The sequence below is a fragment of the Dryobates pubescens genome, chromosome 11, assembly GCF_014839835.1.
Source record: "Dryobates pubescens isolate bDryPub1 chromosome 11, bDryPub1.pri, whole genome shotgun sequence".
NCBI classification, from domain to species: domain Eukaryota; kingdom Metazoa; phylum Chordata; class Aves; order Piciformes; family Picidae; genus Dryobates; species Dryobates pubescens.
In genome coordinates, this window is record NC_071622.1 from 11,319,718 (window position 1) to 11,437,683 (window position 117,966).

General features: G+C 46.8%; 4 protein-coding genes across 6 annotated transcripts; 1 reads left to right on the top strand and 3 right to left on the bottom strand.

Moving 5' to 3' along the window:
* Positions 1-550: 550 nt before the first annotated feature.
* Positions 551-17,119, bottom strand: FAM163A (family with sequence similarity 163 member A). 2 transcript variants are annotated; one of them, XM_054165463.1, is made up of 6 exons: positions 16,831-17,119; positions 16,578-16,710; positions 3,609-3,705; positions 3,088-3,110; positions 2,456-2,570; positions 551-1,787 (listed from the first exon to the last, which is right to left on the bottom strand). In XM_054165463.1, the coding sequence occupies exons 5-6, from the start codon at positions 2,546-2,548 to the stop codon at positions 1,389-1,391; spliced, it is 492 nt and encodes a 163-aa protein (XP_054021438.1). In that variant the 5' UTR covers positions 2,549-2,570; positions 3,088-3,110; positions 3,609-3,705; positions 16,578-16,710; positions 16,831-17,119; the 3' UTR covers positions 551-1,388. The 2 variants fall into 2 exon arrangements, with proteins under 2 accessions (XP_054021438.1, XP_009900217.1); XM_009901915.2 differs by having other exon boundaries at positions 16,578-17,119.
* A 14,618-nt stretch (positions 17,120-31,737) lies between these two features.
* NPHS2 (NPHS2 stomatin family member, podocin) lies at positions 31,738-39,722 on the top strand. The gene is made up of 8 exons (XM_009901914.2): positions 31,738-32,014; positions 33,898-34,001; positions 34,878-34,950; positions 35,246-35,328; positions 36,204-36,407; positions 37,313-37,368; positions 38,425-38,503; positions 39,198-39,722. The coding sequence occupies exons 1-8, from the start codon at positions 31,738-31,740 to the stop codon at positions 39,474-39,476; spliced, it is 1,155 nt and encodes a 384-aa protein (XP_009900216.1). The 3' UTR covers positions 39,477-39,722.
* Positions 39,723-44,645: 4,923 nt separating this feature from the next.
* On the bottom strand, positions 44,646-69,572 carry AXDND1 (axonemal dynein light chain domain containing 1). The gene is given in 24 exon segments (XM_054165553.1): positions 44,646-45,051; positions 45,906-45,997; positions 47,435-47,566; positions 48,434-48,530; positions 49,103-49,148; positions 49,151-49,310; positions 50,231-50,314; positions 51,061-51,103; positions 51,552-51,765; positions 59,302-59,536; positions 59,955-60,036; positions 60,904-61,032; positions 61,580-61,690; positions 61,829-61,981; positions 62,586-62,690; positions 63,865-64,005; positions 64,501-64,622; positions 65,308-65,413; positions 65,538-65,594; positions 67,014-67,121; positions 67,481-67,597; positions 68,218-68,318; positions 68,776-68,957; positions 69,476-69,572. Coding segments are annotated over 24 exon segments (2,934 nt in total). The 3' UTR covers positions 44,646-44,831.
* A 2,602-nt stretch (positions 69,573-72,174) lies between these two features.
* SOAT1 (sterol O-acyltransferase 1) lies at positions 72,175-101,953 on the bottom strand. Of its 2 annotated transcripts, none has more exons than XM_054165321.1 (16): positions 101,857-101,953; positions 98,464-98,597; positions 90,083-90,141; positions 85,306-85,454; positions 85,143-85,202; positions 84,618-84,725; positions 82,302-82,584; positions 81,202-81,280; positions 80,517-80,598; positions 79,789-79,834; positions 78,681-78,810; positions 78,138-78,235; positions 77,570-77,668; positions 76,642-76,777; positions 75,678-75,823; positions 72,175-74,646 (listed from the first exon to the last, which is right to left on the bottom strand). In XM_054165321.1, the coding sequence occupies exons 2-16, from the start codon at positions 98,585-98,587 to the stop codon at positions 74,590-74,592; spliced, it is 1,656 nt and encodes a 551-aa protein (XP_054021296.1). In that variant the 5' UTR covers positions 98,588-98,597; positions 101,857-101,953; the 3' UTR covers positions 72,175-74,589. The 2 variants fall into 2 exon arrangements, with proteins under 2 accessions (XP_054021296.1, XP_054021297.1); XM_054165322.1 differs by having other exon boundaries at positions 98,464-98,593; positions 101,857-101,932.
* Between the last annotated feature and the right edge of the window lie 16,013 nt (positions 101,954-117,966).

Consider the following 117,966-nt stretch of genomic DNA (forward strand, 5'->3'; position numbering starts at 1 on the left):
AGGAGTTCTAAATTGCAGTGGTGGTGAAAAACTCCAAACAATCAGCTCAGCACTCACATTTCCAAGCAGCCCTACTCTATATTGCAGAGGCATGGAAGCATTTCCTGCCATGGCCTCTAACAGTATCCACACTGCTGTGGAATTGTTGCTACTCAGGTCCCTCCTCCCTGTTATGAATGGGGAGCGCTCAGCTGTGCAGTCCTGCACCGGTTGCTATGGAGGTGCCTGTGAATGATGGAAACGTCCTTTTAGTAATTTTTCCCTTAATTTCATTTATGGAGGAAGAAGGAACTTTCCCACATTCATTTCTGCAGAAAGGCAGAGTCACTGGCTGTTGTTACCAGCTACAGAACTGGTGAATCCAGGGTCAGGTCTTGCACCTTCTTCCAAAAGAGGGGGAACCTCAACCATCCCTCTCCCATGGGAAGTCATGGGCCCCACAGAAGAGGGGATGTGACCAGGTGGTTTCTGCTGTTGCTATTGAAAGCAAAAGCCATCCTAAGGCGGCCAACCATCCTCTGGCTGTACAGAGCTGTCAGGGTGGGCTGAAGGTGACCAAAACTGCAGTTATTTGGGGGTGCAGCTCTTCCCGTCAGTAAAGTCTTCCCATTTTTATGGGTCCAAGTTAAAATCTCTTCTAAGAAAGCTTGTGAAGAGTAGAAGAGGTGGAGGCTTCAGCTGTGGAAGGATTGGCCTGTGCCTGCTTGAGTAGGTGAGTGGCTTAGCAAGCAACTTTGCCTCTCCTGGTGATCTAAATTCATGTCTTGAACTTCTTCAGCATGTGGAAAGACCAAAGCAGGTGGGAGATGGTGTTCTGTCTACACTTGAACATAAAAGCTAACCACTAGCAGCAAGGAATGCAGTATGAGGGGAGCAGGATGATCCAGATCTTCCTTGCTTTGCTTTCCCATCACCCAAGAGTGCTGCCATTCCCAGCTCAGCAGTGGAATTTGCCAGGGGTGGGAGCTGGTGGCTGGTCACACATCACTCCGTTTGATGGAGGCAGTGGGCATTGCCTTGTGGGGCTTGCATGGAGACACCAAAGGCCTCGCTCTGGGCCTGGGGACTTGGAGGAGCCTGGGGTAATTAAATGAAGTTGTACTGTACATAGCCCTCATTAGACAAGTCCCTTCAGGAGAGAGAGTAGAGTAATAATGACACTTATGATGGGTTCGGAGGTGGCCGGGTAACGTCATCCTGCAAGGTCTCTCTCATCTTCTCGCCCAGGAAGCTTAACCGTGCCAGGCAGTTCAGCAAGAGGACCATGCTGATCTCAGGCTGGGCTTCTGGAGTCCTCTCTGGAGGAACCCTCTCCTAAAGACAAGTGAAAAACCCGTTCCCTCAAGTGGGCACCAGCTGAGGGCACCCTGTGCTAGTGGCAGCGGTGACTACACCTCCGTGCTGATAGCCCGTGGGTTGGGGAAGCTCTCGCGGAGGAGGCTGTGGCGGCTCACCGGGTAGCTTTGCAGGGCAGCCATGCTGATGGGTGGCCCCATCTCCTTGCAGCATGTGGGGGTGTAGGTGACCCTCTCACCCCCATTGCGCACCATGTTGGCAGTCCGGATGTAAAAGGGGGAGCCGTAGGGCGAGCAGGTCGGGCAGTAGTTGTGGGCCCCATGCTGGTTGAGCTCGCTGTGGGGCGACGTGGGGCTGCCCTGCCCATCTGCCATGCGTGAGTTGCAGGCATTGCACATGCCGAGGTGAGAGTGCATGGGAAGGTCGGGCTCTTCCTCTTCCTCCTCCTCCTCCTCTTCCTCATTGGAGTCATCTTTCTTGCAGCAATAGTACTGTGTGAAGAGGAAGGGGTTGTGTTAGGGCAAGTGGCGCAGCTGGTGGGCTGATTCAGCTTCAATGTCAGCCCTGCTATATCCCTGCTCCCCTTATTCCCCTGCCAGAGAAACCCTCTTGCTGCTCTGCTCCATTGGCTCCAGCAGAAGCTGGAAAAAGCCTGAGCATGCTGCAGGAGGAACTCGTCCTCCCCACTCCCAGTGAGTTTTGCAAGGGGAAGGTATTTTACCATGCCAGCTGGAAACTCCTCCAAGTAACTGCTGTGCTTTTCATCACAGGGGCACTGCTGCATGGCACAGACTTCACATTAACTTTTAAAGAGCAGGAGGTTGTAGCTAGCTGTCGTTGAAAGCCTTCTCATTTAATTTATAGGGGGGGTGGTAAAAAACCCGCCTAAAAATCTCCATCTGGTATTGCAAACCCAGCCAAGCCTACACCTAAACTATCAAGTGCTGCAGAGCTTCAAAAGCCTTAGGGGAGTCCTCCTGTGCTGGGAGGAGGAAAGGAAAAAACTCTGCAACCTCTGGAAGAAAAGGTGGTTTCAGCTCCCTGTCCATCACGGGCAAGAAGCCCCTCTTTGAGGCCTCTTTTGCGGCAGCAGTTCAGCCCAAAGGACAGTGACGCCGCTGGGGTTCATGGCAAGATGGGGTACGGCCACAACTCTCACCTGTAGCCTACAGTAGCAGAGCACAGCAATGATGCACAGTAGGATCACCGTCGCTAGGATTCCCCCGGTGATAACAACAGTTCCCGCTGTCATCCGACCGATTCTCCATCAAACTCTGCAAGGCAGGCCCACAGGGACACACATCACCCTGGGATGTGAACCTCACCTACCGTGGCTTCAGCATTGCATCACAGACGTGATGCCCATTAGGCATCCCAAAATATAGCATCCCTGTTCCTCTGGCCCCAGCCAGAAAACTATCACCCAGTATCAATCTCCCCTTACTGAAAGGACAGCTGAGGTTCAGAATCATGTCCCCTCATGGCCATCACTGTCCCTGGCTTGGGAAACATCCCATGACCTACCCACAGTGCCTTCCCTCTTTGCTGAGCCAAAAGGGCTGATTTCCACTCTCCTGACAGAAAGTACAGCTGCTTTGAAACACAGAAGTAAACCTGGGTTTCCATCAGGAAAAGCCACAGAAGAGCTTTTGAACTCCATAACTCTGGCAGTCTGAGCCCAAAAAACACACTCTGGATGCCTGCTGGGCACCAACAGGCCTAACATGGACTTGGCATAAGCCAAGTATACCGCCCCCCGTCCCTGTGCCACAGGACCAGAGAGCTACTTACGTTCAGTGACGGAGGCGTTGGACCTGGAAGGGGCAGAGAGAGAGTTTAGCTGTGGCCTGCTGGCACTCCTGCACGATTCCCTGCTTCCCAAGAATGTGCTTTGATCTGGGACTTGGGGAAGCACTGCTTCATATCCTGCATCCCACAGGGATGGGGCTTAGCACCTGCCTGCACCCTCAGGAGCCTCCATGGTACAAAAAGCATTTTGGGTCCTGCAGGTGATGTGATGATGACGCTGGTGACTATGATGGCTTTAATCTGAAGTGGGGAAAGGAAGCCTCTCCCAGGCTTGGAGAGATAATTGGCAGGACACGGCTGTGCTATCAGCAGCTCATGAATCACGAAGGCCTGGCTTAGTCAGCACTTGGCCTTTTCCTCTTTAAAATTAATTATGGAGGAGGCAGATGCATCATCATGCAAGTGGACAACATTTTATGAGCTACTGGGAAAAAGGGTCTGCTCTCCCACCCTTCCAGAGCAGGCAAACCTCAATGGCCCACCACCATCCCATAGGCACCTACCCAGAAAAGGAGAAGCAGGGTATTGTGGTCACGCTGGGCCTGGGGTGGCCTGCTGGGACAAGCAGCGCTGCATGGCCACGGGGGTACACTGGTGGCCCTGGGAGGGAGGACAAAGAGAAAAAAAACACCACCATCAGCTCATCCCTCCTGTCCAAGGAGGCTGTCCAGTGTCCTCATCCCCACTGGTGCCATCTCTGTTTCCACTGCAGGACTGAATAAATGGCTTTTTTGGGGGCAAAGGCTGGCAGGAAAGGTGGGTGCTGCACAGGTGAGTAAACCCAAACATCCAGGAAAGGACAATCCCATACCAAACCCCTGCAATTTCTGCAAAAGCAAGAGACTTGCACCCCAAAAGTGGGTGTACCCATCTCCCTCACACTGCGAGGATGCCTGGCACAACTGCATTTCATTACTGGCCCCTGCATCCCTTTGTGCCTGGTCCAGAGCAAAGTTAATTGATAGGACCCAAGTGCCAGCTGGTTGCAGCCAAGGAGATCTAATTACACACTCGCCACGTGGCCTTAATTGGCGCAAGGAGGTGGCAGCTTCCAGACAAGACCTGCCCAGCTCCGCTCCAGCCCCCTACTGCTGCATGTGCACCATGGGGAACCTTCCCTGCCCCCAAAACCCACCCCCCACCTCCTCGCTCAGCTGTGGTGATTTGCAGGATCTAGCCCACCACAAATTGATTTTCAGCTCTTGGAAAGTTCCCATACAGAGCCAAGAGGCAGGCATGCATTGAATTTCCTCCTCGAGTCGCTCTCACACACGAAACAAAGGGAACAAAAAAGCCCCAAGAAATCAATAGGTCCATAACCCAACTAATATCTCCATCCATCAGGGAATCCAATGCAGAGCTATTAATAGACCCCGACAGACTCTGCTCCTCTGCCCTGTTACCAAACTGCACCTTGAAACACAACACAAATGCTGCTGGTGGGGGGACACTGGGAAGCCTTTGATGGGGTTTTCACCTCCCCAGGTGTCATCCCCAACAGGGGAAAGCTGATGGTGGGTGGCTGAAAAAAGCTAACATTGACCTTTGATGACCCCCAGGAGGGACGCGGTGCGAGCTGGGTGGTGATGGATGATGCAGGCAGCCATCCGCATCCAGAAAACTTCATTTCATGGGAGCTGTGATTTGATTTGCAGCTTGGAGAGCTGCATCAAATTAGCCCGAGGTTTGGAGCAAGCAGGCGGCTTCAGACAACGACCCTGGGTAGGAAGGGACCAGCCTTTTGGTCACCTCCTGGTCCAAACAGTGTTGCCTCAAGGACAGCTGGGACAGCATTCCCGTTTCTGAGGCTGCTGAGGTCAGTGTCTCAGGAGCCAGGCTCCTGGTTGTCAAAATACTGAATGTTAAAAAACCCCAAAACAAACACCAAAAAACAAATCAGAAAACTGCCTTTCCTCATCCCTTCAGAGGTGATGCTTGCAGAGAAGCAGCGTCTTCCTCCCTTACTCCTCCTCAGATCTTGCTCACCTGCAGTTAATTTTCTAGCCAAGTTTGTGCCTGTAAAATAGTTTGTGCCTATAAACCAGCCTTCCCTAACCCACAGCTGTCTTCTGCAGGGCATCAAACACCTCCCATGGAAGGAGCAAGAGTCCCAGTCTCAGTAACAATGGAGATCTTGGGAATTATAAGCTACATATGCCCAGAAAGGGGCAGGATGAGTACAACAGCTTTTGCCAGCCCTTGCAAAAACCACACAGCAGTCCCAGCAGCCACTTCCCTGCTACCGGGGATCGGCCATTGCTATTTTCCACCCACTCCCCACAGGGACATCCCAACCTGCTGGGAAAAGAACATTTGGGGCTCAGCTTCCTGCAGGCTCAGGCACTTCACAGCCCTATGACCCCATCCCAACAAAAGCCCATAACTGTCGAGGGGTTGAAGTGCCCTGAGCTGAGGAGAACACTGTGATGGAATGCAGAGGCATCAGGGGGGGATGGCCACCTTGCAAAGCCAGAGGCACAGCCCCATTTCTGTTTCCTGTTTAAAAAGGTAGTTGAGAGTTGTTTAAATATTTAAATATCCCAAGCTGGGCAGAGGCCTTGGTGCTTGCCCTGGGTGGCTCGGGAGAGAGGTCTACAACCCAAGGGCAGGCTTGGGGATGCATCATCACACAAATCATCACTGAATAACATCAAGATTTCTATGAGCAGGTCTGTGTTACCCTCCCTGCCTCTCACTGGCTTTCTGGAAGAGATTGGAGGCACCAGGCAACGGTGTCACATTGTCCCTGATGGGGACAGAAGCTGGTGGAGGGAGGGTCCCTGGCCGGATCGAACCGCTCCAGGCAGGCGTGCAAAACCGCTTGCTGCAGAGATACATTTTCTTTAATTGATGTTGCCTTGCAGCACAAAGTTACAGCCTGAAAAGTGACTCTGGGAACCAGCAGCATCGCAGGCTGCTATATTTATTCTCCTTCAATGACGTCCATCACAGATTTGCACGGTGTGCAAGTCGATGGGAGGTTTTTGCCAGCTGCCAGCACTCTCAGCTCCAGCTGAGAAACTCCTGTCCTTCCTCACCCAGCATGTCCCAACAGCCCTGAGCTCAGCCCCTATCCAGTGAGGGTCACACACTAACACAAGAGCTCAGGAGAAGATTTTGGGCCTGAGGAGAGCACAACTACTTGCCATGAGCATCCTGCCCCAGCCCAAGCTCTGCTCTCCTGGTTTTGTGCTGCAGCTCACAGGCTAATTCAATGAAATGTCTGCCTGGTAAATTAGCCTGGCCACTGTCTTACCAGAATCATCTCCCAGGGCTTAATTGGCAAAGAACAGCATCAGGGGCTGCCTTTTCAAAACAGATTACAGCAGCAACAACATGGCAGCTCCTGGGTGGCTGTGGCCTGCCCCACACAGGCTCAGCCCAACGGGATTCATCTGTGGTAGAACACCGGAGCGAGGTGGGGAATACGCAAGCAAGAGTGAACTTTCCAGCCGTGGGGCAGGATGGGTGCACAGGGAGAGCTGAGACCCTGCAAGCTCATTGCACATTGGATGTTCAGTGCTGCAAAGTGCAAGCAGGTGAGTCAAGTTGTGAGGGAGCAGAAGCAAAGAGACCTTAGACATTAGGAGGAAGTTGTTCACAATGGGGTAATGAAACACTAAAACAGAATGCCCAGAGAGGTGGTGGAGGCGCCCTCCCTGGAGACATTCAAGGTTAAACTTGATGGGGCCCCAAACGACCTGATCTAGTTAAAGAAGTCCCTGTCCACTGCAGAGGGGTTTGGAGAAGACAATTTTTGAATGTCCCTTCCAACCCGATGCGTTCTATGATTCTGTGAAAATTACCTGAGCCCAAATGAAAGGTCATCCAAAAATGATGGCAACATGGGATGCAAGAGGATGCACCCAGCCACCAGCAGTGCCCCTCCGGCCCCAGCACTTACCTTTGGGCTTCTTGCCCAGGTCTCACACCACTGGGTTAATTTGAAGCCTTTAAACTTTTAATTAATGAACCTGCGGGGGTCACCAAAGAGCTGAATCTGCTGCCAGCCCTCATGTTTGGAGAAGTCATAGACGGCTGCTTTGATTTACCCTTGCACGCAAGCATATCTAAACCCCATCATTTTTGGAGGGCCAGGATGGGGCCAGCCTCTTCTCACTTTTGATATGCTGCTAGTAATTGAAAAAGGATCTTCAAGGCATAAAAATTGCCCATGGCACTGGGTCACTGGAGCAGCCCAGCTCCCTCCTGCAGCAATAACAGCACAAGGAGTGGTGCTGGATTCTGTGACTGGTTCTGCCCCAGTTCTGTTTGAGTTAGAATCATGGAACCTTTGAGGTTGGAAGAGACCTCTGAGATCATCAAGGCCAGCTACTTGCCTAGAGCTCACAATCCCACCTACTGAAGCTAAGCTACTACCATTAAACCTCCTCTCTCAGCATCAATCCAAGCACCTTTTAAATACCTCCAGGGGTGGTGACTCCAGCAGAAAGAGGATTTTATGGAACCCATTTCCTATCCGAGGCTTCTTCATGCTGTGACCCCTTTGGTGCCTTGAACTGCAAGGGGTTTGGCCCAGCAGTTTTGCAAAGAAAACTGAAGCCAATAGTTGGCTTCTTTATTCCCAGCCACTGCAAGGGCAGCCAGGTCGCAGAGGTGACGCTGTCACCCAGCTGAGGCTCCAGAGATTTGCAGTCAGTCATCAGAACTGAAAACCCCATGCCCTGCTGCAAGCCTGCCCTTGGGTTTCCTCCACCACCCGCACCAGCTCCCCACCGCCTCCTCCCAGCTCCGCTCCGCCCCAGCTGAGTGAAAGGAAAGGAGAAATAGCCAACAGGGTGTTGAAACCAGCTCCTTTCTTGCAAAGACTTTGTGGACAAGGCAAGATGTTAACTGCAATTAACACAAATCAAATCACTTCAAGGGTGGAAGCCACCAGCTGGACCCCAGCTCCTGGGTGGGCACAAACGGCTGCTCTCCTGCTGTTAACACCACGTTCCCAGCCCATCAAGCCCTGGAGATCCTCTCTCCCTGTCATAAAACTCTTCTGGAAAAACACCTTCTTGCCAACTCAGGTTTGCTCCTTCCCATGCTAGGACTTATCCTGACATTCAGGAGCCCAGAAGACCTTCCCCACTGGCAGCAGTCCCCTTTACAAGCACACAGGACTGAGAATCCCTCTCCAAGCTCCAGCCACAGAGTACAAAACCTTGGCACATCATGAAATCAGCCAACACATTGGTATCCCTGTCCCAGGGAGATGTCCCAGCACTTCACACACTTCTGGAGGAAGAGCAGCTTTGCAGCCTGGGACATCTCAGGCACGGATTACACCGTTATCTCATTATTTGGGCATCTCATCTGCTCTTTATCCCCTTAAGTGACTATTCAGATCCTGTCTCTCCTGCCTGTGTGGATTAACTGGATCCACGTGTAGGGTCATGGAAAGGACCATCACCCTGTGCTGTGTCCCCCAAGCACACACATCAACATGATACTGCAAAGCCCATGGCATGGCCAGGACTACGTTGGGTTCCAGGCAACTTCCAATATAAACACACCCCTTAGCAGCACCTTCCCATCACAGGACAGATTAAAACCCAGGGCAGGAAAGTGACACCTCCCTTTTTGTCCCCTCACCTATCTTCTACCTGATGTGTTTGCTTGGCTAGTTCAGGACCGGCCCAGCAGCCCCAGACAGCAGTGATGTGCAGCCCCAGTCACAGGGATAGCATCAGGCATGGGCAGCCCATGTCCCTGGCCCTGCCCCTACATGGCTCATCTGCTGCTGCATCCAGGGTGCATCCCAGAGCTGCTCCTTGCCAAAAGCTGTGGCGAAGCCCAAGCACACATGGTCCCAAAATAACCAGGGATAAAACTAGTGGTTTCAAGCCAAGTCACACAGAGAAGGAAGGGCTTTTGAGATTATCCTGCATGTCAGATTCCTGTGGGCTGCACAGAGCCAACCAGGACCTGGCCAGCATCCCTGCCACAGACACTGTCCCTTCCAGCACCAGCACCCTCCATGATGGACAGCTGCTGTAGCAGCATCTACTCAGGGAGCAGAGCAAGGCTGTGAAGCACTGGGATGCTGAGCATGTTCCAGGCGAGACTAAGCCTGGCCAAAACGCTGGATCACATCACCACACTGGAGTGCTGAAGGCTTGGCACTGTGCCCAGGGCCACTGCCAGCAGAGAGCTGGAACCCAGGCTGGATCCTGTCATATCATGGGGGATCCCTGGAGGACATGCTCCCAGAGGGAACTTGGGTCTGATTTGCACCCTGCGTTGCTCCTAAATCCCCCTGCCACAGCAGTGCCTATGTACAGCACACAGATGGATCCTCGTGATCCAGGATGGAGACAGAGAGGTTGTTTGCGTCCACCTCAGCATCACCTGTGCTGTTCATGCAAGCTCCTTCCACCTGTGCAGACATCCCACAACTGATTTAACTGTCTGGTAAAGCACTAGCCCAGGAAAAGGCAAAGCAAAGCAAACTGGGGCAGCAGAGACCTCTCTCAAAGCTCCCAGCCTCCAGCCATCACACATCAGAGACTCAGGGCAGCAGAAGGTCCAGGTGATGGATCCTCCTGATCTGGCAGACTGGAGACCCTCCTTGGTAGCATGATGGAGCCAGCCTCCTTTTGAGGACACTCTGCTGTTCATTCCCAGCCCCAGGAAGTTATTCCTCCAACACCCTCATTGGTCCAAGATGACACCTTCACCTCTTCAGAACCCATTTCTGTTAATATCAGCAGGCTTTTCCCATCAGGAAATGGAATTGAAGACCTTGACTGGATCCTTCTGTCCCTCAGGGGCTGCAAAGACACCCTGTGGAGATACAGTCTTCTCAGTTTGATTTTCTTGCCATTCCACCACAGGAAGGTGCCTGCTCTGCTCTCCAGTGGGATAGTCCCACGGGGGAACACAGGGAGACTCAAATGCATCTTCACCCCAGGTGCAAATTGGAAGAGAAAGATCAGTCCCTGCAGAGGCACCGTGTGACACAGTCTGGAGCATCCCCAACAAGAGTCAACTGAGCACAGTTCTGAGTTTCCAACTAAAGTTTTAAAAGTTTTTAAAAAACCAACAAGCCCCAGGACAGCTTCTCCTCCAGGGCACCATTTGGTTATCTCCTTTCTTGCCCTAGACATCGGTGCCCTCTTACCCTCTCCACCTCATTTCCATCATTCCCACAAAAATCCTTGTTTCCTAACTCCCACCCAGATGTTATTGGCCATTGGAATGGGCTGTCCAGGGAGGTGGTGGGGTCACCATCCCTGGAGGTGTTTAGGAAGAGACTGGATGGGGTGCTTGGTGCCATGGTTTAGTTGATTAGATAGTGTTGGATGATAGGTTGGACTCGATGATCTCAAAGGTCTTTTCCAACCTATTCTACTCTACTCTATTCCATTCCATTCCCTTGCTGCCCTGTCCCTGTTCCTCCCAGCCTGACGTATGAACCACAGCTTGTGCAAAGCCTTTCCGTGTGGCAGAGAGCTCTGCTCCCGAAAGCAAAGCCCAGGGGGAAAGCTCCGGCCAAGGCTGGAGCCTTTGTAATCCCATCAGCCTCAGCCCCCAGCGCGGCGCGGCACGCTCAGGCAATGCTGCCCAAGTCGCGCCGGGGCAGATCTGTCGCTCCTCCACGTCACCCAATTTATCTGTTTTGCTAAAATAAACTACAAAATAAATTCTCCTGCTCGAGCCTGGTGTTAACTCCTGCCCTCTCACAGCCTGGCTAATGCTGCGGGGCCAGTGGCTGAAATAGCAACGGTGTCCTTGGGAGATGCTGCTCCCTGGGGACATGCAGGGGACATCCCCCTCTGTCCTGCCAGTATCTGCCCTCCTGCTTGCCTGCAAGCGTGCCAGCCAGCCACTATGGAAGGATTAAATTAACAAAGACATCATTAGGCATAACTGGACCTTTTACCAGCTGGGCAACATGAAGGAAGACGAACCTTGCATCTGCCCAAGAGGAGAGGGGCCAGCAGCATCCCTCTTGGCTTGCAAGCTCTCTTTAAATCTCATTTACAGCCAGGAAAACCATGTGGATGTCTGCAAGTGATGCACTACACTTTCCCTTTCATATTTTGGCACTTGTTTGATGTTCATCTTCCTCCAGCATCAGGGCCAGCTTAGATCTCCCCTAGCTGCCTGCCACATCCAGACCTGAGTTAAAGAGGGACATGGCCACCAGCCATGAGCATCATTATTAAACCAGGAGCTGAAAATACAGGCCCACAACATCTCTGTCCACTTCTAGCCAGGTAGGTGTCCTTCAGCATCAGGGAGCAGGTAACCCTCAAAAACTCCCACAGAATCACAGAATTGTGGGGGTTGGAAGGGACCTCTGGAGATTGTCTAGTCCAATCCTCCAGTTAAAGCAGGTTCATCTAGGTCATGCCATGCAGGAATGCATCTGGGGTTTTGAAAGTCTCCAGTGAAGAATACTCCACCACCTCTCTGGGCAGGCTGTTACAGGGCCGTCACCCTCAAAGTAAAACCTAACCCAAGGCCAGGTTATAACTTAACCTCACTCCTGCAGCACCTGCAAACCTGAACAAGATCATAGGAAAAGTTCTTTTTCCATGGAAAAGGGAGATGGAAGGTGCAGTGGTCCAGCCCTGGAGAGGAGGGTGAGGGGAAACACAGCCTCTTCCTCCACATGACGCAAGACCTGCTGCTCCCTCTGACTGTCAGCATCCCCCCTCCCAGGCATGTTTGCTTGGAGTAGAAACAGAGATTTATTTTAATGACTCATTAAAGCCTAATTGCATTCAGGCAGCAGTAGAGGGAGAGAAGCCTCCCACGTGTGGCAGTACTACAGTCAGGAGGGCTCTTAGAGCCTCCACGAAAGCACAAGGCAGACAGACTGTCTCTTTTTGGTGGGGCCAGACAGCGGGGCCAGGTGCTCGCTCTGAAGCAGTATGGCTTCATTGTCAGGATACACAAAAACACACAGAAAAGGCTCTGTTCTTCTCTTCACTTGCCTCTGTCTGCCCAGTGTGGTGGCTGCTACTAGCTGCTCATCTCTGAGCTCCAGGGAGATGTGTCCTGCCCTGGAGCTTGGCTACCCATCTCCAGCTGGCAGCTATTTCAGGGGTGGACACATCCTATCCTTAAGCACAGGTGTGTTTTCAACTCCCCTGTGCTTTTAAGGACCCCATAGCAAGAACCAGGGAGCTCAGCAGGGTGGCACTTGTGCCACCACAGGTTGCCTTGACAGCGAGCCGAACGGGGCATAGGGGTTCCCTCCCATCTCAAGGGTACCCTGGGTGGGTGAGAACAAAGAGACCATGCTGAAAAAACTGCCAGCTTGGACGGGAAACAGCCTAAAACCTCACCATCTGCAGCTCAGGTACCCCCTTGCTGCTGACAACACTCATGAGGAGCCTCCTATTCTTTTCTCAGTGTCTCAGTTGCCTCTGCCTGTGTACTTCATGCTTTCCCATGGGATGCAGACCCAGTGACACCCATGGGGATGGGAGCTTAGAGCCATCCTGACCCCCTGGGATCCCCATCATCAGGACAAACACTGGGAAACCCATCTCTCTTTGCTCACCAGCACGAGCAGAGCAGATCAGTTATTGACCTGCTGCTTTCTCCACCCTGGAACCTGCCTGAGGCAGGCATGGGAAAGCCATGGGTCTGCTTTCCTGCTCCATCACTGGGATGCTCACAGTACCTGCAACGATCCCAACCCTGTGCCATGGGAGGACAACCTGCCTGGGGACAGTCATCCCATGGGAAAGGCACAAGTCCCCAGCTGCAGCTCTGTTCTCCCTGCCAACAATTTCTCCTTCTGGGACAGCCCCAGGGCTGCACAGCCCCAGGGCTGCACAGCCCCAGGGAAAGTCAGAGTCATGCAATGCTCTGGGCTGACACGTGGGCACAGCGCACAACCACACTGTTTGGGGTAAATCCAAATGGAGTCACTCCAGGATCAGATCCAGCAGTGACTTTTCCATAAAGCCATGGGAAAACCTCCCCCCTGGGTGCTTTATGGTACCACTCACACTCCTTTTACCCATCAAATCCCAGCCGGGGCAAGGAGTCTCAATGCAGCTGGCCATGGATGGGGCAGCTCTGCAGAGGCAAACTCCTTCCTGGATTTCAGAGCAGCTATTTTTTTGCCCGTTGATTTATCACACGGTGGGGATACAGACTCATCCATCACCTGAAATGCTCCACCTTGCCCAGCCCACACTGCCTAGTCAGGCAGGATCAGGGCCAGTTGGGGTGGTAATGCACGTACCATTACATGCACCCAGTGTGAAGGAAAGCCTGCCACGAAGTCTCTTAATGTCTCCTGCAAATGAAGTGTGAAACGTGCTTTCAAGAAAACAAGAGTAACAGAGCCTCCATAAATATTTCATCCTGGTGGGAAAGCGGTGACATGGAAGGTCAGGCAGGCTGAGATGCTGGGAGGGATCGGGGTCGGTGGGGATGGGGGCTGGAGGAAGAAGGAGGAGGCAGCCAGAGCAGGGAACAACAGGAACACCACAGCCTGACCTTATTTCTGTTTGCTGCTTGCCCTGGGGGCTGCTGGGTTTGAAGCACGACCGCAAAGCTGACCCCAGAAAGAGAAGCAGTCCTTGTTTTCCTGTTCATGCCCATGGCTAAGGTTGGTGATCCTGCTCCAGCTGGGAGTCAAGCTCCTCTGAACATGCTTCCCAGCAAACAAGCATCTGCCTGGGTCTTCTCTCAGTCCATGCACCCAAAGCACTCCCCCACAAAATGGATGGAGGATGTTTGGTGCTTCTCCAGACAGGAGGGTTTGCCAAGTGGAAAATCCTGACTCTGTGCAGGGTCTTTTGGGCTGGAGCACAGCAGGACCAAGTTACCTTTCCTAAGCAGGGCTCCAGAGCCGGCTGTCCTCAGGCCTGTGGTCAGGCTAAAATCCAGCACTTTGGAAAGAGACAGGAGAAGATCTCACATCCCAGTGGAGATGGCACAGGAATGGGATCATACTCACTGATTTTAATATCAGGGATTGTAGCCTACTGTCACTGCTCCCTCTTGGCTTTTCAACAGGTGAAAAAGCCCTTCCTAGGAAAAGCCTTTTCTCCCCTTCCCTAGCGAAGCCCAGGTTAGAGACTATCAGATTCCACAGGGTGATGTCAAATGGCAACCAGCAGCCCAGTACACTCAGTACCCCAAAACAGCAACATGGATGAGTTAGGGGTAAAATAGGGGGAGGGGAAAAAACAATCCCCTGTAGTACAAACCTCTGTTGGGGTGGAATATTCCACCACACCTCAGATAGCCTCTCTGCTAGAGAGACAATCGATAGCATGCAAACAAAATCCAGCTGAAAACACTAAATGCTTCCAAATGCCCTTTGGAGGGAATAAAATCCTTAGGAGAAAACAAAAGCCAGGCGAAGAACTCAGGCACAGGTCTCCTTTAATTACTGCAGCCCGGTGAGAGATAAAACAGAGAGCCTTCAGAATAAACAAAAGGATTTTATTTCCTCCACTTCAGCAAAGGCAGCCACCATTTCCGAGGGGAGGTTTGGTAGCCAGGTTGGGGATTCTGTCGGGCTGTCATGTCCTTGCTGAATAGCAAGGCTTGGGACTCCCACTGAGCAAGCAAGAGGCTTGACCCCTGAGCTTGGGACTTTCAGAACTTCACCTATCTGTGAAGAAGTTTGGTTTAGAGACGGGCAAACACAATCCTACAAACCCAAGAGTCAGTGGTGACTTTAAAAAGGCAAAGCTAGACCATGTTACCCCTGAGGAAATAAGTCAGGACCTTACAGGGAACCAGAACCCTGCAGCTTCACCTACAAGAGACTGCGGTGCAGGGGCTCAGTGCAGAACCCGGGATGCTGGAAGCAGGGTGCTGGATGCTCAGCGCATCCCACCCACATATCCTACCTGTCCTGCCTGCAGTCTCCCTTCCCCACCCAACCTCCCCTTCCCACTGCAGCCCCAAATTCAAGCAAGAGCCTTTCCTTTATTCCAACCCCTCTGCAAAGCGCTGGTGCCCGCGGAAGTGAGGGTGAGGTGAAGAGGGCAGCGGGATGCCCGAGCCGTACCTGTGTGCCCGGGATGGGCAGCAGCGGGCAGCCGTGAGGGCAGCAGCGGAGCCGGGGCCGGCAGCACCGCGGCGGCTGGCGGGGGAGGCGGACCAGAGGAGAAGGAGGGTCACAATAATAATACTAACAGCGATAATAATAATAAATAATGGGAAGAAGAATAGTCACCGGAGCGGAGGAGCGGCAGTACCGAGGCGGGTCCGGCCGGCGGGGGTGGAGGCGGGCGGGGAGGAGTTTGCCCAGGCGCCGGAGCTGCCACCCCCGAGCACCGCCCCTGCTGCCCTTGGACCCGCACCGCCCCTTAGCCCCCAGCATCGCTCCCGCTGCCCCGAGCCCTGTACTGCTCCCAGCCTCGCACCCCCTCTACTGCTCCCACAGCCCCCAGCATATGGGCTTGTCCCCTCTGAAACTCCTCTGCAGGGGAGGTAGACTGGGGCGTTGGACCACGGTCCTCTCAGCCCCTAGGCACTGCCCTACGGTGAGGAAAATAGGGGTGCAGCCACTCGGCTTCCCCTCCCAGCCTACACCCCAGTGGAGGAGCACACACTGACAGCATGCCCTGAGTACACCAGAACTCCCGGGTACCTGCAGGGCACCCCCAAAGCCAAGGCCTGCAGCACCCCAAGTGCTATTAAACCTGCAGCATGCCCAAGCTCAGGTTCTGCAGGAGCCCAAACTCACCCATGCAAGTCAGTCCCTCGAGCACCCCCAGCACATCAGCATCCCCACTGGTGTTGCCACCACTGCCTCGGCTCCATGATGAGGGTCTGGAGGCTCCAGCTCCAACTAGATCTATCCCACTATGCCCCAGGTCCTCACACCCTTCTGGCTGCCAGTACAGGCTAGGATCTGGCACTGCAAGGGGGATGAGCTAGGACTGGGGTGAAGGATGCCAAACCTACCCACTGTTTTTCAAGCAAGACTTCACCATGACTCTGTAAACCAAAGCCAACCATTGGCTTCCCAGCACTAGCCTGGCTGCCTGCTGGAAGCTCAGCCCATCGCTGCCTGGCCCTGACCCCAGCCAGCCAGTGGGGAGGCACAAACATGCGCAAGGAAAGGTGCTGCCCCGAGAAAGTATCACCAGCTGCTGGGAAGCTTTGAAGCTCCAAACCCAAGGGTTTCAGCTGGGTAAAGTGCAGCTTGCAGCTGGCATTGCCTTTGGAAACAGAGAGCTGCTCGCCTCTGTGAGCTGTGATAATCGAATCTCCTGCCTTGTACTGGAGCTGGCTGCTGCAAGCAGGAGGATTGCTGTGCAAGGAGAACATGTGTTTGCCTGGTTCTCTCTGATTTTGGTCTCTAAGGGGCAGGAGAGACACCGAGAGGCAGAGCAGCATGGTGCAATTAATGGAAGACCTCCACAGTTGAAGCCTCTTGTGCCTCAGCTTCCCCATTTCTAAGTAGGGGATGCCAGCAATGTTTTTCCTCCCTGCAGAACAAGCTCTAAAGCTGGAGAAAGAACATCACTCACCTTCTCCTCCGTCACCCTCACGTCAGTCAGGGCATCCTGTTAGACACAGATCACTCTCCCTGTTATCCCAGCTGCTTGGTGCTAGTGCCAGGAGCCTGAGCCGCTGATTTTTCTCCAGGATCCGGTGGCAGAGCTGAGCCGGGAGCAAATAAACAGGAGTTTGGATGCAGAGGGCTTTGTGCCTTCAGCCAAGGGGCCGGAATGGATTATGAAATGCAAAGGCAAGATGAGTGGATCCTGTCACAGCACTTACCCTCTGTGCCGCAGAATCTCAGCGCCCGCTGGTAAAGGGCTGTGCAGCACACACAACCCAGGCTGCTGGGAGGAAAGAATCCTCCCTACTCCTCTGATGAGGAAAAAATCCACACTACCAGCTCTGGCACATCAGAGAGCTGGTAAATTGTGAGGAGCATTGAGAGAAGAAAGGGAGCACGCAGAGTATTTCTGCGGAGGGTGGTGGAAAGGTGCTTTCTCTTAGCTGGGCTTCAGAGTCACCGGAGGGAGGTGAATTAGAGACATCCAGGCAAGAGTGGAGGAGGAGGAGGAGGAGGAAGAGGGCAGGAGAGGTGAGAAAGTCAGTTCCTGGGCTGCTCTGGGCAGGATGCGAGGAGGTGATGACAGCCCAGGATGCAGGGAGAACATCTTCTCCCCTTGAAAAGCACTGCTGGGGCCATGTGAGGCATTAGTATGGCTAAATCATGCTGTTTCCATGGATGGATGCAGAGTTTCTTTGGGATGAAGGAGTCACTTGGCTAATACTGGCCTGAGATTGCCCAGATACAGCTTGTGCTCCTCCTCCACCTCTGTGGCTCTGGTCCAAAGCAGGCTGGTGCTGCAGAAGAGCACAACAAAGAGAATGTGAAACAGCATCACTCTGGTGAGCAGAGTTATCAGCTTGTGAGATTTCATCTCATTTCTTCCCCCCAAGCCCTGTTTCCTATTGTCATTTCATTACTTTTTAAAGCAGCACATGGGTGACCAAAGAGAACACAAAAAGGAGGGATTTCCTCCATCGTAGGGGCTGGGAAAAGCTGGGAGACAGGAGCACCAGATGCTCCACAGCAGGGAAGAAAACGAAACACAAAGTTGTTCTTTTCAGGCAGTGTAGTTTTTAAATAAAACACATGGTTTGAGAAAGCCCAGATGGTGTGGTTGGGGTTAACACTGCTGGAATATTGAGCAGCAGTTGGATCCAAAATATTTTTAAAGTTCTTGTTACAGTTTCTTTTGGAACAAGAGAAACCCAAAGCACCTGCAAAGCATCCTTGCCTTGGTGGCATTTTGGCACCCAGCTCGCTCAGCCCCGGGTGCACCAGTACCCTGGGAACACAGGGATCATAAGCCTGGCAGAATCTCACCCTCTGCAGCCCTCAGACATTGCAGTACTCACATGTACAATTACATGAGAGCTTCTAAGTGTTGCAGCTCAATTCCTATCAGCCTGGGAAGCTGGTGTGAGTTTTATGAGATTCCTTTTTCCCAGTGCTGAGAGGGATTTTACTGACTAGTTTTAAAACAAAACCATAAACCACTTTTATTCCCTCCTGGTTTTCCTCTCTTGTAAAAAAATCTAAGCCCACAGGCTTCATACTACTGCACACTGACACTTCACTCCCTTAGCTGTGAGGGAGCTTAGCTAAGTAACACAGCAGAGTCTCTTTCAGGTCCTTCTACAGTGATACCTGCACTTGCAAACCCTGGAAATCCTCCACACATGGACACAGCCAGGCTGTGGAGATGTGGACCATGTCTGATGTCCAGTGCTCACAGGTGCCCTTGTGTTATCACACCTTACACCTCTGTGCTTCAGCACATCAATAATTCCCTTCCTGTTCAAGCAAGCACTGCCACCATCCTGAAACGCTGATGCTGGAGGATGCTCAGAAACTGAATCTGCAGCTGCTGGCATTGGAATTTATTTCATTCTATGCTGGATCTTGCTTGTGATTTTGTATTTAGCAGAGCCCATAGTGGTTGTATCAATCACAAAAAAAGCCTGGCAGTGCAAAATGCTGTCCCCACCAGTGTCCAGTCCTCTCCTTATGGGTTTGAAGCTATCTAGTCACCTTGTGTATTCAAGGACAGGGCTCTGGAGCTGTAAACCAGGGCATTAGTCTATGTCAAATACCTTGGGAGTCTGGCAGAGTAGCCTGCAGTTCTCCTGTGTCTCTGGCTGGAGGGTAGGAGCATGCACAGTGTCTCAGCGTGATGCTGCGTGCCCTCAGCACACTTTCTTCTGTCCAAACATGGCCCTCAGAGCATCTTCCTGCAGGCTCCCAAGCCTGCCTGTTGCCTGAGGGGTTTAGGGGAACTCAGAGACCATGCATAGCGGTCCTCTTCACAGCACACTCCTGCCTGATGTGGATTAGTCATTGCACACCTTGGTGGGTTTGCTTTTGCCCACCCAAGCGCTGGAAAACAAACCCAGCCACACCAGAAACAGACAGCAGAAGCTACCCATCGGCTCCAACCTCTCCTAATTATCCCAGCAATGCACCCATTGTGCAACCCAGGTATCACACATGCATCAGTGTAGTGTAACAGGAGGTCTCTGTGCAACTGAACACCCCCAAATCTGAGATGTTTAGGAGACTGGAGAGACTCCCCATCCCAGTGGGCTGGAAGAAGAGACCCGCTATAGTGCCTGAAGACCACGGGTGTGGTGGTGGTTTTGCCAGGAGAGCTAATCAGTGGAGGCCATGTTCCCCACAAGCAGATCCTTCTCCATCACACACGACTACCTGGAAGCTCCAACCTGGATATTGAGGGCCAGGACTGCCCACGCTGCACAGGAGACAGGACGGGACACAGGCAGGGCTGCCCACCGTGGTGGCATCTGTCTGCACTGGAAGAGAGGCGGAACCAGCCTTGGCTAATGTCATTAGGCAAGAGTTATTCTGTCTCCTTCCCCTATGAAGATAAATGTCATTAAAGCTCAGCTCTCATGTGTTTTACAGCCAGAGACACAAGGAATATTTCCCCCTCCCCTCCCCCTGCTCCCTGGTTGGGGGTTTACAGCCTTGTGCTGTAATTAAGCAGCACAGTATTAACCCATCACATTCCCAGAGCATCCACCCGGGAGCAAGAGCTTTGCTCAAGAGCCACTTCAACTTCCCACCTTGAGCTGGAACAGTATCTCCATCCCAGGGGCACGGGAAGCAGTGTGAGAGCAGGAAGGGACCCAAAGCCCACATCTGAAACTGCTGAGGGGAAATCAATACAGCCCTTGGGGTGCACAAGCCTTGCACATTCCTGGTGCTGAGGGGCCCTTGGAACCACAAGCATCACAAGCATGGTCAAAGCAAGGCACCCAGAAAGCATCCCAGCTGCCCAATCCTAGAAGGGTAGGGGTTGGACAGGACCTCCAAGGATCACCAAGTCCAACCCCCACACCAAAGCATGTGGATGCATGTATAACAGGTTCTTCCAGCCTCCCCAGTAAGGACTTTTCAGGTCAGGAGAGAGAGTTTTTTTTCACCCCATGCTGTGAATTAAGTTCAGGAGGTGTTGGCTGCTCTTTGTTATTGTCATTGTTATTTTCCTTGCTTAGTGGCAAATGCACAAGGTGGAGCTTTATCCATGTGCTCCTGAGCCCTGCCAGGGGCTGTGGATACACTTGCCTTACCTTGAAATAGTCAAGATATGAGAAAAAAGTGATTTTTTCAGCCCCAAATTGAGGTGTCTGTCCTGAGCTGGGTGAACACATCCCTCCAGGTTCATTCCTCAAGATGTAGCTCAAGCCATGAAAAGGGAGCAGGGGGTCTGGGCAAGTTTGGCCCAGGGGAAATGGGGGAGGGGGAAGGGGGAACATCTGAGGCAGAATCACCAGCTGTATCCACAGGGATGGCTCTGAGAATGGCAGTTCCCATGGAAAACTTGGAGAAATTAGGAAAAAGCCTCTTGATTTCCTTGCCCAGTACCCATGAGGAAGCCAATGTGATGGCTCCACAGGGAAAGGGCCACCACTCTCCCCATCAGTAGTGTGTGCCACAAGCCACATCTCTCCTTTTGCTCTCCCACAATCATGAAACCTAAATATTTGATGGAGCTGAGCAGATTTTCCCAGCACCAGAAAGGAGGCACTGCACTGTGTAAGCAACCTGGGCTCTCCAGCAAGGCAAAGTCATCCAGGGGGGTTTGCTGTGACCATGGAAAAGCTCCCAGTGAGGGGAAGAAGCCCCTGGTTAGGGAAGAGGGGGCAACAGGGAGGTGATGCCAGCTGGCTCTCACCTGAGCCAGGGACTTCCTCAGGCATCGATCAGCTGAGGGTCTCTCTGCCTGCCAAGCCACAGCCCTGCTTGGCTTGGCAGAGGCTCATCGATCGCTGTGGGCAGGGCCGCGGCATTGGGTTCTAGGGAAAACATGCCCCGTGGGACCTGCCGTTCACATGGCTCCAAGCAGGACCAATACCGGCCATGGGAACAAGCCCACTGCACAGCACAGGTCCCAGCACAGGTGATGCTCAGGGGAGGGGGAAGGGCGGGCAGACAGAGCAGAAAATTAACTCCTTCCAGCCAAGAATGAACTTACCCCATGTACATCCACCACTTAGAATCATGGAACTGTTGAGGCTGGAAGAGACCTTCGAGACCATCAAATCCAGCCACTCACCTAGAGCTTGCAATCCCACCACTCCTACAGGCTCCTGGTAATGCAAACTTTGCAGATCAGTCAAAGCATCTTCCTGGGGATCAGCAGCATGGCAGTATGGGACAAACAAGGGAATGAAGCCAAGTTCATTTTGCTGGCCAGAGAACAGCTTGGGAGTCCACAGATGCCAGCTTGACCAGCACCAGCATTTATAAGCCCCAGCACAGAACAGAGTTGAAGACCACCACTGTGGAGGCAGGAAGGTTTTATCCTCTCTTTTCTTTTGCAGCAGAGCCCTCCCCAGGCTCCCTAGCTGCACAGGAGCCTTTCAGAGACATGCTCTGGCCCTAATCAGCATGTCAGAGTCTGCGAAGCCCTGGCTGCCAAGGGCAACTCTCCTTGGGCACAGCTGGCAGAGAGGTTGGGGAAAATTAAGATGTCAGCCTGATGACCAGCCAGCCCGCCCCCATGCATCATTAGGGTTCCAGCTCCCTGTATTCACGTCTTTCCTGCCCTTTTTCATGTTCTTGTCATATGTCAGCTCCCTACCAGGTAGCTGCAAGCCTGTGGGCAGATGGAGCTGCAAAACTGCTGTGAACAAGCTCAAGAAAGCAACCATGAGATGACCTGGTCCTAGGGCAGCTCCCAGACTCTCTACAGCAGTGTGCCTGGAATGCTGGCACCCTGAAAATCACAGAATCATAGAGTACCAGATTGGAAGTGACCTCAAGGATCACCTGGTCCAACCTTTCTTGGCTAAACTAGGGTCTAGAAAAGATAACCTAGCACTCTGTCCAGCTGAATCTTAAAGGTGTCCAATGTTGAGGATCCCACCACTTCCCAAGGGAGATTATTCCAATGGCTGAAAAATGTTTGCAATGTGTAAATCCCAGGAGGTGCTCACAGGAGAGACCTTCCACTACCATGATGTCCATTTTGGAAGGCTGGGAAGGATGTTCATCCCCACTTTCTGGCCCATTAGCTCCCTTTCCCACAATCACCTTCTCCAGCTGCTTCACCTCCCGTGGAGGCACCAGGAGCTGCACGTAGCAGCGCAGGGAGGGATGCCTGGCTGCACACAGCATGCCCACAGCCACACGTGCTGCCAGGGAAGCAGTAGGAGGTCACCATCAGGTTACCAAAGTACAGCCACGCTCCTGGAGCATGGGCTGAGGCTGCAGTGCTGACAGGTTTTCAAATGCCCTCAGTACCTGGGGTATGGCACTTTCTCACACCCCAACTCCACTTCACCCTGCTCCCAAAGTGACCAGGCCACCAAAATGAGGTGTCCTCCTTGCAGCCCCTCCAACGGCTGGAAGAGATGGGGAGGGCAGCAGGGGCAGTGATGGCTCCTGAAGCATCCCTGCTTCTCCAACCCCTGCCCACTCCAGTGTAGCCCAGGCTTGTCCTCATTTCAGGCTAGGCAAGCGGCAGCCCAGCCCCAGAGGTAGTGAGATGATGCCAAACCTCCTAATGGAGCTTGACAGCAGTGGGATTAAAAGCACAAGTGAGATCGTAACCCCTCTGCAATCAGTTTCTGCCTTGGAAGAGCTGAACCAGAAAAGAAACCTCCTGGCAGCAGGGAGGGATGAGGAACCCACACACACACAGGGTGAGAGCAGCAGCTGGGGATAACCTTGCCCATACCAAGCCCTCTTTGCTTGCTCTGCCAGTCTCCACCCCCACAGTAGCACCGGTGAAGGGTTTCCATCAACAAGAGCCCCAACTCCAACCAGTCCCCATAGGCTAGTACTTCTATGTCTCTAAACTTTGGATGCAGAGCAGCCCACATCATGCACTGCTCACCCCTTCCTTTTACCACCTATGAAATCAAGGCACCACACAGCACTCACAAAACCCACCCCTTCTCCCTCTGAGTCCTGCCAGTAGTACTGGAAACAATACCCAAACAGATGGGACTGAGACATGGGTAGGAGAGGAGGTGGGAGGACTCACTGAGATACAGGTGGATGCTCAGTAGGACACCTCATCCCCTGTATCTGCAGGACAAGGTGCACACAGACCCTTGCAGCTGGCACCAAGCCCAGTTCACCCTAGAACAACCCTGGTTTGACTAAAATGCAATATTGACCACATTTCCCACCCAACAAATGCTACAGCAGTGCTGCTGCCCCAGGTGTTCCCACAAGCAGGAGTATCTCAGCATCTCCTCCAAACCCACCTAGATGGGCTTCTGCAGAGATGGGTAGATAGCTTGCATCAACCATACCAGGGGTGGCTGCTCAGTCACCCTCCAAAAAGCCAGCAAGGCAGAAGCACTGCTCCCATCCCTGCTCATCCAAACCCCAGCAGCCAGAGGCTGCTTTCAGCGAGACACAGGGGGAAGTGGAGCTTTTCACTGCGAGAAAAAGGGAAAAACTCCTGGGAGCGGTGGGAAGAGCTGATGGGTTTTGGCACAGTGCTCAGGCTGAAAAGCTAGCTCCAGCTCCAGCCCTTCTTTTGCAGTGACCTGTACTGAGAACTGGCTTTTCCCTTTTTCTTACCAAATGGAAAGAAAAAGAAATCCTTCCAGGTCAGAGGAAAGAAAAGCCTTTACTCATGGGTCAAGTGAAGCAATCTGATGCAAGCTTGAGTGCACCTTTAGCCTTCCCAAGCCAGGAAAAGATTCAATTTCCATCTGAAAAAAAAAATAATCTAAAAATAAAAAGACAAATGTTTTTTGGGTCAGAAGCACTCAATTTTGGTTTTTAAGCCCAAATGACTTGCTGAATTGAACCTCTCTTTTGGGTAGACCCACGGTTTTCAAAGTGCAGAGGAGTAGGAGGGGATGAGCTGGTGCAGCGATCTGGAAAATTTCAACCACGCTGAGACAGCAGCGGCCACAGTGACAGCAGGCACCTCAGGGGCCACCCCATGTCCCTGGCATGCAGCTCAGGTATCCCAGCCTCAGCTCTGGCTGAGCCCAGCTGTGCACTGGGGCACTGGGAGGGAGGTGTTCGGCTGCCTCCACAGCACTTTACTCATCCAAAGTGAGCTGTCATTTTCCAGCCTCCTCCCCACCAGCCAAATACTTCCTGACAGCTCGTTTAGAACTCAAAGCACCTGACGACTGCCACAGCCAGACAGCTGCTCACAGGCACCATGAGAAACTCTTCCATAATCCCCCACCCCCAACCCAAAAATCTCTGCCTGAGCACCACTCCTTACCCTTCCCAAACCCACCCCCCTGCACTGTGGGGCTGCTGGAGTCACTGGAGCCCTTCTCAAGCTTGTCTAGCTCCAGCTCTGCTCTCACATGCCTGGCCTCGGCCAAGGGGACCCCATGTTTCACAGAATGATAGAGATTGGAAGGGGCCTCTGGAGATCACCTGGTTCAACTCCTGGCACCACAGCAAGTTCACCTGGAGTTTAAGCTGGGCATGGAGGTTGTCAGCATTCCCAAGCAGGACACAGACCTGCAACCACCTCTCTTTTGCTGGGGAGCAAACACTGAACAGAGCAAAAAGCACCAGAGGGATTCAGGAAATGGCTGCTGAGCAGCCCTGACAGGCAGCACCCCCAGCACCCCCCCCCCCCCAGCCTGCATGGGCAGCCTGGATCCCTTCTCCAGGACAAACCACATGTTCTACCTGGAAATAGGGAATTGTTTTTTTGTTGCACAGCAATTTAACAAAGCTGGGGAAATGCAGAGTAATGCCAGCTGCCAGCAGGAGCTCAGCAAAGAACACAGGGATGCCTGTCAGTGGTCAGCAGGGAGAGAGGCTCTCAGAAAAAAAGGCAAGAGATACATACCCAGCAAAGGGTTTCCATCACCAAAGTGACAGCTCCTGCTTCCCACCAGCCCAGCAGGGAAGAGGGCTGCCTGCCCCACCTCTCCCCACCTAGCAGGCTCCCTCCCAGACCCCACACATCACCCGAGTCCATTAGCAAGTCCCTGGAGGGCACACCTCGCTGGTGTGTTGCTTAACCCCAGCTTTTAGGGAGAGCTGCAAAGCTGCACTGCCTTTCAATTTTTAATTTGCTCTAAACATTCCAGTCCTCTCCTGTGGGAAAACTCCCAGGCCATAACTCCTGTCAGCAGAGCAGGCCTGCCCCATAGCTATGGGGAGGGTGGAAACAGGGGCCAAAGCAGCTCTACTCCAAGCTGCTCTCCTTTGGAAGAGTGGGAGCTCTTTGCATGCACAGCCTGGGACAAGGGGTACCCACACTGGAAGGTTCAGTGAAAGAGCTTCTAGTGACACATGGAAGATGCTTCTTGAGGAGGATGTCCCCTCCAGCTGCCTGACATCTGCACAGACAGGACTGTTGCAGGGCAGAACATCTTTCTTTTTCATCAAACATCTCTGTGTGGTTGAGTCCCTCCAGACTCTTTTCCCTCTCAATGTCTGGTACAGGCACCTCTCCTTCCCCACCACCTGGGAGCAGAGTGGCAATGACCTGGAGCAGGGACATGAATGCAGCATCGCTTTCTAGTCCCCAAGGTGTCTCTCTCTTTTTCCCACTGCCTTAAGCAAGAAATGTACAAACAGGGACCTGCCAGGCATGAGAAATGTGATCTGAGCTGCTCTGGGAATGGATATGCCACTGCATGGCTGGGAAGATCAGCCCAGGTCACCCTGGAGCAGGGGAATGGCTCCAGGTGGGTTTTCTGTCATTCAGGTGCTGGAGGGGGTCCAGGCTTAGGGTTAAGTGTCAGTTCTTCACCCACCTTTTACTTTGATGGAAAGAGTGTGGAAAACTAATCAAGCATTTGTGGACATGTGAATGGCAAAAATGGTACAAAAAAAGAAGATCCTGACAAGTTAGGCATCAAAAAGGGTACACAGGATCACAGCAAAGCCCTACAGACCCCCTCCAACAGGTGCCTAGGGAGAGTGTGGAAAAAAGAGTGAGGTGCAGTGGTAACAGCTCAGAACATACTCCATCACTCTGGGATGTGGTTTCCTGGTTTAACAGTTTAGTGGCCATGGCAGTGTTAAATTGATGGTTGGACTTGATGCTCCTAGAGATCTTTTCCAACTTCAATGATTCTATGGTTCCTTGACTCCTCCAAAACCTGACACATTAGGGAGCTCCCAAGTCAAAGGGGAGGTCCTAATTATAGAATGATAGAATTGTTTTGCTTGGAAATGACCTCTAAGATCATCGAGTCCAACCATTGACCTAACACCACCATGTCCTGAAAGAAATGTGTGGACATGGCATTTAACATCTCTGGGCAGCCTGTTCCAATGCCTGGCCACTTTCTCAGTCATTTTTTCATAATAGCCAACCTAAACCTCCCCTTGGAGGAACTTCATCTTGTTCTGTCACTTGATACTAGGGAGAAGAGATCGACTCCCACCTCACTCCAACCTCCTTTTAGGTGTAGAGAGTAATGAGGTCTCCTCTCAGCCTCCTTTTTTTCCAGACTAAACAACCTCAGGTCCCTCAGCCGCTCCTCCTAAGAATTGTTCTCCAGACATTTCACCAGCTTCATTACCCTAATTTAACACGAGTGTGCCTGCTCCTTTTTTGCATACATGTAAGCTCCAGTGTCTACACCTTCCCCTTCGAGACCTCTGCAGCATCTCCCCAGCCCCAATTTCCCTGAGCAGTGGTGAGACCCATACCCAAAAGTCCTAGTAGTACCATAGTATCAGTCAGGGTTGGAAGGGACCACAAGGATCATCTAGTTCCAACCCCCCTGCCATGGGCAGGGACACCCCACACTAAATCAGGCTGGCCAGAGCCTCAGTCTCCAGTCCCCAGTCTCCAGGCAACCACAGGATCCTCCATCCCTCAGGCACGGAGAGGGGATGGAGGCAGCCCCAGCCGGGCATGGGGATGCTCCCCACCCATCTCCTCACCTCCCTCTCCCTCCCGAGCATCCAGAGACGAGTTTTAGGCTGAAAGGAGCTGAGCTGCCGAGAGCTGGCCTCGGCTGCCACCTAGCAGTGAGTGACCCGGCAGCAGCGGGGACAGGGTGGTAGCTCCTCCAGCCCGGGGCCAGGCAGGGGAGGACGTGGGGCATCTGGTTGGAAAATCTTTCACTCCGTTAAGGGTCATCTTGGCTCATTTCCTCAATTTGTGGCGAGTAGGCGGTGTCAAACTCTTCCACTGAACTTGCATAAGGCAGCAGGCATTGAGGGCTCTCCAAGAAAATGAGGTGCCTGCAAGACCTGTGTAAAAACACCCAGGGGAGGGTGTGATTAGTGCACACTCGGTTCCATTCGATGCCCTGATCTTTCTTATCGCAGAATGGTAGAATTATTCCTGTTGGAAAACACCTCTAAGATCATCGAGTCCACACATTAACCCAACACCACCATTAAACCATGTTCCCAACTGCCATGTTCCCATGTTTTCTGAAAGCCTCCAGGGATGGTGACTCCACCACCTCCTTGGGCAGCCTTTTTCAATGCCTGACCATGTTTCAGTGAAGAATTTTTTCCTAACAGCCAATCTAAGCCTCCCCTGGCACAATTTGAGGCCATTCCATTATCTGTCAAAGTCCACAAAGAACTGAAATGTCAGCAACTGGATGACTTATAGAGAAATTAAATAAAATACTAATTACTCACAACCTTGGCCAAAGGGCACCTTCTCTTGCAGAGCAAGCTGAAAAGAGTGGCAGGTCATTATGAGACACAAATCATTGTGTCTTCAGAAAGAATTAACAGCTGGCTCACCTCTCAGCAACCCCACACAGAACAAATGATGGAGCTCCTGTGAGGGAGTGGGAACTGAGTCAGAGGAAGTCCCTCTGCATTTTTGCTTAAGAATACAAATTTAACTCAAGCTTTAGGGATAGCCATAGAGAGAGAGGGACTAGAGTTGATGTTTAACTCAGCACAGAGTTAAAAATGTCACTGGTGTTGCTGGTTTGTGTCCTTCCATTCAGATGATGTGTCAAGAGTGCAAAGCCATTAGCATCCAAGAAACGCAGCTTACAACCTGAAGGGTGGTTGTAGCCAGGAGGGGGTTGGGCTCTTCTCCCAAGCAACCAGCACCAGAACAAGAGGACAGAGTTTTGAGCTGCACCAGGAGAAGTTTAGGCTCGAGGTGAGGAGGAAGTTCTTCACTGAGAGAGTTGTTAGCCATTGGAATGTGCTGCCCAGGGAGGTGGTGGAGTCACCATCCCTGGAGGTGTTTAAGAGGGGATTGGATGTGGCGCTTGGTGCCATGGTCTAGTCATGAGGTCTGTGGTGACAGGTTGGACTCAATGATCTTTGATGTCTCTTCCCACTGTGATGATTCTGTGATACAGAGTTTTTCTGCCCAGAAGTGCAGGTGACACTACCACAGCCTAGGTAAAACGACTGCTTTGCAAGTTACTAACATTATGGCCTTGTTCATCACAGCGCTTCTAATAGTCTGTCCTGACCATGCACTTGGATACTTTGCAGCAGGGTGAAGTTCTGATTGCATCTCTCTCCTCTGCCCTGCAGCATCCCAATGAACAACTGCTTGCTGCATACCCAACTAACACGTTCCAACCTGCTCTCCTCCTCTTTAGAGAGTTTTAAAACCAAAATAGCAAATTGGAGGTTTTATGTCAAATACTAGTTGTACAAGCATTTCCCAAGACTTGCCTTGCTAGAATGTTTAAACAGGTTCCCTTTGTGATACATAGGAACAAAAATTTAGGGCTACCTGGACCAGTTCTGTGCCCCTCAGTTTAGGAAAGATATTGAGTTGCTGGACCATGTCCAGAGAAGGGCAACAAAGCTGGGGAGGGGTTTGGAGCACAAGCCCTATGAGGAGAGACTGAGGAAGCTGGGTTTGCTTAGCCTGGAGAAGAGGAGGCTCAGGGGAGACCTTCTTGCTGTCTACAACTACCTGAAGGGAGGTTGTAGACAGGCAGGGGCTGGCCTCTTCTCCCAGGCAACCAGCACCAGAACAAGAGGACACAGTCTCAAGCTGCACCAGGGGAGGTTTAGACTGGATGTTAGGAAGAAATTCTTCATAAATAGAGAGATTGGCCATTGGAATGGGCTGCCCAGGGAGGTGGTGGAGTTGCCATCACTGGAGGTGTTCAGGAGGAGACTTGATGGGGTGCTTAGTGCCATGGTTTAGTTGATTGGGTGGTGTTGGATGGTGGGTTGGCCTTGATAATCTCGAAGGTTTCTTCCAACCTGGTTTATTCTGTTCTATTCTGTATCGTCCCTTGTTCACCCTTCCCACAAGAGGGAAGGGGAATTGCCTGTGAACTTCAACAACCCAAACTAAAGTTTCTCTAAAGGATCAGAACAGCCTGCCAAAATTTTTCAAAGGGTGGGTTTTGTGAAGTGCAGCACAGAGTCAAACTGCAGTCCCAGGCTTTCAAGTTCATTAGCACACAAAACACCAAAGGCAGGAAGAGCTCCTGGAGGTCTTTCCTTACCTATATGCCTCAATCATGCAGTTGTGTACAGCCACAAGAGATGGTTGGCAGAGGAAATAAGTCTTGGTAAGAAGATTTTCCTGGGAAAAAGAAGGCCTAAAGACTTTCAAAAGAGACAAATAGAGGGGGCACAAAAATTCTCACAAACAGGTTTGGCAGTTTGTGCTGTTCTGTGCTGTTCTTTTCCATCCCTTTCTAAAAACACATTACTAAAGGGAAAAAATAACCAAACGTTTCAAAGTCCAGCCAAATGGTAGAGTTGAGATGGCAGGAACTGAGCAATGGCTACAAATTCCAGTCTGCACTCACAGCCAGAAATCCATACTCTGAATGAGCTAAACATCCCTTCTATCACACAAGAAAGTCACAACAACCTGTAGAACACTTCCAGTTAACTCCCTCCCTTGGAACAGCTGCCTCCTGAGATGCTCCATCCCTGGTTTTGTAGTCTGCATCAAGAGGACAAGCAGTGGTTAGCTGTTCCAGTGTACCCACAAATTCAGTTTCTAAACCAAGCACAGAATGCAAACTGTATAAAAACAACTGGAAGCCCAGGAGACATTTTCAGAAGGTGAGAGGAAAACAACAGTTAAAAGGTACATCAAAACATGGGAAGAAACATCAAACCTAAGAAATTAAACAGAGAGATACAGGGGGGGAAAAAAAACAGAGGGAAGTGATCTACAGCTCTGGGAATCCATCCTACACATCCTTGTTTTGGAGCATCACTTCATACCAGCATGGGGTTCCAAACAATTTCTGCACCTGCAAGGAAACAAAACCTCATCTTTGAGGATAAAAGTTATTTTCTCATAAGCACAGACTTTGATAACTTTGAGTATGTCTGTCACCAGCTCCAAGGTGGATCAGAAGCCCAGGACATGTAGAAAGAGAGGTTTGCCAATCATGGCCACCCTGCACAGCTGAAACCAGACCTGAGACACTGCTTGCTGCTGTTGCTTAAAAAGCCACCTACTCTTTCAGCAGCTAGAGACCATCTGCCCCCGTTGCCCCTGTCCCACACTGGACAAGTGATATCCACAAAATGAAAATGGTCTCTGGAGCACTTCCAAAGTAAATGCAGTCACCTTATGAATTTATTAATTACATTCCATTTCCATCCAACTTTCCTCCTCCTCTCCAGTGACCTGCTGACAAGGCACCCAGCATGTCAGAGAAGAGAAAGCAGGGAGCTGGTGCTGCTCTCCCCACTGCCTGCAATATCCTGACTCCATGTGGGCCGTAAGTCTTCAATAAAATAGGAATCTGTGACAAAACAAGAGCAGCACCTCCCCAGATCCCTCCATCTGCTCCTCCACACCAGAGACTGCGCATCCCTGAGCTCAGCACTGGCCTCTTGATGGAGAAGTCACCACTTTATGTTCCAGCACTGTCTTGCTGTAGCATACTTTCCAGCCAGGTGGTGGTTTGTTTTTGTTTGTTTGTTTGACTACAACTGGTGACTTTAAAGCACTTTAGAAATGTTTCTTGTGGGGTTTTCTGCAGGTGTCACCTGAGGCTGTGCAGCATGAAAAGACAACGCTCTTATGTTTGTTCTGCCACACTCCTAATGTGGAAAACCACAAAGGTATTGAGGCACAAACTCTTTTGGCAATTTAGAAGACAGATTCCACACCTCCAGCCCTGCAGTGGCCTCCATGCTTTGTTCTGATGGCTGAACTGAGACCAGCAAACTTCCCCCTGCTGTTAAATCATGAGGTGACCTGTGAGAGAGTGTTTGCTGCCAGGATCCCACCACTGTGCCAGCCCAAAGGTTTCTAAAGAGCTGAAGTACTACTCACTCAGCTGCTCTCCACGAATGTCCTCTTCACTGGTCTCACAAGCAAGGGGTTTTTGCCCTGCTGTTTATTGCTCTGGGCCCCTCTCCCTCTGTGAAGGCTTTGGAGACACATCTGATATCTGCATTTAGAATGTTTTTCAACAGCTTTGCAGAAAGCACCTACTAAATTTCCAAAGGCAGGAAGATTAAAACAGAATGCACCCCTGGAGTCTACCCTGTCCAAGTCTAAGCTTCCTTCCCATCTCCACAGCAGTGTGGGATGAGAGCAGAGCAGCTGGAAAACAGCTGCTGACTTTGCTGTCCATTAGACCTGACAAGCCTGTGACAAACTTGAAACGAGCCTTAATGTGACGCCTCCCCTTCCCTCCTCCCTTGCCTGCAGCAATAAATTCAAGCACAAACTCATCCTACGCCCACAGGCAGCTGCATGCTCCTCGGCGCAGATGAGGATGGATAAGAGGCCTCGGAGCACTTCCAGAGAGTCTCACAGGAGACGCAGAGAGTCCCCTGCTACACAGAGCAAACGAGAGAAGAGGGAGAGCAGCAGAGAAACCAGCAAAGGAAAGGGAGACACAAAGCAGGAGAAAGCAAAGGAGATCAAGAGCACCGCAGGGGCTGATGGCAGGGTGCACACATCCACAGTGGTGGATGTGGATGATGTGGTATCTGATGAAGAAATGGAGGCAATGGCATTGCTGGACAGCGAGCGGCAAGAGGAAGGTATGACTCACAGAAAGAAAGGGGCCAGAAAGCTATGGGCCTTTTGGCTCTGCCTGGGTCACAGTACAGCTCTGTTATCTGCAAAGTGAGTGTCATCACACCCACCTTGCAGAGATGTGTAGTTATCCTCAGGAGAGGAGATTCCAGTCTCCTGCAGTCGGTCCAGGCTGATCAGCACTGGCTGATAGCACAGCAATGGGCGTTGCAACAAGCAGTTGCATCCCCAGCATCCTTCATGCTTCAGGTGCCACTCCCCAGTTCTGTTCTTGCTCTATTCTCTTCCTTTTCTCACTTGCCTGTTTTCAGGTGGATGGGATCAGCCTTAATGCCAGGTCATAGCCAAACAGACTGCACTGCAGAGAAGAGCTGCACTTAAGGTGCGCACTCGTAGCTCCCCTTCTGAATAACCTTCAAGAGCAGCGTCTCTCCAGGCCACATGTTTGTTAGGCAGATTCTCAGCCTGTCCTGATAGGATGGAGCATCAGTAATCTTTTGGCAAGATGGTTGGGCCTCTTTGGACCCAGAATTACCACAGACATGGCAGATGTGCACTACAGAAGCCAGCATCACTGCTTCAATGCCAGCAGCTCTGCAGCCCCAAGAGTAACACAAAAGCTCAGACTTGCTCCTGTTTCTCTGGGAACTAAAATTTTCATAGATGTCTATTCTGCCTTAATCACAGAAATCCCAGCTAGTGAGTGGTGCTGTGGAGCTGTAGTCCTCACACATTCTTGGAATCTGAACCTCCCCCAGGACCTGGTCCTAGAGGTCCAAAGGCAAAGGGACAGGGATGGAAGGGCTAGAAGGGATCCAAAGCAGAAGGGATGCTAATTTCATTGCAGGAAAACATGGTCCAGCCTCTGGACCAAGGTACACTCAGAGTAATCTATCAATTTCCTTGACCTACCTGTGGATTTTCCCTCAGGCAGAAGAACAACAAAGGGCAGCCAAAGCAAGATGACCCACAGTTACTTTGGGGAGATGTAGAAGGCAATATTCATCTGAGGGTGATGAGCTCAGTCAGCCTCCAGTATGTTGATGTCAATGCTGTAAAGAACAGGGAGATTTCAGAAACATCAGTGGCTTGGTCCCACTGCATTAGATAGATGGGATGCAACTAAACCCTGGTTGCAAACAGACCTAAGATACTTTGGTAGAAAAAGGCACTTGAAGTCATGCATGTGGAAAACTGATTTTTATTGATAGGCTAGTAGTAAAGAGAAAGTGTATCTTTCCAGATAAGCTTCTGCCAGTCCAGCTCACCTGATAGGTTTCCCATGCCAAGACTTACAACACTGTTTGGCAGGCACAGGTCTTGAAATTGAAGGCTGCTTTCTCATCAAGCTACTATAACAAAGCATGGATCAGTTTCTGACAGTAAAACAGAGACAAAATCTATCAGTCCATCCTGCAGCTCCTGGCCACCTGGGGCAAGGAATATCTTCTCCCAGGCAGCCAGTACCAGAACAAGAGGACACAGTCTCAGGCTGCACCAGGGGAGGTTTAGGCTGGATGTTAGGAAGAAGTTCTATACAGAGAGAATGATTGCCCATTGGAATGGGCTGCCTGGGGAGGTGGTGGAGTCACCATCATTGGAGGTTTTCAGGAGAAGACTTGATGGGGTGCTTGGTGCCGTGGGTTAGTTGTTTGGGTGGGTTGGGTTGGTTGATGGGTTGGACACGATGATCTTGAAGGTCTCTTCCAACCTGGTTTATTCTATGTATTCTATGTATTCTATATTCTTTAACACACCTCCACAGAGAGACAAATGTTCCAGCTACACCAAATCTAGGCAAAGGACAACCCTGAAGCTGATTTGTGTAGGCATTTGTCTAGCCATCAGCAGTCCTCTTCTAACACAGTCATGTTGGATTTCTTCCTAGGTCTAAAGTCTCCAGGTCTGGGCATCTGTGAGTGGCTTCTGACCATCTTGTCTTTTCTGTTTGTGATAATGACCTTCCCCATTTCTATCTGGTTCTGCATGAAGGTGAGACTAGTCATGAGGCCTCTCTGGGTTTAGTATTTGGTGCCTGATGTGGATGTACACAGCCCACTCATTCCACAATTGTCAGGCATGAGCATAAAGTTTTTTTGGTCCAAGGCTCTACTTGCACAACTTTAGCTTCTGGTTAATTTTGCCTTCTGACATGTTGCTGCCACAGAGGGCTCCAACCACAGCCTGCAGTACCAGCAAGGCAAGGGCTTAGGTTACCCCTTTTAAAAACACTTTCAAATGCCATCTTCAGCCTACTCAGCCCAGAGATGGCTGCACTGAAAAAAACCAGGGTAAATTGGTTTGGGCTTAAAAAAATTTAAGAGATTGGTCTGTTATTTAATATCTTTTTATGCCCCACCTCTTTCTCCTCTTTTCTCAAATTTATAGCATGGCTACAAGTAGGCATATTTTGATTCCCAGGGAATTTCACATGCATCCTGATCTCCACAAGAGTGTCAGTAGCATGGCTCAGATTTTACATCTGTGAGCACACACACACACATGGTTCTGTGGGAGGTGGACAACCAAAATTTAACTCAGAGTGTTGAAGTCTGGGCAAGCTGTAAGGAAGCAAAATGCTGGCCTCATGCTTGGAAACCCTGGGCAGCTCTTATACAAGCTACCCACCAAACCTTGGTCTGTCACAGGACTGCTCAAATGTTACTTAGGCACAAGGCTAGGCAGCAATTCAGGGCCAGGTTCTCCACTTGTAAAGGGAGAACTTGGTAAGGGACCTGGGTAAATGTAAAGGGACTTGGTGGTGAAAGGTGACTCCACTAGCTGTGGTGATTCCACAACTGAGGTGTGAGGTCCCTTTCCCCAGTCCTACACCTTCCTCTCCAGCCTAGCTTTTGTTTCCCTCTGCAGGTGGTGAGGGAGTATGAGAGAGCCATCGTTTTCCGACTTGGACATCTCCTTCCTGGCAGAGCCAGAGGACCTGGTAAGGTGTTTACCAAGCTCCCCTCAGCCACATCACTCCTCTTCTTCTTGCTCTACTAAAGCTCACATGCTGGTGCCCTCCAAGCAGACATGGCTGGACAGGAGATGGGATGGCCCTCTTAAGGGCCAGTATCTTCTAATGGCTTTTCCCAACACAGAAGTAACCTCAGAATTTGGGCCTATCTGTTGCTGTTCCTTTGTAGCTCTGCATGCCAAACTCTCCCAAGCAGGAAAGGCAATTTGTGTGATTCTGATGATCACCAGTTTCTCTTCCTCCCTTTCTCCTCCTTCCACAGGTCTTTTCTTTTTCCTTCCCTGCCTGGACACATATCACAAGGTAGACCTCCGCCTGAAAACCCTAGAGATCCCCTTCCATCAGGTATGGCTGACACCTCCTCTCTACAGGAATTTTTGGATCTTTTTAAAGTTACACTTTCCTTATGCTTCCAGCCTTCATCTCTGCACATAAAAGTTTGAAAGAGACATTTCAAAGTAACCATAACACCTCAAAAAATGTAGGGGGGGAAAAATCACCACAGTCAATTTTCTTCTATTTAAAAATTGCTGCCTTTAATCTCATTTGGTTTGACATGATTCACTGGCAACATACACCAGTGGGGTGTGGCAGGGCCAGAGATGCTGGACCATGGTTTTTATCCACCATGCTGAGGAGCAGCAGGAACAGGAGCTTAAACAGGGACAGGTTGGACTTGATGATCCCTGGGGTCTCTTTCAACCTTGGTTATACTGTGATACTGTGAACTATGATCTTAAAACAGTGTGACACTCTACTACTTGGGCAGAAGAAAAGGCTGAACCCTTGTTTCTAAGCCTTGAACCCACAAACCTCCCTAGCCACAGCTGCTCCTCTCCTTTTGGGGAATGTTGTCTGTGCTACTGCATTGCCCGTGGGACAGTCCTTGTCTGGTGGCATCACCAAGCTCACCTCCATAGCATACAGCACATTTCCTTCTGGAGACACAGTAAGTGAGCATACAGCTCAGGACACAGCCTGCTCTTGGAGCAGGATGACTACATACTCACAGTCCCTGTCTGAAGAGCTGTACTGAAGAGACAGACACAAAGATCCTGCTCAGGGAGCCAAGATCCAGAGGTTATGTGGTGTAGTCAACAGCAGAAGTGGAAACAAAGATGTAACCATCCAGATAGTCTTCACTATTCTCTTGTGTGCTTTTCTGTGCTGACTTAGAGATGTCAGAACCAGCTCCATCTCCCATAATGTCTTCTGCTTAGGTAGTGACCAAAGACATGGTTACCTTGGAGATTGATGCTGTCTGCTACTACCGGTTGGAGAATGCCTCTCTTCTCCTCACCACCCTGACCAGCATCTCCAGTGCCATCCAGTTGCTGGTGCAGACCACCACAAAGCGTCTCCTGGCACATCGAGCCTTCTCTGAACTTCTCTTGGACAGGAAGACCATCAGCCAGGAGATAAAGGTGCTTCCACAGGGCAGGAGACAGCAGAGCAAGGGGTAAACCGAGGCTTCACAATGGAGCTCAGGCAATCAGTCCCTGAAAAACCATAGGCATTGGCTTGCAGAAGGGTACAGTAACAATGCACCTCCTTCACATAGAAATGGGAGGGTTTTCTTCTGTATTTTTTGACTCTGATCACTGCAGAGGAAGGATACACAGTGTGGGCCCCACAGGAGGGAGACAGGATGGTGTGAGGGGCATGAAGGAACCACTCGGACCAGCTTTACCAGTGTGTGTGTGATACCTTTCCTTCAGCACTTACCCCAGGGAAGAGACTCTCACAAGAAATGTATTCTGCAGCCTGATCAGGTTGCCACAAACCCAATGTATGTGGGATCTCCAGCAGCAGTTCTCTGTACACAACATGTGTGGGGATACTGGTCCAGAACTGAATGTTTCCTATGGAACTGAACTGGTTCCACACCTGACCCAGTGTAGCCTGGTTAAAGCATACTAAAGTCCTGGCAAAAACACACATAGAAAGTGATGAAGTAGTATTTCTGAGGGGACTCACAAAACAGCACACAAAAGCCCACAGTTAACTGCCTTCAGTGTCACAGAATCAGACTGGTAGGGGTTGGAAGGGATCTCTGGACATCATCTAGTCCACCCTAAAGCAGTCACCTGGAACAGTTTGCACAGGAACACGTCCAGACAGGTTTTTAAAGTCTCCTGAGAAGATGACTCCTCAACCTCTCCAGGTAGCCTGGTCCAGTGCTCCAGCACCCTCAAAAGCTTTTCCTTATAGAAACATAGATTTGTTTCATTTGGAAACATCCTCTAAGATCACAGAGTCCAGCCATCAACCTGTCAAAGCCAGTGCTGTTGGTGATCTCCCCATGGTCTAAAAGTATTCCTCTTCACAGGTGGCTTTGGATGCTGTCACAGGCTGCTGGGGGATCAAAGTGGAGAGAACAGAAATGTAGGTAGGAAATGCCGGTAGAAGGGGACTTGCCTGGCCCTTTTGCCCTGCTCACTACTGCCTGCTCCTCTTCCACTTTGCCTCTGGATCTCTTCCTCCAGCTATTCTGCAGAAGGCAGAGCCTCATCTCTCACCTTCCTGTTTTCCTTGCCCCTTTCAGCCTCTGTGTCAAAACTTTCATGTGTGAAGACTGTGCTTGCTACTGCAATGACAGCCAGGGTGGGATCCTTAACTGGGATCTTATCAGCATTTCACTGCTACTGCAGGCAGAGTTTGCACCCAATTCTGGTAGACCAAGGGGAGCAGCAGGCACTGAATCCTGTGTCCCACTCTGAAGGCTCTGAGGTCCAAGCACTGATAAAGATGGGCTCATCACTCAGAAGCCCATGCAGAAAGGTTGAGAAGTCCATAGAAGAGAGGTCCAAGCAGCCAATGAGTAAATCTAAGAACAGAAAGAAATTTCTGTGCCTGTCCTGAAAGCAGCTCCTAGCAAGTTCTCTGCTGTCTTACAAAGTGAGCTCAGAATTAAAGCCTCAGAGACACAGAGATGAGGTCTCTTTGTCACCTAGTGATCACGCAAGCCTGGTCACTAGAAAACCAGTGTGGAAAAGAAGGATGGGAATGAAGGTAAAAGGCACACAGAAAGAGACACTCAAACAACAACAACAAACCAAATAACAATAAAAAACACAAAACAAAACAAACCAACCAAAAACCACCTAAGTTTTGTGAGCTGCCTGGTGACTGCTTCGGTCCAAAGCCCCTGCTCCTTTCTAGCCATTTTGGTTCTCAGCCAGTGTGCCCTTATCTTGCAGTAGAGGCTAACTGGGTACAATTAAAGCTCTGTGAATGGGATTTTGTATGTGGGGCAGGCATCTCAAGTACAGCTTTTAAGCACACTGTGGATGCTAAAAGCACTTTTGTGAATATCATAAAACCCACTGAAAGGCTGAGACAAGGGACTGACTGATGAGCCCAGTGCAATCCTCAGATTGACCATCCAGCGCTGCTAGGAGAGCCCAGAGCCCAGCTAATCCCTGTGCTTTACCACCACAGCAACAACGTGCAGCTGCCTGCTGAGGTCCGGCAGTCCCTGGCTGTGGAAGCAGAGGCCCAGAGACAGGCCAAAGTGCGGGTATGCCAGCTCTGAATACTCCTCATCTCCTTCCAAAGCATCCTTCTTTCCTTTCCCACCTTCTGGTTTGAGTTCCCCGAGACATGCTGCTGAAGCACAGCTCTGGAAAGGGGTTTCCTTTAATTCCTTTCAAAGAGCTGTGTATATCAAGGGGAGCTGCAGCAAAAGTCTGGGTCAGCCTAGCAGAGTGCCAGATCTGCTACGTGGTTGATGTGAAGGACAGAAAGACACACCAAACAGGTTTGGGATTATCCCTGAACCCACAGCAACCACCATGGGGATCTCTTCCTCAGTGTTTCACTCTCCTCTAGGAGCCCAGTGCAGGGCTGCCACCATTGTCATGCACCCTGCACCATGCTCAGTCTGGGCTGGTCTCTATGCATTGAGCTGAGCTTCTCAAAAGTTTGGTGTTCAGCACCCTTTGCACGAGCCTGGGCCTGCCCACTCCCATGCTTTTGCAGCAAGGGTATGATCAACTAGGAGCCCTAGTGGGTCTGGTAAAAATAAGTTAGACATGAAGTCCCAGACTTTGGGGAGCATCAAGAGGCCTAGCATGATGGTCTTCAGAGAGCTGGAATGTCACAATCACGCCAGCCCTGGGAATTTTATGGTGGCAACCTCCCTCTTCAAGGAGCAGTCTGTTGCCCCTTATTCCCAGTGTCACAGAAATCATCTTTACTCCTCTGCTTGGCAGGTTATTGCTGCTGAGGGGGAAAAGGCTGCTTCTGAGTCCCTGCGGATGGCAGCTGAGATCCTGTCTAGTGCGCCTGCTGCTGCTCAACTCCGTTATCTCCATGCACTGCACTCCCTTACTGCAGAGAAACCTGCTGCTTTCATCTTGCCCTTGCCTTTGGATGCCATGAACCTCATCTCTCCAGCTACCCACAGTCCTTCAACAGTGACCAGCCTCCTCGCAGATGCCACAAAGCTCCCAGAAATCCCCAAAGACAAGAAGGACTCACCCATGCTCTAAGAGCTGTCCCAGAAACAGTTGCCAAACCACTCCTGGCCAGCTTTGCTCAGAGAGGAACAAGAAAGCAGCCCACCAGCAGATCCTGGTCTGGAGGCAGGAGAAGAGGTAGTCCAGGCCTGTAATATAAAGCAGATTGTACACAGAAAAAAAAGCCTCTGCTTGTTTTGGAAAGGGACAAATACAGAGCACAATGCAGCTGGCAGGTGAGCAGAGTGTTGAGGGAAATGGGATGTGGTCCCTTCCCTTTTACAGGGCCAGATGCACCCCCCCCTAGGTCTTGGCCCTTGGAATCTGCTCTATCACAGAATCATAGAATGTTAGGGGTTGGAAGGGACCTCCAGATATCATCTAGTCCACCTCCCCTGACAAAGCAGTATCACCTAGGGCAGGCCACACAGGAACACATCCAGTTGGGTCATGAAAGTCTCCAGAGAAAGAGGCTCCACAATCTTTCCGTGCAGCCTGCTCCAGTGCTCCGTCACCCTTATAGTATAAAAGTTTTGCCTCATGTTGAGGACGAACTTCCTGTGTCCCAGTTTGTGTCCATTGCCTCTCATCCTATCACAGGGCACCACTGATAAGAGACTGGCCCCTTCTTGACACCCACCCTTCAGATGTTTATAAACATTAATAATATCTCCTTTCAGTCTTCTCCAGGCTGAACAGCTCCAGGTCTCTCAGCCTTTCTTTGTAAGATGTGTTCCAGTCCCTTAATCATGCTCATAGCCCTCCATTGGACTCTGCTATTTCCCTGTCCCTCTTGAACTGGAGAGCACAGAACTGGATGCAATACTCCAGATGTGGTCTCACTAGGGCAGAGCAGAAGGGGAGGAGAGACACCCTCCCATTCTGCCCCATCCCAGCAGGCATGACAAACCTGCCCCTACGTACTTAAATGCCTTGTGTCCCAAAACTGAATAGCTAAGCAGAAAAAGGTGGGAGTCCAACAATGGGGGGGGGGGGAACCCAGGCAGGTTGGCAGATGGTGCCAGCCTGGTGATTCTGGAATGAGGGAATGAGCTGGATCCCAGGGCACAGGCCTGCATACAAGATTTCAGTCACCAGCCATAAGCACATACATACACAGGCAACCAAGGTGTTTAGTCCTAGTTCTAAAACAGGAGGAAAAGGAAGAGGAGGAAAGAGCAGGCTTTAAGGCTGGCACATTCCCTGTGCAGAGAATAGAATAGAATAGACCAGACCAGGTTGGAAGAGAACTTTGCATCCCATCTATCATCCAACACCACCTAATCAACTAAACCATGCAACCAAGCACCCTATCAAGTCTCCTTCTGAACACCTCCAGTGATGGTGACTCCACCACCTCCCCAGGCAGCCCATTCCAATGGGCAATCACTCTCTCTGTGTAGAACTTCCTCCTAACCTTCAGCCTAAACCTCCCCTGGCACAGCCTGAGACTGTGTCCTCTTGTTCTGGTGCTGGTTGCCTGGGAGAAGAGACCAGCCCCTGCCCATCTACAACCTCCCTTAAGGTAATTGTAGAGAGCAGTAAGAGGACAAGCAGGCTGTGCTGCTGCTGGCTTCCACTGGGTGGAGAGGCAGGACAAGGTCTGAGTTTGTGGACATCTCTAAACGCTTTAGAGGTGATGTGTTTAACCAACTCCCACTGGGCTGGCAACTGGGAATCCAGCACTGCTGAGGCAGAGCCAGCTGAGGCCACTGAGAATAGTAATACTTCTGCTACAGCTGCCTTTGTAACCACCACACACAGGGAAAGAGCATAGAGAGTCCTCAAAACTCTTACAATCCTCCAAACTCCTATATGGCTTTTCTGAAAAAAGCTGTTTGAAATGACCATTGGGACCTAAAGACACTTCAATCCTTTCCCTTGGCAGAGATGTTCCCCAACAAAGTATTGGACAGTTCTAAGATTTGGCTAGACAGGGACAAGGCCATCTTGTCTAGACCATGTTTTTGCCAAGAAGGTTTGGGGCAGATGAGCCTTGAGGTCTCTTCCAACATGGTATTCTGTGATGATAAGAGGCACCAGCAAAGGAAGTATCACTGCACTTGGTTTCTCTGATCCTGGTGCCCTTTGGATGGATGTCAGCTCTGTTCCTGCTCTTCTACTTGACCTGCAGCATCTCCTCTTGCTTCAAAACAGGCCTTCCATACACAGCCATTTCCAGGACCCACATTCATCTGCTGGTGATGGCACTTTGTGACCCTTCTCCTAACTGCCCCCACAGGATTTGGCTATCATGCAGGTGTATAGCACAGATTGCCCAATCACTAGCTCCTGCTGATTATCTGCTGATAAAGCTGCTTTATCTGCTGATAAAGCATTGGCACATATCATCAGTAATACTGCTCTTAAGTGAAGTTGTGTCTTAAGAATAGCTTAATACTGCTGCAAATGACCAGGGTCCCACTTCCACTAAGTGCCACATATTCTGTGTTTAACCAGCCACTTTAGCTCCCTGGAGTCCTCTTCTCAAAGCCTGGTACTCCTGTAACACTTGCTTTACAAGTACTTACTATCCTTTCTACAGTAAGGACACCCAGGAAAGCAGGCTCCTCACAAGTGGCTGGGAGGTGGGAAAATCACACCTGTGAACTTCTCACTGATCACAGAAGCATCTGAGTTCTAGGTAGAACTTCACATCTAAATCACTCTGCCACTAGAACCCCTCCAGGAGAGGGTGGCAGAATGGCCATGGCTCCTCCTTGTGTGTCTGTGATAGATGACAGTAGTGACCCACTCATGGAAAAGTAACTCTGGGAAGTGGAACAGCTCTATAGTCCACTGGTGAATGTGAGTAGTTTCTTCTTTAAGGCTGTTTCTGGTTGTTTGTCATGCTGCTGGAACAGGGTCCTGCTTCCCAACCTAGGGCAAAAGGGCATAATCTTACACAGAGTGAACTGCAGATGGTCCTTTCTCTGAACACTTCTCTGGCTGCATTTCTAACTCTGGGTAAAGTGATCCATCCAGAACAAGATTCCTTGTCACAACAAGGACTAATAACTCTACAGATAATGTCTCAAAGGAACAACAGTTAGCCCAAGAATAGAATAGACCAAACCAGACCAGACCAGGTTGGAAGAGACCTTCAAGATCATCATGTCCAACCCATCAACCAATCCAACCCACCTAAACAACTAAACCATGCAACCAAGCACCCTATCAAGTCTCCTCCTGAAAACCTCCAATGATGGTGACTCCACCACCTCCCCAGGCAGCCCATTCCAATGGGCAATCACTCTCTCTGTATAGAACTTCTTCCTAACATCCAACCTAAACCTCCCCTGGCGCAGCCTGAGACTGTGTCCTCTGATCCTCAGGAGACACATAGCACAATGTCAGGGCACATACACTGTCTGTGTGCACTCACAGCTGCAGAAGCCAGGCACAGCCTTTTCAAACTTGGAACTTTTCTGCAGTTACAGAAAAGGCAAATTATAGCTAAGAGCATCCTCAGTTCCAAAGAGCATGTCTTGTTCCTGCAGGATCTTCTCTTTTATGTACACAGAACTGGCAGAAACTTGGCCTTCTACCCTCAGGAGATGTTACATTCAAAAACCTTGTAGGAAGAAAACATCATTTAAAAATGTACTTCAGGACTAGTGATATATGATGCTCCCAAAATAGAATTTGCTCCAAGGGATCTGGCAAGGGTTGTCTGAGCTGATGTGATCCCTGACAGTTTCACTGCCTGCTCTTCCAAGCTGAGACTTTGGTCAAACTAGAGTCACACAAGACCCAGGCAGCTCTGCTGGCCTTGCAGAGCTATATAACTAAGACTGCCCCAGGTGGCTTGTTGAGGTTGTAGGAGTACTGTGGATGGGGAGCCAGGGGGCTCAGATGCCAAACAGAAATCACAGGGAGCTGGAGTATTTAAATACCATCCCAGTGCACTGAGCAAGTGAACTGGCATCACCTGAAGTCTGATTTCATGACCCTGATCACCAACATTTCTCTGGTGGCAGCAATTTGAGAAAGGCCTTTGGGATCTTGCACAGCTTTAGGCTGCTTGTGCTTTCTGAAAGAAGGACAAAACTTTAAAAGAAGATTCAAAGGCAAACAAAGATGTGTCCTTACAATTCTGCACTATTTCTTCCTAACCAGTCAGCTGGTAACTGAATCACCTGAAGCCCAGGAGATGAAAGAGGCACCTGTAATCAGATACACAACCCATCATGCTGGCACTGAGAAAAAAAACACAACCCTTGACATGAGAGGAAAGGTGCAAGCCTGCATTATCCAACAGGGATGAGGCAGAATGAGGTGAAGCAGCAAGAAGAGATTGATAAACAATTGGAGGCAAGCACAAGGCAAGGGGAGAAGGAGGATGCATGGAAAGGAGAGATGTGGGTAGGAAAATGTTTAGGTAGCAATGGTGTTACAAGGGAGACAAGATGTAAAATATTAGAGCTGTGTGAGGAGGTAGAGGATGCACAAGATAGATGTGGAAGAGGTAGAGTCAGCTAGAAGAACAGCATACATGCTGACATGGCACAGATTTTGGGGCAGTGGATGAAGAGTAAGGCAGTAGGTTGGTGACAAGATGCTACTATGAATGGATACAGAAGAAAATACTCAGGCATTGCTGCTCTTCAATGTCATCTCTTTCTGGGTCACTTGGACTGGTCAGAGGTAGAAGCTTCAGGACTTGAGCAGGACCCAAACTCTAAGACTCCTTCTTGGAAATATTTTTCTGAAAGAAAAACAAAACAACAAAAACCAAAGCCAATAAAAAATACCACAGAGTAAAAAGGTGCCCAAGGTATCACATTCTTAAAGAACATATTGACTTTGATGTCAAAGAGACAGGTAAACAGACAGATAAACTGAAGGGCTAAGGGGAAAAAAAGTTTTCATCCCATTCTTTCTCCTTCTCCACATCTTGTATGTGCCTGGATTCAGTTGAGAGAGGACATGAGGAAATTATTTAATCCACTACAAACATGCAACCAAAGGTACCCAATGCCACACCAAATGGGCAAGATCAATAGGTCAGCAGGAGTCAAATAACTCCTGGAAACAAGACGTGTGTCCTGTACTATAAATAGAAGGTCTGTGGCCTCAGAGTGAAGGGACACGAAACATTGCTTATTTTATACCTCAAAACCAGATGATCATCTTACTGTAAGAGGGAACACTCACAAGGAAGAAAGTGTTGATTACAGTGATCTCCTAGACATTGACACTCTGTTGTATGTCAGACAAAGTTAGTTTTTCTTAAAATCAGACCACCTTCAGCAGTTCTTTCTGCCCTGATCTAGAATCATGTTAAAAGTCTCCCTTCCTGCTCTCTGACAAAGAGGTTAGACTCTTTGGCTCTCCTCTTTATGCTGTGCCCAGGAGGAGAAGGTCCTGCACTAAACTGGATACAAATCAGGTATCCTCAAAGATTTCTTTCCTCTCTAAAGTTGGGAGAGGGTTCAGAATATTTTTCTTCTGACCTTGCCCTTCTTTGTGTGTTGCTTCTGGGATACCTTTTCCCTCTTTCTCCAGCTCAGTCTCTAGCTCTTTGATTCTCTGCAGAGCTTCTTCCAGCTTCTCTTCAAGACCTTCAGATCTCTCCTCTGCATTTTGAGCACAGATCTCTGTTTCTCTGAAACACAGAAGCAAAGATAATGCTGAAATCTGAAGTCCAAGCAGCTGCTGGCAGGATACCCAAAAGATTTAGATGCTGAAGTGTTCACTGGGATTGACTATATTGACCCTATAAAAACACATTTCTGGTTTCAGAGAAGGGCCTTGGTGAAAGATCTATGAAGGACTTCACTGCATATCTACATAAACCCTGCAAATTGAATTAATCCTCAAACTCAGGGTGTGCTAGCAAAAGGTGAGAGGCTGATCTTCATTGTGCAAGGTTAAATAAGAGCGCAGTCAATTCTATTAGCAAGGCTAATGAGATGGTCTTACCCTGGCTAATGCAAGCTCACAGATGAAATAAGAAAGAGGGAATGCAATTCAGAGTGTCCAAGCCTGCTTAGGCATGGAAGATGTGATTTCTGTACAGAGATTCTTGAGTGCCCCTTACTTGTGTTCCCCATACTTTAAGTACATTATGTGGCTGTACGCCTCAAGCTGCCGGGCACTAGCAGGTCCTGGAAGTGCTCAGCTACATTCACATGGCACCCTGCAAGTGCTAGCAGGTCCTGAAGTGTTAAGAGGTCTTGCAGAAAACCACCATGAGTACCTCTGCAAAGTGCCACATGAGTACCCAAAATGGAAAAATCTATACACAGATGAAGGACAGCTGACATAGATCATGTATGGATCATGCCTTCAGCTAACATAAATCACAGCCAATGGCCCAGGACTATCCAAACAGAAGGAAACCCCAAATTAAATCAACAGATATGAATGAAGCAGAAACTTAGCAGAGAGCAGAATAGGATGAATGCTTGGGGTGAAACCCTGTCCCACTCATGCCTCCAGCACAGGACCAGTACTCACAGAAGCTGCACTTGCAGATGTTCCAGCATTGCAAGGGCTTCAGACCCTTTCTGAGAAAAGGGAGTCGATGCCTTGGTGGCAGTCACCTCTCTCTGGTTGGGAAGAGTACAACGCCACATTTGAGCTGCAGCATGCACCTGGTTTGGTGCTGCTGTCTCAGTGCACAGCTGCATCACAGAAAAAAGCCAAGGATCAGCAAAATGTGCAAAATCAAAGGCTACCTCAGACACTGATCTGGGCATTAAAAATAGACTAAAATGCTTTTCTGACTCAGACATGGAAGACTCACTGGCACAGTCTTGGGTTGCTGGTGCATTCACTGCTTTATGGAAGTTGGAGGTGGCTCTAGCCTGACCAGGAGCAAGAGGAGAGCTGGGGAGGGACTTTTGACAACATCTTGGAGTGATAGGATGAGAGAGAATGAATTGAAGCTGGAAGAGGGGAGATTTAGACTGGAGATGAAGAAGAAATTCTTTCCAGTGAGGGTGGTGGGACACTGGAACAGGTTGCCCAGGGCGGCTGTGGCTGCCTCCTCCCTGGAGGTGTTCAGGGACAGGTTGGATGAGCAGCCTGGTTTACTGGAAGGTGTCCCTGCCCATGGCAGGAGGGTTGGAACTGAATGATCTCTGAGGTCCCTTCCAACCCAAACCATTCTGTGATTCTGTGAAAAGCAACAGAACAACAATCAGAACAGAAAGAGACAGCTCCTCGCAGGCCCAAGAAGCATAAGTCAGTTCTCTTCATCTGAAGAAGAGAAGTAAGGCTTTTCTATAAAAGTAACTGTGGAAAGCATCCTACTCCAATCTTTGGAAGGTAGCTGTGATTTCCAGGGATTTATTTCTGTAGAACAAATCAGTCCATAAAGACACTCCTGTGTCTCCTACTGTCACTCTGCACTAGCTGCCCACTAGCTCCAAAGCAGGAAGGACAAGCATACTCAGCAACACAGCACACTTAAGAGTAGGACCATTCAGTGACAGCTCGCTTGACATCCACAATTCCTGCACCTCTAGGCTCCACTCTGGATGACTGACTAGCCAGGGAATGACTGCAAAAAGGCCATCCCTACAATTTCAGAACAGTGATTTTACCAAAGAGCACCATCTCAAAGGCAAGCAAAGAAAACAAGGACCTAGGATGTCAAAACAAACTGAACTTTTTGCTTCCCTATTGCTGTAAGATCTCCTTGAATCTCTGAACCCTCTTTCACCTCCCCTCATGAGCTCAGTACCAAACCATTTTTACCACCCTAACCTCTGCAGATAGTCCTGGTTCAAACTACAGACATCACCTGTTACTGGTCCCATGAATGTCCCAGGGCCATGGTTCAGGAGGACAAATTACAGCTGTGATAACTGATAATGTCTATCAAAAATTGCAAGAAGAAAGGAATTGGAGAGAACATCAACACCTTACATTGCCCAGTAGGTTTGACAAGGGTCTCATAAAAGAGTTTGAGTAGATAGCTAAAGCCCAGCTCCAAATCTCTGTCATCAGGCAGAAGCCATTGGTACGGTAGAGATACATACCCCTGTCAAGGACACAATGTCTGACTTCAGAGACTTCAGGTGGATGTTGGAGTCGTGTCCTATGTATTTGATCATGTCTGCAGTAGCTTCATTGTCCTCAGTCAGATAATCTGTACCAACACCTGGCTGATGCTGCTGAGAGAGAAAAGGAACAAGAAATAGGAGATACCTCTAGCCTACTGGCACTCAAGGCAGCTGTAGAGTAAAGGGGAGGTTTAGATTGGATATTAGGAAAAATTTCTTTCCTGAAAGAGTGGTCAGGCATTGGAACAGGAGGTGGTGGAGTCACCATCCCTGGTGATGCTCAAGAAAGGTATGGACATGGCACTTTGGGAGATGGTTTCATGGGCATTGTGGTCTTAGGTGGGTGGTTGGATGTGATGACCTTGGGGGTCTTTTTCCACTGAAACAATTCTATGATTCTGTGTTTCACAGCATGTTCACCAAGCAATAACTGAAAGGCCCTGCTGGAAAGTAGGATATTGCAGCTACTGAAGTCACCTGCAGAACACAAAATTCTTCCTTTACTTCTAATGCTCTGGGTTTCCTACTAGTGATGCCATCTTCAGCTTCAAGCTCTTCCTGAGTTGCAGAAATATCCTTAAGCTTAAGCTTCAGTTGCAATTCCTGCAAGGCACCTTGAAGATCCAGTGAGTAGCACAGTCCCCTGGTCCATCCAAATAACCTAGTGAAAGCTCACTTGCCCATATTTAGACTTCAGCCATTCATGGAAAAAATCTCACAGGAAAGCCCTTATATTTGTATCCTGAAACAGGGTAAGGGAAACATTAAAACTAAGCACAGCCTAACCCAGTTTTATCTGCTTGCCAGGGCTGTAGAGTCAGTAGGAAACTTGAGGGAGCAGGGTAATCCAATGGAGAAGCAGGAGTCTACCTTCTCCTTGAGACTCTCACATATATATTTTTCTCTGCCTTTTTCAAAGCAAATTCACTCTCATCTATCCCAGACCTAGACAGCTGGAAACACAGACACCTTTACCTTGATCTTATTCAGCTCTTCCAGTTCAAAACCAGCTTCTAAATCTGTATCAGAAGATTTCTTTTGAACAATTGCATTGACAACCTCGTGGCAGGAGCTGCAAGAATGGAGAATGTCATCAGCACTCCAGGAGTACCCTCAAGTGCTTAGAACCATAGAATCATTTAGGTGGGAAAAGACCCTTCAGTCAGGAGCCCATTGCCATCAACAAGGCACAGGAGCTATCTGTACTAGACAATTCTCCAGAAAAGCAATCCTCTCCTTCCTCACTCACACAATGACCTCCTGGACAGCTTGTCCATGCCCATGCTGCTATCTGCCACAGCAGATATGTGAGCAGAGATGCTGAAGCACTTGCTCAAGGTGATGTGGACTGCAGGACTCCCTAGAATGCCCTTACATCTTCTGGAGATCATCCTCAGAGGTGTGGGCAGATCCTGTGCAGTCACAGATGTGATCACATTTCGTAGCAGGTTTAAACCAGACACTGCCATTCCTTTGAAGGGTTCCCATCTTATTAGGTTCCCTACAAATTCCAGTACGACCCACTTAAGATCTGCAAAAAGATCCAAGGGACCTATCTCCATGACCAATCTTTCAGCACACTACACATTGGTTTTTTTCCTTGAGAAAATTCCCTTAGATGAAATTGCAAACCTGTGCTGATACCCGACTACAGAACCAGAAAGCCTGTCCATCTCTGCAACCAACTCTCAGCTTCATGCTGCAGCTGACGAGCCCTCAGAAGTCTGAGCTCCTCCTCTGTCTGGGTGCCTGACTCCTGTGGTGCAGGACACTCCTGGAACAAGTGGTCTGCTGTCATATGTCTCAGCAAATTCACCAGCCACAGGGTCATGCTTCGGTGCAGTCCAGTCGCCTGCACAAAGCACCAGAGCAAAGATGAACCATTAACACGTGGCTGGTCTTGCCAACGAGCCTGAAGTCAGTGCATTTCACATGAGCCAGTGTCCTACCTAATTCAAGTTGCACACTCACCTAGTGACAGAAACATTTGAGTTTACCATTTTTTTCCCCTCCCATATTCATTCCTATTACAAACATATCTTTTCCCACCATAGAATCGTGGAATTGTTTTGGTTGGAAGAGACCTTTAAGATCATTGAATCCAACCATTCTCTAGCGCTGACAAATCTGTCCCTCAGCACCACATCTCTGCATCTTTTCAACATCTCCAGGGATGGGAAATCAACTCCCTAGGGAGCCTGTTCCAGTGTTTGAGAACCCTTTCAGTGAAGAATTTTTTACATCTAAACTTCTTGGGGCAACTTGCTGCCGTTTCTTCTTGTCCTATCATCATGGATCTGCCCTTTTCCCAGCTCTTGTTTAGGATCATATACTTCTTATCAGCTGTGTGACACTTTCTCTTCTCCAGAGTTCCACAACAAACCAGAAACCACACATCACACTTAAAGAACATTTAAAACAAATGAGTGATGAGAGCCTCTAATGCACAATCCTGGGAGAAAGTAGTAAATCCACAGGGAGCCAGCAGCCACAACAGCTCTCTGAAATGGGAAATATCAGTGTGACTCCAGAGGAGATGCTTGCTAAAGATGGCACGATAAAATTGTGTTCAAGCACTCTATAGGAGACCTCACAGCTATTTTTAGAGTTCTCTTCCACTCCTTTGGCTGAAAAGTAAAAGCCATAACTCAGCTCAGCTGGGAAAGGAGGTGTTGAAGGAGCAAGCAGCATTTCTCACAGCTGTGGTTTGGCCAGACAGAAATTAAAAGGAAAAGTTGAATACCAGACACAGTTTTTCAAGCCTGCACTTACTTTTTCATCAAGACATGTGATGTTCATCTTGACCTCATAATTCACAGACAGAACTCACTGCTGAATCATCTGGAAAAAAAATTTCTAGGTACCACCTTTTAAAAAATACCCACAACAAAGAAATCCAGAGACAAGGTGACCTCTAGTGCACCAGATTAATAGTTCCACAGAATGGTTTAGGTTGCAATGGACCTTAAAGATCATCCAGTCCAACCAGCCCCTGCCATGGGCAGGGATACCTTCCACTAGACCAGGTTGCTCAATGCCTCATCCAGCCTGGCTTTTACTTCTCGGGATATCAGGTAGTGATAGGACTAAGGGGAATGGAATGAAGCTGGAGGTGGGGAGATTCAGACTGGATGTGAGGAGGAAGTTCTTCACCATAAGAGTGGTGAAGCCCTGGAATGGGCTGTCCAAGGAGGTGGTTGAGGCCCCATCCCTGGAGGTGTTTAAGACCAGGCTGGACGAGGCTCTGGCCAGCCAGATCTAGTGTGGGGTGTCCCTGCTCATGGCAGGATGTTAGAACTAGATGATCCTTGTGGTCCCTTCCAACCCTGACTGATACTATGATACCTCCAGGATGGGGGCAGCCCCAACCTCCCAGGGCAACTTCTTCCACTGTCTCACCACCCTCACTGTAAAGAATTGCACCCTTATATCCAGTCTAAATCTACCCTCTTCAACCTTACAGCCATTCCTCTCTCATCCTACCATTACAAGTTGCTGTAAAAAGTCCTTTCTCAGCTTTCTTGTAGACCCCTTGAGGTACTGGAAAGAGATCTGAGGATCTCCTTGCTTCCCAGCTCAGGGGCAACACCACCTTTTAGTACAGCACATGCTGGAAACGTGACACAGGCATCATTAATGCTATAGCTGTGGGCGAGCTTGGCAGGTGCAAGTAATTTTTTTACGTACACGTTGTTATGCACATGCCCAGCAAGTCATTTCTTTCCTGATGATATTTACCAAAGACAAAAGGGTGGACCATAAGGGAGAAAAAGCCCCCACAAATCTGACTGCAAATGAATCATGTATTATGGGTTTTCTTCAGATGTGAAGATTTCCAAAGCAGGTGGGGTGGCAGTTCTGCGGGATACAGTGATGTTCCAGGAGTGCTATTGAAGCCACTGTTTCCACAGATATTGCCAAAGCAAAGCAAATTAAAGGCAGCTGACAATCATTTTAACACTTCAGCTGGTCACATTTATCCCATTGCCAGTTTCCTGCACCAGGGTCCCCACAAAAGAACATCTCTCTTTTATTACAAGTGCAGTTTAACATGCAAGGCCAACCCAGGCACTACTAACACCTCTGTCCTTACAGGAAATGTGGCTTATCATCACCCTCAGCTTCATGCAACTGGCTGGAGTCTATATAGCTCATCACTGCATCCACCTTGGCCAGCCATGCAGGAATCTTGTGATAAAATGCCCACAGCTCAGCTTTGTGCGTGCCAGAACCTCGCTTCAGCTTTTGAGCCTTGAATAACCAGTCTTCCATACTCTTCACCAAAGCTGTCAAAAACCTGGCTGTGCCTGCAGGGGGGAAAAATATTCAATCCTTTGATTACAGTTCTTTCAGCCAACAAAAACAAAGCCAAACTCAAAAGAGGGATGCCAAGAGGGATGAACAGCCTGTGTGGGAACTGGCTTTACTCAGGACTAAGAAGGAGCTGTTTAGTAAGCACTTGATTCAAAGCAGCCTGAAAGAAAATTAGCTTGATTTGAAACCCTAGCTTTCCTTCTTGTCTTGGCAGATTTGGCTGCCTCGTAACATAGAGGCTTGATACAACTCTTCTTAGAATGGTTTTGCAATTACAACTTAATTCTTCAAAGATGCAGGTCATACAGCATGCACAGATGTGCAAAGTGCCTGGACAAGGAAGCAAATTACTTGTTCGTTCACTCATCTGTCACATGCTGATGGATGTTCTCTGTTAAGGAATATGCTTGAAATGTAGCAAGGATTGCTGTTAATATACAATGTTCAAGCTTTCTTTCAACCCTGGTGAGATTCTGGCCCCTATGACATCTTGTAGTAAAGATGGCATGCTAAGCACATGGAGGTGATGACAATTTGGGTAATATTTCCATGATTTTGATGCATGGATCTGTTTCATAGAGCTGGGGGGTAGGACTGGCTAACTTCTCCCCTGGTTTAGAAGTGAAGCAGTTTGGGCATGCCCAGACTGGTAAGAACAGGAGGAAGTTACCCTCCATAGTGAAGCCTTTTTGGAGCACACAATAGGATCTCCACAACCAGGCAGCAGTTTTTATAGACCAGAAGTAGGAACAATATTACTCAAGTTTCCCTGCCATGCAGCATAATCTTTAGAGCAGAGAAGAAAGCTGGGTCCCAGAAGGGACATGGAATGAGGGAGAAGAGTTGCTTCTGATCACTTAGATGTGGTTTACATAGAATACATAGAATACATAGAATAAACCAGGTTGGAAGAGACCTTCAAGATCATCGCGTCCAACCCATCACCAATCCAACACCGCCCAAGCAACTAACCCACAGCACCAAGCACCCTGTCAAGTCTTCTCCTAAAAACCTCCAGTGATGGCGACTCCACCACCTCCCCAGGCAGCCCATTCCAATGTGCAATCACTCTTTCTGTATAGAACTTTTTTCTAACATCCAGCCTGAACCTCCCCTGGCGCAGCCTGAGACTGTGTCCTCTTGTTCTGGTACTGCTTGCCTGGGAGAAGAGACCAACATCTGTCTGTCTACAACCTCCCTTCAGGTAGTTGTAGAGAGTAATAAGGTCACCCCTGAGTCTCCTCTTCTCCAGGCTAAGCAACCCCAGCTCCCTCAGCCTCTCCTCGTAGGGCTTATGTTCCAAACCCCTCACCAACTTTGTTGCTCTTCTCTGGACTCGTTCCAGCAAGTCAACATCCTTCCTAAACTGAGGGGCCCAGAACTGGACACAGTACTCGAGGTGCGGCCTAACCAGTGCAGTGTACAGGGGCAGAATGACCTCCCTGCTCCTGCTGGCCACACTGTTCCTGATGCAGGCCAGGATGCCATTGGCCCTCTTAGCTGCCTGGGCACACTGCAGGCTCATGTTCAGTCTACCGTCGACCAGCACCCCCAGGTCCCTCTCAGCCTGACTGCTCTCCAGCCACTCTGACCCCAGCCTGTAGCTCTGCATGGGGTTGCTGTGGCCAATGTGCAGAACCCGGCACTTGGATGTGTTAAATCTCATGCCGTTGGACTCTGCCCAACTGCCCAGCCTGTCAAGGTCCCTCTGCAGAGCCTCTCTACCCTCCAGCAGATCAACTCCTGCGCCCAGCTTGGTGTCGTCAGCAAATTTACTGATGATGGACTCGATGCCCTCGTCCAGATCATCGATAAAGATGTTAAAGAGCATGGGGCCCAGCACTGATCCCTGGGGCACACCACTGGTGACTGGCTGCCAGCTGGATGTGGCACCATTCACTACCACTCTCTGGGCTCGGCCCTCCAGCCAGTTCCTAACCCATCGCAGTGTGGTCCCATCCAAGCCATGGGCTGACAGCTTGGCCAGGAGTTTGCTATGGGGAACGGTGTCAAAGGCCTTGCTGAGGTCCAGGTAGACTACATCCACAGGCCTCCCCACATCCACCAGGCGGGTCACCTGATCATAGAAGGAGATCAGGTTGGTCAGGCAGGACCTGCCCTTCCTAAACCCATGCTGGCTGGGCCTGATCCCTTGGCCATCCTCTAAGTGTTGTGTGATTGCACTCAGGATGACCTGCTCCATAATCTTTCCTGGTACTGAGGTCAGGCTGACAGGCCTGTAATTCCCTGGCTCATCCAACCGGCCCTTCTTGTGGATGGGTACCACGTTGGCCAGCTTCCAGTCAGCTGGGATCTCTCCAGTGAGCCAGGACTGATGAAAAATAATGGAGAGTGGTTTGGCCAGCTCATCTGCCAGCTCTCTCAGCACCCTAGGATGGATCCCATCTGGTCCCATGGACTTGTGGGGGTCCAAGCTGCTGAGGAGAGCTCCTATCACTTGCTCATGGAACAAAGGGAAACCATGCAGCTCCCTGGCTCCCTCTGCCAGTTCTGCAGGCCAGCTGTCTGGTAGACGTTCTTTCCAGGTAGTAAAAACTGAGGTAAAGAAGGTGTTAAGTACCTCTGCCTTTTCCTCATCCTGTGTTACAACATTTCCTTCTATGTCAACCAAGGAGTGGAGGTTGTCCCTGCCCTTCCTCTTGCTATTAATATATTTATAGAAGGACTTTTTGTTGTCCTTCACATCAGAGGCCAGTTTAAGTTCCAAATATGCTTTTGCCTCCCTAATTTTCCTCCTACATGCCCTAGCAACCTCTTTAAACATTCCATGGGTTGCCTCACCTTTCTTCCAAAGATGATACACCCTCTTTTTTTCCCTTAGTTCAATTAAAAGTTCATTACACAGCCAGGCTGGCCGTCTGCCCCGGCGGCTCCTCTTCCGGCACATTGGCACAGCCTGCTCCTGAGCCTTCATCAGCTCTTTCTTGAAGCAGGTCCAGCCCTCCTGGACCCCTTTATTTTTAAGGGCTTTCTCCCAAGGAACCCTCTGAATTGTTTCCTTGAGCAACCTGAAGTCCGCCCTCCGGAAGTCCAGAGTGGAGGTCTTCTTGCTGGCCCTCTTAGCTTGACTGAATACTGAAAATTCTATTATTTCATGGTCACTGGCCCCTAAACAGCCTCCGACCACCACATCACCCACCAGCCCTTCCCTGTTGGTGAAGAGGAGGTCAAGCAAAGCCTTGCCCCTGGTAGGCTCACGCAGCACCTGGGATAAGAAGCTGTCCTCCATGCAGTCTAAGAACCTCCTAGACTGCCTCCTCTCTGCTGTGTTGAGATCCCAGCAGATGTCAGGCAGGTTGAAGTCGCCCATAAGGACAAGGTCAGGAGATCTTGAGACAGCCTTAAGCTGTCTATAGAATGCTTCGTCGACATCATCCTCCTGGTTGGGTGGTCTATAACAGACTCCAACCAGGATGTCTGCCCTACCGGTCTTCCCTCTAATTCTTGCCCACAAGCATTCAACCTGATTGTCCCTAATCTCTAGCTCAATGGCATCTAGTGCCTCCCTGATGTACATGGCCACCCCTCCACCCCTTCTTCCTTGTCTATCTCTCCTGAAAAGCCTGTAGCCATCAATTGCAGCACTCCAGTCATGTGAGCTATCCCACCACGTCTCCGTGATGGCAACTACGTCATAACTTTCCTGCTGCAACAAGGCTTCCAGCTCCTCTTGTTTGTTTCCCATGCTTCGTGCATTAGTGTACATGCACCTCAGCTGGGCTGCTGGTTTGGCCTCTGACCCTAGCTTACTGCCCCCAGACTCTTGCCTGAGGGGACTAGTTTCAACCCCTCCCCCCTTCGAAACTAGTTTAAAGCCCTGTCGATGAGAGCTGCCAGTTCCCTCCCCAGAATCTTTTTACCTTTGGGGGACAGGCCATTCTCATATACTGTGACCTTTCCCCTTCTTTGGGACAGATGTACTCCATCTGTTGCCAGGTGGCCTGGTGCAGTAGAAATTTTACCAAGATCAAAAAACCCAAAATTCTTTTGTCTGCACCAGCCTCTAAGCCACTTGTTGATTATGGCTGCTGTCCTGTTCCTTGTGGTATTCCCTCCTGCAACTAAGGGTATTGAGGAAAAAATTATTTGAGCACCTGACCCCTCAACCAGATCTCCCAGGGCCCTGAAATCATTTTTGATAGCCCTGGGAGTTCTGACTACAACATCATCATTCCCTATCTGCATAAGTAGCAAAGGATAATAGTCAGAAGGCTGTACCAGCCTGGGTAGCCTTCTGGTAACATCATTAATTTGGGCTCCAGGGAGACAACAGAGTTCCCTATGAGATGGGTCTGGCCGACAAATGGGGCCCTCCATTCCCCTCAGAAGTGAGTCACCAATAACAATTACCCTCCTCTTTTTTTTGAGGGAGCAGGTCCTGATGCCAGGGGAGGGTTGTTTAACCTTAGTTTGACCATGCTGATGATCTTTGAGGTCTTTTCCAACCTGTTGATTCAATGATTCTATCATAATTCTATGTTAGACCTTTACAGAATACTGTTACACAGTATTCTAAATCCTTTTTAAGTAGTGGCTTGCTTTGGAAGGCTGTTGGGTGATGGAACACTGGAACAAGCTGCCGAGGGGGGTTGTGGAGTCTCCCTCTCTGGAGATATTCAAGACCCACCTGGTCTGGTATAGGTGATCCTGCTCTGGAAGCGGGGTTGGACTGGATGGTCTTTTGAGGTCCCTTCCAACCTGTAACATTCTGTGATTCTGTGTCATTGCATTCATCTTACAAGCTTTACCAAATTCTCAGCAAAAGAGAAGAGCTAATTGGAGCTCACTGGATAGGTCAATCTAACCCCAATTACAGAGTCAAACCATCATATTCCTACTGTGAAAGCATATGGAGTGATAAAGAAAGACTGAATAAAAGCAAAGGCATCAAGGTAAACCTTATAGATTTTGTATAAAACCTTTCTTATATTTCCTGCCTAAAACAATCTCACATCTCATTGTTTTCTCTGCATCCCTAATCCTTGTTATCAAATACCAAACCCTTTGTATTTCTGCCACATGTTGCTTAAGATCAGATAACCAGATCTTAGAAGATGGCAAATACTTCAGGTACTTGAGAACTACTTCAGGTAACTGAGCGCCATTGCCTCACAGGACAAAATCACCACATTCTCAGTATTGTCTCTTACCTATTCTTTATAATATCTTTCATTTCCACTGTTTCTTACCAGAGATGCAATACAAAGAGAAGGGACACTTTGTCTTTTCTACCCAAAGGCCATTAGGTTGCAATGCAAAAATGAATCCAACCCGTTCAAAAAAACACTGCCATGTATGCTTCAAGAGAATGTTTTTCCTGTGCTCCACTTTCCAAAGCCTTTGTGAAAATAAGCTACAATAAGATAAAATCCTTTTCTCTAAACTTTACTGGCTGAAGCAATTTGGGATCAGATGTCTGAGCTGTGCCCTTTGTTCAGATCATGACTATTGAGGCTTCTGACAATCCGCTGCTAAGTTTTCGCCCTGCTGCTGTCTGGTCATGTTATGGCCCTGTTCCTCCTTTTTTTACCTCCTCTTACTTTCTAATAGGAACTACAGGAAATATTTATCTCCTTTAGCTTTTTCTTAGGATAGACAGATTTATCCTTCTATCTCAGCTTGTTCAGTAGGTTGAAATATAACATGTAGCATAAGGTAATGTGGGGGAAAGCACAGGATAACCATGAGTGAAAGAATAAGATGACAGCATGAGAAGCAGCTTAGCAAACATGAGTAGCAGTTTCTGACAGCACATGTTTAGTTTAGCTTTGGTCTGCTAAAAGGAAATAAAATTAGTTCAAAAGCCATCAAGAAACAGAAATCCCTGTGACGGGACAAGGAGTAACGGATATAAACTACAGCACAGGAGGTTCCGCCTCAAAATGAGGAGGAACTTCTTCACTGCGAGGGTCACAGAGCAGTGGAAGAGGCTGCCCAGAGAGGTTGTGAAGTCTCCTTCTCTGGAGACTTTCAAGACCCATCTGGACATGTTCCTGTGTAATCTGCACTAGACTCCGTGGTTGTGCTCTGGCAGCAGGGCAGGACAGTGGTCTCTGGAGGTCCCTTCTAACCCCTAGCATCCTGTGAAATGAGCAAAGTTCTTGCAGAGGCAAAGGTTGAGAAGGTTAGTTGCAAGTTACCCAACAATTGTTTGTTATCTTCCACAGGACATGATAACTTTATATCAGCAAAGAAAACATTTATTTACATATTTTATAATCAGGACAATTTAGTATCTAGATTAAGATAACTTTGCTTTAGTGATAAGGCAACAACAGCAACCAAGTATTACCCTCTGAGACAGTGCTATCTGGTTAATGATCTTCAGAGTGATGTTTTACTTTACATTTTCAACATCCATTCTTTCCTTTTACATTGATTTTCTTTCCCATAAGTATCCACATAATCACAAACCACCCACATTCCCTCTGAACATGTCACAGACCCTCCCTGTGTCCTGCCTGTATGGCCTGTTCTTTCCACTCTACCACACTGGAAACCTCAGATATATTTGTGCGTGATTGAGAATCCAGTTTCTTGGAGTTTATCCCTTGAATGATCTTGATTCCCAGCATGCATCCGAGGGTCACACTTTAGCTTTGGAAAAGATCAGTACAGATTATGTTAAGTGTTTGCTTATTATCTGTTACTTTCCTTGTATACCCAAGGAAAGACTGAACTGAGCTTACTCCCTGTCAGGCTGCACTGCTCTTCAGCATGGCTTGCACAGGCTGGAGGCTCGGGCAGAGGTTAACCTCATGAAGTACAAGCAGAGAGTCCTGCAACTAGGGAGGAATAACCCTGCACCAGTAGAGATTAAGGGTTGACCTGCTTCCAGCAGCTCTGTAAGGGACCTGAGAGTGCTAGTGGATCAGTTCACCACAAGCAAGCAGTGTGCCTTCATGACCAAGAAGCCCAGTGGTATTCTGGGGTGCATTAAGAAGAGGGTAGCCAGCAGCCGGTGAGGTTCTCTTCCTGCTCTGCTCTGGTCAAGTCACATGTGGAGTACTTTGTCCAGTTCAAGAGAAAAAGAACTAGTGAAGAGAGTGCAAGGGAGAGCCACAAAGCAATTAGGAGACTGGACCATCACTCTTATGAGGGAAGGCTGATACCTGGGGCTGTTTAGCCTGGAGAAGAGCAGGCTGAGAGAGCATCTTACTAATACATGTAAAAATCTAAAGGGTGGGGGTCAAGAGGGAGGGGCTGGGCTCTTTTCATTGGTGCCCAGCAATAGGACAAAGGGCAACAGGCACAAATTAGGACACAAAGTTTCACTTAATCATAAGGGGAAATTTTACTTTGAGGGTGCCAGAGCACTGGAACAGGCTGCCCAGAAAGGTTGCAGAGTCTTCTTTGGATACTTTCAAAACCTGCCTGGATGCAATCCTGAGCACCCTGATCAAGGCAAATCTGCTTTATCAGGGGGGTTGGACTGGATGATCTCCCATAGGTCACTTCCACCCCCACCATTCTGTGATTTTGTAGCTGCAGAACTGATCATTCCTTACCATTATTCCCACTTATCCTTATATTGTATTGCTGGTAGAGCTCTCATGCCCTTTGGTTTATTTCTTCCAGGGCAGCATGCTGTGGAGGCAACGCTCCAGCAAAGATCCGGTGTCGGTTCAGCACCATTCGTCTCAGCTCCATCCAGGGCTCCTGCAGGCTGGCAGCACTCCTCAGACTTTCCATCTTTCTTAGGAGCACCTCCCCTCCATACTGTTTCAGGTCTTCTTTCAGCATCTGATAGAAAGGTAGCAAGCTTGCTTTGCCCTCTTGGCTGCAACAGAAAGGTGATGGAAATCAAGTAAGAAAAGTGTGAGGAATCAGAGAGGATAAAAGCGTCACTGTGAGTAGATAGCACAGTAAATTTGGAACCTATTGGTGACAGTTCTGAGTGCTTCTGAGAATTAATGTCATCTATCTGTCACCAGAGCTGTGAGTCAGAGAGTGTTCAAATGCACAACTAAGTTTAATGCACTGACTGAATCATAGTATTGATCAATTATAACTTCTCATGTGGAGCCTCCTCTTAAACTTCAGCACACAAGGTTGAGCTGATGTGTTTTCATTCACATTTGTTATAGCCATAGATGATCAATGGGGCTCAACTAACACAGGGAAACTTGCTGTGCAGATACAACTCAATGATGTGTCCAACCCCTCTAAGTCTTATATTTATCAAGTTCTTGATATCTTGCAGTATTTCATCCAGTAGCTTTTCATTCATTGGAAAGGAGGAGCTGAGGGGAGCGAGGGCTGAGAGCTGGGAGGAGCGAGGCCTGAGAGCCGGGGGGAACAAACTCCTTTAGTAGCCAGTGTAAAACCAAGAGTAAAGACATATTCCACACATCACAATATCCCTTGTTTAATATCACAATGTTGTGATACTCACTGTAAATTGAAAAAGAAACCCACCAGGCCCTACTCAACCAGGGATTTTTTCCCTCTCCCACTCAGTGTAACACAAACACTGGGTGTCAGCTACGAAAATGTCACTTCCAGCAAAGATGAAAACCAAATTCAAGCACATATTGAAAATTCAGCGATTAACTCCATGATTGGAATCTATCAAGTGATGTCTCTTGTCAATGCACACAGTGTGTGCATTTCTGCATTCTGTACTTTTATTTAACATATGACAATGAACTAATAAAAACCCTGCAAAATACGATCACCTTAGCATATCAGATGACTTTGGAAACCTCCCGTCTCTCAGAGCCTCCTTTTTCATCTGTGTATGAAAGAACTGAGTGCTCTATTGAAGCATCAAAGCATGTGCACTCAAGTTAAAATGAGCCAAAACAAAAAGAAGAATTCTGCTGCAGCAGTGACAGCTGCAAAAAGAACACTGGCTCACAGCAGGAGGGTACAATCCTCCTGAATTCCACCACAAACCCACAGCTTCTCCTCAGAGTTATTGTTAGGGATATGTTTGTCAAAATATGTAGCCAACACAAAAGTAGAGCAGTGAGGAGCATGCAGATTACACCAAGCCTCACTGCACCTGAAAGACTGTGTAAGCTATGAAGCAGGCCAGTGAGATCTGTTGTCATGTGGCAAAGGTTGAGGGAGCTGACTGCCACCCCCAGTCCCCCTGGGCTACTCACAAGTTGCTGCTGTGGAAGAACTGAAGCCACTTGTTGAGGCTGTTGTGGGCAATTTGCAGTTTTCCCTGGCTGACCTCCTCAGAACACTCTATTTTGACTCCAACATGACCCAGCTTCTCTGCTGGGTTTCTGCTTCTCTGCTGAGCTGCTCAGTCTCTTCCTGCAGACCAGCCAGGTCTCCTGTATCCTGTTGGACGTAAGGGTGGGAAAAGGGACTGTTGTGATTATTGGATCTGAGTGGGAGGAATTCTCCCTCTGCCCTGGCTGTTTTAAGATATGCACATATCAGAGATCTGGGAAATGTCTGCAATTCCACAGCACAACCCTCACTAACCCTTTAAGACAGGACTAGAGTGCCTCACCCTCCCTAAGCATGCCAGAACTGAATGCTCAACTCCTTGTTGCTCATACGCTCTTGAGAGACCATGCAGCCCCATACCTGTGAGGCCAAAATTCCACTGGATCTGTTTTGATTTCACAGAGAAGGAATGGACAGAGAGAAGAAAAAAGCAATGGAAATTAAATAGGGGAAAAAGGAAGATCACAAACAAGGGAGGTACATAAACAAAAAAGCACAGAATTAACCAATAGTGATAATTTGTGAGGAAGTGTGAGCATATTCTACACTACAATAGTCTAAACTTTGAGGAATAGGAATCTTTTTAGTTGAACCTACCTCTGAATGGAAACATTAACTTCGTAGAAGTTTTTCCTGTGTGGAATCTGGAGATCCATACCAAAAAATGCTGTGTAAATTAACTGGTTTCCATTTAAAAAAACCACACTCCTGCAAAAACCAGCAGACCTCAGGAAATGAGGCCAGGACAGGTATGAGATGTGTTACTACCCAATTGTATTGACTAGAAATGTTCTTTGGGATGAAATCTGCCCTTGGAACAAGACTGCTAGCTATGATACTTTATACCTTGCAACATACAACTGATCTCTTGCACCTACCTCCAGAGCCAGATCATAGGCAGCTGAGCTCCAAATGTCTCTCTCTTGGGCTACCAGCAGAATTTGCTCTTTCAGTCATCTTCTCTGGAGCTCATATAACTCCCAAAACTCTTCTAAAAGGCTGGAAGGGAAAGAGAATGGAATATGTGCACCTGTGATTCTCATTCACAGTCTCTGTCTTTCTCCCAGTTGCTAAAACTTCTCTTAGATATTTCCTCTTTCTTTGTCCTTCCTCAGTCATGTCCCACACAGCCTGTAAATTCACAGGTCCTTTTCCCTGAGCTCCTACAACACTCACAGGTCCTTTTCCCTGAGCTCCTACAACACCCTTCTGGTGATGTTCCCATTGCAAGCTTCCAATTAGCATGAATACAGATCTCTGTTTGGACTAGCTGAGCTGTTTTCTTTGTGACACAAAATTTCTGTAAGTAAATCTGTGTACCTCCTCTCTCACCATTCTGATACCAGCCACCTATATCCCTGATTTCTTGGGTATCTGAGGATGTTCACAGACCCTTCAGAAGTTCAGAGCTGCAGGCTCCCTGGCTGTCAATGAGGGATGAAGAAGAGGAGAATGACAGCACCTGAGCAACAAATGCAACCTTCATGACTTAAACTAGAAATGTTCCCCAGAAGGAAACCAGTCCTCACTTCTCCTTCCAGACTCTAAGAGAATGCCAGCACACTGCAGAAACCTCTCCACCTCAGCTTTGAAAGTGACTTACTTGACATCCACCTCCTCTTCCTGCAAGGCTGCAGACAGCACCTCTTGAGCTTTTTCTGCTTTTTGGGTCACCTTGTGGTCATGCTGTTGTACCTCACACAGCTCACTGAAACAGCCTTAGTGCAACTTAGCCCAACCCAAAGGTCTCTACTTTGCCAAGCACAGACTGGTGTCCTCGTCATGCAGAGCTCTCTGCCTCTAGCACAATCATCTCACTGTAGAGGAGAAAGGCATCTTGAAGACCTCCTCTTCCCATCCACATATGTTGCTCCAACAACCCTTCTGTGCAGTTCCCCATCAATGGCCCTACAGTATGCTAAGGAGCTAAGGAGGCAGTTTTGACTTTATTTGGCACTGAGGGAGTGCAGTGAGAGCATGAGAAGGCTCAAGTGTGGTTCCTGTAGCTTTGCTTGAAATCATAACCCTGTCTTCCTGCTCCTAGGAGAGGAGGATTATGGGCTGCCCAGGGAGGTGGAGTCACCATCACTAGAGGTGTTTAAGAAGAGACTGGATGGGGTGCTTGGTGCCATGGTTTAGTTGATTAGATAGTGTTGGATGATGGGTTGGACTTGATCTCAAAGGTCTTTTCCTGGTTAATTCTATTCTTTCTGAACAAAAAAAACAAAACACCAAAAAACCCCAAAACAATGGACTAAGTCTATGGCACAAAGACAATTTCTTAGGATCAGGCAGGATTCAGACCTGGCCAGCTGTCTGCAGTAGTTTAGACTGGGTGTCTCCTGCTGCTGCCACATGGGGTGCACCTTTGGTGTCCCAAGGGTCCACCCCAGTGGGTGGACACAGGAAATAGTGCATTTCATTCCCATAATGTCCCGGTCCTTACTAAATCTATCAGCAAGGTCTTACACTTCCTCTTTCTTCCCTTGCTGCTCCCGTGGGAGATGCTCCCTATCTGGTAATGCAAGGGGAGTTATCTCAAGGCCTCTTAGGCCTGGCTAGGCCTAGTGCCAGGAGGAGAAGGGGGAAGGGCAATCTCAGATCTGGCCAGCTGAGATTAGCCTAACAGTGGAGGGGGGGAAGAAAGGGCCCTGGGGGTTTTGGGTATACCCTCAGGTAGGGAGAAGGGAACTGCTGGGACACTTCTGGGTGTGCTGTGTGGGACTCTGTATGCTTTGGGTTTCTTTTGTCACTGCTCTTGTAGCTCTCTGTAAAACATTCACTGCTTTTCCATTTAAACTTTCCATCACTTCTGCAATCCATTTGTGTGTGTGTGATTTTTTTTCTGCCCTGGTGGGAGGCAAGAGAGGATCTGCTTCAACCTGGGACACTGTCCCACAGAATCTTTAAAATAGATTAGCTCTTCTGTAATGTGCCTGTTGACCAGCTGCTGTGCCATCATTTTTTCATAGAGGGCCTTCATTTGTTGAGGAATCCACTCCATGAGGCACACATACCTCTGCCTGCAGTAAAAGGGTTGAACAATGTACCTAAAAGCACAGATGTCTCTTACACCATCTGAAAACCCTTTGCTGTAACCGCACAGCAAGCTATCTAGAAGGCAATCTCTGCAGGGTTTGACCTGTGGATTCCAAGCACTCTGAAACAATTTAATTGCGACAAAGTGGTATCTGGCTCCGGGGGGGAGCAGCAGCTACGCTCCCTGCGAGAACTTCCATTGGCTGTGACGCCAACAAGACGCCCACACTGTCAAGTGTTGTGACAGTGACACTGACTTCCAGCTCCAGGTTACCTAACAGAGGCTTATTAGCCCAGCTTGTTAACTAGGTGGGGAAAATCAAAGTTAATTTCTTGCATCAGATCTCACACCAGCCCCATCATTATTGGGCTAACTTTGCTGGGCACAGACGTCAGGAACACCCTGCGACAGCTAATGCTGCTCTTGAGAGCCCACAGCCACAAATCAAGAGGGGGATTAAGGGTTGGTTAACCATGACCTGTGCTTTGAAAGGAGCTGTCTTCTCTCCACACAGTCCACACTGACCTGTTGAATCAGCTCATGGAAAACAATGTAGTAGATGTTCTGCTCTGCCTTCATCAGCTCCTTCATGTGGTGCAGCTAGCAAAACAGGCAAGAAAGATTACAGCCTTGAGGAGCCTGGCCAGCCTGTATCTCCTTTGGTACAGATGCCTTTTATTTTTGGAAGCAAGTTTCCCTTTGAGAACAAAACACTACCAAAAGTAGAAAGGGGAAGGGCAAGAGCTGCCCTGCATGCATTTAGGTTTGTTTTTAAACATGTTATGCACTATTCTGACTACTCTCTTATCAACATCCATGGGAGCTTCTCTGCTAAATCCAGTTGCAGTTCCTGCACTACACTTTTCAGCAATCCTTCCCCATGACCATAGAAGAATGACAGAAAATAAAGCAAAGCAAGGTACAGATGTTCTGACTTGTGTTTTTCAGGTGTATGAAGGTCTGCAATGGCCCATTTTGTAACACAGCATCCTACCTCCAATAAAGTGATGAGGCAGCTATTGCCTTCATTCTTCCACAGTAATGCTGCCAAAGGCATTCCTTTCTGGCATTTTTTGCCAGAAATGTAACTTCCTGCACCTGCAAGATAGCTCTTTGTTCATCAAAGATGAAGAGAGGCTCAGGAGAGGAAGCCTCTGATTGTTACAGGTCCTACAAACAGATGACTTGGGCAGAAACTAACTTCTAGCAGGCACCTTAAGCACAGCAGGGATAAACACCAAAGGAAACAGCACGCTCTTTTTCTGGGTACAAGCAAGTTATCCACCTGTGAAGGTCCTGTTCTTCTGATTAGCTTGTCTACTCCAGCTTTTTCCAACATGCTGTCCATCATCTCCATCAGCTGGATGACCTCTAACCTCCCAGAAGGTTTCCTGACAGACCAAAGACACATTCTTCTGTACAGTATATTATGATAATTTCTCAGGAAATCAATTCAAATAGCTGGTTTGGGGCTTTTTTTCCCCCAGCAAGACCTTTGTGTGGAGTTGTACTTACATGGATGGGAACAGTCTTAGCTTCTTTTCACAGTCCTCAAGCAGTGTGGTGCATTTACTGAAACACAAATGTGAGAACTTGATTACAAAGCAGTCCTTCCAGTGGTAACTCAGGCATCCTGCTCTCTCCTTCAACCTTTTTGTCCTTATGAAGGTTAGAAAGACAAAGGTGGTATGCAGGGCTGCTCTTCAGTGGGAGCTTCCAAAGCCTAGTGTGAGAACTGGACATCCTACTGCTGGATTTCCTTCTTGCTGCTAACAAGAGAAATCTTGTAGGAACCTTCTCCCTGTAAGACCTCTCATGGTTCTTAGATAACAAGTGACCAATTGCTTTAAAATTTATTGGTGGGGTCAGAAAGGTATCACATATCCAACATCACACCCACTCAGAGGCTGATCGCAGGAGACCATTGACATAAGATAATGTTTTGTTACATCATGTTGGCAAAGAAGCTGGGAGGATTTCACTCCTAATCTTAGTATTTTAATCTCTGAACAATGACGGACTCTCAGTAGTCTTCTTTTTCTTTTCTTTTTGGAGCAAGGCTTGGCAAACTCAATTCAAAACTCACAGCCTGAACAACTGCAAAGTTTGAATTTCAAATAAACAAGACATAAAACCACCCCAGAGCGGTCAGATTAAAATGCTACCAGCTCTAAACTGAAACTGAGAGCTACCCAGGGCCTGCCCAGCCTCATGGCAGAAAGCAATTCTTAAAGAGAAAGAGAGAAACTAATCCTTTTTTTATTTTTAAAGCATCAAAGTGCTTCTAAAAGTTGCTTCAAGGAATCAAATCAGACTTCAGGTTCTACATTCACGTCCAACTATTAATGTTCTCAAGGTGCAGTCCTTGAGTACAAGAAATTTTTTGTTAGCCACCCCACAGCAGCAGGGACGAAGAAGTGGAGGGTCACCTCACTCTGCAGGGTTCATTATGGCCTGCTTGTAGGGTGGGATTTGCAGAGCCACCCCTTTCTCAGAATAGAATAGACTAAACCAGGTTGGAAGAGACCGTCAAGATCATCAAGTCCAACCCATCATCCAATACCACCTAATCAACTAAACCGTGGCACCAAGCACACCATCAAGTCTCCTCCTAAACACCTCCAGTGATGGCAACTCCACCACCTCCCCAGGCAGCCTATTCCAATGGGCAATCACTCTCTCTGTGAAGAATTTCTTCCTAACATCCAGTCTAAACCTCCCCTGGTGCAGCTTGAGACTGTGTCCTCTTGTTCTGGTGCTGGTTGCCTGGGAGAAGAGACCAGCCCCTGCCTGTCTACAACCTCCCTTCAGGTAGTTGTAGACAGCAATAAGGTCTCCCCTGAGCCTCCTCTTCTCCAGGCTAAGCAACCCCAGCTCCCTCAGCCTCTCCTCACAGGGTCTGTGCTCCAGATCCCTCAACAGCTTTGTTGCTGGGCAGTGTCCTCAGCTCCTCATCACTTGATCCCACCCCGCCTCTAAACGACTGAGAACAAACCCTTGCAGAGCAGAAACCACTTCAAGGGCAAAACTCCCCTGTTCTTCACAACATGAAATTCCTTGGGAACCAGACTGTCTGCTAGGCTTGCTCTCTAGGGACAGAAATAGAGGGAGCATGGAACATTAGCATAAAAAGATACCAGCATAAAAACGTGTGCACCAACTCCCAGTTTCCTCCCAAAGAGGACACTGGTTTGGCAGCCAGGAGAGCAAGGCTCATGCAGTGGCTCTTCACACTGCTTTTCCCTTTGCTGCTCCACATGTCCAGAGTTGGACAGAAACAATCTACACTCAACAGCAGAGTAAAACAACTAACACTGAACTGCAGCAGGAGAGCTGGGGGACTGGAGCTGCAAGAAAGATTTGATGAGTTTTTGGAACAAGGTAAAGTGGGAACACATGGAAAGACCTCCCTTCTCCCAGTTAGTGACAGAAAACCACCTGAACTCACAGAAATACGTGGGACTGTACCATGGCTCCCCTGCCAGTCATGATGACCCTCAGAAAAAGAGCTTCTGCCAGTCATTGCTTTCTTAGTTTCTTGGCTAGTTGCAATATTACACTAGTAAGAGATATCCCTGAAACAGAGGAGATGTTGTTCACCAACCCACCCTACAGACAGCCTGCTGTTCCCTTACTGCTGGTCTAAACCATGCACAGGTTTGTGCTGCTCAGCTTACAGCCAGGACTCCTTCCCCTGGCCCAGAAAAAAATGGATGAGAGAATGTATTTTAGGCAGACTAACCTGCTGCTTCTTCCTATTAATTTTTCATGCCTGTTGCCAATCCCTGTCACACACATACCTAAAATCCAATAAAGAGCAAAACGTTTTTCCCTCCCTACCACTGTTAAGTGTTGCTTATTTACAGAGAAGTGTAAAGCTCTTCCCTGCTAAGTCCATTAAAGCCAGAAGAGCTTCTTTTCTTAATCATGGATCACAGAGCATCCCTGACAGCCTGGCATCCCTTGGAAGGATGGTTTCAAGAACTGCTTATTTAGCAAGCCTTGTATTTATTACTCCCAAAACATCTTTCCCTCAGGTCTCTCCAGCTCAAACTGGGACATGACAGCTGGTCCATTCATCCAGCCACTTCAGGCAGCATAGCCACCTTTCCTAAGAAAGGCCAAGAGAGAGCTCTAGCTCTGTGTTCCCAGTATCCTTCCATCTCCCTGGGCTTCTTATCCCTTCTTTGCTTACCTTCCAGCATCTGTCAAACTGACAGGGTGGTCTGTCAAGTGTCTGAACTTGGTCCGACGATGAGGATAAAGCCAAAGCCGATCTGGGGTTTGCAGTCAGCCCTGCAGACAAGGCACACGTGGCTGTCACTTCTTACCACCAAACATGCCATGGGGTTGGAAAGGTCAAGGTGGCTGTCTTAATGAAACTCCAATCACTATTTCTGTCTTGGAGCTAAAGAAACTGGCGTAGACAAAACAGCCTCAGCAATGGCTTCACAGCAGCACCAGAGTACAAGAATGTTTTGCAGGGACTAGAAGGCAGCCTGTTGATCTGCACCAAATAGTGTGGTCAGAAAAGTGATGTTATAGAATTTGTCTTATGAGGTTGGGAAACTTTCTTTCAGCCCAGGGAATTGACACGTGCTCCCAGCAAAGAGACTACAGAATGCTAGGTTGGAAGGAACCTCAAGGATCTCTGGTCCAGCCTTTCTAGGTTTAGATGAGATGGCCCAGCACCCTGTCAAGCTAAGTGGAATGGTTCTGAACAGAGAAAGTCAGAAGATGCAAATATACTCACCCTAATATCCACTGAGGTTTTGGTGCTTTGAAGGGACTGTAAGTACTCTGGGTTGTAGAGAAACTTGCTGGCACAGGCCAGGCTTTGGAAAACCTCTTCAGGAACAAAACTATGCTCCAGGGAGGAAGAAACCGGCCTGGTGCATTCAAGCACCTTTGAGGTACCCTTCAGGCTGAGGATCTCTGGAAAACTAGCATGTTAGAGCCATTTCAACAGCATTTATTCTGCTGGTGAGAGAAAGCAAAGCCACAATACTTTGTGCTGAGAGAAACCACAACAAGACGTTCACTCCCTTACCCTAAAGCAGGATCAACTCTAAGACACAGGCAGTTAATGCTGGGTTTAGTAGTTGTCAGATCTTCAGTAAAGCCTAGAACAATTACCTTCTGCCTATGGGAGATAAAGTGCTGGTCAAACAATTGTGCCAAGCTGTCAGGTAGACAGACACCAAGAGACACTTTAAAGAATGAAAATCTGCATGTTTCTGTACAGCAAATTCCCTTCTTATGGACTGCCAGCAGTTGACTTTCTGTAAAGAATGCCCTAAAATACCAGAACTTGCCTAATAAAGGCAGAACTTAATGCAGACAAACATCCTGCTGCTACAGGGGAGCTGGAAGGTAGGATCCTGCTGCTAAAAGGAAGCTGAAATGACAGAGTGCCAGCTGCACAAACCCTGCAGCCTCCAGCCCAGCCCTACCTGCATGGTCCTTGCTGACCCAGCCTGCTCATGAGTCACTGCTGCATTGCCTTCCATCAGCTTTGGGTCCAGGAACTGGCGCTCCAGTTGTGGGCATGGTGAACCTTTATTTTAATGCTTATCCAAGGAAATTTGCAAATAGCAAATTATCTAGAAGAATTCATTTATACTTCAGAGTGTTAACAGCTTGCTATGATTTATTGTCCAAAATAACCCTCCTGCCAGGTAACTGGGTATGTCAGTTTGGAAAGAGCCCCTCATGTTTTGCTACATCCTCCATGGGGGTGGCTTGTTTTTTTCCCCACCTACAGACTACATTAACAACAACTGCTGCTTCTCTACATCTTACTGTGCCAGAGATTTAACTATGTTTGTCTCAAATTACTGCCACCTTTTCTTCTTACCAATATCTACTAATTTACTAATAAAAAGCCCCAACCCTACTTCCATTAGTTTCATAATCTCCATGAATGTTCATCTGAAGACTTCCCCCCGCCCCCCGGCCTTGGCTGAAATATATTGCTCTTCATAAAGTGCTCTTGGCATTAGAACTTTTTGGTCTCCTTATCAGCTGTGTCCTCTTGGACCATGGTTTCCAGTTAGGTTAACTACATTCCCTTGCCTTCAGATACATGCTTGTGGGTGTAGGTATAACCTAGAAGAGATCTTGCCAGGTAGTTTGCCTTGCTTTCTTCTTGGAAAGAAAGTACAAAGGTTTGCTACAAACTTCTGCCAAAAGAGAACTTTTCCCCCCTTTAACAGCTCTGTTTGGCTGGACATGATATTCTTGCCAGAAAGGATGAGAAAATTAATGGCGCTGTTCTGTAGCAGCTGCAGTTTAAGGACACAGACTTTATAGCATGTAGTACACAGCTGGAAAACATCACATTAAGTTCTTGGCACACAAGCCCTTTTCAGGCCCAAAATAAAGGCAAAAGTCACCCACATGTTTGGCTGTTGTTCTAATTTAATATGCATTAAGTCGGGAGAGATTAGAAACTCTGGTCTGTTCCAACAGCTATCAACCCCTTCTCTGTGCTCCTCTCCAGCACTTCCACTCTGCTTTTACAGAGATGGGGTGGCTGGTGAAACCCCAAAGACCCTTCTTAGCTGGTATTTCTTGCTCCTTTTTAAGACCTGATGAAGGGCTTCTGTGAAATTTTCTTCCTTCACAGCCACAGAGCTCTCCCCTCACCCTCCAGCACAAAATGGCTGCCTCCATCCCACTCCCCTCCATGCCCTTGGAAAGAAAGACTTGTTGCCCCATCCAGGAGGTCTGGGACTCCACAGAGCTGAGAGGCACAGGCAGCCTCAGGCTACCCCACATCCACTGGCTTGCAGCCTCCAGACCCCCAAAGGGAGGCCCAACTCCCCCCTCCCCATACAGGGAGCAGCAGAGGGGCCTTCTGCAATTACCTGCCAGGCAGCTCTTCTCTGGCTCCATCACCATGGAAACACAGGACTCTCCCCCACCTTCTAGGTCCTCCCTCCAGAGCCCCATGAGGCTCTGACCCACACATCTCCCCACAGGAGCCATCTTCTCAGAGCAACCCCAACATGTCTTACCCAGCCCAACTCCCCTTTGCCTTCCTGCAGCCACCATGCCCCACTGCCACCACCTCCCCCACTCCCCATTAGGCTCCTCAGAGAAGAAAGAAACAGGCCAAGGCAAATTTGTTTTCCTCCCCTAATAGCAAAATATATTTCAACTGCTGTAATACAGTAGATTATAAACAGCTCTTCTGCATGACAGAATACGGCACAGGATGCATACAGGGACCTGCTGGTGCCAGGGCTGGGGCACGCGGTGCGGCAGCTCCGCTCACACACCTCTGCCAGCACAGGTGAAGGGGCCGTGATGACTTCTTGGGAGCAAGGGAGAAGAGTGGAGGCCGAATGCGGCTGGCTCAGAGGTACTGCAGAAGCCAGTTCACAACCCTGCTGCTGCAGAGCATGTGGACTTGCTCACAGCTCAGGCTGGCCCGCTGTCCTTCCAGCCTATCTACATTCAGAAGGTGGCAGATCTGGCAGTTCAGTTCTCCTTCAGCAGGTGGATTGAACCACACAACCCATACCACCTCCTATTAAATTCATCAGGATTTCCCTCCCCCATCCCACCTCAGCACATCGCACACGCCTTACTCAGCTGTCATGGGAGTGCAGTGAGCAGCTCAGATGCAGGATTGCTCTGAGGGCTAGAAGTTAAACACCCCAACAGAAAGGATGTGCTAGGCATGAAGACTGCACACGGTTCAGTCTTCCTCAGAACAAACTGGTCTGTGTGAAAACCAGGACATTTCACCATGATAATATTGATCTTTGTGCTGTTACTGAGCAAGGAGCTGCAGCTGTACAGGCTGCCGTTCTAAAGCTGGAGGCTTCCCACCTCAAAGCTGAGGGAGTTACCATGGAAGCAAGCTGCCCAGTTCTTGTGTTGGAAGGAACCACAGAAAAACAGTACATATATATTTATATACCATTATTAAGAACTTGTAAAGGGCAGGTTGTGAACCTCAGCATCCTCGTTATTGACTGGAACACTATACTGCCAGCTCTGGCACTCACAGCCTAAGAAAACTCAAACAGACATGGCATAATTGGCTCTGATTAAACAAGCAATGTGCAAAAGACTTGGTATTTCCCCTCCAGTACTCTTTAGGAAAAAAGATGAAAATAAGCCCACATTCAAACACAAAAACCAAAGCACTCATGGAATTGAAAGTAATCCTAATTGTTAATGCCCTGACAGCACAGATGCCAGATGCCTTGATCTACAAGGCTGGAAACATCAACCTGTCCAAAACTAAGACTAGTTCCAGCAGCTGAACATCCCTCTCTGGTTGCCTTCTGCTTGCCAGATGCTCAAGCCCTCAGGCTTCAAACACTGAGGATGCTGACACAGTAAATGCTGATGGATGTTCTTTTCTTTATTTGGAATAGGGCAGTGCCAGCTGCAAGGAAAACACCAAAACTCAGCACAAAGTGCCAAGATTTCATTTCCTGTTGAGAACACAGAGAGCAGCAAGACCTGACACAGGCATCAAGGTGACAAGACCCAATCCATGACACCCTATTTGAGAGCAGTTACAGTTGTACATGAGCATTTTGAGCACCACAGCTAGGAAGTACCAGAATGAATTTCATCCTGTACTAAGGAGGTGACAAAGTTGTTTGGCCAAGAGGTGAGTATTGTGTTTGGTTTTTTTAAGCTTAGTTGCTCCAGCAATTCTGTCCTTTCCTCCTACAAAAGGTACAGTGAAAGATGTAGGATTAATCAAACTGCATGAGATGAAAGCAAACCACATTATTCCCAGGATTTTATACACTAATACTGCCAGGTTTGAGTACACACATGAAGCCCTTTCTCTGCAATTATCTCAACTGTTGCTGTCAACAGGTTTTAGCAGGAGATGTCTCCAGAGGAGAGCCACACAGGAAAGCATCATATTTGGCAAATTTGACCTGACACAGTGCAAGAGCAAGATTCCTTCTTACACAGAACTGAAAACCTGGAAGAGTTCAAGTATCACCTAGCTTTCACAAAATTAGTTTTCACTTAGGTTAGCAAAACGAGAGGCCCAAAGGACAGTCTAAAATGGGCTGGGAGGGAAGCCCATCAACAGCCCCAATACTGCTGGTATACAACACTTGGCTGTAGGAAAAGCTGTTACTAAAAACGGCCAGTAAAGAACATTTGAGTAATTCACAAAGCCCTGTGCACCAAGGTCAAGGTACCTCCACCAGGTTCCCCACCCTCTCCAGTCACAGCAGCTGCAGCTCCAGTTAAACTGGAGAGATATATACCCAGAAACTGTAAGTTCCCTTTTGTGCTTAGCATCTGACAGAACAAGGAAACTGATGGGGCTCTGCCCAATAAACAGATACTGAAACACCAAAGTCACATAAATGCTTCCTTCAGCAGAGTGCGCAGGAGGATGTTCTACCTCTCCAGAAAGAGGAGGGCAACACCTAGGAGACTGGTCTTCACCTGAAATCCCCACTGACACCAGAGCAGACACAGGCAGATGAAAAAGTAGCTCTGGCTCCAGTCATTGGGTCAACCCTCACTTCCCATTGACAGCATTAGGAGCTGCCATAACTCAGGTGGGCAAGAGGCACCAAGATGTGATGGAATACTGAACTGGATTCAGCCACTTCAGAGGAGAATGTGCTCTGTGGTAGTATTTTGCACCTTTTGCACCAAAGAAAGCCTTAACAACTTGCACACCTTCAAGCCCTTGCCAAATTAAAGCAAAAGCTCTTCTACAAGTTAATTGTGCCAAAAGAATTGATTATCTGGAGCAAGAGAAAGGAAGAGCTAGAAGAAAAACTATTCCTCTAGTCACAAGGGCCTTCAGAGAACAAAACCACTATAAATCAGCTGGGAACTTCATGAATACAGAGATAACATTTTCAGTGTGAAAATAAAAATCACAGAGAGACTGCACACACAGTGCCCTGCTTCTGCACCCCACTTTCCAATGCAGCCACCAGTGACACTCTCCTCTTCCTGTGCTCATTTTGAATTTGCAGGCAGCCCACATACATTGAATGCAGTTCAGAGCCATCAAGAAATAACTTTGGCTATTTTCAGAGCAAGGAGGCAAATATCCTGTTGCTCTGCCACTTGTCTGCATCACAGCAGCAGACAGGATCACCAAAAAAAAAAAAAAAAAAATAGAAGTTTTGTAGACATCCATCACCAAAAAGGAGGAAAACATTGCAAGGGGATGTCTCAGGAAGATGGACGGCTGCCAACAATGAGCTTTCAGCAAATCTGACTAGACTATCTGCTGTCCAGGAGAGCAGCAACTTCGGGGGATCCCTGGATGAGTAGGATTTCCAGTAGATTCCACCTTCAGCTCAATGTTTTACTGGCATGGAAATGGCTCGAAGTGGAACAGCACATAATAGATGCTGCCTATGAAGCCTGCTGCAATCCAGGTCAACTGGTTTGCCTCAGTAATGTTTAGAAAAAACCCAAAACACAGCTTCTCCCCAATAATCAGGAGGCACAAGTTCCCTTATAAAAAGTCCACGAGGAGTTAAGACGTTGGTCCCAACGCTTGGAGGACAACTCTAATCTGTGATGTCACAGCCAGAGCATAGCACTTCTACATCTTCATATGACACGACCATGAGCGTGGTTTTAAGTAGTCCAGGAACATAGGCTGCAAAACATGGAAAGGCACAAAGTGAGTTCTAGGCCAACAGCACCAGCTGTGCTACAGTCTGCTGAAGACAAACTTCCCTAACTGGAAAGATCAAACCTCATGTTCACATCCTGTGGTGCCACTCTTATACCCACTAAGCAGTGTGTGGAAGTGTAGCTACAGCCACAAGCCCATTGCCTGCCACCCACCTTACCCCCAGTTCCAATACATCAGGTTACTGCTGCATCTAGTAGTATATTGAACCAAGAAGCCAGTCCTTTACAGTGGCATTCTTCACAGAGAGAGTGATTGCCCATTGGAATGGGCTGCCCGGGGAGGTGGTAGAGTCTCCATCATTGCGGGTGTTTAGGGGGAGACTTGATGGGGTGCTTGGTGCCATGGTTTAGTTGATTAGACAGTGTTGGATGATGGGTTGGATGCAATGATCTCGAAGGTCTTGATTAGAATAGACTAGACCAGGTTAGAAGAGGAGAATCAACACTTTAAAATAAGAGTTTGCCCAAGAGTTTGCCTTTGGTTTAAAACTGCGATCAACTAGGACAAGAAGTTTTATGTAGAACATAATCTTGTTCTGCATCAACCAAGAAAATGAGAAACCCTGGCAGAATCCCAAACTGACCATTTATAGGCCATCAATCCTCACTGCTACCCACTCTGGCCTTGGAGAGGAACAACAGGCTTGGCTTTTGTGGGCCTCCTAGATAAGTTTCTCCTGACCTCCTTGGCCAAATGCTGCAGCTCCATTCATGCAGCCTGAATGGCCAAAAGTGCTCTCAAGCAGTGGCTTCTGTCCTCAGAGATGGGGGGGAAAAGACCCTCAATTTCAAGTAGTGAAACACTATCAGCACAGAAAACACTAATGAAAGCACTTCTCTTAGAAAAACCTTTCCTAGATTCTCTACAGTTTCTACACTAAGTAACTCAGCTCACTGCCAGAGTCTCATGCCATTTAATTTCTGCCCTGTCCCCACAGCAAGAAAGGACAAGCCATCCACGTGGTCAGTGATCCCACAGCAGTGGTCACTTACATTTTCTGTGGGGCAGTACTGGCGGGCATACCACTCCTGGCTGTAGAGGCAAATGATGACACCTTGGCCCAGGAAGAGGGAAGTCCACATGATCACGTTCCAGATGGGCCCTTTCCGACGGTCATTAAGGATGAAGTTGAAGAGCACTGGAAAGGGGTGAGATGAGAAGCATTGTTCAAAGAATCCTCAGGATTAAAGAAGCAAAGATCAACTTATTTCATTGGATCTTTCTCTCCATTCACTTCATCTCTACAGCAGCACAGCTACACAGTGAGGTCAGTGTAAGTGCAAGAAAATCAGATTATGCTTGGCAATAGACAAAATACTACAAGATTATGCTGACATTTACTTCCAAGAAGTTTGCCAACAAGCTGTCCCAGCTGCATGCCTCTGGGGATCAATACTGTTTGTGTTATGCTGGTGACCAAGATATGCTGGCAGACACGACCTCGAGTTTATTAGAGCCCTCTAACACATTCTTAACTCAAAACCCCAAACAAAATGCCAGAGCTCTAACTTCTAAATGAGCTCTCTTTCTCAGAGCAGCAGCAAAGCAATAGCTGTCTTACACTATGACTTTAAAGAGGAAGACTGCCAGTCTGCTGACATACAGCAATTCAACAAAGGCTTAGAGGAAGCAGTTCTATTAAAATATGTACAATGTCACATGAACAACAGTGTATCATATATAGCTTGCTTCCTCTCCACCAATGTCTTGCCCATCTAAATCCCAGGCTTGCAGACTTAGTACGTGTGTGTGTATATTCATCTACTGAACTACTCAGCTGCAAAAACACATTCACAAAGTTTGGACCCACAATTTTAGTGTCTGTTGAATAACTGGCATCATTAGCAGAAGGGCAAACCATGCTTGTTTAAAAAAAAATACCAAACAACCACAACAAACCAAACAAACCCCACAAACTCCACAACCCAGTCACATACTCTCTTCCTGGGAACTTACTTCCAAAGCACATGAACAAGCAAAAGAGAACTGGATAGAAGAAGCCGAAGCAGATGCTCAGAACATATTCATGCACAGCAGCTGACACTGTGAAGACAGACAGCATAGCTGCTGCCTTGAACTTCTTACCAAAAAACTGGAAGAGAGAAGAATGCAAACTATTATAGGCTATTCTGCTGTGGTTTTAGTTGGGTTGCTTCAATGTTGTCTATTTTTTTTTCCCCCACGAGAGTTAAGAATCAGATCAGGATCAATGTTTACAAGTATCTAAAGAGTGAGTGTCAAGAGGATGGGGCCAAACTCTTCAGTGGTGCTTAGCAACAGGACAACAGGCAATGAACATAATGGGAAAAACTTCTTTCCTGTAAGGGTGCCAGAGCACTGGAAGGGGCTGCCTGGAGGGTTGTGGAGTGTCCTTCTCTGGAGACTTTCAATGCCCCCAACGGACGTTGCGATCCTGAGCAACCTGCTCTGCGCAACCCTGCTTCAGCTGGGAGGCTGGACTAGGTGATCTCCAGAGGTCTCTTCCAACCTGCCCCAGCCAAGAAGCATACAGGAAATACTAAGTGCCTACAGCACTTAGATTTTTAGGTACTTTTCTTCAGGCACATTTCTGGTCTCCTGCATTAAGTATTCAGGTTGAGCACACTCATGAAATATCTATCACAGCTCATCAAGCCAGTGCAACATGACTTCAGACTGTTGAGTCAAATTGTTAAACTCCTGTGTCTCAGACACGTTTTCATTTGCTAAGGATTTGAAAATGAGCAGCAGATCTCTAAAAAGCACAGTGGATGCCTGCAACAGCTGAGACAACACATTTTTGTGCTCCTCAATGGACAGTGATGCTGCATCTTGACAGATGCACTGTCTTACTCAGCAGTTAAATGTTTAATCACCAAAGAGAACACATCTGCTTGTTACTCACCCAAAGGAAGTCCCTGTAGGCATAGTAATAGAGCCAGTCATGAACTACCACATTCCAGGTTCGGTAGTAGTTAGCATAGGAAGTGGAGTTCCACCAGTCCTGAAAGCACAGTTCAAAGAGGATACACTTAATTAAGCATAAAACATCCTACAGGTCTCTTGGATGGAAAGTTGAAAAATACTAGTCAGAATAATACCAAGCTAATATCACAAGCTGCACCATAAAATAATGCATTCCACTGCACTTTCATGATTCTACTCTGTACATAAAAGTTCTGTTTTATCACAAACACCACTGGCTAGGATGATAATGGAATAAAACCAGTACTAACAGAGCTATGAGGTCTGATGGCTGGTTGTTTGTGCACAGGGCATGCTACCCTAAAAACAAGTCAGGCTGCCACGAAGTCAGGTCTGTCGTACAGCACAGCAAACAAACTTAAGCCTTAATGGCGTAAAGCAAACAAAGCTCTGTAGGTGCTTCATTTGGCAAAACAGTGATTGTTCAGCTTCTTCCTCTTTCCTTTAGGAAAATGACTCTTAGAAGCTTCATAACTCCTGCTTCTTACCTTATAGAACATCCTGTCTGCAAAGCGCATCATCTCAGCAAATGCGTTGAGCCAACAGTGAAGGAAGGCAAAGAAAACCAGGAAGAGAATCAGGACACCTAGAAACAAGGCAGAAGCAAATTTTGTAGTTTTTTCTTCTCAGCTATAAGCAGGAATATGAAATACAGTCAAATCTTACAGGCATGGACATTGCTGAGCTTTGTGCTGCCTACACAAAAAAGTGTACAAGCATTGCAGTTTCTCACCAGACCAGACCATGCCTGCCCCAGAGGAAAACAGCAAGGCTGCCAGAGCCTAGGACCCAACTTTGAAGACTGTTACATTAACACACAAGCTTTTATTTTCTAGTGCTGGTTCTAAAGTTTAACACCATGACTCTCAAGCCTGCTCACAACACCTCCATGGCAGGGGGGTTGGATAATCTTTGAGGTTCCTGACAATTCTGTGATATTTTCAAGTCACAAATACATCTCATATGAAGTGTTTCCCCTCCCTTCCACCTCTTCCATAAGGGTAACAGTCATTCATGACTCCAAGTCTTACCTGGCAGAATAGAATTGAAAATGCAGAGGACCAGCCCTCGAAGATTGAAGGTTTCTTGACTGCTGTTGCGGAACTGAGGAATGCAGAGTCTCACAAAGATGTAGTAGGCATAGAAAAGTGATCCAAGCACCTGGAACAACAATGTAAAACGTCTGACACTGTTACAGAAATGCACAATTAACACATTGCCAGTTGCCAACCCTAGGACAGAAGCAGCAGCTACCAAGTCAAAACAATCTATGTCACACTGCTGCTAATAAACTTCCTTAAGGGTCCAGGCTGAAAGTAAGCCACAGTCAACTGCTTAACATACACATCCAGGAGCAAAATTAACCTGGCTATCCTACTGCAGCATCTCTAAGTTTCTCCTAGATCTATAAACTCAGAAGTTATGACACAAAAGGTTCATGCTGATGTTAAGTGGGGAAGTACCCTGTGACCTAGGTACTATTTACTTCCAGAAATAATTGAAAAATATTCATTGTAGTTAAATCAAATAGTAAAGCTAAAATTTTCTTTTATCTCAAATGAGATACTTACAGATCAAGCCACCTCAGCCTCTCTCTAGCTCATGAACTCACTTTCTGGAAGCTGAGGTCAAAATGCAAGCCACTGCTTTAAATACTCTTTACTGCTGCAAGCCAGATGTGTGCTTTGCACCCTTTTTTGTCAAAGAGTAAGCAGCCAAAGGCCTTTTCATGCTTCACCTTTTCTTCTGTCTTATTGTTTTGCTGTTTGAAACATGAATACATTGTGTGTCTGTAAAAGTTTCAATCACACAAAGCCATTACTGGAAACACATCCATGAGAAGTTATTAAGGCTCACTTTCAGGAGAGTGGAGATCAGGTCAGCCTTAAGCTCCAATAAGCCATGAAGATTTGGACTCCAGGTCTCATTATTTCAAACCTGGTCTGAATACTTGCCAACAGGTAGCTGTGCCAGTGCACCACAACACAACAGCAGTGTAAAGAAAGCCACTAAAACACAGTATTCTTTGCTGGTTAGCCCAAACCAAGTAAACAGCAATTTAATGCCAAAGGGGAAACTGTTCAGGAACAGTTTAGATGATCTCTGAGGCTGCATTCCTCAGACAGATCCACTACTCACCTGTGCAAACTTGGTAGCGACATAACCCCATCTTATCGTGGGATTCCTAGGAAAAAGAGCACATGATGATATCTTACCTAGCCAGGACCTCAAAGCAGCGAAAACCTCCTTTCACTTACTGATTTTGCTGATTTATACTGTGAAAAAAACCTCAGAATTCTTAATCTCCTGCTATCTAAGAGATGACTTCTGAAATTGCTGATTTCTCACTTTCAGCAGGACAATGATGGCAATTCCATAAATGGAGATGTATCTGGAGGGCAGCATTATGCAATTAGGTAGGAGGTGGTGATCTGCCCAGTAGTCACATAAAGGACTGCTGACTTGACACTGCCAAAATGCAACCCAGCAAAGCACAGAAAAGTCTGGAAGTTCCCAGTGTTAAATAAAGGCCTCTGCCTGCCTCCTCAAACTCAAGAGCCAGGGCTGCCTGTTAGCACCACACAAACCAACATGAGCACGGTGCAGGAACTGTGTATTGCTGGCCATTCAGTACTAAGTTCTTAATTTGTTACACTTCAAGTGAACTTCTCAAACCAATAAAACCAGCACTGTAAAGCTAAATAATACTGGTGGTAGAGCAAATTTTTATGATCAAGTCCTGCCCTTGCCCTTAACTGCATTTTTATCGAAACTACAACTCAAACTGAATAGATTGCATCCAGAGATGCTTAACCTAGTTCAGTTTTCACACTACTTAAGTGTTGATTTGGTGATGCTCACGTTACCTGGGATAGCTGTCTCTGTAGATGAGGGTGGGAGCAAAGAGGAAATACAGGTACTGAGAAATTCTGGGAATAGGAACTGTGCCTGGAAAAGGGGGAAATAAAAAAAATAGGACACACTGAAATCTTTTTGCTTACTGACAGTTCAGTTAGTTTTTCCAGTGTCCTTTTAAAACATACAAGCCTTCTAACCTCAGAAAACCTATAGTCTGGAACTAAAGGTATGGGATTTGCAGAGAATAAAACTAGACCTATCAGATAGGATCACCACATCGTGAAGCACAGTTAACAAGTGAAGTTGACTAACAGGTCACGTCTCGCTGAAAGAGCTTCTGTGATAGCTATCATCTCAACTAGAGCACTGAACTGGGGGCATGCAAGCAGACTCTACACACTTTTTGCTCCTAAAAGTGGAAATAAGGAGTCCTGCTGAAGCAAGACTTAAGACACAGAGATGACTTGGACCTGAACAACAGCCTAGCTTATTGACTGTTACCACATGAAAAGGTTCACGCTGAAATTATGATGCTGAAGATCAGCCTAAATTCTTATCATCTGCCCATCCAAAGCCTCCTATTCAAATCCTACCTCTCCAACTCATGAGGGCAACTCAAAGTAAGGGAGGGAAAACAAAGACTGGTTATCCACTGCTGTTAAAAAAAACCAACACACAGGGCAAGTTACTCACTGGATTTGTCCTTTACAGAGGACAGGACTCTGGGGACATTCTCCCGGATGAATGAATGAGCCTTCATAACTAGACGAACCTGTAAGGCCAAGAGAATCAATTTAATACACTCAATTTCCCAGCTTACCAATAAAATTGGATCAAGCATTTTAAGACACCACCTTTCAACACCTCAGTTTCTCTCCAGTTTACCTCTTTGAAAATGGAAGCTAGGCTGCTGCTTCCTCTACCCACAAGCCTGTATTTAAAACACTGCAAGGTGACACATGCAGTAATCATGGCTCAGGACAGTCAAAACAGATCTCATTACACTCACAAGACCACAGCATACACAAGGGCACTGAATAACACCAGCAAGTCACTAACCAATTAACATGAAAGTTAAAACAGAAGGAAAACCCCCAGCCTATCCATTTCAATGGATCTGTATGTTATAGTCTTGAAATTGACTCCTTGAAGTTAGGTGTGTTCTAGCATGTTTGAATAAGGTAGTGCCCCACATAAGTATTCCACAGCTGTCAGCAGGTTTTTTTGGTTTACACCAAAGGACCAAAAGGACATCTAGTCCACAGTTAATTCTTTAAGCCCACACTCATCTCTGATCAGCCTTGTTTTAACCTGATGGTCTGACCAGTCCTTCACCCTCTTGCCCTCTCCTGGTCCTTTTCCCCAAAGAAAATTCCCCTTTGAATAAAGTTCTAACTAGAAGACAAAGACAGCTGCTTCTTGGAAACAGAAACAGGAACCACTTGTTGACTATGTATTTGTCTTCCCTCTCTTTTTTTATGTTAAACAGGAACATTACAACTTCCTTGTGAATTACAGCACAACAGGTTCTTAAAATGTGGTTTATGCATTTAGCATTTGCAAGACAACTAGAAATAAACAGAATTTCAGCCTTGATATGGGTAAAAATCTAAGCAATTTGCAGGTCAAAATGAAGGTTGGTATCTGATTTTTCCTCATTAGACTCACTGCTTCTAAACCTGTCTTGAAGTCAAAGACAAACTCCATTGACAGTCCTGGCTTAATTTAGCAGCATTTGACTCCTTGGGGAAACCAAGGTTTAATCTATCCAACAACACTGGGCAGGGACCTACCTGTTCCAGTATTACAATGAAACGGGAAGCTGGAGGCAGGGCGTATGATATAGCAACATAGGTTGGTCCAAAACCAAGCCCAGCTGTTTGGAAGAGTGTGAACAACATTCCATAGAAGAAAGAGTAGATCACACGGTGGGAGGACCTGCCGTAGCCTTGGGCCCACCAGACGAAGAGGTTGTACGGAACGATAACGGTGGCACAGAACATGCACAGCCAAGTACAGAAGACAACTGGGAACTTTCCAAAAACAAAGACCAAGAGATCAAATCCTAGGACCAGCCTAGAGGGTACAAGGAAAGAGACAATAATCAGTCTGTTGTTTCATTAGAAGTACTTCTACTCCACTAAGCAACCCAAAAAAGCATAGCTTCCAGATCATAACTGCCTGACAGTATAAAGAGAAACAACTGTGGCAATTTTCATCTCAGAAGCAGAGGGCTGTGTGTAGAAGGTTTAGGTGACCACCCACAAGCACACCAGGAAATAAGAAATGAAGGACTTGTGCCATCAACGCTGTCAAGCACAGCTTACCTTCAAATCCCACAGAGCTTAAGCACATCTTTAAGATCAGCATGTGCTTTAAAGCGTATGCTCAAGCTCATCCCTGCTAAGAACAAGCACATGACTAAATGATCCACTGTTGAACCAGGGTCCAAAAGAGTGTGGAACTCTCCCAGGACATCATCACTATTATGTTAAGAATTAGTTCTTCCCAGGAGTTTAATACCCAAAGAGGTTTTTTCCCCTCACCTCTATAGGTGTGAGGTATTTTAACATCCAGCACTTAAACTTAGTTTAATTCTGCTTTGTGAAATCTGTAGGCATTCCACATGGATTCAGTTTAGAGGTCACCCAAAAGGCTTAGGGTCATTAGATGGTCAGTCCAAAGATGTCCAAGTAGTGTGCATTAGGTACTCAAACTATAGTCAAGCTTAAAACACATGGACATAAAGAATGTTCAACCTTACTGGCTATCAAAGTCACAAGAGCTTGCTCCGATGTGTAAGCAGCTCTTCTAAATCAAGGTCAGAAGAGAAGGTAGTATAGAGTGCATCAACACAATTAATTTGTTCTCATATGGAGACACAGCTGCAAACTGGATCTGAATTATCAAACCTAGCCATGATTTTGTGTTTTTTTTTTTTTTTAGTTAAGTAATCAGAGAATGCAGGCCTATTGAAAGCTCTCCTCCCAACATTCATACATGATTAGTTTAGGAGCAGATAAACAATATTCAATAGTACACCAGTCTGTCCTTACACCTAGTCAAGAGGCACAATGATTATCATCAAGATACAGCTCCAGTTTTGTACACTGAAGATCAGATAATCAGCAAGATAAACACGTAATCCTACTTGTGTACATGAAGTGGAGCTTGCCAAAAAGATGCTATTTAAAGCAGCAAGCAAGTGTTAGGAAAGCAGTCTTTCACAACCTTGTTCAGAACTGGCTACCTGCAAAGCACAATCTTAAGAGAGGCTGTGCCAGTATCCCTGAGAATTTTTCTTTTTCCCAGGAAAAACAAAAAGTTCTATTTTTATTTAAGCACAAGTACAGCGTGCCAGAACTGGCAGTTGTGAAAAGAGAGCTGCCCAAGTAGTTAAAGGTTTTCCAGAGTCCTCCTCCAAGTAATCTGAGTGGCTGAAAACTACCATTTGATTAAAGATTTTCAACTGAAGTAGATAGACCACATGCAATGATGACCTCCCTCCTTCTGTCAGTCTTCTGATGAACTAAGGCTGAACTGTGCTGTCCATCATCCCCACAGAATACACCAACCTGTAGGATCTTCCTAGTATCTAGCTATCCAATCTGAAATGGCCATATCCCCTTTGAAAGGAATTCCAGCATGGATTTTAAGTATGTCAAATTGAAACCTCCCCTTCCAGGCTAAGGGGAGACCTCACCAGTTTCTACAACCACCTGGAAGGAGGTTGTAGGAAGGTGGGTGACAGTCTCTTCTCCCAAGTCTCAAGCAATAGGACAAGAGAAAATGGCCTCAAGTTGTGTCATGGGAGGTTCAGGTTGGATATCAGGAAAAAAAACAATTCACAGAAAGGGCTGTCAAGCCCTGTAACAAGTTGCACAGGGAAGTGGTGGAAACCCCATCCTGGAGGGATTTGAAGCCATGTAGATGTGCTGAGGGACAGTTTAGTGGTGACTTTGCAGTGCTGGGTTAACAGCTGGACTTGATCCGATAGGTCTCTTCCAACCAAGCGTCCCTCTGCACCCTTCTGAAGCTTCATGTACATCTGATGCTACAGAAGCAAGCACTTTCCAACCCTGGCCCATGACTTTCCAAGGCATTCTTACCTTCCTTCATCAATGAAGTCTACTAGAAGTGTGCTGAGGATGAAGACGATGAGAAGAGCGATGAACATGTGGTAGATTGTCCTGATGTGACTCACTTCAAACAGCTCACTGAAGGAGAGATGCAAATGCTGTCAGGCCATCACAGCAAACCTCCAGTATGTCAGCTCTCAAAGTGTTTCACTGTAAGGTGACATCATTGCCATCCCAATTCAAAAGACTGAAGTTAACATACAATTTGGCTGTCAGTCTGCACAAACACCTCCTTGGTTTATACAGAAAGAATAATTAGCCATTATCTCAGTGGTTCTGGGAGGATTGTAATTAAGGTTTACCACTCGTGGAAGCCTGCAAGCTGTAGTAAAGATGTTTTAGGAAAAAACAGAGGAGCTTAAACAGATCAACCCAGGCAGATCAGCCCACAGGGGTCTGAACATACATGGGTGGCATTGGGAAGAGTACCTGAAAAGCAAAGGCTAGCAAGTTTGCCTTTTCAGTCAATTTAACAGAAAATGCAATGTTACTCACTCCAATAAGGACCTTCTGGCAGTAAAGATCTTCCCATGTTCTGGAGGGGCCCTCAAGGTCCTGCAAACAGAGGAGAACATTTGAGACAAGAAAGGAAATAAACCTTCCAAAAAACCAAGAAAACCTGTAACAAGGTTATAGGAACAGTTTAAAACTAACTTACTTGGCTTTGTACAGTTCCTTTTCTGAGCTGGAAGCTGGGAAGAGGGAGGCTGAAGATGAGGAATCCAAGAGTGCCGATTTTGCCACCAAACTGTTCACAAACTCTGTGAAGTGGCTGTCCACCTCCTTCATGAAAACTGGCTTCAACTGCTGACAGAGTGAAAACAGAGCAGAAAGTTGTTCAACTCTCTGGATACATTTTCATAAAAGATTTCTATCATTTCTAATATTTACATTCCTTTCTATCCCAGAGCAGGACATTCCTGTACTATTTGCCAACAGCTGGAGCCAACTTTGAGTAATGTGCAACACAGAGGACCAAAGCAAACACACTGATCTTCATATATATATAAATCTGCAGCAACGGGTACTTCAGTTATTTCAAGGTGCCAAGAAAGTTGAGCTAAACTTCATACTTTTCTTATTTTCTTAAACCAGAATTACATCCTTAGCATACAAAACAAGTATAAACAAGATTTACTTTTTAGCCCATCTAGTGTTATTGCAAGCAGTATGGACCTTTTCGTTCTTGTGGCTAAGCAATCACCATCGACGTTCTCACGCATTAAAGCAGTCAATGACAAGACTGCAGGAAGGACAACCAAATTTACCCTTCCACTGCTACCAGTTTTTGGATGAAACTTTTGATGTATCACAGAAATTACAGAATGCACAGAGATACTGTCAGTAAAGCAACAAAACACATTAAGACTAAGTAGTGAGAGAGACAAAACTGGTAGCAGCAAGACTGAAGTTCAAGAATTCAGGGGATCAAATAGCCCTGTTGAATCGCCCCCACACTCTTGTCTTCAGACAGCTTTATACAGGTTATCCTCTTTGTTACAGGCAGTTGTGACAAAGTTGTACCATTTTCAGCCTAGTTTTATGGGCTACCCTAGACTGTAAGATTGCTTGCTTTACCTGAAAAAATCATCACATTACTTAACACTCTCAATAATAAATAAGTTATCCAGACAAGGACTATAACTCATCTTCAAAAGACAGACTGTAAAATGCCAAGATGTTCTCCCTTTTGTCTGTCTGAAGACTAGCATATGTAATCCTTTCCTGCACTTGCCATCTGCTGGATCTGCTATTTAGTCTCAAAACAAACTTCCAAAGACCTCATCTCTCCCACCTGAAGCAGAGTTTTTAAAACTACATGCATTTAGAAGACTCCTCACAATAAAATGGTTGAAGTTATTTATTTCTGCAGAAAGTGACATGCTGAACAGTTTTTGATTATGGTGCAAATTCTCTTACTCTCTCTATAAAGAGAGGATCTTGTGATTTGCACAGTGTAAGGTGTTATTGACTAGAAAAAAGCAGACAAAATTAATTCTCTCAAGCAAAGAAAAAGGCAACATTCACTGTTTCAGTGAGAACTTGGGGAATCTAAATATCCTAAGACCTCTGAGAATTCAGTTCCTTATTCTCAGGTGCCGACACCAAATGGTTTTCCCAATGCCTGAGCCTAGTGATGAGGCATGGCTGAAAATTATCTCCTGAGCTCCTGAACCACAAGGCTTTGAGCAGTACTGGTTTTGATGCAAAAGAACAGGCATGAGGTCTAACAAGAAAAATCCAGGAAAACAGGAGCTCATAGTTCTAAGCTGCAACAGTGACAGATTTGTCTCTTACACAGACCTCTTTCCATAGCTGTGTTTTAAGGAATCTGTTTCCACTGATGGACGCTTGTCATATGGCCTTCATTTTCCAAGCATGCTTCAATTGGCTTTGTACAGTAGATCACCAAAGAAACTAAGCTAAGCTTGCAGGCTAACAAAATATGTTAACAGATGATGTTTTCTTACAAAAATGCTACTGTTTGATGTGACAACAGCCAAGTAAGCAAGTATAACATTCTGGCAGGGAATATAGGACAATCTGAAGTGAGCCCTCAAGAGCACAAGACCCTGAAATCAAAACACATCAGAATTCTACAATCCTCGTGTTTCAGAGTGGTCAGATCCAGAGAGATCTCTTTAAACAGAAGCTGCATTAGAAGAAGATTAATATTTAATATAATAAAAACATTTCTCCCTTATTTGGCAGCTGCCAGTATAGAATAAACAAGTTTCACCTATACTTAATAAAACAGAAAGTCTTACAATCTGGCTGCTCTTAGATATTGCTTAGCTATTTGCAGAGAAAAGGGTTGTTTCTGCAAGAAACATGGACTTGTTCCTTTAAAAACAGGAGAAAAAAAGCCCAAACCAGTGAGTGCTTTGGAACTACAACTCCTAAAAGACAACACTCATGCTCTCTGGCACAGCCTGCTTTTACCAGCATACCACCCCTAACCAAGAAAATCATATAGAAATTCCTGCTCCTCTTGGAAGGCTCAGATTTCCATGGCAAACAAAGCACTATTCATTACTACCCAAACCCTGTCTTTTCCCTCCAGTCCCTCCCCATTTTTCAGCCTATTCTGTCAGCAAGACTTTAACAGAAATTATCTCCTTAAACTACCTCTTCCCCTCATTTAGCACTCTGCTGATACTGCCTCCACCTAACAGAACCCTCCAGGGTTGACAGCAATACATGTATGCATTTGGATTGGGAGAGCAGAGCATGAGTTCTCACTAAATAAAACTAGATCACTAGACTCTACAGTAACCAATTCCAGACAACACAACTGCACAACATACTGTGCTCTATTATTAGTTATCATTACTGCCATTCAAGGGCAATCTACTGGAGCAATTGCCAGAGTGACTGGTAGTGCTCACTAAGGCAAGGGCATCCCACCCACACACCAAAGAAATGAAATTTAAAAGAACATCTCCCACCAGCCTTCACCATAACAGGGCATGGATGCAGAGACAGCCTCCTGGTAGCTTTTCCCAATACAGAACATTTAATCAAGAGTTTGCTAAAGTATGCTTGAAGTCTCAGGCAAGGAACAGGACAGATCCTTTCAGCTGTCATCCTTAAATTTTAAACAAAAGAATCAGATCATTACAAAACCAGAAGTGGTGGGGGAGGTGTCAGCTGGAAGATGACCAATAATTGATGAGAAGTCTGAGAAATATGGGGGATGTAATCCTGTGTCTTACTTTACAGAGAGAAGTTCCTCAGTGCTTCACTCCATCTAACAGATTTAGTCATTTCAGTCACAGAAACAGGACAACATCCAGCCCTGACCAAGTGACAGAAAACATCATTCTTGGTGCAGTTTAGGATGAACAAAGACCTAGATTTTCTGACTGGACTGCAGGTGCATGAACAACACCTAGCATCTATACAAATCCTATTTAAACCAGTGGGAGTTGACCATGACCAGCCCTTTCCAGAAGTCAAGCATCTGTCTAGACCTCAGATACCTATCACCTAAAAGGTAACCAGCAATCCAAGTCTTTGTTCACTGATCACACAACAAAAAGGCCCAGGCAATCCAGGAATTTTGCAGCAGATGGAGTGTTTTTATTCAGCCACATAGTTATTGTTGTAGCTTTGAGGTATGTTAAAGAAATGTGCAAAACCTCAAGAGTTTAAAAACCTGAACTCCCCATGTTTTGGGAGAAACTTCAGCAATTTAAGTGCCACTGCTGGTTTTCTACAATTCTCTTGGTAGGCAATTCTCTTGCTACAAGTGTCTCAAAGTTGGTGGCCAGAAAATAACTTAGAAATGAGACATTCCTGAAGAAAGAAATCCAAGATCAAGCTGTCCCCTTGCAACCAGCTAGTGTTCCCTGGAACTTAGAAAGCTACATGTGCTTAACAGTCAAAGCTTTCTACTGCAAGCATCTGTTGCCAACCCAGTGACTGGCAGTAGTTTTGTCTGAGAAAAGATACAAGGCTTGCTCTGTCATGTCCTCTGTAAGAATCATTCAGACCATGTACAAAATAAAAATCAGAGCTATTTTTTTTCCTATGTGCTGGATTTTAGGAGTTTCAGCACAAAAAGCAGTACATCCTTTGCAGAAGACATTTAAATATGCTTTAGTTATGTCTTTTAACTTACACACCACTTATAGAAATGAAAAAACCCACCAACTTTTAACTAGGAAAACATCTCCATGGTGCATGGTATTTTCTCTATTATTGGAAGTAGCCACTCCCTTAATATTCATGAAAGGGTGACACAGTTAGATTACTTCATCTTTACCATTGAATTCTCTGCAATAAAATGAAGCAAGAGTGCAGGACGATTTGCCCTGGAGAACACAAGTGCTACAGAACAATGGTTAACAAGGAGGGTGCAACTCATTGTTAGCCAACTTTGCTTAATTTGGGCATAAATCACCTTAACATAAGCTAAGACAATGGCAGCCCACACAGATGAAAATGACAGTAGAAATACCCAGTGCTATTTTCTTTGAGGATATTGCTCACTGGCAAGAAGAATGGGACCAAGGCTCAGGAAGATGTCATCTCTACTGCCAGGGGCAACAGAAGCTGGGGGATACTGACTACTTACTACCCTTTAGTCAATGGTTAGCAGGACACAGAGCATTTCAAAGACTAAATAAGCAAGCAGGCTGGCTCATAATCACACTGCCAAAAGCTAGTGGTGAGGGAAGTTTATTTAAAGGCCTCAAAGTTCACTCTTATCTTTGGACTTCAACCTATGGGGGTGAAGGAAGGCAGAACTGCATTTGATAATGTCACTGCTCTTATGCGAAGTCAGAATAGAGGAGAGAAAGAAGGCTGCATAAAAGTCACTGCACTGAAGCTATGTCTGAAGAGGGATATTTGTGTTCTAGGATTCTCCAAGGACACTCAGGGTCAATTATCCCACTCCTCCCCACAAGCAAGCATTAGAGCATATTTACCTCAGCTTCTGCTATGAGCTGCATTTTCCTTGTTATCACATGGTCGACATCAACCCAGCCTAAGGAAGGAAAGCAAAAAAAATTAACAGTTGCAATTTCAGTGATGCAAGTTGCATGTCTGAAAACAGAGAAAGTAGCTCAGTTACTGATTTTTTTTATTAGTGCTTCTGACTTATTATAAGGCCCCAGGAAATTCAAATCTAAGCTACAAGAAATTCATAAGCTATGACCAAGTATTTTGAACAGCCATTCAGAACTATCAGGCAGTAAACAGCTGACAACATGCTGGATTTTCAAAAGCTTTATTTTGCATCAGCAACTCTGCAAGTCTTCCCAAGGTCCCTAAACATATTCAGCCTTGAAGCAGCAATCAGAACAACTCTCAGAAGGTCATAACCAAGTACACTGATCTTTTATCAGAGCTTTATCTTGGGCAGAGTGAACCAAACATAAGATTAGGTCGCCTGGCGGTCTGCGCATTGCCAGTAGACAAGGCAGTCGGGTCACGATTATCTGCAAAACAAAGTAAGCAGCTCTGAAGACAAGCTAAAAGGCAAGGTGGAAGGTTATTCAGGTGTTCATACCCTGCTACTCCCACTCCTGTCATCCCTCAGGAGGAGTGCTAGACATCAGCCCCACGGTGTTCCTCCGTATATTTCATTGCTGAGCAAACAGGTCAGGTCTAACCATGCCATGAACATCTTCTGACTTTGTTGCTAATACCATTGGCTCATACGTAAAGCCTTAAATAGTACTTTTCTTTTGCATACAGAACTACACACTCCTGAGATGCCTCTATCACATCAAGCAGAAAAATACACAAATAGGTCATTTCCAACTAGTTGAGTTTTAAGACAAGGTTTGTCAGCAGGTTGTAGAGTGCTAGCAAGCAAGCTGGTGCTTCACTTCAACAGGAAGGACAGCACAGGAGATGACCTTATATAGAAAGCCCTGCATAGGAAGGAAATGCAAGATTTAAGCAGCAATATCCACCCCCCTCCCCCCCCTCAAAATACCAGTAAGGGTGAAAAGACAGCAACAAACCTTGCCTTGTGCATGTCCTTTGGTAATTACAGCTACCACTGCACCTTACACAGTGGCTGGCATCACAACTGTCATGTTCAGTATCTAGCACATTACCACTTTTAGACAGAGTGGATACTGAATCAATTCTCTAGCAACATTGCCACTGAAGCATGAGCTAACAGATTTGCAGTAGAGGTGGTGCGCTGCTGTGTGACAAGATGACAGATTTCACAGTAGTATCACAGTTCATAGTGCAGCCTCCTGTTGTCCTCTCAAAAAGTGTGGAATCTATGCATACAGAATGCACCATGTGTGGTTTTTAACAGAAGCAAGTGATGTGTGCTAGTCTGAAGGTGCTCTTACAAGCAACCAGCTGAGGGAAGTTTAAATAGACCTGCTTCAGATATGACTCCCGTACTGGACTTAACTGGAGATAAATGAAACAAGAAACTCTATCTCCAATGAAACTATGCTCCCACTCACACAGGAAGATCCTTTTCTGTCAATAAAAACTGCTGCATAAGCCATAGACTTACAAGCAGACCAGTAACACCAGCCCACTGCTTAGCAGCCTTAACACCATGAATGCTGCATGCAAAGACCCATTTCTACAAAAACAGAATTCCTGGTTGCTAAGCACCTCACCTCCAAGATTAAAAAAACCCATAACCAACCCACCTCAGCATTTAAGCTCATCATGCTGTTACACTTGATAAACAGCAGCAGTTTGGAAAATAACTCTAGAGAAAGTGTAAGATTACTAGCAGAGTCCCTCATCCCACTCAGTCCATGTGGCTTGACGGTCTCAGATGGATTCTCCTGCCCTCTCCCCAGGTTAATTTAAAAATCATAATCTAGTTGTTCCACAAGCAGAACTGTGACACCTTCACCTCAATGGCTCATCACTTTGCAACTGTGTTCACAGCTCTGCATTACCACCAAACTGAGAATCATCTTGTGCTTATCTGCTGGCAAGCAGAACAGAGCTGCTGAGCTCTGCTCAGCACAGCTAACCTTTTCCTACAAAAAGGTAAGGATTTGTCTCTCTTATCCAGCTGCAAGTCTTCAAGATTCTTAAGTTTACACAAAGCCATCCAACACAGCCAAAGAGGACAGGACACATGAGACTTAAGGGATTGCACTATTTCTTTTGTAAGCCAAGCTAAAAATAAATAGCTACTGCTTTGACCATGTATTTCCTGGCTGATCTTGTATTTGAAGCCACAGTTACTATAACTACCCAAGAGCAGCTCACTGTGGAAATAACCCCCACACACCTTTTTTATTTGCAAGGCCTTAAAGATGGCTATAGCTTTACAGAAACCTAATGTACAGCTTTAATGGTTGGACAGGAAGCAAGACCAGTCTCTGACCTGCTGACGTAATTGCCAAGTTGTGCACAGTGCTCCACCTATCACTTTATTCACTCACACCAGCATTTGTGCACAGACTACACTAGAAATGCAGAATCTTATTAAAAGCTTAATAAAAATAAATTAGGATTTCCCTGTCTTCAGTGTATGTTTCAAATAACAAAGTAAGAACACCTGTAAGCTTGTTTCTGCCTTTCTTGTAGAAGAAAGCCCATCCCAAACCAATTCATTCTGCAGTGTTGCATCGTCCCATAAATTCAAGCAGCAGCAGAAGGCAGATACTAGAGAACAAATAACTCATCTTCCTGAATCATTCCTCTCCTGTTGTGCAAGCTGCTGCTCATGTTCTGTGAGGTCAATTCAAGAAGAAAATCATCACATGATTTGGAGTCTAAAAGGAATTGAGCACTGCTGAGAAGTCCAAATCTTTCTCTTTTGAAACTGAAAACTACTGGATCCCTCTGTAGCACCTTGGCACTGCAACATCAATACCAAAATGCACAAAACAAGCAAGCACATTTTAGCATGTAAAAGATGGGACATGTCTTAAGAAGAAGTATAAGAAGCAGAAAGGTTATCGGAGGGAAGTCTTTAAATAAGGAATGGCTTCCTTATTTAAAGCTATAAGGAAGAAAATCTTTGAAGACTTGGATGAAGTTGTAGGAAAAGTCACAGAAGGCTGATGCAGGGTTTGCTTTGAGAGAGCTTTGCTTATGGGGAGAAGTTGTAACATAAAATCAGAATTGTTTTGGCTGGAAAAGACCTTCAAGATCAAGTTCAACTATTACCCAACTCTACCAAATCCTGGTGCTAAACCATGTCCCTCATCACCACATCAAGTCTTTTAAATACCTCCAGGGATGGGGATTCAACCACCTCCCTGGGAAGCCTGTTTAAGTGTTTGAGAACTGTTTCAGCAAAGGACCTTCTTCTAATATCCAATCTAAACCTCCCCTGGTGCAACTTCAAACCATCTCCTCTCTTCCTATTGCTTGTTTCTAAGTAGAAGAGACCAACACCCATCTCACTATAACCTCCTTTTTGGGGGGAGTTTGTAGGATTGAGTCTCCATTCAGCCTCTTTTTCTCCAGCAATGGAGAAAGAAAACTTAACGGGAATTGTCTTCCCCTCCCATCAGCTAATACATTGACAAGATCTTTAGTTGAGCACTTGTCTTGTGCTTGCAGAAACTGATTGTTACAGGGTATGACATGTGTGTACAACCTAAATCTCAAGCAGATGCACAATTCAGAAATAAAACACGAGCAATTTAAATGTTAAGCTTTGTTTCCAAAGGAAACCAGGCTACTAAAAGATCACCTGAACATTGAGAAAGCTTTTTATTGTTAAAAAACTTAAGCAACCTAAGCATTACAAAAGACGTACCAGCTACCTTGAGGGATCCCATTGTTCCTTCTACAGCCTACTCTTGTACACATTAGTCACCTCTAATGTCACTGATCTGGAAAAAGCATCCCATTCATAGGATCTGTTAGTGTTGCAGCCTGGGATCCAACAAAAACAGCTTCCACTTAAGACATAGCCCACAGTCCATTAAGCAAGCTCTCCAAAATTAAATAAATGAATACGTTTTGACACAGTTAACTGCTATACTCCACAATTACCACCAAGGGCACAAGTTGGAATAAGTCATTTGGGTGAAGTTGTGGCTTGCATGCAGCGTTACAGTTCCAGCCTGCAGCAACTTCACCAGCCACAGAAGCTGCCTGCAGCCCAGCAGTCCAAGCCATTGCCACTCAAACTGTTCTGGCACTGTGGCAATCAGCTTATTATTGAGCAGTAAGGACAACCCTGGGAGCCTCTTGCTATCTGAATGCCTGCATAGCATTCAAGACAAAAATGCTTCTTTGCAGAAAAGCTAGGAAAAGCACACCGCCAGTTTGTCACTTCTTGTTGAGGAAACAACCACACCACTCACAGCTCAGAAACATTTTCCCCTAATGATGTCAGTAGAGCTTCATGATCTTCATGGGAAGCCACAAACACAAACTGTACCAAATCTTCTGTAAGAGTTTAAAAATACTGTCTTCATTATTTCTTCATCAGTCAGCTCACCACTCAAGAGGTTAAAGCAACATAGGCAGAAGGGTTTCATTATGGTCAGATGTTTGGATTCAAAGAAAACACTGATGCTATCTGAAGAAAAAGCAATATTAAAGTCAGCCTAGCACCAGGCTACTGTAAAGAGGGCAAGACTTCCACATCTGGTATAATACAACATACATTAATAATTTGATGCTAGTAAGCCATATTCTTGTGACAATTCATTTGTCCACTCAGCAGATAGAGGAAATTTATGACTAGACTGCTGCCAGAGCTCAGCTGATCTGCTTAAAGAATGCATAGACCACAGCTAACTGCACACAGCTGGGCAATAAGTTCAGTTCAAAAAATAGTATCTGCAGGGATGTGGCACCCAAAGAGCCTCTTCCCTAGCAGTAGGAAATACCAGCATTCTTTATGTCATTCTACCATGTCCACAAGCTCTTCACAAACTGCTGCTCAGCCTTTACCAGACCCACAGGTTGCATGAGAGAGCTTACAATTACCAGAGTCCAGCCTTAGACAAGACAGCTCTGTTCAATCCACCTCCCAGCAACACATCCAAGACACTCCATTCATGCAGCTTAATGTCAAAGGCACTAATCCGTAAGAAACAGCCTGCTGACACAATGAACACTCACTGCTGTGAGTCAGACAGCAAACACAAAGCTTTCCAAGTTGCTCCCTGTTTTGGAGCTCCCTCCTCCACCTATCAGTAGGCACACACAATTCATGCAGCATCATGAACTTCTGCACTGAGAATGATCAACAGTAACCTCTTCACTGGAAGATAACAAGCCCTTTCGAAGATCAGCATTACCAAACAGGTTTAACTCGTGCCAAACACAGATATGCCACACAGCTTGTTTGCAGGCCAGTCTCCAGAGACACTTCTAATCCTTTTCTAGTTGCTGAGGAAGCAACAGCAGATTCCAAACCCACTGGTTTACTGGTTTGATTGGAAATCTTATCATTTTAGAGGCACTCAGATCCATGCTTTAAAGGTATGTCCTTTCTAACCTGTTAAGATCTGCCCTTGCAGTTTGTATTATGCTCATTTCAGGTGTTTTCCTGCAGCTGGTGCTGCCCAGTATCACTCTCATTAAGCAGAACAGTTTTCTGTATCTTTATGTAGCTCCAGCCGAAAACATGCAAGACTAATCTCATTAAGGAAGCTCCGCTTTTGACAGGAGATTTTTGCTGCCTAGATCACCTGGTAACTACGTCAGGACCAAATGAGTTGTTTAATTATGATACTGGAGCTGCTTCAAGGCAGAGAAGTGATATATGAGGCTGAAGTTCAGCCACTCTGTCAAACTGAAATTGCAGACTGAATGATTACAAGACACAAACACATCCAGGGACAGGAGAATTCTTTTGGCTATGGATATCCCCACACTGCTATAAATTTGGGAATACTGAACTACAAAGCATTAGGTCTTAGAACTCACTAAGCAATGAAGCAATTTTCTGCAGAACTGATGGTGCAAGGGGAAAAAAAAACCCTAAACTATACAAAGAGTCAAACTTTATGTAGCTCTGAAGAAAACATATGCATTAAAACTACTCCTCTAGGCCATTTCATATCAGTCAATACATCTGAGCTTTAATGAAAGAAAAGATTAATGGCCTAGAAGTTTCTGTGGAAAGTTCACACGCTTCTGGAGACAAGTCAATTGGCCCTTGACACATTAACTCTTCAGTTAAAAAGCAGATTGTGTTTGCTAATCCGGGAGGATCAAAGGTGGAAAATCACATTAGCAATTTAGTTTTGCTACAGAAATAATTGCCCCAAAGACTCTATGATATTTACTTGCATATAAGACATGCCTTGACCTGGCTAGAATCGTAGTAAAGAAGCAGTAAACATGCATCTTGTCTAAAATTCTACACAGCACCCAGTGTTAAGATGCTGCAGTATAAAAAGGATGTTGCCAGACAGCAGATCATTAGCCTCATGCTGTCTTTGTACCATCAGGATTAATGTCTTAGAAACAGCTATTCAGAAGCAAATAGCCAGGAAAAAAGAAGGAGAAAAGAAGTCTGTGGCTACTCCTTTTGAGAAATTCTTCCACCTCAGCTGAGCTGTCACAGAAAGCCCTACCTTCTTACACAAGCATGCTGGACTACATGAAGAGGCCACTATCTGGAACACATCGACCTTCAGCTTTGGAAAGCTTTGACCTTTGCACCACAAAGATGCTGATCTAACCCTGCTGTAAAGAGACATTCCTGACCAGAGGGATTCATCTTCCTCCTGGGCCTATAGCGTGGTTAGGTATCAGATGCATACCTCCTACCTCCCAGCTGGTAACACTGAAGCCTTTGTGACACTTCTGCTGGCTGAACTGACAGCAGCTCCGGAAGATAAGCAGCACCTGTTCTTAGCTAACCAGGATTCCTCCCTGCTGTCCTTCCCTCAGTTTGCACTGCATTAAAAAATGGTGCATTGTTCTAAGCCAACCCACTAGACACACATGCACTTTCAAGACATCAGTGAATCTGCCCCAGAATGTTTACTTGCTATGCACACACAGTACCTCACCTGCAGTGACATCATGCCACATCTGAGGGATTAAAAAGGAAGGCTTTTAAAGGCAGGCACACCCACCTACCAAGTGCCAATTATTACGGCTATATTTATTTTTTACCCACAAGCTTGAAAGAACTCCAATTCAGGTGTAACAGTTAAGGTGTTTCCATAGATAGAAAGACAGGTGTCTACTTCTAAACCCATCACAACTGCTTTCCAGTAGCCATCAACACCATGCCATCTTCAAAAATCAGTATTAAGGAACAGTCTCATTTGATTCAATTAAAATAATGGTACCACCAGCAGTTTAAAATCCCTGTTCTCTACTCATCATGAGGCTGATAACCTGCTGTCTGGCAACATTCTCTTTACACTGTAGCATCTTGACACTGAGTGTGTAAGATGTGGGATGGCTTTCTCCCCAAGATATGTTTTGCAAAATCTGACTTGTCTCAATTTAAATTTGCTCCAACTCATTTAAGTTGAAAGTATAACAAAATAGTGACAATATTCAGAAGCATACCAGTAAGAATTGTGTCCTTCAGTCACTATCACCAGGGTTTTGGAACATTGTGATAAACTAGTTTAGCTTTTTGCTTATTCTGTCTTCTGAAGAGAAAGGAAACAAGCTGCAATTCCACAGTTAACCTCCTGGCCACTGGGCTGGAATGTGGTATGGCATAACCCAGAAATTAGAGACAATCAGTGTCCACAGAGCTCACAGGCAAAAGCACTGATACCACCAGACAACTGTCCCTGCAACTCAAGGCACAGGAGACAGGCAGCAGTGACCCTTCCACGAAGCCAGCTACAAGCCACTTAACTTCTAAAGTACCCACAACATAAACAAATACAAACCAAACTGTTTATTTTTCTATTTTACGGCAGCCAGTGTTGAGACTGGATAGAAAAAGCTGTTTGGACTTTAACAAAGCCCCATGGCAGCAGATAATCATTCTTTGTAGCATCCTACCTACATGTATCTCTCATAATGGATATACCATCTTAGCCTGATACATTAAAGATCATTTTGTTCAATGCTGAGGAAGCCATGCCCTCAAAAGCTTGTAAAAGAAGCAAGATGAAGACTCCAGCAAAAGTATTTACTAGGATTACTCAAAATTGCTGTCAAGATGCATTTGCATCATTTACAGCATCTCCTCCTCATCACACGTTTGTCCTGCAAGCATTGCAGTGCACAGCCCCTGGGAGAAAGTTCTAAAAGTAAACCTGCTGAAGCAGTGCAGCTGGCAGACTGGAAACTCCACCTTGGCAGAATTTCTATGAGCAGAAACACTTAAATGAAAGAGCAAAAAGGCAAGAGCCATGAGCTAGAAAGGACACCTTAGAAGGGAAACACCTAGTCCCAAGTAAAAGAGTCTCACCATTGCTTGAGTTTTGAAATGACCTCTCACTCTCCTGTCTCCTCTGCTTTTCTTCATTGTCAGGGGTCTTGCAAGTTGTAGTGGAGCCAGACTGGCGTTTTCTTACACAGTCTTCACCTGCCATTGTTACCTGGCTAGAGCAAAAAAAAAAAGATATCAGGTAATTAATGACAAAACCTTATTTACTCTTTATATTGTTCAATAATAAATTTACACAGCTTTCTTCACACTCAGGCTAGGCTTTCTTCCCTTCATTATGAATTCACAGCAAGGGTAAGGGAAATTAAGCATACACTTGTATCAGTCATTTACTGTGGATCACACTTCCTCTCTCTTACTACAAACAGTAAAGGAACAAAGTAACCAAGCAAGTTTCCTCACCACTACCAAAATATCTTTCCGCAGCTCCCTCCTCCCTGCAAACCTTACAAGTATTTACAATGACTTAGGCCTTTATGAAGTCCTTAAAAGGCCAAAAAGCCCTTGCAGATGTTTTCTGATAGTCAGACAGCAAAGTTTGTCTTCCAAGTGACCTGGCAGGTTTACTCTACAGAATCACTGGCATTATTTTGCCTGAGCCAAGCCCCTTCCTGTCAAGTTTTCAGCTCTTACCGAGAGCTGTTTCCTCTATAGATCCTTGTACTCTGCTTGGCCAGACAATGGCTGCACTGCAAACCACGGGAAAAAAAACAGGAAGAATTAGGTTTGAAGTATGCTGTATTTGATGACAAAGAACACTGCCAGGGCCAGAGCTGAGCAGGGAACATCTGAACCACCACAGCCAGGCTGAAAACAGAAAACTCTGCTAATAAGAAGGGGAGAAGGACATTCTAATTGGCGACATTCCAGCAAACTCCAGCTCAAGAAGCTCTCAGAGATGCAGCTAGAACCAAGGGCAATTTTCAGAACTAGACTTGCAGAAACCCCCATTTCCAAACTAACACTTCTCCTTTTTGATCCTATTTGTTTTATTATTTCCACCTTGGCACAAGCTCTTAAACAGACATGTGCTGTGCTGCCAGTGAGCAGAATGCACACGCCAGATGAGCTGTTGGAGGTGGGGAGGAGAAAACTCATGCACTAGTAGAAAGACTAAGACAGAACATAATCATTTAAGTATGAATTTCCTCAGAATACAGAGGCTGGCACTTCTGCAAAAGGGCAGCAAAACTTATGATAAGACATTTTCAGAACTCAGCTTGCTGTGTTTGTCCTAATAGTACAGTCTCACATTCTCCTTTTGGGTATCACACCATGTGGGGGGAAGCCTGTTGCAACACCAAACAACAAATCATTAATTCAATCACCAAATCCATTTCTTGCAGCACTGCCCCTCCTAGCTCTCTCTGTCTCAAGAGCCAGGTGTACAAACTATTAAAAAAATATCATAAAAATAACAAACCTCCCAGCTGGGCTTTGTACAACATCTGACAGCTCATACTAGCATAAAGCAAAATGCACTTCCATGAGGAACAAAGACCTTCATACAGTAACTATGCTCACTGTCACAGAAAGGTAGCTGCAGGACATAGCCACTTCCTACCAGCTCTGTTACTGCTGCAACTCTCCTGAATAATCCTCTTGCCTTTGAACATAAGCCAGTCACCATCACAAAGACTTCTTCCCTTCCACTTCCCAGGTTTCCCACAAGGTTGCAGGTATAGGCACAGCTGTACCACATGAGAGCAACAGACTGTTTTGTCCACTTGAGGCTTACAGCTATATGGAGATCCTGGACAGGAAAGTATTTTAATCTTTCTCCTCTTACACAAGAAGATGCCCAAATCCCAATCAAACTATAAGAATGAATAGCTGATCACGTAACAGATTCTGCAGAGCAGTGGAGATGGAACTCAAGCTGCCTTATACATTAATACACTAACAGGCTACTCCTTGGGCCACTAGTGAGCCTCTCCCCTGACACCTGATAGAAGTTTAGTTGGTCTTGTAAGTCTCATCTGTCCTTAAAAGGTGCACATTTTCCAGCTCTAACAGAGGACCACAAGTTTGATTCTTTTCTCAGGACATCTTTCATTTTCTTACAAGGGTGAAGAAGGCACTTCTTTCCCTCCAATGAAGAGTGGTTAGAGTACCTCACTGAAAAGCTAACAGAAAGAAGTTAAAAATAAGTTTCAGGATGAGGGGAAGGAAAAGCATAGGAGAGGAAAAAAAAAAAAAAAGAAACAACACAACAAAAACAGTTAAAGCAATTCATTTCAAAGACTCACTCAATTCAGGTTAAGTGATCACAGGAAAGCCTTTTATACACAGAAACAAGACCTGTGATAGGGGAAATCTATGAAGCAATTCTTTTCCTACTCTAGTTTCCATAGGAAGAGGTACAATTTCATTGTACCTAAGCAACTATCAGCATATCAGTGCATTAAGATGGCATCAGACCTTCCCTCTAATCTCTGCTAGAACTAAATCAATCACGACACAATGCCAGAATAACTCCAAAATGCTGATTATTCCCTTCACAAAAGGGGTAATTACTCCTCGCAATTAGTAAACAGTCACTCCTTTCTCCCGGCTCTGGGTACTTGCACGACATCTAGAACCACAAACGAGTCCCATTATCAGATTTCCCAACAGAAACGCCCTGATTTTACAGGCATTTACAGTACTTGTAAATGGTCTCAGAAACCTTGAGTTTCTCCATCTTCCCTTTCGAAACGCTCGTAATTACAAGCGCGCCTCAGGTGAAAAGCAACACCCTATAGGAAGCACATCTTTGCATTTCAAAAGGCTTGGCAGCACAGTGAGGGCACATCTTCCACCTGAGGAACCGCTTGGCTATGTAACAACCTTATCCCCAACACCTTCCAATCTCCAAGGTTTTCCTTCGGCCCTTGGGCATAACATTAACCAGCACAGCCGGCGCGCTGCATCCGTGGTACCAAGTGAGCTCTCCACGAACTAGGGATGTATCAAAACAAAGTTAAGGTCATTCCACAGCTCACCCGCAACGCGCAAAAACATTCAGCTGGGCAAAAACAACTAAACCTGCAGGAAACAACGAAAACTCCTTAAAGCGCTGCCGAGGTGCCTGCCACAACCCAGACCACAAAGCTCGTTCCTCTCTCCGCTAACTCCTGGGAACACCGGCCGAAGTGTCAGGCGGTGGGGCCCGCTACTAGCAACTAGACCTACCTCCGCACCACTCCTCAAGCCTCACCCCGGAGGCCTCTATCCCGCTACCCCCAGCGGCACAGCCCCGCGAAAAGAACCCCAGGCTGAGCTTTTCCCCCGTCGCGGCAGCACCGCTGGTGGCGGGCCTGGCCTAGAGCCGCCGCCGGAGTGGTCCCGCTGCGCCGAGCCGGCCAGGCTGCTAGAGCCGAAGCCGCATCCCGTTCGCTCTCTCGCCCGCCCGCACCCCGCCGGGAGCGTCACCTTAGAGCGACCCAGCCGATGCCGCCGCGCGCTGGCTCCCCGCGACCGCTTCCCGCCTGCGCTCGCGCGCCCTCTTCGCGGGGCCTCTTCCCGGGGCTCGCGCACGTCACAGCGCGGAGGGAGGAGGGGGGCGGGGGTCAGCGGCAGCGCCGTCGCCTATTGGCTGGGAGGCGTTCCACGAGGGAGGGTGCGCGCGGCTCGGGGGAGTGGGGGGAGGACGAGGGAGAATGGGGGCGGTGGCACGTGAGGCGCACGTGGGGGGCGCGCGGCCCCCTGCTCTCTCGCCCCTCCAGTGCAGTTCACGCGCAGTAGGGTTGCCGCCTCTACCCCGTGCCCGCGCGCCTCAGCTTCCCTGTCAGGCGTCCTGGCGGGTCGGGGCAGCCCACTGCCACCTTATCCCGATTCTCAGACTCTTGGAGATAGGGGATGGGTTGTGACCGACCATCCGCCCCAAGTCCTGGGCTGGTTCAGTCAGCACCCACCAGCAGGCCTGCCCTTGCCGCGAGTAACCCCCGCGCTTCCACACACATGGAAAACTTGTTTCAAGGAACTGGGACGACACAGAAGTCAAGGCTAGGAGGCGCGGAGAACCCATTGGCATTATCTGTCCTCGTCCTTCAGAGGGAACACAAGGGTTGCTCAACAGGCACTTCCCTCTGTGCCCTGTACAAATATGCAGCCTCCCCAGTGTGGTTCTTCGAAACAGCTTTACAGGAATGAGGACAAATATTTTTAAAGGTAAATAAAAATGGATGGCTTGCTGACTTGAGTATCAGCCCCTGTCCCCCAAGAAGTAGGGGTTTTGTGGGAAGGTGGTATTCAAAAGTTTTGCCCTTGGGAGCATGAGCTGCAGTTCACCAGTAAGGGAGGGGCAAGAAGGAGGCTTGGCTGATGAGGTCTTTCAGTCTTAGCCTGTGGTCCAGAGGGTCAAAACTGGGTGAAAGGCTGGAGTTTGTACCCTCGCTTTCTCTCTTTCTTCAGACGGAGACAGGCTCGTGACGGCTGGTGAGTCACAGGAACACGTCACCAGCAAACAAACTCGAGTAACCTCTCAGCAACTGCATTTCACCACGTAAATGGGAAAGCTTTCCTGAAGTCAGGAGAACTAAGCCACTAATTTCCTACTGGCAAGTATATGTCTTTCCTTCTCACAGCTTCAGGGTTGTGCTATGAATGATATGTGCACCATGAAAAAGGTGTCCCAAACCAAGGTACAAAGCTGTGATGAGGTATTAAAGCATTTCTATCACACTTCACCTTACCAGACCTGTTAACAAAACATTTGTTTTGACCAACACGTAGCCAAGACACAGTTTTAAATGTTTACCTCTGCTGTGAACTATTCAGAAGTGGTTTCAGGTAATTGGGGGGGGGGGGGACTCAGAGCAGACCCACTGAGTGAAAAGGTCTGAAGTGGATTCAGCTGGCAATGTTTGTGCAATTACCCCATCACCAATCTCTCAGGCTGCTTAATAGGAAAACTTAAAAGAAAAAGTACAAATCCTATCGTTGCTGAAACGCAAATAGCTGCATATGTGATAGCACCAGGAATTTTCAAATTCCTTTGCCCCTATTCTTAAGAGGTCAATTTTTGCTCACTGCTGCTTAGAGAGACTCTCATCAGGCTATACAAGATCACTGGTGCCCTCATGCTGAAAATGCTGTGCTAGCACTTTACACAGAAGAGCCTTGTGGTGCCAGCATTGGCTGGGTGAGCAAGTGGAAAATAAAAATAAGCATCCAACCCCAAAACCTGCAATAGTTTCCCAAAGCTCAACAAGCTGTTGATGAAACTGTTCACCAAATTGGCAAAAGCACTGACTCTGGGTGGTAGGAAAATGAGATACCTTTAGCAGAAGCAAAGTTGCTTTTCTTATTTTGCCTTAAAGAGGCAGTGGATAAGTGACACTAGATTTTATTAACACCTCTTGACAAATCTCCCAGGCCAAAGCAGCATGGTGCAATAGGCACTGAGCTCCCTGTCTGGTCTCTCTTTCCCAACAGGGATTTTTCACAGCCTGCCCTCCCTTTAGTTTAGAGGCTATCTACCTGCAGCTCACTGAGGGTGATATTCAAAGTGACCACCCTTGTTAACTTTTCTTCTCATTCTTTAAAAAGTAAATCGTAAGAAGATATTTCTACCTCTGCTTCCTGACATTCATGCCTATCATCTGCTGTTATCTTCACCAGTCCAAACTGCTGCACTGTTTCATCAGCTACATTATTTACTCTAGTTTTTCACCACAGTGCCTACAATCTTGATTTTCTACCTTAATTTTCTACATTAATGTTTTAAATTAATCTTATGGGTTGTGTTGCTCAACAATTGCCTCATCCCAACCACCCCTCAGCACTCCTGGCTGAATCACACTGTGTAGTTGTTCCCACTAGTTGACACAGGAATCCGTGGCTCTAACACCCCAACTTTCTGCTTCAGCCTCATTGGCTCCCACCTACCCAGTGTCAAGCAGCAACTTGACTTAATGCCGCACTGCTTGTTTCCCCTCTTTCTTTATTGCTATCTTGCTTGCTTTCAGGATGGAGAGATACACCCAAACAATGACTGGTGGGGGCTGTGCAGCCCAAGGGAGGCACTGCGGAGGCAGCTGCATGGCCTCCAGTGCTGTGGAGTCAGCAGGGGAGACAGGCAGAGCACAGAGGCTTTCACAACCCCCATATAAAATCTGTGCCTGGTCCTGTTCCTTCCTGTCATTTTCTGGCACTGCTTCAGAACAGATGTGATTAACGCTGCCTACTTTTAATTCTGTGCAACTCAAATTTCTATTTTAAGATTTTTAGTGTCAGTCAGCTCAGGGAGCAAGTAGCTGTGGCTGTTTCTGATGCCTGCATTTACTGACTAGAATGATTAATTCCTTTAAAATTTCTATCTGGGCCTTAAAGTCAGTCACCTGAGAGCCTTAACACTTTCACATTTTTGAGTAAAGTGTAGTATGTCCTATAATAAGCTACTTAATAATATGGTTTATAATTCTTCCATGTATGCACAGTAGCACCATCCTAATGTCTAAATGAAAGAGCACCCTCAAGTGGTTAAAAATGTTGTTGCAGGTATCACACGTGTTCCTTTTAAAACACAAAACAACAAAGTGACAGTAATGTTGGGTCTATGATGCAAAGCTGGTTATAAATGTAACAGTGAATGAGCTTCTGGGTTCGCATAACCTGGAAAAAAATGGCGTGGCTTTAAAATAGAGGCCGAAACTTAGCTAGGCAAGTGCTGCAGTTAAAAAGTAATTTTAAAAAGTATTTTCAAGAAGCTGTAGAAGACTTCAGCCTGATTTGATAATGCATGACTGAGTTTTGGCAGGAAAACTGAAAACTGGCTCCAGCACATATCACATTGCTGAAGATGCATGAAGTGTTTATAAATAATAAAGATTGATTTTTAAAAAACTTCAGTGGAAGTTTTCACAGTCCCTGCTATCATCCTGTCAGAGATTGTTGCATGTAATCACCCTTGCTCCTCTTTACTTTGTATGAGGTGTGGAGTTTTCAAAATATTTGGGGAAAGAGATCCAGATCAGCAAACATTAGAGGAAAGATGGGAGCAGCAGGAATAAAACTCCCAACTTTGGTGAGCAATTCTTTGCACAGTTACTTACCCAGTGATGAAGTCGCTGGTTTTGGCAGCAGATGAAACAGTCAGAAAGAAACAATTGCATCTCTCTCAGCAGAGGGCAGTGGTATCCTTACTTTAACATCACTTTTTGTTAATGACCTGAAATCATCCTTTAAAAGAGCAGACCTGACAGCCAGCAAGTTGCTGACTTCCTCTCCAAGCTCAGAAGTTAACAGTTTGAGCTTCTTGCCACGACCAAGCAGGAGATGCAACAGCCATCTTAATTGCTGTGCTTCCATTGCTGAAAAGGGAAACTTCCTTTATTCTTTGAGGAACAAAACGTTTTTCCTTGCCTTACCACCTTGAAGTAATATAGAATGAATCTTGCCACCTGGGCTGGTGTAATAGTCAGAGGTTGGCTGGTTTGTTTAAATCAGGGAGGTTATTTCTTCAGTGGATTTAAAAAGAAGATGTTTCTAACCTGCCTAACCACCAAATCATGAAAGGTATCAAATCCATATAGGTGTAACTACTGTCTAACCCTGCTGAGCTAGACCGTGTTTTCTGAAACTCTGTGACATAACAGCTTTCTCCTTCTGCTAGTCTCAGAAAGAATTTCCTCTGGGTCCCAACCACATGATACATTATCATCATTCTCATTGTGACACTAGCTCAAACCACTCAGATTTATTTTGCAGCGTGTTCTGCTGCTTATTAATATTGCATGAAAACATCGGACTGCCTCAAAGAAAAGGTCTCTCAAGTTGTTTCAGCAGGAGCATACAGCAATACATGTGCAGCCAGCCCTGGAAGATTTCAGAGATCAGTTCCAGAGCAAACAGACCTAGTTACTAGTGTTGACTCTCCTGTGTGTAAGGGCTTTCTAAATATTTTTGTGGAAACGCAGGACTGAACTTGGCCAGCATCTCCTTCCAGTTCCTACAGTAGCAACTGTACATGTTCCTTGTGACTCCACAGATTGCCAGCTGTGCTACACAGCTGGGACCCTTCCGTGTGAAGGTAAGACACAGCAGGTGGAAGAGTAGATATTTCATACCTAGTTTAATGACTAGGCTTCAGTGGCTTCATCTCCATATTTCATTAAGATATGCATTCTCTTTTTCCTGAATAAGCACAAAATGGCTTTGCTCTCCTCATAGCTACTTAGGAGGAGAAAACAGTGTAAGACAGCATTTTCTACCATTTCATAGAATCACAGAACCCCAGCATGGTGGGAGTTTGAAGAAACCTCTGGAGAGCTAGTCCAACCCCCCTGCTAAAGCAGGGGCACCCAGAGCAGGTTACCCAGAATCAGGATGTCCAGGCAGGTTTGGAATCTCTCCAGAAGAGACTCCACAACCTCTCTGGGCTGCCTTCTCCAGGGCTCTGGCACCATCACAGGGAAGTTGTTTTCTCCTTACGTTCAGATGGAATCTCCTGTGTTTCAGTTTGTGCACATTGCCCTATGTCCTATCACTGGGCATCACTGAAAAGAGTCTGAGCCCATCCTCTTGACCCCCACCCATTAGACATTGATATAGCCTTGATATGATCCCCTCCTCAGCTGGCTCTTCTCCAAGCTAAACAGCTCCAGGTCCAGGTCTCTCAGCCTCTCCTCGTAAGAGAGATGCTCCAGGCCTCTCAGCATCTTTGTAGCTTCCACTGGAGACTCCAGTAGTTCCCTGTCTCTCTTTAACCCTGAACTGGACACAGTAGTTCAGATGTGGCCTCACTAGGGCAGAGTAGAGGAGGAGGGGAACAGAAATTATGTCATTGCCTTCTATTTGTTTGTTACAATACAAGCACTCTCACTGCTGATCCATGTGGGAGAGAATTGGTGTTTATGGTTCAGGATAAATCCCAAGATGGTTGTTAGCAGGTTGTCATGTAGTCCTGGCTATTATGTCATGCAGTCCTGGCTGCACTTTGCAAAGTGCAGGTTATGGAGACTTAACAACTTTCTCTGTGCTCTTATTCACTTTTCTAACATGGGAGCAATGAGAGTTGTAGAGAGCAGGGCTTTCATACACAAGCTGTATTTATTTATTTATTTATTTAGCTTTTAGACTGTCTTCAACAGCAACATTGTGAGGCTATGGGAAAGGTATTGGATTTGAAAGGTGTTGGGAGAAAAAAAAAATATTGAGGTGCTATGGTGAAAAGAGATCAGCCTCTCTGAAGGCCTGTGAGATCTTAGGGCCATCAAGGAGGGATCTGACAGAGAAATGTCGTGTATGTAGCCAGTGTGCTTGAAAGGCACTTGAAGAACAACATGGAGAAGTCTAGGAGCATCAAAATGGCAGCTAGAATCATAATGCCAAAAGTGGTTGAATTTTGAAATGAAAGATCCCCCAAAAAAATATGAGGACATGGAGGGCCGGGGGGGGGAAATTCCCCATCAAACACAGGACATATTTCTCAGAGGATAACACCTATATTTGTAAAGCCATGGAATAGTCACGCTTTGTTGTAGACTAAGAAAGAAAACACGTTTTCAGCTTTCAGTATTGGACATTTCCTCTTTCCCAACTTGTTTTAGTCTCTGCAAGGATGACATCTACCAAAAGTAGTCCCAAGCAGAAGACATTTCTAAATCTGCCCAGCCAGCTCTTTGGCTGTTTCCATGGTGATGAGGCAGCGCATCCTGCTGCTCTCCCTTCTGCGAGAGCTTTTCCTAAGCTCCATACAGACTGACAGCACCGTGCCTTTGTAGCTCCCCTGCCAAAAACTTCCCTATTCTCTGATCAAGGCCATTCCCATCTGCTCGTTTCTGCTTCTTCCTGATTTTAGAAACCCCTGCCTAGAGAGGGAATCCATCCCTGTGTTTGCTTCTCTGCCACAATGATTCAGGCCAAGGATGGACTGCTGCTGGTTATACAAGTTGGGAGACTGGAGAGGGCAGTAGCTTCCAACTTTCCTGCCTTGGAAAGAATTTTGGGTGGTGGTAAGAGATCACACTGTACATGCCAGGAGCTTAAGCAGAGTAGAAAGAAAGAAAATCCAGATTTTTGTCTGGTCTTCCAAAAGAATTGGACTGAAACTTGGCACCTCTGGCCGTAGCAACAAGTCGAGCAGTAAAGAATGTACAGACTTGGTACAATGCAGTACTTACTGAAGGAGATGACAGGCATGAAGGAACACTTCCAAAACTCTGAATTCAGATAGATCTATGTCACAGCTGAGCTTCTGGCAGCTCTCAACAGCATTTCACTGAAAGTGGAAAAAAAGAAAAGTCAGAGATACAAAGCTGAAAGAGCTTTTGCTATCAGCTGAGCACTAGCACACTGAGAGGTTATAATGGAACTGCACAAGGAGGTGAAGCAATCTGCAGAGTTTGCTGCAGTTGATCTGCATTGGGCTGAGCTGATGTGGTTACAAAACCATCTTTGTGCTCAGCACTATTCCGTTGTTGGCCTAGTGCCTTGAGGCTTACATGCTTTGGAAATATGGATGAGGAGATGAAAACTTGAACTTGTTTAAAGGATTTAAATCTGAAGATGGCAGGCCCAGGAGAGGGATTCTAAGTTCAGGCATATAGGTCACGCAAGAGAGGTCTTGTCTTCACCAGCAAGTTAATATGAAATATAGTAAAACTGTTCCTGTTAGTTCAACCGTTGCCTACACACACAAAAATATACCTTCATTGCATAAAGTGGCTGGAGAAACATGAATTGACAAAGCAACCAGAAAGCCAGGTAAGTGAATTCACTTCATCCTTTACCACCGCCATTTCTCTGCAGTGGAGGCTCACATTAGCATCATCAAAACAACCAGCAGTGCCCACTCCCCACAGCTTCTCCACTTGCACTTTCCTCACCAACTGCCAGCTCCTTGCTTTCTATTCATGCGCCTATTCATCCAGCTACAAAAGGCTTCTAGTGCCCACAATGACAATCACCCATCTTCACTGCAGAAGTCTTTGCTGTATCGTTTGGGAAGTGTATCTAGCAAGACTTAATTTTCCCATTGCCTGCTGATCAGGCACCAAGTGATGGAAGAATCACTGACATGATGCTACTGTAGTCTATGATTTTAGGAGGAAAGATCCAGGCTGAAAGCTTTCTGGTGGCTTTCCAAGTAAGCTGTCATAAGAAGAGAATCCAACACACAAGACCTCAGTGTTGAGGGAAAATCAGAGGGTTTCATCTACTCAAAGTGTGGAACTATAAATGCTAACTCAGTAACTCCCCAGGAATGAGCATGTGCCATGCTGAGACTGAATGCATCATTAGCAAATCCCTGAGGCCAGATCTCTATTTCAGACTGTGCAGTCAACAGACAGCTCCAGGGAACATACAAACAGAGGATGATGATAATTTCACAGTTTCTGCTTCCCTGTGAGGCAGAAAATAGAAGCACTCTGAAGATCTTTCCCAGGAACACAGAAGTCATGTTTTCCAGGGCTGTCAAAAGCAGAGGAAGATAGGTGTGTTCTCTGCAAACTGGGAGAAAGAGCAACCGAATCATCTGCTGCCATGGCAGCTAAAGAAGTCTCTTGGCTGCTCAGGCAAGCTTTGTGGACTGAAGCTATAGAATTTGAGGAGAGATGTTGGGGAAGGGATGTAAAGTTGGCTCAGGTAGACAGAACTCTTAGAGACATGTACAGCCCACAGTGGATTCACATCATATCAGCGTCTCTTCTCACAGCACAGATGATTAACGTTCCTAGTCTGCCCTTTATCACAAGAAACCCATGGGAAAAACTTCCAAGACAGATGACTCAAGGTAATTTTGTAGTGTGACTGCATCCTAAGAAAGAGCAGACAAAAAGGGAAAGGCAGACAGCCAGGCGGGCTCTAGCACGCTGAGGTCAAATTCCCCTTTCTGTCGCTCTCGGGTATGAGAAAGCTGAGGAGGACATGGAGAGGTAGCAGACACACTGCCATGTCTGCTGCCAGAGACAGCCACGGCACCAGGCAGACGTACACGCGCGCCCGTGTCAGCACAGGGCTATGAGCTCTGACTAGCAGAAGGAAGATGCCCGGGTTTCACTCTAAGTGTCTCAACTTCTCCGCATAGTTGGGATTGCACAGTAAATGCCTCAGCTGTATGAAATGCGCTCTTGGCTCTGGGGAGGTATTATTTCAGGTTGGCTGCAGCTGGGAGTAGGGAGCATGACTTCAGGCCTCATTAGATGCACACTTGACAAGTTTTCTGCAAAAACATACAGGCAAGAAAGGTTTTCTTATGGGGGGGTGGGGGGGGGAAGCTTACACAGTTGTCCTATGTGTGGGGGGAAGGGAATGTCTGTCTGTCTGTCTGCCCCAGCTGTCTTTTACCTCCCAGTAACATTTGAACCTGTTGGCCAATTTTACGCAAATCAGACAGAAGAGACAGAGGTTCCAGAAATATTCTCTTCCTATGAGTTTTTTGGCCTAGTTAGAGGACAGAGTCCTAATTAACGCTGTGAATGGAGGAAACCTGCAGATGAACTCAGCTTTTATTAGAATAAGAATTAAAGTTGGCAGGAATGATTGGAGCCCATCTAGTCCAGTCTCCTGCTCAAAGCACAGCCAGCTTCAAAGTTAGATGAGGCTACTTCAGGCTTCATTTTAAAAACCTCTGAGGTGTCAGAGAATTCACTCTGGACCTCAGCTTTATAAAACAAATGTATAAAGTAAAACTGTTCTATCTCTATTGGTCAGGGAATTAATTTCCCCCTCTTTTAAAGAAGGTTTGGCAGTGGCAGTTGATGGTAAAGCCTGCAACAATCCCTACACCAGGCAGTTCATCAGACTCTGCTTATGTTAAATACATTTAACTGGCAGCTAGTTACTTTATTCTGGCAGTGGGTGTTAGTTAATGATTACAGGCACAAAGGTCAGGCTCAGAGACACAAGGCTTTGTATATCTCATTGTCTGATTCACCAGAAGCTACAAGGGAAGGAGCACAGCTCTGTGTGAGTGGGAACTACAAGCTACATATCCAGCCTGACATGCTAATGAGAACAAGTCATTCATTAACAGAAGACTTGCTGCTAGGCAAACACACACAGCTGGTACGGGAGAAGAATTTGGATGTGAAATGAGACAGTGTAGTTGTTTTTTTTATAAGACATTTCCTACTTCAGCAAGTTTACAGTCTAAATAAAGACCACACAAAACACATTAGGAGCCTGATCAGAGGAAGATTTGGGCTTACGCCTTTTCTGAAAGGTTTGGTAATGAGCAGAGAGGCAGAATTTGCAAAGCAAACGAAAATATTTGCATGCTTAACAGAAGGACCAAGTTTTACATTTAAGTGAGATTTGATTACAAATGTATCTGCTGCTCTCTTGGGTACCAGTCTACTCTGTACACACTCATACATATGTTCACAGAAACATCTCGCAAACCCCTGATGCTTTCTCCTGCATCACTTGCACAATTACATTTTCCTTTGGAGCTGTTTCATGCTGCTGAGCATTTTTTAAAGAAATAACATTAAAGCTGTAAGCTGAAAAGCATGGCTATTTAATACTATATAACTGCATGAGGAAGGAGCACAATGTCATCTGGAAGATAATGTGATCACTTACAGTTCTTGCATAATTAAATAAAAAAGCCTGCCAAAGAAGAATCTATCCAGAATTTGTACAATGAAACAATATTTTAGACCAAACTTTGACTTTTAAAAGTGATTTAATTATTTAGGACCATTGCATAGAGCGTGACACCATCCATGGCGAGGGCATGTGGGCATTTACCAAAGCAGTGAAGAGCAAGGCTGAATCCATTCCATTCTAAATTTATAACACAGAGGACCAAACCTGCTCTGTGACCCTGATGGACCCTCAGGCTTCCTTTCAAGGTCAAAGACTAAATTCAGAAGTGTGTACCTCTCAAAACAACGCCAGGAGGGCAATCACAAAGAGATTAATTACTGTAACAAGGGCAACCTTGGCAGACATGGTTTTCAGTATGATTTAGAAAAGGGAAGGTGTTGGGAACTCGCTGGATGGCAAAGCACTCTGAGTGTGAATGACAGGGTGAGGAAGCAAGAAGAGGGAGGTGATGGAGCTGTAAGGGGAAACCAGCACATGAAATAAAGAGCATGGAGAGGGAGCACTCCTAAATCCAGAGTTTTAATGGTCTTTTCCAACCTAAATAATTCAATTATTCTAATTCTGTCTTCCTTTAGCTGCCCATCTTAGAAAATCAAGGATTTACATTTTTATTTTATTTTTTTTTTCCTGGCTAATGTAGCCTTGATTTTGTTATGGGCTCTCATGGTGATTATTCTAGTTCAAATATAGCAGTCATCAGAGGAATTTCAGGTGGGATGATGTTGGTCTCAGAGGCACTGATGGAAGTATTACAGTATAACATTGCACTCTGAACTGTTTGCGAACCCTTATCTAAATGTTAGCACTTTGGCTACAAACCTCTCAGGGAGAGAAAACAGAAAACACAGGAGGAAAATCTTCCATCTGCAAACTAAACAACCCCTGCGCTGTCCAAACTGCTGGTAAGATTTCAGATTAGGAACCAAAAAACATAGGCTCCTAAACAAGAATTAATGCAACTCTGGAACTCTAGTGGCAGAACTCCTATTGACCCACCTGCAGATGAATGCCTGAAAGCCTGAATCATCACCAGCACTGTCGAGGGACCTCATATTACCTCAGCAAATGTACTTTATCAGTGATTATGCTGTGCAAGCTGAGTACTAATTTGCAATTCCCAGCAGATGTAGAGACTTGTCATCATTTTTCTTTGGTGCAGGCAACATTTTCCACAATAAAAAAAAGGCAAACAAACAACATTCTTAGTGTTCTTAATAGCACACCCTTCTACAGCCTTCTGTGCCTTAAACAGATGCTTGGGAAGGGTGGTGCAGCTGTAGTACTTACAGAAATACATCAGTCAGGAAAACAATTCCTGAAGAAGTCCTATAATCTGCTTATTCTGGCTTTACTCTGATGGAGGCTGTGAAAAGGGTTATGGGTTATAGCGCACTGGGTATAATCTCAGCACACTAGATGTGTTGCTGTTTATCAGACATGTACACAGTTGTGATCCTGTTACACAGGATACCTAACACAAAAACATGGGACCAAATAAAGGCAGAATCAGAATGCCTGAGGCTCTGTAGTGAGCTGGGTGTCTCTGCGCACAGACACACTCCTCTTTTCCTCTACATACTATACCGTGTACCCAGCCCCTTTCCACCCTCTGCAGAGAGCCCTTCTGTGCTCACTTTCCTGATAGGAGACAATGCTTAGACTAGTACAGAAGAGTCACTTGAATAAAGCAGCCTCAAAGAGATAACAAATGGCTGGTCTCATCCAAAAGGTCTGACTTGGGTGGTGGGATACGGTGTCTGGGGGAGTGGGGCTGTGTGGAGTTTTTATTTTAGCTGTGGTGTAAGAAAGAACAGTTATTAACCAAGGACATTTCATCTGTTGAGGGCTGCACATAAACCCATCTATGCTGCTGGGAAAAATCTGTCAGGAATCCACACTTTCCCAGAAAGAATTTGTATTCACAGACTCCCACTGAACACGTCTGTGAGTACCCCAAGCTATCCTCCATGTGCTGTATTTAAATTCTAATTTAAAATCATAGTAATGACTCAAAATAACTTTGAAGGCAACACTGAAACACTACCTATTGTGCCACAAAAGCTCTGTACAGACAGTACATTTTAAGAGCTGTCAATCAGAGATGAAAGGGTGAATGCTGGTACATGTTGCACCAAGAAATGGCATTCTGCTTTGAAATAGCTCAGCACTTACAAGCTTTCAACGTTTATTGCAGAGCAGCTTTATCAGATGTAACAATCTTTTCCTTTTTTTTAATTACCTTTCCCTGAAACTCTCCTGTTTGGACTAAGAGGTGGCTCTCTGATTTTCTCACACACAGGTGAAGTCCAGGGTGTTCAGGGACTCTGATTACCAACGCCATGGGCCATCTAGTGGACATTACACATGGCCTTTGCAGACATCTCAGGGGAGCTGGAGCTGCCCTGAGCTCCACAACTTGTTCTGGTATTGCAATAAAAGCACGAAAATCCTGACACATTATGCATATGTATCCCTCACTCCTGAGAACTCTCCAGATTCCTCAATCAGACTGCTGTTGTTCAAGGCACTTAACAGGTACCTTAATAAATACCACCCATGTCCTAAACACCACACAAATGTTTAACACAAATCTGTTTGTGGAGCTTTGATATACAGAAGGTACATAAGCTGAGAGATTACTCCTAGAATTAACATTCAAACCATCAAAAGGGAACTGCTTGTTATTTTTTCCTAAGTTACATAGAGAAAATGTCCAGATGACTCAACACTTAGACTCAGGATTCTCCAATTTGTTCACAGCCACCTTCTGGCACAGAACCTTCGGGCAGATGACAGCAGCATGCTCGTGACATATAACACAGAGAATGTAAGATGGCTTAGCCAGCAATTCACCTGTGATTTTTGGAGCACAGTGGATGTTGGGACAATGAATTATCAGTGCTTAGAAGAAGCTTCAAGAAATGGATATAAGGTGAATATTTTAAATTGTTTCAGAAGTGTTTCTAGAAATATCACATTTCTTGTCAGGTATATTACTGTAACCTCAATGCTGCCTTTGTTCCTTGGTCTTTTTCATCCCTCACTTGAACAGCTCAGGAGACAGCAGATTGACTGGAAACCCAGACATGCCAGGAGGACAGTAACTGTTCTGATGCTTCGTTAGTGCACAGTGCCAGACCTCTTCAAAAGAAATTACCTTCTGAAAAAAACAACTTATTCCTAATCCTACAGGAGGCTGATAACATCTGATAATAATAGCATTGATACAGATTCTGCCTCTTCAAAGCACTTTGTACTCTTTGCATGGTTAATAACCCTGACACCCTGTGAAGTAAACACTGAGTAGCCCCTGTGTTAACGATAAAGAACGGTGTGGCTCAGTGTCACAGTGACTCAGTAGCAAAGAGTCATTTGCAGGTTGGGGAGTTAATTTTTTTATATCCCCATTGCTCTTCTAGAAGAGAGGCCACCAGCCAAGGCTTGCCATCTTCTGTTTATATGATACTACACAAATGATGTTGTTGGGAGGGCCAAGCCAGGTAAGTCTGAGGGTAGGGCTTGTTTAGCACACAGACAAGCAAAGGCTGGGCCTCTGGTTTGGAAGCTTTTAAAATAAATACTATTATACCATAGCATATGGCAACCATGCTGCTGTCCTCCTCCCCCTGCAACAGGCCTTTTTAGAAAGCCCATGCCTGACTCCATCCCCAGGTCAGATGCTTCTGTATGTCAGACAAGTTCCATACAGTCAGACATTAACGTCACCCACAGCAAGATGCTACGTGTGCACAAGCTGCTGGTAGAGAGAATGAGGGATTTCATGAGATCTGAGGAATAAGAAGAGTGTTTAAAGCCAATTCTCCTTAGTGCAATTATTATAATAGTCTCTTGACACTGGCATCTTCTTTTAAAATGCTAATGGCTTCCTCTGGATGGTTCTTTAGGATCAGAGAGTAAAAGACATTAGGAAAGAAAAATAGTACTTCTGCTGAATTTTAAAGAGTGGTTTTATTCCACATTGCAACTGCAAATGGCACGAGGTACTTCTGTGTTTGTTGTCTCTCTACAGCCTCCAGAGAACATATATTTTGTTTACAAGGCAAACCACTTACAAATGCCAAATGCTGCAAATTCTAGCTGGAATGAGACCAGGAAATCTCTCCACTGCAGTGTTTACTCATGTGGGCCAGTTCTGCCTGGGACTGTCCATCCTGCAAGGAAACCCTCTGCTCACATACACATAACCATGTCCACAGCAGGCTCTCTACTTGGCAGTGCATACCCTATGCAACACCCCAGATGTTCCCTGCACTATTTTAAGAACTGTTTTGTTGTGTGTTATTAGTGAGCTTGTCTGTAATTCCTAATTTCCCTGATGTTCTTAGTCCATTAATTTAGTAACATAAGGCATTTCTGGCTCCACGTGCTCCTCACTCCCATTTACTCCAGCCTTTGTCAGCTGGATAAGCCACACATATTTTAAGACATTATTATTATTGCAGCAGGGCTTAGTTTGAATGTATGTGACAGTATGTGTAGTATTTGGTAGCACCTCTTGACCCTTGAAAGGCAGAATTCCTTAGAATTCCTATTGCTAAGAATTTTATGCAAGAAAGCTGACTTTCATGGAGCCCACAAAGGAGTTTCTTCTCACTTTCCCACCCCAGGAGAGCCACAAAAAGATTGTTCTAGCTGGAGGATGCAGAGGTTCTATGGCTCATCCATGATGAAACAATATTGCCAAAGTACTGCTGCAACATAGGCTGGGGGAATGAAGGGATGTAGAGCAGCCCTGCAGAGAAGGGCTTGGGAGTACTGGTAGATGAAAAGCTGGACATGAGCTGGAAACGTGTGCTCTCACCCCAGACCAAACTGTGTCCTGGTCTGCATACCCAGCAGCATGGGCAGCAGGTGGAGGGAGTGGATTCTGCCCCACTGCTTCACACTGCTGAGACCCCACCTGCAGTGCTGGGTCCAGCTCTAGAGTACTCTGCACAGGAGAGATGTGGACTTGTTGGAGCAGGGCCAGAAGAGGTCACAACAATGATGCAAGAGTTGGAAGCCCTCTGCTGTGAGGACAGGCTGAGAGAGTTGGGGTTGTTCAGCCTGGAGAAAACTCCACAAGACCTTCTTGTGGCCTTTCAGTATTTAAAGGAGCCTCTAAGAAAGATGGGGACAGACTTTTGAGCAGGGTCTTGTGACAGAATAAGGGGTGATGGTTTTAAACTATAAGAGGGAGACTAAAGGAAGAAACTTTTTACAATGAGGGTGGTGAAACAGTGGCCCAGGTTGCCCAGAGAAGTGGTAGATGCCCCATCCCTGGAAACATCCCAGATGAGGTTGGTTTGGGCTCTGGTTGAGGATGTTCCTGCTCACTGGAGGGGGCTTGGACCCTCACAGGTCCCTTTCAATCCAAACCATTTGATGATTCTATGGAATAGTAGTTAGCATTGACAGCTAAAATAATTCCAAGCGCCTAGGCCCCCTAATCTACAAGCAGCAACATCTATCTTTTTTCAGGATGCAATCTCCTCCTTCCTGCTTTGGCTTGGAGAGCTTTATGCTACTTCTACACAAGCTGAACGATGACAGGTTACCACTTAGTTATGGGGTAGACTGCACATTCAGCTACAAGATGCCATTGACAACCACGCCTGGCCACCAACACACCTGATGTTATTCACACAGCAGTGTCTTCCTCTTCCTCCACACCCTTCGCCAGAAGAGCAGGTCCCAGTAGGAGCCTGGGGAGTTTGCCCTGGTGGGCCACGGAGGAGGATGTGTATAGCTCAAGACAGGCCCACCACAGCTCCCTTCCACAGTGGGATACTTCACCCTGGCTTCATACCACATGCCTGCGTGGGTTTGTAAATGAAGCAGCCCACCTTTGGTCCACAGGGCAGGCGTGGACACGGGGACCGGGACCAGGCTCAGCTTTGTCATAAGCAGGGCAGCCCTGGGGCCGTGGCCTTTGGTCGGGTTACCCGCTCCTGGCCTTAAATTATGGCCAAACTAAGAGGTCCC

Coding starts and splice junctions, on each gene's coding strand:
- FAM163A (XM_054165463.1), bottom strand. CDS start 2,548: ATGACAGCGGGAACTGTTGTTATCACCGGGGGAATCCTAGCGACGGTG. Junction 1,788..2,455: donor TCTGCTACTGTAGGCTACAG/GTGAGAGTTGTG, acceptor CTCTTCACACAG/TACTATTGCTGCAAGAAAGA.
- NPHS2 (XM_009901914.2), top strand. CDS start 31,738: ATGAGGATGGATAAGAGGCCTCGGAGCACTTCCAGAGAGTCTCACAGG. Junction 34,002..34,877: donor CTATCTGGTTCTGCATGAAG/GTGAGACTAGTC, acceptor TTCCCTCTGCAG/GTGGTGAGGGAGTATGAGAG. Junction 36,408..37,312: donor CCATCAGCCAGGAGATAAAG/GTGCTTCCACAG, acceptor TCCTCTTCACAG/GTGGCTTTGGATGCTGTCAC.
- SOAT1 (XM_054165321.1), bottom strand. CDS start 98,587: ATGGCAGGTGAAGACTGTGTAAGAAAACGCCAGTCTGGCTCCACTACA. Junction 85,455..90,082: donor AGCTCATAGCAGAAGCTGAG/GTAAATATGCTC, acceptor TCACTCTGTCAG/CAGTTGAAGCCAGTTTTCAT. Junction 81,281..82,301: donor TCATTGTAATACTGGAACAG/GTAGGTCCCTGC, acceptor TTGGCCTTACAG/GTTCGTCTAGTTATGAAGGC.